The 143,273-nt window shown below is 40.8% G+C and overlaps 11 protein-coding genes across 16 annotated transcripts in view; 4 read left to right on the forward strand and 7 right to left on the reverse strand.

Annotated features, from left to right (window-relative positions):
- LOC311147797 (phospholipase A2-like) overlaps positions 1-1,126 on the reverse strand; it is a gene marked incomplete at its 3' end in the record, with an annotated part of 4,721 nt that extends 3,595 nt beyond the window's left edge. The window contains exon 1 of the mRNA XM_084184583.1: positions 894-1,126. The remainder of the gene's footprint in view (positions 1-893) is intronic.
- Positions 1,127-1,337: 211 nt separating this feature from the next.
- On the forward strand, positions 1,338-11,796 carry LOC311147772 (zinc finger CCCH domain-containing protein 7A-like). Of its 4 annotated transcripts, none has more exons than XM_084184548.1 (23): positions 1,338-1,485; positions 2,387-2,483; positions 2,859-2,898; positions 3,003-3,206; positions 3,300-3,458; positions 3,564-3,644; positions 3,737-3,790; positions 3,879-3,915; positions 6,063-6,439; positions 6,588-6,834; positions 7,247-7,272; positions 7,406-7,547; positions 7,888-8,046; positions 8,153-8,358; positions 9,138-9,238; positions 9,609-9,790; positions 9,965-10,038; positions 10,167-10,303; positions 10,395-10,500; positions 10,642-10,750; positions 10,875-11,008; positions 11,123-11,286; positions 11,399-11,796. In XM_084184548.1, exons 2-23 carry the CDS (start codon positions 2,416-2,418, stop codon positions 11,586-11,588), a joined length of 2,997 nt encoding a protein of 998 aa, XP_084040674.1. In that variant the 5' UTR covers positions 1,338-1,485; positions 2,387-2,415; the 3' UTR covers positions 11,589-11,796. The 4 variants fall into 4 exon arrangements, with proteins under 4 accessions (XP_084040674.1, XP_084040672.1, XP_084040671.1 ...); XM_084184546.1 differs by having other exon boundaries at positions 1,345-1,485; positions 6,588-6,867; XM_084184545.1 differs by having other exon boundaries at positions 1,396-1,485; positions 6,063-6,466; positions 6,588-6,867.
- A 4,157-nt stretch (positions 11,797-15,953) lies between these two features.
- LOC311149886 (stannin-like) lies at positions 15,954-18,733 on the reverse strand. The gene is made up of 2 exons (XM_084187122.1): positions 18,326-18,733; positions 15,954-17,830 (listed from the first exon to the last, which is right to left on the reverse strand). The coding sequence occupies exon 2, from the start codon at positions 17,717-17,719 to the stop codon at positions 17,456-17,458; it is 264 nt and encodes an 87-aa protein (XP_084043248.1). The 5' UTR covers positions 17,720-17,830; positions 18,326-18,733; the 3' UTR covers positions 15,954-17,455.
- A 74-nt stretch (positions 18,734-18,807) lies between these two features.
- Positions 18,808-21,463, forward strand: LOC311149869 (lipopolysaccharide-induced tumor necrosis factor-alpha factor homolog). 2 transcript variants are annotated; one of them, XM_084187110.1, is made up of 4 exons: positions 18,808-18,946; positions 19,667-19,878; positions 20,201-20,357; positions 20,459-21,463. In XM_084187110.1, the coding sequence occupies exons 2-4, from the start codon at positions 19,680-19,682 to the stop codon at positions 20,565-20,567; spliced, it is 465 nt and encodes a 154-aa protein (XP_084043236.1). In that variant the 5' UTR covers positions 18,808-18,946; positions 19,667-19,679; the 3' UTR covers positions 20,568-21,463. The 2 variants fall into 2 exon arrangements, with proteins under 2 accessions (XP_084043236.1, XP_084043235.1); XM_084187109.1 differs by having other exon boundaries at positions 18,808-18,926.
- A 2,111-nt stretch (positions 21,464-23,574) lies between these two features.
- Positions 23,575-27,991, reverse strand: LOC311145124 (mesothelin-like protein). The gene is made up of 12 exons (XM_084181317.1): positions 27,908-27,991; positions 27,620-27,749; positions 27,343-27,533; positions 27,122-27,212; positions 26,558-26,681; positions 26,258-26,451; positions 25,990-26,145; positions 25,718-25,851; positions 25,129-25,280; positions 24,886-24,980; positions 24,536-24,782; positions 23,575-24,278 (listed from the first exon to the last, which is right to left on the reverse strand). Exons 1-12 carry the CDS (start codon positions 27,979-27,981, stop codon positions 24,205-24,207), a joined length of 1,662 nt encoding a protein of 553 aa, XP_084037443.1. The 5' UTR covers positions 27,982-27,991; the 3' UTR covers positions 23,575-24,204.
- Positions 27,992-52,917: 24,926 nt separating this feature from the next.
- LOC311104044 (ubiquitin domain-containing protein UBFD1-like) lies at positions 52,918-55,885 on the reverse strand. The gene is made up of 7 exons (XM_084145696.1): positions 55,848-55,885; positions 54,763-55,050; positions 54,448-54,656; positions 54,250-54,315; positions 53,617-53,722; positions 53,446-53,528; positions 52,918-53,284 (listed from the first exon to the last, which is right to left on the reverse strand). The coding sequence occupies exons 1-7, from the start codon at positions 55,861-55,863 to the stop codon at positions 53,174-53,176; spliced, it is 879 nt and encodes a 292-aa protein (XP_084001822.1). The 5' UTR covers positions 55,864-55,885; the 3' UTR covers positions 52,918-53,173.
- A 95-nt stretch (positions 55,886-55,980) lies between these two features.
- LOC311102407 (UNC93-like protein MFSD11) lies at positions 55,981-64,651 on the forward strand. Its single transcript, XM_084143741.1, has 13 exons — positions 55,981-56,494; positions 57,466-57,521; positions 57,680-57,787; positions 57,932-58,011; positions 60,227-60,323; positions 60,435-60,493; positions 60,687-60,834; positions 61,028-61,077; positions 61,241-61,306; positions 61,390-61,515; positions 61,617-61,791; positions 61,925-62,060; positions 62,435-64,651. The coding sequence occupies exons 1-13, from the start codon at positions 56,405-56,407 to the stop codon at positions 62,588-62,590; spliced, it is 1,347 nt and encodes a 448-aa protein (XP_083999867.1). The 5' UTR covers positions 55,981-56,404; the 3' UTR covers positions 62,591-64,651.
- A 965-nt stretch (positions 64,652-65,616) lies between these two features.
- LOC311102398 (uncharacterized protein) lies at positions 65,617-69,241 on the reverse strand. The gene is made up of 10 exons (XM_084143727.1): positions 68,984-69,241; positions 68,676-68,771; positions 68,437-68,563; positions 68,169-68,335; positions 67,889-68,040; positions 67,639-67,783; positions 67,450-67,543; positions 67,252-67,330; positions 67,057-67,133; positions 65,617-66,915 (listed from the first exon to the last, which is right to left on the reverse strand). Exons 2-10 carry the CDS (start codon positions 68,728-68,730, stop codon positions 65,826-65,828), a joined length of 1,986 nt encoding a protein of 661 aa, XP_083999853.1. The 5' UTR covers positions 68,731-68,771; positions 68,984-69,241; the 3' UTR covers positions 65,617-65,825.
- A 121-nt stretch (positions 69,242-69,362) lies between these two features.
- Positions 69,363-79,259, forward strand: nsmce1 (NSE1 homolog, SMC5-SMC6 complex component). Its single transcript, XM_084143774.1, has 8 exons — positions 69,363-69,656; positions 76,958-77,090; positions 77,316-77,437; positions 77,539-77,616; positions 77,710-77,856; positions 77,962-78,078; positions 78,466-78,592; positions 78,793-79,259. Exons 2-8 carry the CDS (start codon positions 76,973-76,975, stop codon positions 78,897-78,899), a joined length of 816 nt encoding a protein of 271 aa, XP_083999900.1. The 5' UTR covers positions 69,363-69,656; positions 76,958-76,972; the 3' UTR covers positions 78,900-79,259.
- A 97-nt stretch (positions 79,260-79,356) lies between these two features.
- kdm8 (lysine (K)-specific demethylase 8) lies at positions 79,357-85,204 on the reverse strand. 2 transcript variants are annotated; one of them, XM_084143750.1, is made up of 8 exons: positions 85,138-85,204; positions 84,195-84,656; positions 83,809-83,981; positions 83,575-83,707; positions 83,441-83,488; positions 80,471-80,620; positions 80,252-80,344; positions 79,357-80,088 (listed from the first exon to the last, which is right to left on the reverse strand). In XM_084143750.1, the coding sequence occupies exons 2-8, from the start codon at positions 84,645-84,647 to the stop codon at positions 79,924-79,926; spliced, it is 1,215 nt and encodes a 404-aa protein (XP_083999876.1). In that variant the 5' UTR covers positions 84,648-84,656; positions 85,138-85,204; the 3' UTR covers positions 79,357-79,923. The 2 variants fall into 2 exon arrangements, with proteins under 2 accessions (XP_083999876.1, XP_083999877.1); XM_084143751.1 differs by having other exon boundaries at positions 84,769-85,151.
- A 27,467-nt stretch (positions 85,205-112,671) lies between these two features.
- LOC311146743 (biogenesis of lysosome-related organelles complex-1 subunit 2-like) lies at positions 112,672-113,226 on the reverse strand (the record flags this gene model as incomplete). Its single annotated transcript, XM_084183306.1, has 1 exon — positions 112,672-113,226. One exon carries the CDS (start codon positions 113,224-113,226, stop codon positions 112,672-112,674), a length of 555 nt encoding a protein of 184 aa, XP_084039432.1.
- Between the last annotated feature and the right edge of the window lie 30,047 nt (positions 113,227-143,273).

Genomic DNA, 143,273 nt, shown 5'->3' on the forward strand with positions numbered 1-143,273 from the left:
CTGAACTTGGTTTGAGTTCCCTCTCTGTTAGAATCACCCCAGAGTCCATATTTTAGTATTACTTAAAGCCAATTGCTCAATGACTTTTGTTCAGATTCTGGAAGACCAAGGACTTCAGTTCAGGACTAATGCCATGTAGAATACTAGAAGTAGGTCTACTTTATCAATACATTAATGTCTGTGGTCCTTGTTTTATCATGTCAACAGCCTTATTGCATGCAATTCCTCACAGAAACCATGTTCATAAAGGCCCAGCAAGTCAAATGTGTCAAAATGTTTTATCAAATCAAATCAAATCAAATGTTATTTGTCACATACACGTGTTTAGCAGATGTTATTGTGGGTGTAGCGAAATGCTTGTGCTTCTAGCTCTGACAGTGCAGTAATATCTAACAAGTAATATTGAACAATTTCACAACATATACCCAATACACACAAATATATGTAAGGAATGGAATTTAAGAATATATACATATATGGACAAGCAATGACAGAGCGGCATGGACTATATACAGCACAATATTATAGAATACAGTATATACATATGAGATGAGTAATGCAAGATATGTAAACATTATTAAAATGACTAGTGTTCCATTTCTTAAAGTGGCCAGTGATTTCAAAAGGTGGCCAGTGATTTCAAAAGGCAGCAGGAGCCTCTAATGTGCTAGTGATGGCTATTTAACAGTCTGATGGCCTCGAGATAGAAGCTGTTTTTCATTCTCTCCGTCCCAGCTATTTTTTTTGCTTAACACTTTTTTTACTTGTTTTACTTTGCATTGTTGGTTAAGGGCTTGTAAGTAAGCATTTCACTGTAATGTCTACACCTGTTGTATTCGGCGCATGTGGCAAATAAAATTGTATTTTATTTTATTTGATGCACCTGTACTGACCTCGCCTTCTGGATGATAGCGGGGTGAACAGGCAGTGGCTTGGGTGGTTGATATCCTTGATGAACTTTTTGGCCTTCCTGTGACATCGGGTGCTGTAGGTGTCCTGGAGGGCGGGTAGTTTGCCCCCGGTAATGCGTTCGGCAGACCGCACCACCCTCTGGAGAGCCCTGCGGTTGCGGGCGGTGCAGTTGCTGTACCAGGCGGTGATACAGTCCAACAGGATGCTCTCAATTGTTCATCTGTAAAAGTTTGTGAGGGTTTTAGGTGCTATATTTCCGTTAATAATTCATATGAATTATAATATTTATTTGTTGACATTTCAAGATCTCATCATGTACATTGTACTGTAATTTCATAGCTTACTAAAGTAAAAAGTCAGATCACACAGTTTGTGGTCAACAGGGGGCCCTGTTTCCTCGAATATGAATGGAATTTAGCAAACATGAAAAACGTCAGGCCAGAGACCAGGCCACATCATGATTCGTGTCCCCAACACTCAAGAAAGCACTAATGCTGGCCGGGGAACAAATCATACATCTTAAGCTGTACTAATTTAGGTTTGGACTTTTTGACATCTAAATATTTCTTAAGGGTGAGCATATTTTAAATGTAATTTTTTGTAAGATAGCTAACTAGCTAGATTGCTAACGTTAGCTACACCGCTAACAATGTAACATTAGCCATGTAGCTAGCTCACTTGCATCTCCCGCCCGACACACGTTCCTGTAGAAAAATGTACAGGTACTAGTGAACGTTATCTTTAGCAAGCAAGTAACTGTACACTTTATAGCCATGGCTAGCTAGCAATCACATTGCATACTGTTTGTGTTTAGAATATCAATATATTTCTCGTGCCAGACCGGTTAGTCTAATTTAGTTAAGATAGCCTACCTAGGTTGAGGTATTTTTTTCGACCTAGACGCTAGCTAGCTAGTTACATATGTCCATGCGTTTCGAACATTTCCTCTGACGTTATTGTGTTAACTTGTGATAATGTACACTTTATAACTTTCGTTCAGGACCAGCTCTTCCAACTACTGTACTGTATTGTTGATTTTTATAGCCAGACTAGTTGTACGCAGACTCACTTTAGCTAGTTAGCTTTATATCTTCTCGAAGTATTGACAGATCACTAGCTAACGTTAGTTAGTTCAAGGTAAAGTCGTCAGACAGGACGTTCAATGCATGACGAATTTTAAAGCCATGGGTTTTCGAGGCTCCTGTATGCTTTGTTGAATTAGGAGCACGTGAAGCCACAAAAGTTATTTCACCTGTCTAACATTATACAAATTCATAATGTCAATTGTCTCATCTTTATTTGAGTAGTTAATAAGTGAGTAATTTAATGAAAATTAATGTTTGGATGTATTCTTACTATATGCCACGCCTAAGATAAAAAGGTTTTGACAATGACACACTTTAGCTCTGAGTAGGCCTAAAACATGTTAACTAGCAAGCTGACTAACTTTTAAAATTACATATTGTGTTGACAGAGACCAGGATCTAAAGAAACAGGGTGAACATGTCAATCCTGTGTCAGGACCGAAGCAGTCGCTGGCAGGATATTCAGAATGGGCTGCAGTTCATCCAGTGAGTATGAACAGGACTCCCCAGTCCAAGTCAGTGTACCCAGGGAATGCTGATTGGTTGAGTGCATAGGGAAATCATGCTACAGAGCTGTTGTCAGCCACCAAGGGATGGTCTTGGGGGAAGAGAATTACAATTCATTTTCACAGGAGACAGTCTAAGTGTTTGCATAGTGGTAACTGCCTTGAACTGTACAACAAGTCAAACAAGTCAGATGTTGTTGAGCAATTTCTGGATCTTGTGCCTCAATGTGAGTAATATTGAAATTGTATTATTTGGGAAAAGATTACTCCATGATGTCCTTGAATGGTGTAATACTTGAAAATGCTCATGTTTTCAACGTCAAGGAGATCTAAGTTTAAACTTGTTTGTTTCTAGGTCAACTCTGCCCTATCCTGGAACTCAGGAACAATATGAGGTGATTACGCAATCAACCCAAATGGCAGCACCTACATTAATGACATATGAAGCTCAGAATGCACCTCATATTTTGGTATTTAGAAGTTGAATTTGTTTTTTCAGGTGTTCATTCAGGACCTTGTGAGGAATCAGTTTGGTGAAGGAAATGATGTGTTCAATGAAGGGGAATGGATGCGATCTATAGAAATGTACACTGAAGCTTTGAGCGTAGCAGAATATGCAGACTCGGAGGACATCAGTGTATCTACTGGAATGTTGGAAAAGCTGTATGCCAACCGAGCTGCTGCTTACTTGAACATTGTACCGGTAAGCCAGGTTTTGTCTTACATTTATGAAATTAGTATTATTTATTTTTATTTTCTGTTCAAATAGTTGTATAATTTGTGCATTTTATTTCAGGGTCTGCATAATGAAGCACTAGTAGACTGTGAGAAAGCTCTTCAATTGAATGAGGGAAACCATAGAGCTCTTTATAGGAAAGCCCGAGCCTTGAAAGAGATGGGCAGGCATAAGGAGGCCTATGAGGCTGTAGCGAAGTGCTCCCTTGCAGTGCCTCAGGTGAGACGGCAGAGAAAATATACCATGTGAAAAGGCTTTGTAGATTATTAGTTTTACTGTCTTAAGTCCATCATCCTTATTGTCAATATGTGATTGTTTTTTCAGGATCCCAATGTTATACAGTTGACTCAGGACCTTGCCAAAATGTTGGGATTGAAAATCCGTAAAGCCTATGTCAGGAGTAAGGTGAGAGTGCACTGTGTTGAGTAATAATTATGGCACATAGGCTACTTCAGTATGTGGCTTAGTATCTAACCTTGTGACATTTCTTTCAACAGCCTGCCTTAAATGTTTTGCCTGGATCAAGTTATTCAGGTGCATCCAATGACAAGGTAAAGGGAAGGGAATTGCATTTATTTGTGGTAATCTGGACACAATATAGATTACTTGCATCAAGTTAACTTTTTTTATTTGTTTCAGTGTCATGGATCTACATCTGTGGAAGATATAGAAATGGGTAAGACATTCTGTGATTTAGTTTGAGTAATTTACTTACAGGCCCAGTGCAGTCAAATGTGATTTTCCTGTGTTTTGTATACACTGAGTATACAAAACATTAAGAACACCTTCGTTCCATGACAGACTGACCAGGTGAATCCAGGTGAAAGCTATGATCGCTTATTGATGTCACTTGTTAAATCCACTTCAATCAGTGTAGATGAAGGGGAGGAGAACAGTTAATGAAGGATTTTCAAACACAGGAGGTTGGTGGCACCTTAATTGGGGAGGACGGGCTCGTGGTAATGGCTGGAGTGGAGTAAGTGGAATGGTAGAAACCATGTTTGATGCCATTCCATTAGCGTCATTCCAGCCATTATGAGATGTCCTCCCCTCAGCAGCCTCCACTGTTTTTAAGCCTTGAGATGATTGAGTATGTGTGCTATTCAGAGGGTGAATAGGAAAGACAAAAGTTTTAAGTCCCTTTGAATGGGGTATGGTAGTAGGTGCCAGGTGCACCGGTTTGTGTGAAGAACTGCAACGCTGCTGGGACTTTCATGCTCAACAGTTTCCCGTGTGTATCAAGAATGGTCCACCACTCAAAGGACATCTAGCCAACTTGACACAACTGTGGGAAGCCTTGGAGTCAACATGAGCCAGCATCCCTGTCGAACGCTTTCGACACCTTGTAGAGTCCATGACCTGACGAATTGAGGCTGTTCTTAGGGCTAAAGGGGGGGTTCGCAACTCTATTTGGAAGGTGCTCCTACTGTTTGGTATACTCAGTGTATATTTCTACACTGAGGTTGGAATAATACTGTGAAACGATGAAAATTATAATGCCCTTTTTAGTGTAAGAGCTGTTTGAAAAGACAGGCTGTTTTGGTGGGATGGAATTTTGGCCTGCCTGGCTAAATTGGTTAATAGACCAATAGATGGGTTGGCTGACATCACGTAAATGATGCACACACATCGACGTGGCTGGAAGGCGTGCGTTGTTATGATTCTGAATGGTCAGATGGCTAGTAACAATGACTCCTGAGTGGCGCAGTGGTCTAAGGCACTGCATCGCAGTGCTAGCTGTGCCACTAGAGATCCTGGTTCGAATCCAGGCTCTGTCGTAGCCGGCCGCGACCGGGAGACCCATGGGGCGGCGCACAATTGGCCCAGCGTCGTCCAGGGTAGGGGAGGGAATGGCCGGCAGGGATGTAGCTCAGTTGGTAGAGCATGGCATTTGCAACGCCAGGGTTGTGGGTTCGATTCCCACGGGGGGTATAAAAAAAATAATGTATGCACTCACTAACTGTAAGTCGCTCTGGATAAGAGCGTCTGCTAAATGACGTAAAATGTAAAAAAACAAACAAGACGCTGCCATGTGTGGAATTGGAGTAAGCTCGCTTATTATTGTTATTGATACCATGTCTTGTTTTGAGGTGTTTTGACTGTCATATCTATGCTAATATGGCAAAAAAAAATTGCTAGCTAGCTAACCAACAAATGTAACAATGTATACTGAACAAAAATATAAATGCAACGTGCAACAATTTCAAAGATTTTACGGAGTTACCGTTCATATAAGGAAATCAGTCAATTTAAATAAATAAATTAGGCCCTAATCTATGGATTTCACAACTGGGCAGGGGTGCAGCCATGGGTGGGCCTTGGAGGGCATAGGCCCACCCACTGAGGAGCCAGGCCCAGCCAATGAGAATGAGTTTTTCCCCACAAAAGGGCTTTATTACAGACAGAAATACTCCTCAGCAGTTAACATTTTGAGACAAAATATGGTTGATATGTTGACAACAATTTAAGCCAAACCGGTCTGTTTTGCCCCATAGTTGCGCACCTGTCGGTTTTGTTTATAAACAACCAACCCGTCTATAAGAATAACAGCTAGTTTTTCAGGTTTCCACTCCACACGCAGACCACTCCCAGACAGTCCTAGCAAAATCCTTACTTGAGAAATTGCTCTTTGCAAAGAAGCAATTAAAAAAAATTGTTTAACCATTTAAATTGAAAACAATCACAGTAAGTTACTTAGTTGTTACCCAGAAATGATTTGATAATGAGATAAAAACGGCTGCATTGGACCTTTTTAAAGGGGGGAAGGTCTTGTTGCAAAAAAGAGTAATGTTTGTACTTTCCACATTCCCACCTGTGTTGTAGACGTGAATCAGCCCCCTCAGGAAACTGGCGGTCCAGACACAGCCCCCCCAAGCCTCGACCCAGTGGCAGCCATGAAGGTGCACCCCCCTCGGAATGAGAGAATGGAAGGTGAATCCCCCCCTGTCAGCATCATCCCTTCAGTCTCACCTGTTGAGGTTCACACCCCAGAGCCCATTCATGTTCCGGTGCCCCTGCCTATGCCCATTTCCAAGCCCATGCCCTTGCCTACGTTGGTCAATGGTGCCAGAGCCAGCCCTACCCAGTCCTACCATTTGCCAATGCAAAGGTCTCGCCCGGACTTCGATGCGGAAATCATTGGAGATGACCTGGATGATCTGCTGGACCAAGCTGGCCCCGGCTCCACAGAATCTCCCATGGTACGTTCATGGAAGATTGCTGCTAATGTAGGAAAACATTATTTTATTTTTTTGCACATTAAATTATAGTTCTTTATCTGTTTTTGTTTTAATTCTGAATATCATGTTAAAACAATATCTAATGATTGTGTTGTTCTCTCTCCTCTAGGTCATTCCCACCATGAAGGGGCCAATCCCTTTTCCAACCAGTGCCCCCTCGAATTCCATGTCTAGTCCTTTCCTTATGCCATCTCACATGAACCCCTTTATGCATGTGGCATCACAGTGCACAGTGACTCTGCCTCCTCCCTACCACAAGCCACAAGCCAGCGGGTACTCTTTAGGTCTGGACACCTTCGGGGTCTCCTCTCCATTGGATTCACTGGATAGTCTCTCCATGTCAGAGCCTCAGACAGGTATGCAAGGAGTTGCATACAGCCAGTTTAACGGTAATACCTCTCGAATGTGTTGAACATTTGTTATTATCCTTATATCTTATATCTGGGGTGGCAGGTAGCCTAGCTCTTGAGAGCCAGTACCCAGTAAGCTGGTTCGAATCCTGAGAAGACTAGGTGAAAAATCTGTCCATATGCGCTTGAGCTAGGTACTTAACCTTAATTGCTCCTGTAAGTTGCTCTGGATAAGAGCATCTGCTAAATTACTAAAATGTAAATAATTTCTTGTTGAATAGTGAAATCTCAATGGCTAACAAATTTGGATTTTGACAAAACAATAAACTGAAATTTGATTTTTTGCTATTTACTTTTCATAAACCTTTTGTCAATGTTGTCTCTGATGTCTTTTTATTTCCCCCCCTCCTAAATCTAGGATATAGTCAGCATCCGTTCATGCAGGTGAGTCTAGCTAGTCTAGTCTTCATGTCCCACTGATATTTTCACAATAGTACCTTGTGTTCATATGTCGTTTAGTTTTTCTTGTCTGTTTTAAATAAATCATGATATTTCCCCCCCCCCCCCCCCCCTCCAGTTGACCAACCACGATAAGCCGATGGGAATGGCCCTGGGGATGCCAGATGTAACCCCCCATCCTGTTGTGGATCTGTCCAAAAATCCCCTGGCTGATACTCATGAATTCAAACAGGCATGCTCAAACTGCTATGTCAAAACTGGTAAGAACATGCTTCATGTAAATAACTGCATTCAATATATACTGAACAAAAATATAAACGCAACAATTTCAAAGATTTTACTGAGTTACAGTTCATATAAGGAAATCAGTCAATTGAAATAAATAAATTAGGCCCTAATGTATGGATTTCACATGACTGGCCAGGGGTTTATTTCAGCTCATGAAACATGGGACCAACACTTTACATGTTGCGTTTTTATATTTTTGTTCAGTGTAGTTGAAAAAGGCTGTTTTGCTTATTGTGAGACATCTAAGAGTATGAAACTGGGTTGATAAATGGGTATGGGATGTGAATGCTCATGTTGATATCCTATCACTAGGGCTTGGAGTGTTGGATTTCACATTCTATACCGAAGAGCACAAATGCAAGAAGGACATATTACTTGGAAGGATAAAAAATCAACTAGACAAATCATGGAAGCTGATCAGACCCAGACCGACAAAATCCCAGTATGTCGGGCCTTACTACATCTGCAAAGGTAAGCCTCAAATATTGCTACTAACTCCTCCAATGTGCTTCATGGTCCCTCTGTGCCAGTGTTCAGCTACCTATGGAGATTATTAACCAAAACGATGACCTTGTAGATGTCGCCATTGGAGAGGGGTGCAGGTACCCTGGTCACTGCACGTTTGCCTACTGCCAAGAGGAGATTGATGTTTGGTCCCTGGAGCGCAAAGGCTTCATCTGCAGAGACTTTCTCTTTGATCCATTTGGACCCACCAGTAAGATCAATCTGACTGTCCCGAAGATCCTACAGGAGCATCACGGGATATTCATGTTCCTCTGCGGGGTAAGTTGGGCTTTTTAATGTAAAAAAACATGATATGTTCCTCCTGTAATGGGGTGTCTTCATTGATAAGTTGCTGAGTCTGACTTATTTGTATTGCCATTGTTGTGCTAGAGCAGCCGGGGTGCACAACTCTGGTTCTTTAGTGCTGCAGTGGATGCTTGGATTTTCCTTTTAATCAGCCCAGAGTAATAGTGTGTGGACTCTAGACAATCAATTATATTAAGTGTCAGGGAGAAATTAAAACCAGCAGGACTGAGGACCTCTCAGACTGTGTTATAGAGGGGAAGTTTGACTTGGAGTTTCCCTGATCTAACCTCTAGCTGATAACATGACTGTAACCATATCCTGTATCCTCATTATTCTCATGAGCAATAGAATTCCACGGTAACAATGATGCTGAGACTGATTTTTTTTCTGTTTTAAAAGTATGCCAAACTAATGATTGCAAAGTTAAACAAACCATACACATCTATGCACAATTTCCACTGATGATAAATAAAATTAAAAACATTCACTTGAAGAACAGTGCAGATGCAAAGTTTGGTAACAGAATTACGGTTTGTTGTTTTTGCTGTCATTCTGTTACCATGGAATTGCCCTAATACAACACTAATGTTGAGTGTCATATTACTGCATCTGGCATATAACCTTCAGTGTCAGAGTTAAGAATGGGAGCTGTGCCCTTCAGTAAAACACTTGACCTTAGTAAAACCTCTACTCTGTGTACAGTGTCCTGTAAGAGTTGTCCGTCCCTCTAATGTATCTGATCTGATCTCCAGGTGTGTTTTGATCACAAACCCAGAATAATCAGCAAAACCAATAAGGACAACCCATCTCTTTGCTCTCACCTCGTGACAAAGCATGCCTTTGACGATCAGAAGTAAGCCATTTCACTTGTTTAAACATGCTGAGAGAGATGCAGAGGTTTTTAAGTGAATTAAGCAGCGGTCTACCTTGTAAGTGATGGTTTGTGGCTGACCGCTCCTGTTCCTTTAGTAATTAAAAACGTTCTTATACTGTAAGAATGTTCATTTGGACACAAACTCAACTAAACATTGTGTATAGTTTGTAGCATAACTGCATGTGAATTCAAACAGGCTATTTCTCAGAATCTTAATTTTGTGAAGAATGTAGGAGTGTTTTTAGTTTTTTTGCCAACTGCTGTTTTTTGTTGAGTAAGCCCATTGGAACTTGATTATATGCTCTGCACAGTGGGGTAGTGAACTTTATACGAGTTGTTGTGCTTTCAGGTGCCTGGTCCACATTCTGAGGGAGAACACTGTGCGCTACTCCAAAATCCGTCCGTACAGTCCGCAGAACCAGATGGACATCTGTCGGCATGAGGTGCGCTACGGCTGCGTGCGGGAAGATGAGTGCTTCTATGCCCACAGCCTGATCGAGCTGAAGGTGTGGATGATGCAGCACCAGCTAGGTAAGCTGTTACCACCTATTAAAGGTGCCTTCAAATAGCATCTAATCAAATAATGTTATTGGTCATTCAACAAGATTGCTTTTCTGAGTATTTAAGGAGCTTCTGGTAACTTTGTGGGTTTTCTAAGTGAACATCCCTCTTAAAACTCTTTGCAATCTGTTTATGATCATATAGGCATCACTCCTGAAAATATTGTCCAGGAGGCCAATAGGTTTTGGAACATGGAGGCGGGCTCCCAAGGATCCCTGGTAAACAGTCATTGTACACAACACTATATTCAGAAAATGCTTTATTTCCTAAACATATTTCTAATGTTCATTTGACTGCAGATTTTCCACATTACCTAACACAAACCATTTATTTTGTGTCATTCCAGCAATTCACCACACCATTGAAGAGGTTTGGACCCCCAAATCTGAAGATGCAGTTTGTGTGTGGGCAGTGTTGGAGAAACGGCCAACTTAGTGAGGCAGACAAGAACAAGAAGTACTGCACTGCCAAAGCCAGGCATTCGTGAGTAGTTCTCTCCCCTGAAACCATTTGAGGATCAATTTGAATAATGAGCCTTGTCAGCATAGTAATGTGCATCTGACCTGTGTTGCAGGTGGTCAAAAGACAAACGAGTGGTGCTGGTGAGTTCCATCGAACGCAAGAAGTGGACAACGATCCGCCCTCTCCCAACAAAAAAGCCCATCCCATCTCAGTTTGAGGTAGGCCTAGCAGGGCTGCAAATGCTCCCAGAGCAACATGTCCGACCACATACTTTGCTGACTCGAATGGGAATCTCCCAGAGAGGATCATGTTTTGTCCTCATGTAAAGTGCTCATGTTTTGTGTGTGTTTTATTTACAGATTTGCATGCACGTGTCTACTGGCAAAAAGTGCCAGTACATCGGGAACTGCACATTTGCACACAGCACAGAGGAAAGGGACCTGTGGACATACATGAAAGAGAACAACAGTGAGTTCATGTTACAGATGGACTGTAGTATTTGTACAGCAGTTCATGCCTGTGTGATGGACAATACATGTATTATGATGAGTAATACAAACTTAATCAGATACTATACTGTGTGTCCATTTAGTTCCAGACATGGAACAGCTATATGAGCGCTGGCTGCAGTCTCAGAAGCCTGGCTGGAGCGAGGAGGCCTCCAACAGCGCCATCAAGGAGAATGGGAAGCAGATCCACATGCCCACAGACTATGCTGAGGAGGTGGTAAGCAATCTCTGTTTTAACCACGTCCAGATGATTATATAACTTTCAACATGCTTTAAGTGACCACAAACCTTCAACATGCTAATATCATCTTGATGATTTCTGCTTTACTAGGCTGGCAACCACTGTTGGCTTTGTGGTAAGAACTGCAACAGTGACAGGCAGTGGCAACAGCACATCACCTCAGAAAAACACAGAGAGAAAGTGTTCAACTCTGAAGACGATCAGAACTGCTGGCAGTATCGCTTCCCCACTGGCACCTTCAGAGTTTGCGAGAGGTAAGGTTTCTATGCTAATTCAATGTTTATTTAGGTCACTGGTGCCTAATTTGATTACTGGAAATGGTGTTATTGGTGACTGACATTTCTGATACGGCATCCATTTCCACAGATACCTTAAAGGCACTTGCACAGAGGAGGAGTTGTGTAAGCTGGCTCATGGAAACGAGGAACTAAAGGAATGGACGGAGCGCAGGGAGTTCCTTTTGATGAAACTGGCCAAAGCAAGAAAAGACCATCTTATAGCCCCAAATGACAATGACTTTGGCAAATATAGTTTTCTGCTTAAAGACATAAAGTAATGATTTGATGACAAGGATTATGTTGGGATGCAATATCTTTTGCAGTAGTAAGTAAGAGGTACCTTGGAGAGGCTCTAGTCTACCATTAAGAGGAGAGATGCCGTGCACAGCTTGATTTTAATGGAAAGTACAAAGATTGTCATGTGCTCCAAATGATCATGGCTGTATTCCTTTTATCACAGATAAAGAGATGCACCATTGCCTTTTACGCAACGTAGCGATCATTGACGTATCACAAAGATTGCTTGTCATAAAATGGAGTGATGACCTACTCAGAGAAGCCAAAGCAGGGGTAGACACTATCAGAACAGCTCTTCTGTCGTGGGTGACTTAAAAGGCTTGTTTTGTATTTGCGTTTTTAAGAAGGGTTCTTATGACTTCCCTTTTCTGTTTTATACGATTCATAAGTTTGAAGATTGGAATGTTTGAAATGGAATTCTGCATCCTTTCACAAATTCTGTTCATGTAGGTCTTTTTCATTATTTCCATAATTTGTTGCATTTATGCCTGTTGGTTTCGGAAGATATGGACCAACCAAAATAAAATCTTGATTTCTTATTACAAGTATTGATTTGGTATAGCAGCCTAAAGAATGTAGGTTGACATTCTATGCAATGTGCTTAGTTGTCATGACCAATCTAAAATGGAAGAACTTTTGCAAAGCTTGATCAGTGGTTGAATGTGTTAGGAAGGATAACATGGTTTCTGGGATGACAATGGTCGAGTTCCTGCCTGACTACATTCCAGATGCATTCCAGATCTTACATCTCCTGAATAGTTGTCAGCTAAACACACAATTAGCGCATTCCTCTGCCCAGGCATTGCTGATGCCGGCCAGATCGTACAATGCCTGGATAGGTATATTAAATATCAGCTAACCACATTGACTATATATACAGAAGTATGTGCAAACCCATTCAAATTAGCTATTTCAGCCACACCCATTGCTGACAGGTGTATAAAGTCGAGCACACCGCCATGCAATCTCCATAGGAAACATTGGTAGTAGAATGGCCTTACTGAAGAGCTCAGTGACTCAACGTGGCACCGTCATAGGATGCCACCTTTCCAACAAGTCAATTTGTCAAATTTCTGCCCTGCTAGAGCTGCCCCGGTCAACTGTAAGGGCTGTTATTGTGAAGTGGAAACATCTAGGAGCAACAACGGCTCAGCCATGAAGTGATAGGCCACACAAGCTCACAGAACGGGACTGCTGAAGCTCGTAGCACATAAAAATCGTCTGTCCTCGGTTGCAACACTCACTACCGAGTTCCAAACTGTCTCTGGAAGCAATGTCAGCACAAGAACTGTTCGTCGGGAGCTTCATGAAATGGGTTTTCATGGCCAAGCAACCGCAAACAAGCCTAAGATCACCATGCGCAATGCCAAGCGTTGGCTGGAGTGGTGTAAAGCTCGCCGCCATTGGACTCTGGAGCAGTGGAAACGCGTTCTCTGGAGTGATGAATCACGCTTCACCATCTGACAGACGAATCTGGGTTTGACGGATTTACATTTAAGTCATTTAGCAGACGCTCTTATCCAGAGCGACTTACAAATTGGTGCATTCAACTTAGGATAGCCAGTGGTACAACCACCCTATTTTTAATGGGGGGTGGGGGAGGGGGGGGGTAGAAGGATTACTGTTATAAACGGATGCCAGGAGAACGCTACCTGCACGAATGCATAGTGCCAACTGTAAAGTTTGGTGGAGGAGGAACAATGGTCTGGGGCTGTTTTTAATGGTTCGGGTTAGGCCCCTTAGTTCCAGTGAAGGGAAATCTTAACGCTACAGCATACAATGACATTCTAGATGATTCTGTGCTTCCGACTTTGTGGCAACAGTTTGGGGAAGGCCACTTCCTGTTTCAGCATGACAATGCCCCTGTGCACAAAGCGAGGTCCATGGTTTGTCGAGATTGGGGTGGAAGGACTTGACTGGCCCTGACCTCACACCCCATCAAACACCTTTGGGATGAATTGGAACGCCGACTGCGAGCCAGCCCTAATCACCCAACATCAGTGCCCGACCTCACTAATGCTCTTGTGGATGAATGGAAGCAAGTCCCCACAGCAATGTTCCAACATCTAGTGGAATGCCTTCCCAGAAGAGTGGAGGCTGTTATCGCAGCAAAGGGGGGACCAACTCCATATTAATGCCCATGATTTTGGAATTAGATGTTCGACGAGCAGGTGTCAACATACTTTTGGTCATGTAGTGTATGTTATAGCAATCTGTCAGTCGACACCATTGGTTGCGTGGATGCGTGCCATGTCTGAGCAGGGGAACGTGACCCATATGATATACAGTGCCTATAGAAAGTCTACACCCTCCTTGGATTTCTTCACATTTTATTGTATTACAAAGTGGGATTCAAATGGATTTCATTCTTTTTTTATGATCTACATAAAATACTCAGTCAAAGTGGAAGACAAATTCTAACATTTAAAGATGAATGAAAAATTAAAAACAAATCTACATTTTAGATAAGTATTCACCACCCTTAGTCTTTGGCAGCGATTACAATTTTGAGTCTTGGTTAAGTCTCATAAGAGCTTTGCACACCTGTACTGTGCAATATTTGCCCATTATATTTGCCCAAGCTCTGTCAAGGTGTTGGGGATCATGGCTAGACAGCCATTTTCAAGTCTTGTCATAGATTATCAAGCAGATTTTAAGTCAATTGTAATTTGGCCACTCAGGAACATTCACCATCTTCTTGGTAAGCAACTCCAGTGTAAAACTGGCTTTGTGTTGTGGGTTATTGTCCTGCTGAATGGTGAATTCCTCTCCCAAGTGTCAGGTGTAAAGCAGAACTGAAGCAGCTTCCCCTCTAGTTCTATCCCATTTCTTTTCATCCTGAAAAACTATTTTGTATGATTTGTTACGAATTACAATTCGTATGATATTTTACGAATTGCAATTCGTCACTATATGTTACGAATTGTTGTGGCTAAGGTTAGCTAGGTGGCTAACTGCTAAGCTAGAGGTTAGATTAAAGGGTTAATGTTAGGGGAAGGTTTAGATAACATGCTAAGTAATTGCAAAGTAGTTGCTAATTAGCAAAAATTGTCCGTGATGAGATTCGAATGTGTAACCTTTGGGTTGCTAGAAGTTCGCGTTACACAACCACCCTCCTTTCGTGTTCGCCTTAAGTAACATATCTTATGTAACCATACCAAACGTAACATATCATACTAATTTGAGTGTCCCGGATTTACATTTACTATGTTCGTCTGAGACCAGTTTGCTGTAGCTGTTTTAAAATCACAAATGGCCTCATGGTGACATCCCTACGCAGTTTCCTTCCTGTCCTACAGCTCAATTCAGAGGGACAACTGCATCTTGGATGTGTCTGGGTGGTTTAATACATAATCCACAGCATAATTATTAACTTGACCATGCTTAAAGATATATTAAATGTCTGATTTTGTTATTGTTACCGCTTACTGCCCTTCTTTATGAAAAATCATTGAATGACTAGTCCTTCAGGTTGTGATTTTTTTAAGCCACATTTTACTTTAAACTAATTTAGGCTTGCCTATACAAAGGGGGTGAATACTTATGCAATTACTTTATTTTAGTTATTTCATTTTGTAACAATTTGTAGAATTTTCTTTTCACTGACATTATGGAGTATTTTGTGTAGTTAAATGACAAGTAATTACAATTAAATACATTTAAATCCCACTTTGTAATGTAACAAAATGTGATAAAAGTTCAATGGGGTGTAGACTTTCTATAGGCACTGTAGCAGGTCGCGTTCCCCTGCTCAGACGTTGCATGCACCAACCAATGGTTTCGTGCCACATCATCGACTGTGTCATCGACTGACAGATTGCTATAACATATGATGTGGTTAGCTGATATGTAAAATACCTATTCAGGCGTTTGTAAAGTTTGGCATGTGTCAGCAATGCCTGGGCTGAGGAATGACCTCTGTATTTTGGGTTTGTCCTAACTCTAACTGCTGTCAGGCTATGTGGGAGACGGTGAATCATCCCTCTGCACTGGTATGGCATTTGTTTATTTATTTATGTTCACAAATGTGATGGTCACAAATCTGACAAATGAGAGGAACAGGCTCATGATGTACATAGACTGAATTATTGCAAAAATATTAATTCTCACTTCCTGAATCAAGCTTCAAAAGCAAATCAACCCACTTATTTTGTAAATCTGATCCTAAACTTCAGATACATTTGAGCCTTCCAATGAAGTCTATGCAGACTGCATATTACTTATACAGGTGGTCATAAACGTGATATAGGTAGTACTTTTAAATGTATACTGTATCTCACAAGCTGCCAAACTCTCAAAACAGAAGTGGGGTAACAGTCATCTAAAGTTTTAAAGCAAAACTTATTGGAACCAATACTATTACTATTTGTATAATCATATAAAAATCTACACATTTTCACATTATTTTGATATTTCTCCATCTTATAAACAGCAATAAGAATAACTATCAACAATACATACATGTTAGGAATTAATCTAAAGGTAATCATAAGGCCTATGGACCGATAACATTTAAAGTTGATTTGGAAATGATACAATGGTACATCAAATGACAAAGAGAACAATAGTCTTCATTATGTTATTTTCATTTCATAATACTTTATAACATTGTTTCATCAAATATCAACCTGCTCAGCTACCATAGAATCTGGCCAACAGGATTTCCAATGTTGCAACTGAATATAGAAAAGATGTAATTGGCTCTTGGTAGCTTCTTCACAGGACTTCTCAACCCATGTCAGTTGTAGCAGCTACTAAGGGTCGTAACAGCTACTAAGGGTCGTAGCAGCTACTAAGGGTCGTAGCAGCTACTAAGGGTCGTAGCAGCCACTAAGGGTCGTAGCAGCCACTAAGGGTCGTAGCTACATATGAGGACACCGAGGTACAGACCTCGCCTACATTTTTTTAGGAACAGTCGGGGTCTCAAATTACTGTTGAGAGTTAGAATAGTAGAATACACAAGGTGCAATTTCGAACTTCGTGGTGCATCAGCAGTTTCCCTCTTGTTATATGTCACTCAATTAGCCCATGTCAGTTACATGTTTTAAAGATTGGTAAATTAGTCTAGCCAGCTATGTAAACGTGTAGTAATCATGGCCAAATTTTTGCTGTTCTCCAAATAGTATTTTAGAGTGTGGACCTCACTAAAACTCAGACCCTGGACCCTGTTGTGCTTGTGAAATGTGATGTTTTATCAATGTCTGGTTTTAGTTGAGGCCTGTTCAACCACAGGAGAAAAGAATCAGTATTTTGTACAAGATTATTTAGTAAGTAGCAGCAACAACAGACATATTCGGAAGTGAATCACACTTTGTCTCTTTGGGCAAATTTGGCATTTAGCAAATTATTAAAATTGTTATTAACTCACATTTGAATATTGAAGTTAAACAAAAGTTCAACTTTGCAACAAACAAATTAAGCTAATTTCTAATAATTTCTGAGTAACTTGACATAAAGTAAATTGTTTTGTCATCAATTTGTCATACATTATTCCAACAAGCTCTGAAGAAGGTTATGCCCACTCATTTGCTCAGAGCGCTGTCTAGTGTCTACCGTCACAATTCAGTAATGGATTGCTGAGTTAACAAAAAGTACCAACATCAATCAGATTTACATTTTTGTGTACAAAATATGTACACCTATGAAACATAACAATGAAGTGTTCACAACCTCACATCCTGACTGGGATCCACACAGTGGAATGACAAACAAAAATATCACATTTCCTCATGACATTGAGCTGCAGTCCGTTTATCATCCTTGTTGATGATGATGATCAGCAGGAAATGTGAATGAGGGGCTCCACTTGGTTAATATTAGGTGATGACACGGTTTCTTGATGGCTCAGTTAAGTGTGATTCTCAGTGCCGTTGTGGGCGAGCTTGGTTTTGTGCTCGACTTGAGGGCCCCTGTTGGAGTACTGTACCATCAGGAAGGGCTCCTTGGTCTCGCCATCTCCCACAATGCTCTCCTCATCTTCAGACTGGCCAATCCGCTGCAGGAGCAGGTAGCACCAACATCCGCAGATGAGAACACCGAGGGCAGCAACAGCAATGAGGATCACTACGATTGTCACCACCCCAGTAGTGGGGCTGTGGTCTGTGATGTACATGTTGCAACAGGAAGGTGACTCAGAGCATTGTCACAGAACAGGGGACTTGACAAGGACAGTGTGGTATGATCCCTTGCTGACTCTGGTGTCTTATAGTTCTGCTTGGGAGACCTGGGGGTCACAAAAAGCAAAGAATGTTGAATATTTTACATTTTAAAAAATAACAAAATAAACCCTGTTGTCAGTGCTTGTATCTGCACATCTGAATCTGTTTACTTTGTGTTTACAATGAATCTGCTGACACAACCATAGACGTATGTAATAGGACTCAACACAGAATCCTCTAACCTCCAAATCCATCAAATAAGCAAAAGGCTTGAAATAATTTATTGATACAAAATTAAGTTGATAGCCTACCACCCTGTGGTAGGTAATCATATATTATCTATTGGCTATATTCTGCATAATAGCGTATGGAAATTGCCTGGAAATATACTGCAGGTAGCAATAATGAACTATGAACGGAACGCCTTTATGACATCAATGCCAACGCATCTGATAACTGTGCACTCTGAATCATTGCACATTAATATGCATTTATGTATGTACATACATGATACATCGGGTCCTAACGAGAATCAAGACGCACTAGCTGAGATTCCTTACCATTCCATTGAAACAGACGACGGGATCGCGTGTCTTCATCAATGCGCTATGCAGCAACAGCCCTGCCTGTATCAATACATAAAATGCATGGCTCTTCCGAATGGAACCGATTTCATTCGTAAAAATTCCCAAAACAGTGTATTTAATACACTAGTAGCTACCCATGCAAGAACGGAATTTCAAGGCCCCTGTTTCAGTGCAGGAAATTAGATCATGTGATGCACAATATATCGAATCAAATTTTATTTGTGCTGTCAATCTCTATTTTAAAGCAAAAGTAGTAGCTAGATTATCTTCATTGACAACAAAAAGTAAATGTTTAAAAAATATATCACTTAATTTTTGTCTATGGACATAATTTTGAAAAGTTATAGTTATAGGAGCTCATAGATGTGCTACTGTGTTACCTTCTTGGTCTCATATCAGTCCTAGCTCAATGTTATGTGGTGGTGTCATGCAAATACCCGTAGACGCTCCAGACCAAAATATCACGTGATACATACAGGACGCTTGTTCCTGGAAGTTGCCTCGAGCTACTGTAAAGTAGCATTTTGTTTGGACGTCAAGAAACAGGTTAATTAGCCAACTTTGCTTTCGCTAGGTAAGGAAAAGCTAGTTAGCGTAAGTGTTTTTTTTCTTCTAAAAAGTATGTAGCTACAGTACACTGATACCTTGAGCTCTTGTAAATATTAGTATTAGCTAGCAAGCCGTCATATTTTTGACAGCCATCGATGACGCCTCTCTCACTCAGTCTCGTTTTGACTAGTTAGCTAACCGAGTTGTAGCTATTTGCCCAGCTAGCAAGCCAGCTTGCTTGCTGAATAATTGTAGTAACATGGGCCCGTTGGTCTATAGTCAGTCTTTCACAGGTGCCAGTGGCCACATATGTTTTGGCTAGCTTTCGAAGTTAGGTATTGTCCTGACAAGTTTGTTTTGCTTTGTAACTTAGCTAAGTTAGTTTCCTAGCATACTAGCTAGCTAGCTAAATTAGCTAACAATAATCTAGCCAGACGCGAGTCTTGAGTTACATAACTAACTACCCTTTAATCCAACTACCTCACTAGCATAGTAATTATTAATAATGTTATCATGTTTCATGACTCTTGTATACCTGTTGTATAACGTGGGTTTAAAAGACCCATGTAATAGGATTAAGGTATTATTATCTAACGTTACAGCCTGTAGTTACAGCTGTGACTGTAGCCATGTAGACCTGGCTATCTGATTGTAGTTTATTTACAAAATGTGCTAAGAAATTATGAATCTATCGACCTCCAGTCATTGCAATATAAAGTTAAGGTATGATTTGGTTTTGGTTTTGTCTTTGACTTTTTTTTTTAGCTGATTGCAAGACATGGCAAGTGCACCTCCAGTGGAGACAGCTGGATTTGTGGGGCTCCCTCAGCCACCTTCCTATGAAGAATCAGTGGGTCCTCAGTACCAGGGGCCGGTGCTTCCTCCTGCCTACACCAAATCTACACAGTATCCATACCCAACACAGCCCTATAGTCAAATATATCAACCAACGGCTCACAGTACTAGCAGTCCAATAGGTAAATAAAATCTTCATCACATTGCTTTCACTATGCTGTTCCCTCTTAGGTTGAACTCTCTAGACACACTTGGCTTGAGACAGCTCAAACTGGGCCATCCAAAATGCACTCTTGGTTTCAAATAATCTCAAGTAGCCTAATCCCTATTTTAAACTATTGGTTTGCTTTGCACTTTTAACACAATAGTCTTGGAATCTGATAGGTCTTGATGGATGTTAATAAACAGTGTCTGTGCAAGGGACCTAGCTTATCTCTAGGAGGCTACGTAATGAACGTTAACTTTGAATTTCCTGTTTGGTGATTAACATTCTTTGTTCCTCAGTGTCAGTTCAGACCATTTACGTCCAGCCGGGTGTGGTGTTTGGGGATCTTCCAGTGCAGACGCATTGCCCTGCATGTGCCCAAATGGTGATCACTCGGCTGGAGCACACCTCTGGAACAATGGCCTGGTTAACATGTGCTGGCCTGTTCATTTTCGGGTAAGATTAATTTATCAAGAGTCCCCCTGTATGGTTGTTCATAGTCCTGAAAAGTCCCATTTTGAATGGGCTGCATAATCTGATCTTTTGTTTTTTTCTAGTTGCATCTATGGCTGTTGCCTGCTTCCTTTCTGTGTGGATGGTTTGAAGGATGTGACACATCGATGTCCCAACTGCAACAACGTCCTTGGAGAACACAAACGGCTTTGATAATGCCATTTGAAAAGAGTAGTCTCTCTATTGAGCATGCAACCTTGCAGCCTGTCTCTATCTTGAATTGTCTAATTACAAATACTGTGTTAAACATGCATATTTTGATGATGGTCATCATGTAGTCTACATCAGGGGTACTCAACTCTTACGCTATGAGATCCGGAGCTGCTGGTTCTGTTCTACCTTATAATTAATTGCACACCACGTCTAAATCAGTCCCTGATTAGAGGGTAACAATAAAAAAATGCAATGGAACTGGCTTTGAGGTCCAGAGTTGAGTTTGAGTGGTCTATATATTACCTTTATTAAGAGCTTTGTCCACTAGATAACTATCTAGATAATTTGTCAATATTGCACTTTCAAATGAAGGATTCTATTATATAATTGTATATATGCAGTCAGTTTAAATAGTAATGTGCACACAATGTTGGTAGGGTAAGACTGGTTGATTATTGTAACTGTACATTTTTATAGGATCTATATGTATCTTTCATAATCCAACTGCAACATGACTACCTGTTAAGACTACCTTTTTATACAGTCTTATTGTGATGGTTACTGGTAAGTGGTAAGCAAGCTCATCGTACAAACTGCCCTAAGTAGATCCACTTGTTGAACGAATGAATGGCTTTGTTGTAAGTTATGCAGTGGAATAAGTATTATTTTAGGATGTTTTGATTGATTGAAATCCAGGCACCTTTGAGCAGTCCCTCAAAATAATATATTTTTTAAGTCCATGGATTCACAAGGGTGTCATTGATTGTATAGGCCCTATTTGTTTATTTTCATTCATCACATACAATTGTGTGCTTCTGTAGAATTCACTTAATGGCATTTTTTTCAAATGTGTATGTATGGCATAAGCACAAATAAATGATAATTTTACCACATTGTTCATTCTTTATAATGTAAATGATTTGTATTCTGTTTGAGTTTGTGCTTTTTTGCCCGGACTAGCTTTTTTCATCATATCCCCTCCTCCAGCACTTCTGACAGGTTTTTAGTGCATTATATGCATATATTATAGCCTAATAAACAGTGTTAGGCTATAATATATGCATATAAACACTTTCTTTCATAAAGTGTTGGGCACGTACTTCTTTGCTATGGTCCATTACCTTTGGCAATTAAATATCAGGCAGGCCAGTAACCGCCCAGAACCAGCAGCAGTCTTTACATTTTGCTAAAAAAAAAAATGAATGAAAACACAAACAGGCATTGACAAGGACAACTACCACCCGAGCCACTGTCTGTTCACCCCGCTATCATCCAGAAGGCGAGGACAGTACAGGTGCATCAAAGCTGTGACCGAGAGACTGAAAAACAGCTTCTATCTCAAGGGCATCAGACTGTTAAACAGCCATCACTAGCACAGAGGCTGCTGCCTACATACAGACTTGAAAATCACTGGCCACTTTAATAAATGGAACACTAGTCACTTTAATAATGTCACTTTAATGTTTACATATCTTGCATTACCCATCTCATATGTATATACTGTATTCTATCCTATCTATTGCATCTTAGACTATGCCACTCTCATAAATGATAATGAAATTGCTCATCCATATATTTATATATCCATATATTCTTATTCTATTCCTTTACTTAGATTTGTGTGTATTAGGTTTTTGTTGTAGAACTGTTAGATATTACTTGCTAGATATTGCTGCACTGTCGGAACTAGAAGCACAAGCATTTCACTACGCTCGCAATAACATCTGCTAACCATGTGTATGTGACCAATACATTTAATTTGATTTTGATTTGATAGCAACATACTGCTGATCCTTCTACGTGAGCGTTTGCTGAAGGTCTTCCACCTCAAACTTCCACATTCTTCTGTGAATCGCAGAGCGTTCAGAGAGGTCTGCCATCTTCACCGCGCGCAGGACAGGTTCTGGAGAGAGGGCCTGGATCATCCCCATCACCATGACATAGTTACCTGGGTAAAATCAGGAGGTAACAAATCAAGGGTTTTGTGCAATTCTGTACATATTTTAGCTGCAGCTAGAAGGAAAATAAAGGTGCATCTCACCCTGAAGTAGGCATGGGTTGCCCTTAGGAATGTTGTTGACACCATTGACAACGAATGTCCCTGTCTCGTCCAAAAGAAGCACTGTGTTGTGATCCGACCGAACTTCCAGTACTGTCCCTTGCATCCAAACCACAGAGACTACAAGTGCAGTGTTTTTCCATTGTCCCAGTCTTTTTATATTACATTCGAGCTTGCCATTCAATCGATTATCTTTCCCCTCTCGGAGTTGGCTGGAAAGAACTTTGATAGGAGGACTTTTCTTATTTTGTCCTGAAATGAGCCCAGTGGAGTCCATGCAATCTGCGAGTGAAAACTTTCAAACGAGTTAGTTATAAAAAATATTCCCTGTGACCTTTAGACGTCATTGTGACCAATAACCCGGATGTTGATTTGAACGTTTTAAAATAAAAGCACCTCGGATTGGTTGCATACGTGGGGCTAACAATGGGTAGTATGAAAGATTATACATATACTGACAATGGGAGTCGTTGTCCACAAAGCAGCACGGTGGGTTGTCTAGCTCCCGCCTATCCTTTCTTTGGATTGGTGGAGACATTTCATTAATGTAATCCTGTTTGAATATTCGTTGAGGGTTGTTGACGTCAACCGCCTGTATTTATTGGAGAGAGACGCTATGCTACTAGCCTCATGCAATTAATATGCATAGCCATCTCAGATAACTCCGATATAAAGTTTTTTTCTCTCAAAGTTGCCGGGATGTCACGTGTCCTACTTATATCAGTACACTCGTAACAATTTAAGAAAGTCATATTCGATCAAATAAACCTCACGTAGCAAATAAGCCATTATTTTTTTGTTGTTGAACAAATTCGACACTCATTGGCCACCATTGGCGAAACAACGCCACCTGCTAGAGAGAGAAAGAGTTTCCGCCGAGTTGAGCCGCTCCTCTTTTTCTCTGGTATTTTCACTTGTGTGATGATGGGCATAGAGAACACAAGCTTTGTCGAACCCATTTGATTTATTTGATCCTGATTGACCCATGCAGTTTCTTAGGCCTATCACTATTTTGAACCATCAAATGAACAAAATAAAACCATGGTCCGTAAATAATAATGACATTGATGAGCAAATATAAAACTAGAAAATCAAATTGGACACTTTTTCATGAATTGAATAGTCACACCTTTCTCTCTTTCTTTGAGAAAAGCATTTCTGGCAAGTTAAAGTGAAATGTGGCTATTTTTTCCCAACCAGAGGCTCTTCTTAGTAAAACAAACAACAGAACACCCTCATATTAATTTGTATTTCTTTCCCATCCCCAATATACAAAATGAAATAAACAAAAATCATTATAAAAAAAAAAAGATTAAATAGTTGATAAATAACCTACAGTAGTGATATGAATATGATTGATTAACCAATTGAAAATACAATTGGAGCAATGGTTGATAAAACATTGCATATTATATGGCATATTTATTGCATATTGCACTCATTTGGCTGTCAAAGATAATGTCAGCTTTAATGTCTTCTTTAAAAATAGATTCCAAAAATAGATTTAATATTATGACCGTGATATGATAATTATGTAACCTGGTCTAAATTATAATGCTTCTATTGCAATGTTATAATCTACATTTGCACTGCAATGAACAAGATACCAAACAGGAAAAGCAGAGGAGCTGGATATGTGCCTCTGCTCTGGCCTAAAAGACATCGAGAGAGAACAGAAAAACAAGGTTAAGATTTGCATGTCTTCTGTCATTACTGTTACTATATGTTCCCAAACACATTCCTATACATTATAAGTACAATTATGTTTACGGTACATTACAGAGCAGATAACTAATTTCCCCTCTTTGCAAACCAAATTATTTCAACACTTTCTAAGGGAATCACATTTTTAAATGGATTTAGCACGGGCGAAGCATGCTAACCATTAATGCAACGTTTGACACCTTACCGGAAGTTGTTTTGATGATGGTGGTGGCAGTAGTTGTCATCGTCACTGCTGGTGTGATGGGGGTGGTGTTTGAATCTGTTCCATTCGTTGGTACCACCCTTCCTCCGGTCAGACCGATACCCAGCTTGTCAAGCTCAGACTGTAACTGCTTTGAGACCCAGTTCTTCACTACAGTGTTATTCTCAAAGGTTTTCATGTCATTTAGGTTGGAGCCGAGGAGTCCAGACACTTCACTCACATTAAGATCCTATTTAGAGGCCGAGAATTACAGAAAAAAATGATAAGATGCCAGTGAATTGAGTCACTGCCATCACAGGTCATTGATTAATGGTATGGGAATGAGCACATACCTGGACGACAGTTGAATCCAAACCAACAAAAGTGGAGATGTCCATGCTAACATTGAGCCCAGACAGACTCCGTATGTAGCTGGTACTGGCACCTCCTAAAGAAGGGCAACGAACATGGTGAGAATGGCATAGGGGTTCTTTAATGTCACCACCGAGCGAACTAAATATTTGCAATAACTTTTATTACAGGATATCCTAGAAATAATCGCTTTTCTGTATGTATCCAGAAAAGGGAACCCTTACCCAGGTATGGCTGAATGAGCTGGTAGGATGTTATCTGATCTGCAGTGGCGCGGGTTTGGACGAAGTTGATAGGGAAGGCGATCTCAGCTACTGCAAATAATGCCTTCTTATGCGCTGAGGAACAGTTAGTGATTTCCAGAGCATCTGCATCTCTGTTGTGTTCAAAAGGCACAAGAAAAACACAAACTATGAACATGCAAAAATAAAAGCATGTGAAAATGTTCCAACATAATTAACCCTCCCGTTGTCCTAGGGTCAAAATGACCCGCCACTGTGTTGAACCAACTTTATTTAATTTTTATATTTTTTGGATCATTTGTGAGAAGGAGGCAGTGATACTTTCTTTAAAGTCTCACTGCCTCCTTCTCACAAATGATCCCAAAAATATAAAAATGTAATAAAGTTGGTTTAACACAGTGGCGGGTCATTTTGACCCTAGGACAACGGGAGGGTTAAGGAGCGTTTAGGCCTGGATCCTCTGTCGAGGTCAAACACTGCCAGAGCACAAGATAAATGTGAAGTGGAGTGACTTGCATGACTCGACCACAAGGTGTCTCTCTTACACAGCAAGATCTGTAGATGATCTTACCTGAGACTGTCATTTCTGATGCCTTGCAACACACTGGGGTCCAGTGCACATAGGTTAGGCCCTCCAATTGAATTCAGTTTAGAGGCACCAAGCGAATTGCCAGCACTTAAGAACTTGGTGACAATAACTTTGGCCTGAAATTGAAAAGGAAGAAGAAAGATACATTTAAATCGAAAAGCCACTCATACACATCTTTTAGAAGCAAAATGTTTATCATGTTTTTTTTAAACACCATTTAAAGACGTTGTTGGTGTAAAGTTAAATAACCCTACTTTGCCGGAGTCCCATTCTCCATTGTCATTGTCCATCAGTGCTGCCAGTGTGTCCACTGTAGTGATGTTCCACTTGTTGATCTGCTCTATGGAGGCCACACGAGACACTGACCCAAGCACCTGAACCTGCTGGTCTGAGAGACCTTCGGGGTACGCCTGGTGGACAAGACCACACCATAAAGAGCTGTTACCGAATGACCACCTCTTGGCAGACTTTGAGTTTGAAATCTGTTGTGATTTCCTGTTTTGTGTCAGTAAAGTTTTATACCTGGTGTAGCTTCTCCAAAATGACCTGTTGCATGCCATCATCATCTATCTTCTCAGTCAGGCTGGCCAGATTGTCCATTACTACTTGGGTGCTCAGACAGTGGTTGAACGTGGTGGTCTCATACCCAAAGGGGAACGCGTCATCACTTATGGTCACTTGAGTAATGTTGCCAAGGGAGTCTGGACATGCATTTACTAAAAAGACAAGTATTGAAAATAAATGTGATCATTCATGTCATAGAGGAGCCTCCACTATTAAACCACAGAACAGCTATATTGACCTGATATTATTTAAACCTACCAGTGCTTCGTTTGGATCGCAAAGACATGGTGCATGCTTTAAACAGCTTGTTCAGTTTCCTCTTCTCTGTCTTGTTTGTACGCAGTCTTTTCATGAATTTCTTCAGGAACATTCTTTTATTTAGCTGTGTCAGTCAAAACAGAACACATTAAGAAATAAGAAATGCATAAAAGGTAAATGAGAGCTTTTCAAATTGAGATGGGTAACAATCTCAAATTATGTGAGGTCATTCAAAAGATAGGAGTAATACAAAATAATAATGTTTACATACTGCTTTACTCATCTCAGATGTATATACTGTATTCTATTCTAATGTATTTTAGACAATGCCACTCCGACATTGCTCGTCCTAATATTTATATATTTCTTAATTCCATTCTTTTACTTTTAGATTTGTGTGTATTGTTGTGAATTGTTAGATACTACTGCACTGTTAGAGCTAGAAACACAAGCATATCGCTACACCCGCAATAACAGCTGCTAAATATGTGTATGTGACCAATACAATTTGATTTGATTTGAAAATAATGTCAAAGTGCTATGCAATTGTCATGTATAGTATACCGTGCTGATGTGTCTCCAGAAGTTTTCTCTTAAGTACAATGGAAGAATGTCAAGCTGCTCTAGAGTGGCCACATTCCATGTACTTGGGTTTCTGAACAGATAAGAATAAATGCAGACTGATTAAGACAAAATCAATCGACAAAAATGCATTCATTTTTCAATTCATGCGTATCTACATGAACACAAATCAGCACAGCTCCGATAGCAACAATGTGACATACCCATATGTGGTCTTGCCACTGCAGATAACATTCTCCATAGCTGTAATCTGCTTATCTGAGAAGTCATTGCAGTTCTTTAGTTTCTCCAGGATGTAAAAGTCAGAGTTCTGAATGTAGTTCTCATCCAGAGTACAGGCCATGTTGCCCAGGACCTCGACATGATCTCGACTGAGCTGTGTCCCTTGGATGTTCTGGAATAAATCAAATGTCGTCATAATCACTGCTTTTAAACATTCAGTCATATACTTGTGTCTTTCGTTTTGAATACATAACTTACCAGGCACTTTTTGGCATTGTTCAGTAGCTCAACCTTTCTTCCATCCAACGTGCTGGACAGGACGGAGAAGTCTGCTCTTCCTGTTTCAGTGAAGTAGGATCTGCAGTTGGTCTGTTGTATGTTGGTGTAGCTGGAGAAAAATACAAACAGTTTACATTGTCTTTATGCTTCATTTATATAGCATTTTCATTTGGTTATGTCAGCGTAATAAACTAACAGTAATTTAACTAACATTAGTTACCCTCATTTACAATGTATTTTACAATGTCAGTGACATGACCAACTTACCTGTAATACAGCAACATATCTGATGGATAGTTGACAAAATCTTGAGGACTTTCATCTTTGACGTTGTTCCACATGCAAGTTAGCTGTAAAACAAAATGTCACTTTCTCATATGTCAGTAAAATAAGCTCCTTGAAAACAGAGAAACATATTCAATCAAAACTTGTTACTGGGTTTCCAGTAACTACTGTCATTCTTGTGCTGAGAGAATACATGCTTGGATTCATGTAGCCATGAAAAATAAATAAAAAACATTTGCATTATAATTCATACAGGCACATTAACAATGTAATCTGGAGGCCTGGCTACCAGTTTTGATTGAGTAGGGCCCTTTAGTTGATGTAGAGAAAGTTTTTATTTTTAATATTCACCTGTGTCTCCTTGAGAACCACCTTTCTTCGACCGACCCTACGTCTGCAAGCTCTGATGAAACGTTTAATTTTTGTTTTGGCGAAGGTCTGGACACGAGAGCAAGTGAATCCTTGAAGAACATACTCAGAAAGGCTATAAAGAAATCAATGGAGTACATTCATTAGAGTTAATACATTAACTATAAATGTCATCAAACCACTTTTTGTTCAAGTACATAATAAAAATGTATCCCCATGGGAAAATGCTACATTTGTATGATTTCTGCTCAGCTATTGGTCAGGACCGACATTCTCTAAACACTGTTACACTTACTCATCAGGCTCATCCAATCCATTTGCTACTGTATCAAAGAACAGCACTGCCTATAAATGAAACAGAGAGAAACAGAGGTGTAGACACATTTATAGACGTATAATACACATGTTCACCATTGTATAATTGTGTAAATGTTGAAGGTCTACACAGCTTTTGAATACTACAAACCCCTCAATACCTGCTGAGGTTTCCATTTTTTCTTGTTGATGTTCAGAGCAATGAGTGTTTGATTTCCAGTTGTTGGGAAATTCAGTAGATTCCTGGGAATTTCGGTTGCCATTTCATCTGGGACATTGACTATCAGTTGCGTTGGTGCCGTGTCATCTGAGATGATCTGAATAAGTAATACAAAAACATGTCAACATTTCTAAATGAATACTGTTATTATGATTGATTACCCTTGATTTTTTCATAACACATTTCAATGAGGCATGTAGAACCTATAAAAAGCTATTATCATTACATTAGATACACTATTATACTCATACTGAAAAATATTGGGTGGGAAATTTATAACGCCTACTTCACATCAGTTAGTCTAGCTACTGTTAGCTAGCCAAGTACATACCTTATTAACATAGATCTGTTGCACAATTTTTGGAGCAGTCAGCATGTTGGTAACAAATGTTGGGTTGGCGGATGTTGTTAGAACCTGCTTCGCGGGTATTGCGGTGAGTGTTTGGGTAGGAATACCTCCCACTAAAGAGCCCAGGTTTATTAGACTGCTGGAATTGTTTATCTGAAGAAAGAGAACATTGAATTATTAAATATCCTCTAGAGTGGAGGTAGAAAGGATGGAATGGTTTAAAGCAGGAATCATGGTTGTGAATGATGCTCACAATCAATACGCCACCAGCAATAAACCTATTAAGAAGTGAATCACCTGGAAGTTTTGGGTGATGAGAATCTGTATGATGGACAAGGACTGTCCCAAGTTCCATCCAGAAATACTGCTCAGAGTACTCAAGGATTGTAAAATCACACTGGGCGGGGCTGTAGTGATCTGGCCAGTGGTCAGACTTGTGACCTGCGGGCCCAGGGCCGTGATTGATCCCAGACTGACAATTTGGATATTCGATGCCAGTGCGGAATAAATCTGGAAGGAAATGACATCAGCAAAGATTAGGTAACAGTATCACTTAACCAATCAATGGATTGTGATAACATGGAAATAATGGCTCATACTGTAACATTTAATTTACTTGTGTTCAAAACACAGGTCTAAGGTTAAGATGAAACAAAAATGGAGACAGATCACGATGGTGCTCACCTCTGAGTCCACGTTATTACAGGATTGGTTCAGGTTGCCCAAGACAACCACACTCTCTGACTCATTGAGCTTAGAGTAAGCGGAAGCTGGGACATAACATTGTAAGTGTGGTGGAAGCCTAAAGATATGGGAATAAAACAAAAATATGAAATAAAACACTGAGTAACACTTTCTTGGATTAGAATTTCCCCATAGCGTCACTCAGATTCAATGTAGACTGTTGTCTGTTATCATACCCTTGACATAAACGCAATAAATAAAGTAAGTTAGTAACATAAAACCAATGATTTTAGTGGCTACTGTTCCAAACTCACTGCAGTGGGAGGAAGTTGGAGTTCTGCAGGAAGATAAGCTCAGTATAGCGTTTAGTCAGATTTTGAGGAGCTCCAGCGAAATTGAACAACTCAATGTTGACAGGGTTCACGGCAAATAGTTGTAGCTGTAAAAACCAAACAAAAAGACAAACCTTTGGTTATGTATTTTTGGTAATGTATGATGTCCCTTCATCAAAACAGGCAGGTGCATAGGCTTACCGTTGACTCTGAGCCAAATGTGTTGAAGTCTTCAATGGTCACAAAGGTGATGAACACACCAATGTAGTTAAGGAACCAGGCGGTGGAGTTGAGCTTTGGGTCAGTGGGACTATAACACTTGGGTGCTGCTGAACCTACAAGTCACAAATCAATAAATATGTGTTTAATGTATTTGATGTGAGAAATCATTTTAGCACAAGTTACACCAAATCAATTTTATTAAAATGGCATACATCCTTGAGGAATATCTGTCATGAAGCAGAATTTATGAATATTCTTTGGTAACAGCCTTTATGTTGAAAAATATCCATTCATGCAATTTGTAAAGTACAATATAAATATATGTATAATGTAAACTGGAGTAATCAGTAGTCAGTACTAAAACACTCACTTCCTGTGTTGAGGTAGGTCTTTATGGTGTTGTACGCATCATCTTGAGTTATGGCTGAGCTGTTGAAAGTGAGGTTGCTTCCCAGTACAGATACACTGTCAAAACCACAGCAGACAGTCATCAAACTTTTCTTCCTTTTATTCACATTAAATTATGTAGATATTTCTGTGTAATAGCATCAGCAAATGTAATGTATTTCCAGTGTGGTAGCTTACAGTCTCCTGAAGGGTAAGCAGGAGGCGTTGAGTGTGTCAGAGGACTGGAGCAGGTCTCTGTTGAGGAACTTCAGGTAGTTCCTCAGCCTGTTGTCAAACCAGCGGTCAACCTCAGCCTTGTCATCAGTGGTCAGAGCCAAAGGCCAGACGCAGGGCAGGACTGGACGCTTCACATCATCTGGAAGAGTCTCCTACAGACAGATAATGATCAAAGTCAAATGATTAAGAGAACGCATCATTTAACAGAGGTTTTTCTTTCGGTAAATCCTAAGAAAGGGATACTCAGAGAGAGGGAGTGAGTGCTTGAAAATGGTGACCACAATCAGCAGTGTGTGTCCTTACGGTTTCCAAGAACTCAGGAGTTTTTTTGTAGTTTCGGAAGATTGTGCAGAGCTTAGTCTTGTTGTCCACCACCTCTGGCTTCCTGAGGAAGGTACCGAGCTCTGAGGGATGCATGGTGTTGAGCAGCTGGAAACACAGATAGCATATGATACACAGTGACTTTCTAGGCCAGAACACACTTTCCAAAAGTTGAAGTGTAGCTGAAACACGTTAAATGTACTGTACCTCAGATTCCCGCTGTGGTGGAATAAGGGAGAGGAAGTTGGTCAACTTTGGGAATGGAAAGTTGAGGAAGGATTGTCTCAGGAACACGAAGAAGCTGTTGTTCCTATAGCAACGTAGTGGAATTGATTCTGCGGACAATGAAATACTGTAAATTATCTCATCCCTCATTTGGTCCAAAACTGCGGCCCTCAGACCATGGTATATAAAACACATTATTGTATATTATCATGTATTTAGGGAGAATTATAGAGAAGGATCATGAGAAGCTATTACTGTTACTGGTAACTAGTACTTTGTTGAGGGAAAATGTACTTGCTACGATTGTAATATGTTGTTGTCTCACCTAGCTGTCTGGAAAGATAAACCCATTTTGAATGGTAGATAATATTTGTGCATCTCTGAGCATTGTCTATTGATTCCTGGGGTTATTTCATGTTTTCATGTGTATCTGAGCTATTGCCATTCAAGCAGGCAGAAATACAGCCGATATGACGAGTTTTGCATGATATGATGACATAAAACATTTAAATACTGTAGGTCAGTTAATGGTATGACAAGACAATTCTACAGGTTAACCTATGAGATAATGACTAGGTGAATACCTCTGAGAGACATGATGATTTGATGCTGGACAGCAGCCTGTGTGCCATTGGACAGCGATGGTAGGATCGAGTTCAGCAACTTCACTCTGTAGATGACAGAAACCAGAAAGAGCACCCATTGATATGCATTATCAAGAACAACTAAGAGCAGTAATGTACTGTACACGAAGGTCAGTTGCAAACATGCATCACATTATTGGAAATTATTAGTGTTTCTATAATACACTGTGCTGATCTTACAGTTCTTGGCTGGTGTTGCAGTCTCTGTGTCTGACGATGTTGAAGAGGGGGGCCACATGCTCCTCTGTCAAGTTGGGTAACAGGGGGCGGAGTCTCTGACCCAACCACACCAGCACCTCGAGGTCTTTGATGGAGGGATCTGATAGGTTGGCATTGTTAAACACCTGCTGGAGCAGCACCTGGCGCACATCCACCGGAAGGTGAAGACCCTGAAGGACAGAAGCACATGAGAAGATTGTACTAAGCAATGGTATATAGGAAATAAGGCAGTGGTATAAGAATTGACCATGGACATCACTCATCCATACCTCAACAGCTGGAGAAACGATGTCAAAGAACTCGCCCAGATCTCTTGTAAGCACATGGATCAGTATGATGTCGACATCTCCAGGGTTTCTAAGCTGACCAGGGGTGGAGGCCACCTCCGCCAGCTGCCTGGGGCTCAGCATAGGCAGGACATCCACCTACACAGTGAAATAAGAACATGGATTCAGACTGGTTACAAATGGCTCTTGGATGAATCAGTAAGTTCAAAAGGTCAAAATCATGAACTAGTACCAACCACTGAGAAGTTTCCATGCAGTCGTTTGAGTTCTTCTAGGGGGGCAAAACCAACAAACGGCCCAAAGTACTTTTTAAGCCAGTCAGTGCTGTTGGTTGAGTTGTTGACACAGTTGGGGTCTGAAATAATAAAAAAATATTTTCAAAGACTGGAGAAAAATAGCCGTCTTTCTATCCTAACTGATTACAATTCCTTTGTCTTCACCATGCTTAGTAAAATTACATTTACAGGTATCATTGACGTTGCAGAATTATTTAAATATACCTTCAGTGTCATTGCGCTTCAAGAAGGGCTCAATGAATTCAGTGTAGATCAAAAGCTGTCTTTGTCTGTCCATAGCTGAGTTAGCTGGTTTAGGGTTAGCTGGTTGATGACCTAGAGCTTCCACTCTGCGAAGGCAAAGACACCACATTGAAGTACTAGATCAAGTGAGGGCAAATAGTCAACCACACTGAAATAAAATTGATGTTTTCACATACAAAATCTGGTAGGTCCCACAGGTGAAGTTCTTGGTGCTGAGACAGGACAGGAACTCTCTGGAGGCTTGTGGGAGGAAGGGTTGGAGATTCCCCAGGAACCACTTGCGGGTGTGGTTTGGACTTCTCAGGTCATGCTGACTAAACTGGTCAACTACTACCTCCCCAAGTACATCTAGCACCAGAGAGATGGATGGGCCGCTGGGCTGGTAAGACTGAACACAAAGACAACACAAAGACAACTCAGAAGATGTTCTCTTGGATAAAGACTTTTACCCACAATCTTCTGACTTTACTTTACAAAGACAAATTCAAGAAACTCTTAAAGAATATGTTTCAAAAGAAGCTGTTCAAAAGAGGACATTGTATTATCATATCCTTGTACTCCCTGACGAAGGCCATGCAGCCGAAATGCGTCAGAGTTTTAAAACTTTGTTTCCATTGAACATGGATACAAGTAAAGGCATTTTAATTAATTATATGAAGAGTGCCTTGGTCCTCCTTTCTTCTGGATTTTTTTTACCGTGTTTGAAAACCTGTGAAGAGCCTCGTCAAGAAATGCAGAATTTTTGGTGAAGAACAACTTCCACATTTCTTTGGGATAGGTCATGTTGCCTGACAGTTTGCATTGCAGGATCTCAGAGAGTTGCTCTGGTTTTAGCTGGGTACGCTGAGAGGGCACAAAGAAACACATACATTAAGACATTTATTTTTGGAAATCAATTCATCCACCACCTCAAAAATGTAATCAATCAAATCAAACATGTTGCATGTAGAATGTGGGTTTCATAAATACACACAATGCAGAGTGTCAAACCTGAGGTAGGCAAGCATAATGTTGGATGGTAAAGTTGCAGAGCATATGGGTCATATTCGTGCCAGCCATGCAGTGTTCCACATCAGTGCTGTGAGAAGGGAAATCATATCAGAAACAAGACATACATGAATAAACATAATTTATTTAATGTACTATAGACTATTATAAAGATGTGCTGTGTCTTTAAATTTGTTATGACTGTTGTATAGGGTAAGGGGTATCACTCACATATTCACTCCAGCACAGATGTGGCTCTCTGCAAGAGGAGATGAATATTAATTACTATCAAAGTTCTGAGTTCAAAAATCTGATATGGTGTTCAAAACACTGCCTCACCATTGACTGGGGGGGTCACAGAGCACTGGTGGAAAGAACAGGCATAATGTCAATCTCATGGAATTCAATTCAGTATATTTAATTCGGACCATAGTACATGTATTGTTGAAGAATACAAATTATTTTATTGAAACATAATGATAATATAATGATGTCGTTGAGATTTTTCTCACCCCAAACTTAAAGGGAACGACGTTGCAACCTGATGTAAGACAAAACCAACAACAGATGTCAGGACATGGAAAAATACTACATTGAGTCACAGCTCACAATCACATAATCATATCTAAATCCTGACTCACCCGGAGGAGCAGCATCCATTATGGAGTCCTGTATGTCTCTGATGACTGATACCAAATCAGATGGGGCAGATGCAGCAGCCCTGTCCAGCCTGTTGAATCTTTGATGAGAAATAAAAACTGATGTAATTAACTCTGCTAACATACAAAGTTGTACAGTGTGGGTGTTCTTTTTTTTCAAAAACATTCCTGATACTTACATGCTTCTGAAAGACTCACACTCAAGGTTAGCCTGTGAGAGAGAAAAAAAATCAAAAGGAGTTTAGCAAAACTTCAATATGCCCAACAAATATATAATTTGAAGTGTGCTTAAGGTAGCGACAGTACCCCTCTTATTAGCATCTGCAGGTCATGGAGGAAGTCTCTGAGTCTGGTGTCGTTGTGGAGGTGGTCAAAGACTCTGTTAATAATGTCATCTCTCTGTGGAGGTGGAGTGTGGGGCATCAGCAGCAGTTCTGCTATCTGCTTTGGAGAGAGAGCTGGCAGGGCATCCAGCTGAAAGACAGATGAGACACACATCATTGTCACACTGATGAATATTGTGCTACAAAGACATAATCACGTAGCCTGATCCCTTAAAGACATCCAGTTATAGAAATATTCTGAGTTGGTAGAATGTCATGTAAATGCTTACTGCAGAAAAGTTTCTGTGCAAATCAAAGAAGTGCTGTAGAGGTGGGAAAATTGAAAATCTCCCAAAATATCTCTTAATTGAATCCAAACTCCCATTTGAAGGACATCCCATCATATCTGAAAGAAAAGTATGCAATGTATCGTATTAGCTTGTTCACTCAGTTCAATACATTATTTGAAAAAAGACACACAAAATCAGTCCTAAATGAAACAAATCGCCATATCAAAATAAATACCTGAATGTCTGTGTTTTGAGAGGAATGGGTGAATGAAGCGTGTGTAGACCAGTTTCTGTCTCATCTCATCCATTGATGAGATGTGATCACTCAGTCCCATGACACTGTAAGTAATGAGAAAATCAGGATTCAGAATACACACTTTTGGTATTATCAATAGGATATGTAACATTTATATTGAAGAAGATTATGAAACAAATATGTTGATGAACTGAAAAATGTATTTGTAATTGTCTTTGTGTTGTACATACAGGGCTTGGTAGGCTTGACAGCTGAAGTCTCTAGTGCTGAGGCAGGATAGGTACTCCTCTGACACTGAAGGTAGGAGGGGCCGCAGTCTGATCAGGAACCAGAAGCGGATGAAGTTCTCATCACCAAGGTTCTCAGCACTGAAGCTGTCTGTCGGAAGCTGGCCAAACAAGTCTGTGAGGTTTGGCCACAAACCCAAACTGCCATTCTAAAAGGGAAGGATTTCACAATATGAGTCACATTCCACAGTGTTATGACATTTGTCTTGACTTTAATTGAATCTCTGATGATTGAAAAGAAAGTATTCTTACCATAATTTGGTGTGGTCCTGTCAATGAGTTATCCAGTGTCTTGGATAGCTCTGTGACCAATAGTTTCAGATTTTCTCCAGTGAGGCTCAGGTTAGAATGGGGCACACATCTCAGGACCACAGCCAGGTTTTCTGCTGCATGGGATACCTGTGACAGGGGAAGACGTATCATCATGAAGTCAATAAAGATTTAAAAGGATTTTGGAATTGGAAGTCCCCAGTGCAAGAAAAATGTTAAGTTAAAGGTAGACTCAGCAATTGCCACGAGCAGCACTGCAGATGATGAGCGAGATGCAAGACTTTGCTCCCACACAGTCACATACAGTATCTGTGCATGTACATGGGTTTGCTTCACGCTGTTAGAGCCCCGTAGGTACGGGACCAAAACAGTGGGGGAGTTGAGCTTTGCGCTTCAACACTCTTAGTTGTTGCGGAAATTGACCCACTACACTCTTAGAAAAAAGGGTTCCAAAAGGGTTCTTCGGCTGTCCCCATAGGATAGCTATTTTTGGTTCCAGGTAGAACCCTTTTTGGTTCCAGGTAGAAGTATTTTGGGTTCTGTGAAAAGGGTTCTACATTGAACCCAAAAGGGTTCTACATGGAACCAAAAGCATTCTACCTGAACCAAAAAGGGTTATTCAAAGGGTTCTCCTATGGGGACAGCAGAAGAACCCTTTTAGGTTCTAAGAGTTTATGCTGTTTAATTTGGGCACCTACGTCATATCGCCGAGTCTACCTTTAAGATAATAAGAAACAATGAAAGAACAAACACCCATAATAGTAGCATTAGGAAAAATGATGCCTATCAACTAGGAGTGGCCTACTTGACGTCAATGTATTGGCTTGAAATGTTTTTGTTGGAACAGTCTAGATTGTTGAAATACTTTGGCTAAGAATCACAAAGCATCCTCTAGATAGTGATCCCCTATTGAATGAGCGATAATGAGGAGGGCTTAACCAAGGTGAACATAGTGACAGATAAAACTCACCGAGCACATATCATCATTGTTGCCAATGTGACAGACATCCATGGCACCAACCATTGAATACATTGAAGAATTAGAACCCATTGGAGGAATTAATAAGCTGAAAAATAATATAGAGGCATAATATTTAGTGCGAAATACTACTAATGGTCATATTCAAATGATCGGAATCAACTAGACAAAGTCTACTAAGTACATAAGGCTAATAACATAACATATGTATTTAACTCACAAGACATGGTCGAAGACAGCAGTAAGGTCGTGTGGGATCTGAGTCTGGTTGTTGGGCTGGAAGCGTCTCAGGGCAGGGAGGACCACATGCTGGAACCAGTCCTCAAGGCTGGTGATGCTGAAGTTACTGAGAGAGGGAGTCTGGCTGGGGACTGTCTCATTCGTCAGTGTGAAGTTGGGGGAGAAGTGTCCAGCTAGCTCTGCCAGGATCCAGTTCACTACTGCCTGGGCCAGAACATGCCGTCTCTCCGAGCTCACATTTCTCTGTGGGGAGACAGTACATAGTGCATAGTACATAGTTTCAGATTGGACTTACATTCAACACTAGGGAAAGGAAATCATTTGTTCATACTTGTGAGATTGTAAAAGACAACACATACCGCTCGAATGCTGCCCACCAAGGTCTTGATGAAACTACCCAAGGGCCTCAGGAATGACAGGAAGTTGTTTAGAGTCTGCAACCATAGATTTGTAATCATTAGTTGGTTCATACTGTACATGGAGTTGATGACAGCAAAAGAAACAGCCTTTTCAACATATTTTAGTTGTATTGTTTGTATATCCTTGTATTTGAAATTTGTTTGACTGTTCTTGTCTATCAGTGTTTTGTTACTTGTCATGTTTTGTGTTTTTTTGTGGACCCCAGGAAGAGTAGCTGATGCTTCTGCAAAAGCAAATAGGGATCCAAATAAATAAAAAAGAAAGAAAGAAACACATAACCCACTCTATCAAGTTCATGTGGTCCTGTGGCATTGCCTGCAGTCATGTTGGACATCATGGTTGAATTGTACATTGACTGATTCAGGTGATAATTGTTCATTAGAGGTCCAAGCAGACTCTGGAAGACCAGGCTGATGGTGCCATTGACCAGGCCTCCATTTCCGGGGTGAAGAACCAACTCAGCCTTCTGTTCTGGGCTCAGCAGTGCCAGGACTGATAGCTGTGGGAGAGAGAACTTTAATCTTGATTCCTGTACCATCCTATAACATCTTAATGACATCCTGTATCTTCCTGACATTACAGTCCCTGCTTTATTAAGAGCCCCTATAAAGTTCTATACTTACACCACTGAAATTCATGTTCAGTGCAAAGAAGTCTTCATAGTCAACCAAGGTAGAGAAGGATCTGAAGTTCTGCATCAGCCACTGCTCACTGCTGTTCCCATGGATGAGGCATCCTTTTTTAGAACACAAACAGAACTCTTAAATCACATCCTACAGATGACCGCATTCACCAGCTAAGTACAAAATGCCAACAATTCCAATATACTGAGTGACAATATCCATCAATAATGAAATAAATAGGCTACCTGCTGTATCATTTCTCTCTAGAAACCTGCGCATGAAGGACGTGTAGACCATCCTTTGGCGTTGAGGGTCCATACTCAGGATATTCATATCCAATTCATGTACACTAAAAATTATCACAACAAATTATTGGAAACACAAGTATTGGAAACACACAAAAAATCACTTGGGAAAATGTGAAACTCACAGAGCCTGGTAGGTCTGGCAGGTGAGGTCGCTTGTGCTGAGACAGGAGAGGAGGCTTTCTGAGACAGAGGCCAGGCGTGGCCTGAGCTTGAGCTGGAACCACACTCTGGTGAAATTGACGTCGTGGAACCTGGGCTTTGAGGTGTTGAAGCTGAGCCCATTGATCAGCTCCAGGATGGGCTGCAGATCCCTGCTCAACCTCTGTATGGGAAATAACAGTGATGTCAGCATAAAGCACATAAAAGTCCACTTCATGCTGTTATAACATGTGATGGAAATGTTAATGTTGGTGCTTTCCTATTCTATACATTTCTATATTCTATTCATGTGCTGTTCTAATAACAAATTTCTGTGTTCATGTAAGTGACTGATTGGACGAATCCTCACGTATCAGTATCTGCAATTTGGCAGTATGCCCAGACCTTGTTTTGAGAACGTGAGGAGAAAGATATCTCAGTTTCAAGGTCTCAGCTTAGAGAGAAGAAGCCTTGTGAGGTATTGGTCTGTCACATGTTATGAACCAGTATTCGTCGGTCACATGGATGAAACAAAACGGTAATGATTAATTAATTATGCTAAATCATGCAAATATAACTTGTCTGTGTATAGCCGTATATAAGATAACTGCTGGGACTGCCCCGGGGGCTTCTGACAGATGTGCACTATGGTGCATTGAGTTGGTTGGAACCTCTCCAGCGTGCTGACAAAAACTATGATTCGTTTAAGTTTGACTTTGAGTGTCCCTGTGTAAGAATTCATGGCATTTTGTCAATTTTCCCCTGAAACTGTTGATCAAATGTGTCTCTCTTGTTGTACTGTACCATGAAGGAGTCTGAGTAGAATTGAAAGGCCTCTTCCATAACTCCTTTGAGCCTGTCGATGTGCACCTGTGTGTCGTTGATCCTCCTCAGCCCAGCACAGCTTAGGAAGCTGTCAAATGTCGCATTTGAAAACTAAAAAATATAGTGATATAGAGATAAAAATATGAATCTCTTGTTAAGGAATTTTCTGTGAGGTATTTGTGTAACTTGTAGGGGGGGGGAACTCACAGGAGCACATGCACCCTCAGTCCTGTTACACATTCCATCGGTGGAGTTTCCATGGGTGCTAGTGATTACATAGATCACAAGTTAAGTCAATCTCTTAGCCCCCTGTCTAATCAGTTTTACATGACCACAGTGGCAATGAAACAAGAAACATACCCAATTTTATTTAACTTACCTATTTCCCCCATCGCACAATGTAATACACTAAAAAAAAGAGATCGTGATATCAGCATTGCTTGAAACACATTGACATATGCTGCATTATCATATGGATTTAATCAAATTGTCACAATCAAACTGGTTTTTGATGACTTAACACACCACAATAGGTACATCCACTACAACTGATCCCATCATTCATCAGTTGAGAGGCTCTTAGCAAAACCTGTTTTTATTTTTAGGAACAAGAGCTACTGTTACCAAGTGTTTCGGATCTTGAAAACCCTGTTGTTGTGTATAGACAATAATGTATGTTACCTTGGCTGACCCAACGGTGAAGAAACCTAAAATAAACAGAACATTAAAATGAAAGCATGAAACAGTAGGCAACTTGGCTCTGTTTTATGTGTAACATTGAGTGCCAGCCTTTTATTCTGATGTTAAGTGGGTCAGAAAAAATCTCATATGCATGTCTTTAAATCAATTAAGAACAAAGTTAACAATGGAGGAGAAGGACATTTACCCACCTGATCCCAGGACAGCTAAGGTGAGGGCAAGACAATACCCATGATGTCTCATTTTGGCACCACAAGTCATTGGCTCATCCAAGAACTACATTTATGTAAAAAGACAGACTTGATAAAGTCACAACAGATTCACACCTTGTTTCTTCCCCTACTATACCACCACCAATGACAGTGGGGCAGAGAGATTCTAAAAGCCGTAATAAAATGGACATCTTACAGAAATCATATTCATGTTAAATTGTTGTACTGATGCTCAGTATTGACATAGATCTTACATGAAGATCTTTTGATTTGTGCAAGTCATTGAAAATATGGTTTGTTAGCTATTTCCACTCTATTCTGTCTTTTTCCTTCACTTTGTCACCCACATACCGATAGGTTGGTCACCAGTACAATGCCACCCATGCAGCCTCTAAAACAGTAAGCTGTTTTCAAGGGGATCTTGTGTGTGCTCGAAAAGTACCCAAAACCTTGTCTAAAAGTTATGTTATAATTGAAATATATCTAGACAGTTTCCTGAGACCAAAAATGATTTTAAGTATGCCTATACCAAGATGACAGTAATAAGATTTCACCGTAAAGACAGGGTAACGCCATCTATCCCCAGGCATGTATTCTCATTAATCATATACAAGGAAAAACCTTTGACTGTTTTGGTTTCAGCTAATATGAAACACTATTATAGGTATGGAAAATCTGTAAAAAAAAAAAATAATGACATACAATAATTTGGCAAAACTAATATTTTTCAAGAATAAATTATTATGTTCATCCATCTATTCATAATTTGCAAAGTGAAAAAGTAATCCTTTACGTTTTTAATAAACATTTTATCATATTCATATTTATCATATTCATAATAGTAAAAGGACAATGAAGGGCTCACCTGACCTGACTGGCTGACGATGTGAGGTACCACTGAGCGAGAATGGATAAGTGAGTGACATATGAGACACCCACAGGAAACATTCCTCAAAAAGGGTGGGGAAGGGTGTGCACAACAAGCAGCCCAACATAAAAGATGGATTAAGATGAGATTTCACTTGGATTAAGGACAACCAAAGTGACAAACAAGCTATACCAGTATAAAGTTATTAAAATCTGGATAAATAAACTGACAAAACGATTCAAAAAGTAATTCCTCCAGTACGTGTTTTTGCATGCATGTACACTGAGTTTACAAAACATTAGAAACACCTGGTTTTTCCATGACAGACTGACCAGGTGAATCCAGGTGAAAGCTATGATCCCTTATTGATGTAACTTGTTAAGTCCACTTCAATCAGTTTAGATGAAGGGGAGGAGACACGTTAAAGAAGGATTTTTAAGCCTTGAGAAAATTGAGACATGGATTGTGTGTGTGCCATTCAGAGGGTGAATGGGCAAGACAAAATATTTAAGTGCCTTTGAACGGGGTATGGTAGTAGGTGCCAGGCTCTCCGGTTTGAGTGTGTCAAGAACTGCAACGCTGCTGGGTTTTTCATGCTAAACAGTTTCCGGTGTGTAGCAAGAATGGTTCACCACCAAAAGGACATCCAGCTAACTTGATACAACTGTGGGAAGCATTGGAGTCAAAATGGGCCATCATCCCTGTGGAATGCTTTCGACACCTTGTAGAGTCCATGTCCCGACGAATTGAGGCTGTTCTGAGGGCAAAAGCAGTGCAACTCAATATTAGGAATGTGTTCCTAATTATGTAAATATTAATCCAACAATACAGCATCTGTTTGCTCTCTAGGCTAGGGTATATTTGTACGAAACAAACACAAGGCCAAAAATAAAGAAATGTGCACACTCTATACAACCTAGTTTTTATTATATTGTATGACTGAACCTTCGTGACACAGACGAAGGCACTCTGTGCCGAAACATTGGTTCAGTCATGTAATAAACATGAAAAAAAATTTGGGGTAAAAACAAAAACAGAAAATCTAGGAATATTATAGATTGTGTGACTTTCTTTAAAATATTCTAAGTTGATGATCTGTTAATATGTACCTCATTAACATTTGCTGAGTGTTTGTCTTCAGCTTCAACAATACATAATAAATAGAGAGCCAACATCACTTTGACCTGACACTGCTTTCCTGCTCTTTATTGACATGTAATTTCCCCCCATCTTCTTTGCCTTCTTTTGCCAAAGGCAGTTTAGTGGGTTAACTTGGGGGGGGGGGGGGGGGCATTCTGTGACAAATATACTTGTAAAAAGCTTTGTAAAAAATGAAATGGGAACTTCTACGTAAATAGAAAACTACGTCAATCTAAAGTAATGTGTAGGTAATGTGTAGAGTACACTACGTTCCAGTAGGTTCTTGAAATGAAAACAATGTGATCGTGGATGACAATTATAGGTATAAACTTGAACAAACTCGATCAAGAAACACAATCAAACAATGCATTCTCCTTGGTGAGAGAAAACAATGCATTGCAAGACCCTATTTGTATGAGGGTTGTTAAGTACAGTGAGGGAAAAAAGTATTTGATCCCCTGCTGATTTTGTACGTTTGCCCACTGACAAATAAATGATCAGTCTATAATTGTAATGGTAGGTTTACTTGAACAGTGAGAGACAGAATAACAACAAAAAAATCCAGAAAAACGCATGTCAAAAATGTTATAAATTGATTTGCATTTTAATGAGGGAAATAAGTATTTGACCCCCTTTCAATCAGAAAGATTTCTGGCTCCCAGGTGTCTTTTATACAAGTAACGAGCTGAGATTAGGAGCACACTCTTAAAGGGAGTGCTCTTAATCTCAGCTTGTTACCTGTATAAAAGACACCTGTCCACAGAAGCAATCAATCAATCAGATTCCAAACTCTCCACCATGGCCAAGACCAAAGAGCTCTCCAAGGATGTCAGGGACAAGATTGTAGACCTACACAAGGCTGGAATGGGCTACAAGACCATCGCCAAGCAGCTTGGTGAGAAGGTGACAACAGTTGGTGCGATTATTCGCAAATGGAAGAAACACAAAATAACTGTAAATCTCCCTCGGCCTGGGGCTCCATGCAAGATCTCACCTCGTGGAGTTGCAATGATCATGAGAACGGTGAGGAATCAGCCCAGAACAACACGGGAGGAACTTGTCAATGATCTCAAGGCAGCTGGGACCATAGTCACCAAGAAAACAATTGGTAACACACTACGCCGTGAAGGACTGAAATCCTGCAGCGCCCGCAAGGTCCCCCTGCTCAAGAAAGCACATATACAGGTCCGTCTGAAGTTTGCCAATGAACATCTGAATGATTCAGAGGAGAACTGGGTGAAAGTGTTGTGGTCAGATGAGACCAAAATCGAGCTCTTTGGCATCAACTCAACTCGCCGTGTTTGGAGGAGGAGGAATGCTGCCTATGACCCCAAGAACACCATCCCCACCGTCAAACATGGAGGTGGAAACATTATGCTTTGGGGGTGTTTTTCTGCTAATGGGACAGGACAACTTCACTGCATCAAAGGGACGATGGTCGGGGCCATGTACCGTCAAATCTTGGGTGAGAACCACCTTCCCTCAGCCAGGGCATTGAAAATGGGTCGTGGATGGGTATTCCAGCATGACAATGACCCAAAACACATGGCCAAGGCAACAAAGGAGTGGCTCAAGAAGAAGCACATTAAGGTCCTGGAGTGGCCTAGCCAGTCTCCAGACCTTAATCCCATAGAAAATCTGTGGAGGGAGCTGAAGGTTCGAGTTGCCAAACGTCAGGCTCGAAACCTTAATGACTTGGAGAAGATCTGCAAAGAGGAGTGGGACAAAATCCCTCCTGAGATGTGTGCAAACCTGGTGGCCAACTACAAGAAACGTCTGACCTCTGTGATTGCCAACAAGGGTTTTGCCACCAAGTACTAAGTCATGTTTTGCAGAGGGGTCAAATACTTATTTCCCTCATTAAAATGCAAATCAATTTCTAACATTTTTGACATGCGTTTTTCTAGATTTTGTTGTTGTTATTCTGTCTCTCACCGTTCAAATAAACCTACCATTAAAATTATAGACTGATCATGTCTTTGTCAGTGGGCAAACGTACAAAATCAGCAGGGGATCAAATACTTTTTTCCCTCGCTGTATGTGATTACAGGTTACCACGTTCTTGTACTTTATAAAACACTATGAACAACACCATGCAAGTTCTGAACGTCACACAAGAATGCGACACTAAATCTCAAGTTACAGTACCAGAGAACATTATTTAGGACCCATGGAGCTTGAATAGGACATATGCACTAAGACCATTATTGGGAAGAAAAATGTAAACTATTTTACAGTGATATGTTTATTATCGCAAAATGATTTAGGCTAGATAGTCATTAATGTCACCACTTTGGTTACACAATATTGTGCTTCAAACATCTTTCAATGCTCTAACTGCTGTAATTTAACTGCTGTAATTTCAAGTTATGCGCAACACTTCAGTCTAGGGATCTAGACATTAGTAAAGGTGTATTCTGTCAAGGTGGCAGTTCCAAAAGCTACAAGGATATTCATTAAAAAGGTTGACATAGATTTAAATGGTTGACAATATTCACAAAATACAATAGGCTTCTTCTGTATGTTTGTGGGTTCAGAAGGATTACCTCCTTAGACAAAAGTGGCTTAGGTTAGGTGTCTCTGATGAAGCTATCAGAAAATGTGCATCTAGGAGGAGAGATCATTACATTTACGTCATTTAGCAGACGCTCTTATCCAGAGCGACTTACAGTTAGTGAGTGCATACATTATTTTTTATACTGGCCCCCCGTGGGAATCGAACCCACAACCCTGGCATTGCAAACGCCATGCTCTACCAACGGAGCTACATCCCTGCCAGCCATTCCCTCCCCTACCCTGGACGAATTGTGCGCCACTCCATGGGTCTCCCGGTCGCGGCCGGCTACAACAGAGCCTGGATTTGAACCAGGTTCTCTAGTGGCACAGCTAGCACTGCGATGCAGTGCCTTAGACCACTGCGCCACTCGGGAGACTCAGAACCCCAGGAAGATCAGCTGCTGCCTTGGCAGAAACTATTATTAAACACAAAAAAACATTTAATAATTGTAATGAGACTGGTGAACGTGATGATTAAGTAAGAATCTAAATTAACCACAACCATGCAAGTTTGTTAAAAAACAACACATTTTCAATAATGTCTAGGTAAGTTCAGTGGGAAATTTATATAATTGAATGCATTGAAAGCCCAGGCTGTAAGCCAACGAACATGTGACAACCGTGTAAGAATGGTGGATACTTTCTATGAAACTGTAACTATCATTGAGTATGTGCATTCCCCTTTACAAATATGCAATGCAAAAACACCTCATGCTGAAAACATAGGTATATGCGAAACAGACTTTTCCTCATAATGCATTAACAAAAACCTGGTAGGGCGTCTCTCACTTAGGCAACATACAAGGTTTGTAACGTGATATATTGGATGGTACTCTTTGGCCTGTAAAAAGAAAGATGTCCAACACTCATATCTACCTTTTGTTTGAGCTCTGGAACTGTATACAGATGAGGGAGACTATTTATAATGGAGTATGGTACACTCTACACTCTAGAAATTAGCAGTTCAACAAGGGTTCTTCTAAGATCCTCAATGTTCCTCTTAAGAATCTGACCCTTTTTTCAATTTTCGCCTAAAATGACATACCCAAATCTAACTGCCTGTAGCTCAGGACCTAAAGCAAGGATATACATATTCTTGATACCATTTGAAAGGAAACACTTTGAGTTTGTGGAAATGTGAAATGAATGTAGGAGAATATAACACATTAGATCTGGTAAAAGATAATACAAACAAAAAACATGCGTTTTCTATTTATGTTTTTGTTACATCATCTTTGAAATGCAAGAGAAAGGCCACAATATAAAATTGCAGTTTAGGCGCAATTTAGATCCAGTGAAGCGTTGCAATACTGGACTATTTTGTATCAAGTCTGCCCAAATGTGCCGAATTGGTCAATTGATACATTTTCAAGTACATAACTATAGAGAACATACAAAATGATATGGTAATACAAAATGTAAGTTTACACACTCCCAGGAATGTCATGCATGGTGGATCATTAGCTTACACACTAATTTTCACACATCTAGATGGCCGGGTGGGGTGGGTGTGGAGCCAGAGACAGTAGGGGTTCAAACTATAGAACCCAGTTCCTACATTTGAATATAAAAATTGATTTAATCAAACAAAACTATGCTACATTTAATCTCTGGGACCCTTAGGATGACAAATCCGAGCAAGTACAGTATTTACCTTCAGAGGTGAATGTATCAAACCTGTTGCCGTGATAAGTTTTTTGTTGTTGTGCACTCTCCTCAAACAATAGAATGGTATTTTTTCACTGTAATAGCTACTGTAAATTGGACAGTGCAATTAGATTAACCAGAATGTAAGCTTTCTGCCCATATAAGACATGTCTATGTCCTGGAAAGATTGCTGTTACTTACAACAGTCGTGCTAATCACATTAGTGCACATTAGCTCAACCGTCCCGTATACGGGACACCGATCCCGTAGAGGTTAACTGAACAATTTTAAGATCTCCTCAATTTGAGGTACGGTTTGTCCCTTGTATGATCTAAATGTATATTGTTTTATGATGACACTGTTGTATAAATTCACCACCATGTCGTGGAAATTACCACCAGGGACACTCGAAGTCAAACTTAAATGAATCATCCTTTATTATCAGCGTGCTGGAGAGGTTCCAAAGGAACTCAATACACCATAGTACACATGTCAATCAGGAGCTCTAACGGGGCAGTCCCGTAAGTTCCCTTATAAACAGCAGACAAGTCATATTTGCATGATTTAGCTTATTCATCATTCATAATTAATTAACATTTGCTTCATTCATGTGACCGACCAATACCTCACAAGGCTTCTTCTCTCTAAGCTGAGACCTTGAAACTGAGATATCTTTCGATCTCGAAACAAGGTCTGGGAATACTGCCAAATTACATATACTGATAAGTGAGGATTCTTTCAATCAGTCACTTGCATGAACACAGAAATTGTTTATTAGAACAGCACATGTATAGAACACACAAATGAGTTATAAGAAAAGCACAAGTATAATATTTCCATCACAATACCATCTATCTTTTCATAAACAGAAAATAGGACACAATTCAATGGATATCAATCAACAAAGAGGTAAGAATATGTAGGCTATAATAATATGTTGAAGGCTAGCTGTATTGGGTGCAGATGACTGAACTGCTCACTTTTGTGTCTGTGTCTGCAGGTATACAGACGAGGAGACATACAAAGGTATGTCAATTGGTGATGGTATGTTATGCAGATCACATTTACCATCCTCCTCCCTTACCTCTTCAATGAATATCCCATAGGCCTCTACATTATGGACAAGGTATGTGTATGAAAACCATTATCAAAACAGTTTTTTTTCATTCACATTTACCACAAAAACCGAGGTATGAGTACTGTTGTGTGCATGTTTTGTTAATCATCTGTATAATTACTATTTTTTGGATTCACAGACTTCACCCTCCCTACACTTCTGATGAATATAACAGGAAACCTGTTCGATCACCATTGTCATGACTCTCCCTGGGTGAGGATCATAGGCCTCACATTAGTTTGGCAAACGGCCAACAACAAGATAGGAATGTGATTTTAGCTTTCTAACAAAATCATAGTGATGATAATACTTTTGCCTCGTAACTAGCCACGCCCGAGGGAGCTCAGAGAGCGTGTCAGTATGACGGAAACACCCTTCTTTACCTGAGTGCATAAAAGATTGAGATAAGAATGATCAGATCAGACTAGACGGACCTCAAGCTGCAGCTTTTGTCCATATTGGTCCCGACCCTGAAAATCAACACGAGGTGAAGACGACAAAGTTGCCTCCACTAACAATCAATGTTACGGCTGAGTAGCTGTTCCAAGTACAGTATCTAAGAAGGTGAATTTAAGTGGGACCATCCTGTTACTCTCTTCAAACCATTGTCTACTACACTGCTCTCATCACCCCACAGGGTATCATCGACACGGCTGATTAGCTGTCCTCAGAAGACCACTTCCAGAACGAGTGAAAGTAAACAGACAACTAAGAAGAAGGACCTGAGCCTTACATCTAAAAGGCCATCCGAAAGAGAAGGCCCAATCGACCCCTTCACACGAAGGCCTGGGTCCAACAGAGATACACGACGAAGACCTCCAACATGTACATAAATACATGCATTGCTTTTCTTCCCAAACGGGCGGCAGTTCGGGGCAAAGTATTAGGATTACTGTGAGCATAGGTCCATGTGTATCCAAGTGTTTTCTCTCTCTCTCTCTCTCTGTCTCTCTCTCGCTCTCTCTAACTCGCCATCTTTTGTACAAGTGTCATATTGTGTTAGTCCGCTAGGGACCCATTTTCATTGTATTAAGTTTCTAATCCCTACCTATACCGTGTACGTATCTTGTGTTATCATTTTTAATTAGTTATTAAATAAATAATTACATACATTTGTGTGGTACGGAATGATCAGTAAGACCCAGGTTCGTGCAGACTTAAAGAGTCTACGACTTTCAGAATGAGACTGATATGAGGTAAATTATTATTAAATGACTGTTAAACGATAAGAGATTTCTAGATATCTTTAGAGTTAATTCGGGAAACGGTAACTCGTTAAACAACTTTTCCTGTGGTGCCCCAAATTCCTAATGAGTTAATTGTTACATGATTAATTTAATCTAGTAACAATTAAACATAGTAGGTAATTATTAGATAAATAATAGTCATCACAATAATGAGAGTTACGTCACAACACCATGCATTGCAAAATCATTCTGGCTATGGATACGGAGAACATCAACACGCCAGAGGATATACCCATTATACTTGGGGCTCTGCTGTGAGTTTACCTCATATTTTGATTTTTTTATTCTGCTTTGCCACTAAAATCATAATAAACACTAAAATAGTGTGTTTTTGTTGTTATGCGTATTATTAATAATAATAATAATAGGTGAGGGGGATGTAGTTAAAAGATTTACCGACAAAGGTTCTTCAAAAGGTTAATCGAGGATCCATTAAAAGGGGTTAATTGAAGAACCATTTTAAAAGGGTTCTTCGAAGAACTTATAGGGGTTCCCCCACAGTTTCAATTTGAAGAACCCCTAAAGGATACCTCAGAAACCTTTTATTTTTAGAGTGTAGTTAGTTGGTCCCATGTTTCATGAGCTGAAATAAAAGATCTCCGAAATGTCCATACACACAAAAAGCTTATTTCTCTCAGATTTGGGGCACAAATTTGTTTACATCCCTGTTAGTAAGCATTTCTCCTTTGCCAAGATAATCCATCCACCTGACAGGTGTGGCATATCAAGAAGCTGATTAAACAGTATGATCATTACACAGGTGCACCTTGTGCTGGGGACATTAAAAGGCCACTCTAAAATGTGCAGTTTTGTCACACAACACAATGCCACAGATGTCTAATGTTTTGAGGGAGCTTACTGCAGAAATGTCCGCCAGAGCTGTTGCCAGAGAATTTATGTTTATTTTTTTACCATAAGCCGCCTCCAACATTATTTTAGAGAATTTGGCAGTACATCCAACCGGCCTCACAACCGCAGACCATGTGTATGGCGTAGTGTAGGCAAGCGGTTTGCTGATGTCAACGTTGTGAACAGAGTGCCCCGTGGTGGCGGTGGGGTTATGGTATGGGCAGGCATAAGCTACAGACAACAAACACAATTTGATTTTATTGATGGCTATTTGAATGCACAGAGATACTGTGACAAAATCCTGAGGGCCATTGTCATGCCTTTTCTGAAGGTATCTGTGACCAACAGATGCATATCTGTATTGCCCAGTCATATGAAATCCATAGATTAGGGCCTAATGAATTCACTTCAATTGAATGATTTCCTTATGAACTGTAACTCAGTAAAATCTTTGGAATTGTTGCATGTTGCGTTTATATTTTTGTTCAGTATAATTTATTCAATACTGTATAGCTCATTTAACAAAAAATAATTGACCATGTTTCAGATATTCTACATTACAAAGTTTTTAATTTGAAAGAGCCATCAAACCAGGGTGTACGATGTCACAAATATACAACCAAGAGAGTGCTGTTTGCGCAATCAGATTTAACCATTATTACTGGACTGCATTTGTTGACCACTTAGGTGAATTTTTACATTAATAAGGTCTGAAGAGATACAACTAAGGATTAATAATAACCCATTGAGCGGCCAGCAAAATGTCACTAAAGTAACAGAGTATACTAAAGGGTGATGATCTTTACTGGACACTTGGAGACACCTGGCTCAAAGGTCAGGTCTTTCTCTAGCCATGTCGATGTCAATACAAATTACTTTATATTTACAGACTGGAAGCTGAGGTATTATTATAGCAACTGTAACCATTGTAATATAATTTTAACCATCATAATTGTAAGTATGTCAAGTACAATGTTTAAATTGATGGTTATCTGACAATTCCAAGAGATGGTTCCAATAGTATCATTTTTTTTTTAAATGCCAGACAACACTGACATGTTCTTATAAGCTGGTTGCTTAATTAACGTTTAGTTCAGTATCGACCTCAGTTGATGACATTATTACTGGCAAAGCTATAACCAGACAATATCACTACGTCAGTCCCGAACAACTTATTTCAATTCTTTGCTTTTAAAGTGTCTGTATTTTTTTTGCAGATTTGGAAAAACAATACATTGTTAGGCTATGGAAATGTGTTTGTATATTTATTAAATACTTTCAATTAAATAAAACGATGTATCTGAATGTTGCAGTTACTGGTTCTTATCTGTATATAAATACATTAAGGCCTATTTCTTTGTGTTACTAAATACATTTCAGAAAATGTATTTCTGAAAAATTATACCCACGCCAGTTGATATTGCTATGAACAAGAAATGTAAAAGTGTGACATTGTGGCCCTCTCCTGTAGGAACAGCAGAGTGCATCTTAACCAGGGATGGGCCCTCGGATCAAATTTATTTTTTATTTTTAACTCAGTGGGGGTCTCAACTTACTGTTGAGAGTTAGAATAGTAGAATACACAAGGTGCAATTTCAAAACGTGGTTGTGCGTCAGCAGTTTTTCTCATCAGTCACTGATAGTCACTCAAATAGCCCACGTCAGCTTACATTTTTTAGATTGGTCAATTAAGTCTAGCGGCCAGCTACAGTATCTAAATTTAGTAATCGAATTCCCGTCCAGGGGGCCCCCATTGATTTTGTTAGTCAGTCTCACTCAGATATAATATTAAAAACTGCAAACATTTCGCTCTGTCCACCTTATTGCAAAATGTGTAGAATTACAGGATTTTCCTCTTTGCCCCATGGCAAAATTAGTTATAAAATTGCAAGACCTTCTCTCTGAAACATGGCAAAATGTGTAGAATTGCAGCAAATTTGCTTTAAAACGGCAACAGTTTCTCTATACCCCATGGCAAAATGTGTAGAATTGCACTAAATTAACTCTAAAGAAAAAAAAACATAACATAATATCCGCTTTCAAAAGGGAGGCTGCTAATGTGATGATGGGGGGGGGGGGGGGGGGGTGGACTCGCGAGCAACTGTGGCACCTCATGATGAGTTCAGATATTTTGTGGCCCCCATCAGTTGCCCATCCCTGATCTAAACCATGTGATTATACTGACCAATTCCCTTTGCATGTGACAGTCTCATGACAGCATGACACTGGATTGCAGCAATGCTCAATGTCTGGCCTGATGCTGAATAGAAACATGCTCTGAATCATCTGTGAGACTATTCCACACAATACCACAGCGCCCATCCCCAAACACCCACCCTTCTTTTTAAATAATCAACAGAAATCCCCTCTCAACTCTAAATAATGATTGTAAATAGCAAAACTTACATGAATAAGTTGCTTACTACTTTAAGTTATATAGTGATATATTTCTGCTGAGGGAATCTCTATAAATTCCATTAGATCTTTCAATATTTTCTGTTACCATGAATATTTATCATGACTACAGGTAAACCAATATCTTGAGACCATTTGAAACTGTATTCAACTTTGGCAAGTTTGCTTGTGTTGATCCATATAATAAATACAACATAGGCTACCACATACAAATGTCCTAGTGCAGCTTTCTTTTCCTTAAATACATTTTATTACTTTAAGAATAACTGTGAGAAATGCATCCGCAATCTCTGTACATTTAGTTTTATTGTTTTCCCTTGGGTTTGCTCAAAAAAATGAATGATGAACTGGGCTGAGGAATATGATGCTGCCTCATAGTGCACTTGAAACCCAAAATAATATGATTAGTCCATAGGCATCCTTCAGTTTGCTTCTCTAATATGCTTCAATGTTAAGTTCCTTAGGACTCCTTGTCTCCAGATCCCCATTTTCATTTGTTCCTGTTCTAGATCACAGTTCTTCAATGTCAATAATAGAGGCACATTAGAAATACTGCCACTTTCCAAGGACTGTGTCTTTGATTGCATCAACAAACTGAATTGGCACCCAGTAGATCCAATACTGAGAGGCTTCTGTTGGACCCAACTGAAACGCCTAGGAAAGTGAATGAGAGAAAAATAATTGTACCATAAATGACAGTAAGATAGCTACTTTTGAAAAAATACACAAAGTAATGTATGTGTTTATGGGAAAAAACATACATTACATCAACTGTCAATCTGGCTTGTGCAGTTTGTAGTAAGGAAACGTGTTACCATCATGTGATAATCCTCATGACCTTCAATGGGTTCAGTCACCACATGTTTAATGGAGCCCATAGGGATTTTCTCTGTCCTCTCTGTAGGAAAGAATATACACAGATAAGAGTGAGCGCCATAACACTTTTTCCTTACACACGATCCAACCAAACCAGGGGGCCATCTCACCCTTAGTTCCAATCCACAGTTGATCTTGTTCCAGTTTGAAGGTGAGCCGAACTTTTCCACCAGATTTGTTGTACATTCCAGCTAAAGGCACTGTTGGTAAGCGTTCCTGTGTAACAAATGAGAGATCACTATGCTGGTCATTTGCGAAAGAACAAGGAAGTCATTCACAACAACCCATCTCCAAGCTCCTGACAGTGATACAGTGTTCCAGTTGAAATATCTGTGAGAAAAATACATAAACATTGCAATATACAGTGAGTATACAAAACATTAGGAACACCTGCTCTTTCCATGATAGACTGACCAGGTGAAAGCTATGATCCCTTATTGATGTCACTTGTTAAATCCACTTCAATCAGTGTAAATGAAGGGGAGGAGCCAGGTTAAAGAATGATTTTTAAGCCTTGAGACAATTGAGAAATGGATTGTGTATGTGTGCCATTCAGAGGGTGAATGGGCAAGACAAAAGATTGAAGTGCCTTTGAACGGGGTATGGTAGTAGGTGCCAGGCGCACCGGTTTGTGTAAAGAGCTGCAACACAATATTAGGAAGGTGCTCCTAATGTTTGGTATACTCTGAGTAAAAGAACCATACTTTCCCAACCATCGTTAGGGTTTTGATGAAAATACTCACCTTTGTTCCTTTAACAGATAGCATTATGTCCTCTGGTTTGCCTTTGTCCAACACCTTTCTGTGTTGCTGAAATTCAAAACATTATTATTTTAACTTCACAGTTGAATAAAAAATATCATAACCTGTGACCATACCTTGGGCAAAGAAGCTGTTGTTTATTTACAAATATGGAAATCAAAAGACGTTGAAAAGTCCTACTTTTTGCCGACACAAAGGTTCCTTTTTGTTTTCTTCAGCTTTAACTTCCTGCTGAATAACCTCTTTTGGAGTATTTACAGCTAGTACATCATTTATTGTAGATCCCACCACCATTATTTTTGCACCATTTGTAACTTTAATTTCACGTAGCGTCTTATCTTCTGGTAGCAGTCCCTTGTACATTACTTTCTGCATAGCAGGTGGAAGACCTATTAACATATGAGAGAAAAAGAGAGCGTGGGAGAGATGCATAAATAAACAGTGACTGTTATACGTATCCAAGTAGTTAGTACGCAAGCCTAAATAACTACTTACCAGTGAGTGAATGGATCCGCTCTTTCAGTTTGGCTCCAGTGCCATCTAAAGGAATTTTGAGATCATACTTATTCTTGTTCCAAATAATCTTAAGATCCACCATCTCCTTTCCTTCATCACTGTCATCTCCATTGCTGACAGTAGGGTCCTGATTTGAAGAGCTTTCCCCGGCATCATCTGTCCGAGACACAGTTTCCGATACTTCAGCATTCCCTTTGCCAACATTTTCACACAGTTGTTGTGGCTCTTTCAACGTGGCTTCAGTTTCCATTACGACTTCTTCACTTCCTACGAACGGATTAAGAAAGGCACAGCTTAGCTGAGAATTCTCAAACTCACAAGAATTCTCAGCCAGGCACAGCTATGTCAAAAGCATAGTTGGTCAAAGCTCAATGTCTGGGAAAAGTTTGTCACATTAGGTCTTCTCAGCCAAGTAATAGCTAGCAAGTATGGCTTCATGCAGGTCGTTGTTTGTTATGACAAAGCAGCTGCAAGCAACTGGCTGGTTGACCTATTTGGTATTATGTGGGTCGTTTAGCAACGTTAGCTAAGTCTGATATCTCACGTGTCTGTTAACGAGTTACTGTAGCTTATTTGCAAACAGAACGAACTTGCTAGTTACATAGTCATGCTAGCTAAATTAGCTGACACATCCAAGCTACATTTGCAGTCAGATAGAGTTGGCTAGCTAGTTAACATAACTTGCTAGCTTATAAATACCTAATATAGCTAATGATAGCTACATGAGAACTTAGAGATAGCTACAATTATTACATTTGTCCTAGGTTTCTAGAATCAAATTACAACTTATGTAACCGTAGCTCTAGTTATTTTGGCTCTGTAACAAAATCGAAAGAGCTAACGTTAGCTAGCTAAATATGGTTGGCTAGCAGCTAGCCAGTGACCAGGATAACCGGGCGAACATTGGATTATGAAGAAAATATGATTTGAAATCCCATTGACATGTTCAATTTGCACCAACACCAGAAAGACGATTAAATGACTAAGCTAATTAATTGAAAATTGATCAATTGCATCGCATAGACATTTGGGAAAGCATAACATTATATTTTCTCAATACCCACCATCCTGGGTCGCCATGATGATTGTGTACAATATGAAGTGAGACTGCTGGGAAACGTACGCGCTGACGTGTATTGGCCCTACGGGGCTTCCATAGCCTGTAAAGCGTTTGATAAATCTCAACTGTTGGTTTGTAATGAAAGTCATTTGGCATTTGTCTACCTCACGACAACGACATACAGCTTGGTCGTATTGTATGCAATCACGAGAAACTTCGCTAGCTAGCTATTAGATACATAGCCTACTACAACAATCTACCAAATGTGCTAATGGTAGGGTTATGCTAAATCGGCTCGTGCTTAGAACTTCTTCACAGAGAGAACGTGCGGAAGAAAAGTTACCATATGGACTTTTGAAGAAAAGTAGCCGAAAAGTGCATGTCCAGCAGAGGCGTGGGGTCTCTAGATTCTATGGTTTTTGTATTTGCTTAGCCATCTCAGAAATGTCTGGTCGACGCAAGAAGTGTACCTGTTGGAAAAATCTTATCTCATTGCATTGAGTGCAATGAATGTAGCGACCTGGGACATCTACCAAGAGGTGGTGCAAGAATAATATAATCATGGCAGACCTCAGGATTTACAACGTTGTCATTCTGGGACTAGGATTTCTGTTCATTTTCACTGCCTTCACTACCTGTGGAAACATTGAAGTAAGTCAAAGGACACACTTTCACGTGTGTGACCTCAGCTGAAGTCGTAACCTAGGCAAACTATATTGACTGGTAATTTGTTTTGTTTGGTAGAGTCAATATCACTGGAGAAAATTCACACCTACCCATTAATATTTCAGATATTAGCAACTTCCTAGCTAGCTAATTTTTCTGAAGTTGACAGCTGTTTGACCTCTCCCCTTCAAATTACATGTCATGTAGGCTACATACTCTAATTAATCAGAAATATAATATATGTTGTCATTTGACATGTTTGTAATCTATTGACTGATCAGTTGTTTGTTTTGCTAAATAGTCAAGTTCACTTGAGACAATGGACAGTTAACCATTGATAACTGCTATCTGAAGTTGGTAGCTTTTTGATATCTGATTTCTTTTTTTACATTAGACATGTCGTCATTGTTTATCATTCATGGTACATCAATATTTATATATTTCGTAATTCCATTCTTTTACTTTTAGATATGTGTGTATTGTTAGATATTACTGCACTGCTGGAAATAGGAACACAAGCATTTCGCTACACCCGCAAAAACATCTGCTAAATATGTGAATGCGACCAATAACATTTGATTTTATTTGAATTGTTGTCATTTTGCAGTCATGCTTCGCTTTTTTCAAGTCCATTGCCTTTGTCTCTCAAGTTTAAGAACTTTTACCCCATGATAAATTGCATCAGTTTATTTTCCAGTGCATCTTCCAGCTCACATGATGTCCTCAGCTGCCTTGTCAGTGGTGCATTGTTGGAGGAGTCCTGGGTTAGGCACATCTTGTGTTTCCAATTTCTTCATTGGTCAATAGATTGTCATGCCAAAATAATTACTCAAATTAATAAATGTAAAGGTCAATATCCACAGGGCACATTGGTAGTGGTGGCAACAATATTTGAGAACATATTTTCTATGTTCTTATGCTTCACATTAATATCCCATTTCTCCTCTATTTTAAAGCAAACCATAGTTAAAAGCCTGGACAATGATACCTTCACTGGAAGTGGTTATCACAGGTGAGTTGGATGGTGTTACCATAGGCTAAATATTGGAAAACCACATTATCCCAGCGAAATGAGTGGGGGAGATAATGTGCATCTTTCAGAATCATTGACCCTTATACCAGACACTAAACTTTTCTCTGTACTGTTTTCTTTCTGTCCTTGTACAACAGCCTTGGAATCATCTATGGAATGTTTTCCTTTTCAAATTTGTTAGCTCCAACTGTTGTTGCAATAATTGGACCACAGTTTACAATGTTTTTCAGTGGAATTCTTTACAGGTGAGTATCAAGAATTCTAAAGGAATGATCCCCCCAATCATTTTCTATTTGCAGATCAGTAGTTGATTGATATTTCTGAAGTAGTTGTCTAGTTATAACAAGGTCATGTGCTGCTGTTTGTTATGGTTCCATTATTTTCCATAGTGGTTACGTAGCTGTATTCATCACCCCATCAACATGGTCCTTTTACTTCACCTCAGTAGTAATCGGCATTGGAGCAGCCAGTAAGTCTGGTTTCTTGGGATCTCTCCTTTGTTCCCTCTGCTATCTGGTTAACATTCCCTGACTACAGAATCACTCACATCATTACATATTGGTACAAATATGTTTTTACATTGAACTGTCATGATTTACATGACAGTTTGGTATAAAGTAATATACAAAAGTATGTGGACACCCCTTCAAATTAGTGGATTCAGCTATTTCATCCACACCCATTGCTTACAGGTGTATAAAATCGAGCACACAGCCATGCAGTCTCCATAGACAAACATTGGCAGTAGAATGGCCTTACTGAAGAGCTCAGTTACTTTCAACGTGGCACCGTCATAGGATGCCACCTTTCCAACAAGTCAGTTCGTAAAATGTCTGCCCTGCTCGAGCTGCCCATGTCAACTGTAAGTGCTGTTTTTGTGAAGTGGAAACGTCTAGGAGCAACAACGGCTCAGCCGTGAAGTGGTAGGACACACAAGCTCACAGAATGGGACCGCCGAGTGCTGAAGCACGTAGCGCGTAAAAATCATCTGTCCTCAGTTGCAACACTCACTACCGAGTTCCAAACTCTGGTAGCAACGTCAGCACAATAACTGTTTGTCGGGAGCTTCATGAAATGGGTTTCCATGGCCGAGTGCAATGCCAAGTGTTGGCTGGAGTGGTGTAAAGCTCACCGCCATTTGACTCTGGAGCAGTGGAAACGCGTTCTCTGGAGTGATTAATCACGCTTCACCATCTGGCAGTCTGACGGACGAATCTGGGTTTGGCGGATACCGGGAGAACACTACCTGCCTGAATGCATAGTGCCAACTGTAAAGTTAGGTGGAGGAGGAATAATGGTCTGGGGCTGTTTTTCATGGTTCGGGCTAGACCCTTTAGTTGAAGGGAAATCTTAATTCTACAGCATACAATGACATTCTAGACAAATCTGTGCTTCCAACTTTGTGGCAACAGTTTGGGGAAGGCCCTTTCCTGTTTCAGCATGACAATGCCCCTGTGCACAAAGTGAGGTCCATACAGAAATGGTTTGTTGAGATCGGTGTGGAAGAACTTGACTGGCCTGCACAGAGCCCTGACCTCAACCCCAATGAACACGTTTGGGATGAATTGGAACGCCGACTGCGAGCCAGGCCTAATCGCGCCCAACATCAGTGCCCGACCTCACTAATGCTCTTGTGGCTGAATGGAAGCAGGTCCCCGCAGCAATGTTCCAACATCTAGTGGAAAGCGTTCCCAGAAGTGTGGAGGCTGTTATAGCAGCAAAAGGGGGACCAACTCCATGATTTTGGAATGAGATGTTCGACAAGCAGGTGTCCACATACTTTTGGTCATGTAGTGTATGTTTCACCTCTTTGTGCATATTCCTAATCCAATCCAAAATTCTCTATGTGGCTCTGGAGTCTACTATTCTCTTACGCATGCCATTCATTCTTAACACATTTGTAAACTGAATTGTACCCATTTTTTGCTGTCGGAATAATGATTTGTAAATTGTAAGTACATCAAATGCGATCCAGGCTCTGTCGCAGCCGGCCGCGACCGGGAGACTCATGGGCGGCGCACAATTGGCCCAGCGTCGTCCAGGGTAGGGGAGGGAATGGCCGGCAGGGATGTAGCTCAGTTGATAGAGCATGGCGTTTGCAACGCCAGGGTTGTGGGTTCGATTCCCACGGGGGGCCAGTATAAAAAATTTAAAAAATTTATTCACTCACTGTAAGTCGCTCTGGATAAGGGCGTCTGCTAAATGACTAAAATGTAAATGTAAATGTAAAAATGATAGTAATTACACAGTATTATAAACAGTTATCAATATGAGTACGGCAGATCAAATCCAGAAGGAGCACATGACCTGCATGCATGGTAAAGCGTATTGAGTGTCTTGTCAGTTGCTGAGCATTGGACAAAGGTTAACATGGTTATGATGTCTGAAATGGAGCTTGTTAATGACTTACATCAAAGGGAAATGCCGGGGTTATGTTCATTATCTCTGATCGCAAGCAAAGCAAACATTTTACAAATGGGAGACCTAAATGAGAATTCTTAGGGCACAAATTCAGATGAACCGAGTTGTTTGATAATGTTAGTTTGTGACAAATAAAAGAGACACATATTTACCCTGAATAGATCCCCGATACTGCATTTTGATCAATTCAAATGTCATTAAATAGCAACCATCTCTATTCATTACATCTGCAGTTCCTAATCATAATGTATCCCTTTCATCAGTGCTTTGGACAGCTCAAGGACACTTCCTTGTGGAGAACTCTGATGCTTCCACCATCAATAGGAACACGGGGATGTTTTGGGCCCTTTTACAGTGCAGGTATATTAATAGTATATATTAACGGTAGACTACATAATAATGGCAGTCATTTCCATTATTTGGTGGCCTAGAGCAGAAGGTGTAATCGTAACACGTTGTTTTCTTTTTCAGCATGTTATTTGGCAATCTTTACATTTATTTCGATTGGAATGGAAGTACAGAAATCTCAGGTATGTGCATGTGAAGATCATCCAATGGGAAAATATGGAGAAAATAGAGCTAACATTAATGAAAACTTGCAATTGCTTCTTTGTTTTCATTTAGGATATGACTCATGCGTCCTTCCAATATTGTTGCCCTACTTAGTAATGGAGTGTGTTCTCTGTTTGATACTGTATTCTTTGTTATTGATGTCCCTCTCAGATAGGAGCAGAAAGACTATCTTTATAGGTCTGCTGGTCACCTCAGTGCTGGGAACACTCAGCTTCCTGGCTCTGAGAAAGACTATTCCACCAGAGGAGGAGATGCTCAACGAGGAGGAGGGCCAGCCTTTGCTCTCAACTCACATGATGTTAGTTAATTTCCTAATTTATTGACAGTACTCTCTCACTGTAACCTTATTCCAATGGGAAGCCATGGCACTGCGTTGGTGTCTCTATTTTAAATGGTGGTTATTCATTTTGCTAAGAATTTGAGTATCACAGTATGGAAAATAATGTATTTGTCTTGCTAATTTGATCATTTTCCCTCTTAATGATTTGCAGGTATAAGCAAAGAGCCAACTCTGCAGTACAAGATGCAAAGTCAGAATTCAGTAAGTTAATATAGCTTCACAGGCTCATGTGTTATTATACAATCAATCATTGATCTATTCCTTAGGGTTAAAGGACACATCTGTTACCTCATTTATGTTGTTTCACTGATTACTATCCTGTTAGTCATCCAAAGCAATTCCTTGTGTGTTTCCTTCTCTTCAGAGACAATCCTGCAACTGCTCAAAACCAAAACCATATTGCTCCTGAGCTGTTGCATGGCATACAGTGGTAAGTAGATTGTACTGCACAACCAAAAGTCCATCCATTTCTGTCAGGGGAATAGTGTTTTTAGCAGTGTGTTGTCATCGTAGGTCTGGAGCTGGCTTTCTATAGTGGTGTGTATGGGACATGTATCGGGGCAACAACAGAGTTTGGAGCGGCAGCTAAAGGCTTGATTGGGATCTCTGGAATCGTGGTGGGGATTGGAGAGATAGTTGGTAGGTTTGTGTTGCCCAGTGTAACTTTTACCCATCACTCTATGTTGGTGTTACTATCTAACAAGGAACTAGTTTGACAATAATCTGATGTTATTTGTCAGGTGGAGGCATCTTTGGACTAGTATGTAAGAACAACCGCTTCAGACGGACATCTGTGGTCTTCCTGGGGATGGTCGTCCATTTTATCGCCTTCTACTTGATCTACCTCAACATCCCAGATGATGCCCCTGTGGTTTTAAAAACTAGCACACTGAACAAGCCATATCTGACACCAAGGTATTGTTTTAATATAAAACACACTAATAAAAACAGGGCTGTATATTGTTTTTATATTAATCAGAAATCATGTCAGTTGAAAACGACCTGTTGTAACCCCCTCACAGTTGAGTGTGTCCTATCTGTTTCCTAGTATCTCCATCGCACTGCTGTGTAGTTTCCTGCTTGGACTCGGTGACAGCTGTTTCAACACTCAACTGTACAGCATCTTGGGGCGTGTTTATGCTGAGCAAAGCGCGCCTGCTTTTGCCATCTTCAAATTCATCCAGGTAACCCCCGAGAGAGCTTGATATAGCTGATCATTTACTAAAACGTATGTACCAGCAACTGATACTGTGGTGCGCTGGGTGTAGTTCATTGCAGTGTAGTTGATTAATAACGTATGGCTGTTGTTTAGGTATGCATAGGCCGATGTATCCCTTGTGTGGTTATACTGTAAGAATAACTAGAGGGAAGGACGATTGAAGGCCGTATTGTGTTGGTCTATGTAGCCACACAAACATGCATTATTATTCTATAGCTGTATGTACCAATTCATTTATTACAGTAGTATTCTGTAAGAACTCACAATCTAAGATACAATTAATACATTACTATAACATAGTAGTAACACAGTCAACTCTTGTTTTCTTTCCTTTGCCAGTCCATTTTTGCAGCAGTGGCCTTTTTCTACAGTGGCTACCTGCTGTTGACATGGCAACTGCTCCTTATGGTCATCCTGGGCTTCATTGGAACACTCTGCTTCTTCATGGTGGAAAGAATACAGAACTTCTCTGTAGACCTACAACAAGAGTATTAGGACCCGTCGTGTGTTAGACTTACATTTCTAGGTTTTTTAACAGGAAAGCTACTTTGCACCTTCACTGTCTTAGCTTTAACTTATCTTGCACAACACACTAATAATATTATGAATAAATAATATGCCATTTAGCAGACACTTTTATACAAAGCGACTTACAGTCATGCGTGCATACATTTTTTATGTACTTTTTTAACTACAGAGAGGTTCCTATAGGATTGTGTATGTGTAATATAAGTTGTAACCACTCACCTGATGTATTAGCTGTCTTTATGATTGCTCTCAGGGTTGTTATTTAAGTCTCATTGTTGCATATTCTGTGGTAGTGTGATTATACGTCATACATTTCGTAACTTGATTAAATTGTTTTTAGATGTTTATTAGAATGTAAGATCCATACGAAACAGAAGACATGTAAATATTGAGGCTTATTGAATGATTTTACAGTTTGAGAAAATATGTAATAAGTGACAAAAACATGCTAGCTATGTATGGAAAATGCTGTGTTGAAATGTGTATAGATAGACTAGGTTTGAACAATTTTGTCTATGACAATTCTCAACATCCACCATGCCAAAGCTTGCGAGAGCTATCCAGTGATGTTTTGGAAAGAATTTAGCCTTGTAATAATACAATTACTGTACAACTTATTGTCAGTGAGCATGTAGATGTAGTAGTAGAGTAGTTTAAAAACACATCCATATGCATGAACATTTATGGCATCCTTTTACTTACATTTGACATGTTTTCAGTCCTACATACTAAGTGCCTGCTAATGTTTTGGTGGTTTGTATCTGTTATAAAGCGATGTCTACTATTGTAAAGTTCTAAACTTTTTGGATTAGGTATAAGTAACCTATTATTAAGGTGCAATATGAGTTCCTGTCCTCGGTGGCAACGTGAAAACACAAACACAATCAGATGTTTTAATTTACACCACCTAGTGCGTTTGCTTGTACCTCTTCTTCGGTTTGTGTTGGTAGACATCACGGGGCACGCGCTACACTTTCTGTTTTTACTGGGAATTGAAGTTCTAGATCGCACATTCAATATCAGAGGTTATTGTGTGGGACAATGACATGCAATACAAATGATGCTCAGAAGATGGTGCTAAAATACCACTGTAGGCCTCAATTTAGATTAGATTGAAGGAAACAGTAACGTTGATCATACAATCAAAAGCGCTCTAATTCAACTCATTGCAGCTATTCCTTTTTAAAGACTGTCAGGTAGCACCTATACTGTTGCGGTTCTCCTTTTCTTAGATACAGGAAACGGATATGTTAACTCAGTCCAAGCGTAGACACATTTGCATCCTCATGATAATGCACCTCTCTTTTTTCCTCCCATGCAATAGGTTGCGTGTGCTGTTTTCTATTGCAAGTCCTTTCTGGTACTGTACGTCATTGTAAATGTGTGGTACATATTGCTAAAGGTGATGCAGACTTTCAGCCTAAAATATTTTCCATTACAAATGCCCACCTTAAAATGCATCTATATCAAACATTTTATTACACTTGCAACAATTTAGATAGAAAGCTAAAAGGAACTGGATAAAAGTGATTGAACTGTTAGTACTCCCTAAAAGTGATGTATATTTTCTCCCTCTAACAAGGACATTTTAATGTTGATCACTGGCAGGAAGATGTGACATCACTTCAGTTCATTTGTTTTCCAAGCAAGGTTTAAGAGCAGGGCCCATAAATCATAGAGGTGGACGCTGAGCCTTAGAGAAGCAGTAAGGGCACCAGAGGTCCCACAGTACTTCACAGGTAATTGAGTATTGATTGCATTATAATCAGAATCCTAAAGTGTTCTTCCTTCGTGCTATTTTCTAGTCAATTGTGCAACTTGATCCTTTGCATACAAACATAAAGAATGATGTGTGGTATAAGTCCTGAAATGTACATTACCTATTGGAATCTACAAGTGCTCACTTGGTATTTCTAACACTAACTGGACTGAAGCTTAACATACATTTAACACAGAGACGTACCTAGGTATTTGAGCTATTAAATGGCAATGACAGAAAGTCGTATAACTCAATAAATTGACATTTTCAAGACAACCTTTGAGCTGCCTTTATCCTCAACAACAAGGCTGTTAAAAGTCATTTCCATCACTTGCATTGCCTGTCCAAAGTATTCAAAGTATGACATAGCTGTGAATGCCACAATGCTTTCCTGCATGCTTGCTCAATACAAGCATGACAAGCTGGCATAGCAGACCTGTGGCTCTGTGAAAATGGCCTTTCACAATCCCCTCCGGTGTCACCACACTTCTATCTTGGCCTTTGTTCAAAAACAGCCTGTCACAAAACCGCCACAAAACTGTGAAATAAATTATGCTGAGTGCCTGTCATTCCAACTGTATACTATTATTGATGGTTAAACTGTGGCAAATGCCTCACAATTTTCTGCATGATAAACCATCACTATGTGTGTCACTAGTCAGGTAATCTTTATTCAAGCTTCACCAGTTAAGCGAAGAGCTTTGAAGGGAAAAAAGTGTTTGTGTTTTCTACAATAAACACTACAAAACATGAACTTCATCCTCAGAAAATAACCCTAAACAAACCCTATTTTTGATTGCTCAACACATCTATGACATCAGAGGCTGGCTCTACTTTGTGGGTGTGTATTTCCAAGGAAGCTGCAACGTACGTGTTTCAAGGAACAGCGCAATGAGGAAGTAGGCCTACCACTTTTTTCTTCAGAAATTCAACCTCCATGTTTGCATGAGGGTTCTACTGCTAACACTATTTAGCCTATCAAACATCAGATGCAATGAAACTTTCTGACTATTTCACTATACTATTTTGGGAAGCAATTAGAAGATAAGTAACTTTTAGAGGCTGGAGACTAGTTTGACGACCTTGATGTGTAATCTAGATGTTATTCCTCAATATTTCAACTGAAGTACATATCCCTTTTTTTCCCCTCCATCCCAGATGATGAACAACATGTCTCAGACAGATGAGGCAAAGACAAGACATGTTATGTATCCACACAATGTCTCTTCAACAATTAACTGTTGCAGTTTCCCACACACAAATGTTTATTTAGAGAAGCTGTACATGCAACATGTGGACCATTTCTGGACTTGAGGCTACAGCATTTTCATGGCAGAATGGTATTCAAACCGTTTGTATGATATTGAAAAAACACATCTATGAGCTCAATTCCCCAAGATAAAGAAAATAGCAAAGTGAAGTGCAAAAGTGTCTACCGTATCATCACACACAATGATAAGACCTGTCATTGTCTATTTGCATGGCTTGGTCTGAACAGAAAGCAGCAAGAAAGGGACTTCCAAGTATCGGACATTGTCCTCCTTGTGAGTTGGGTATGAAATTTAGAGGCATGTTCCCCATGGAGCTTTGAGGGATCTCAGTCTCCAGACACTTGTTCAGCAGTTTGTCTTGTTCAGCACTCTGCCCTGAAACCCACTGATCTGGGCTATTTTGTCCCAGGCTCTGTAAAGCCTGATAATCGCCGTCACTCGGGGGGAGGCTGCATCCAGGGTCAGGCAGGCTGTGGTAACATGGATTCACATCGTACATCAGTGGCACGTCCATGAAGGCATCAGTCCCTCTCTCATTGTACTTACCGACTGCCTCACTGAAGCTCTGATATCCAGCAACGACACTGGTAACATTGCTGTCATTAGAGCCGTAGATCAGACTGGTGTCCTCTGCTGACGTGGTAGTCTCTGAATCATCACTGGCGCCATCACAAGGGTGATATGAAAAGTCGGTTTGCAAGAGGGGTGCACAGTTAGTGGACAAGTTAAGGTCTTGCTGACCAGTACCAAGAAACAGCTGTGGATGGCCATTTTTCAACACGTCAGCCTCACCAGTATGGTAGGAGGAGTTACAAAAGAGCAGAGGCTGTGTAGGAAATGAGGATGTTTCGCTTGTTGTTAACTCTTGAAGGAAGTTGAGGGGCACTGAGTGGGAGTAGGTAATATTGTTGTAACAAGACGACCCACAAGAGCCTCCAAACTCACTCATGAAATGAAGACGATTGTAGTCAGATGAACACACACCACTGTCTCTATTTGACTCAGGGCAGTTCATTTGTGTACCATCATCTGTCATAGGAGGGGCCAAGTGCAATAACTGAGGATTCCCGTCCAAAGGAACAAGGCTGGGAAAGACTTTGCTCAGGGCCTCTTGAAGATGGCTAATGATCTGCACATTACTAGTCTCCGGGCTCATGGAACATGTGTGGGCATAGCCCAGGGAAGATGATGAGTCAAGCTCTGAGCCATTGCCTTGCTGCTGGCCTCTTCCACTGCTCCCATACCCTATCGAGAGGTTTGTCCTGTAGGGAAAAGACAAGCGGGAAATTTACAGTGAATTAAAGCTTATTTTCATTGCAAGGACTTGACCGCCCACGCGAATAGGACTGAACATGAAGACACTTTTACATTTTGCTATGTTTATATTGCATCAATATGCTCACCATGTTTTTCCTTCAATGTCCATTTTTGACGAATCAACATAGATTGAGGATAAAAGTATTTTGGGAGGAGACAATATCTGTGATGGAGAACAAACATCACTAAATGCAAATACACAAATGGAAGGAATTACAGTAGGAAAGTAATGAAGGTTTACAGTTTATTTAAACAAAGAATATTTGGAGATAGAACCTCACCTTAGGTACTCCTGGAACCATATACAAAAGGTCTGGGTTTGAACATTTAGGAATATTATCCCACAACTTGGTTTTGAGTCTGCAGAGGGGGAAAATAGGAGTATTTGAAAGCCTATAGGGCCAATATGAAGCTGTATGATAACAAATGTTTGTGGAAACAGACATACTATCACCTACAGACATGTCAGGACAACTTACCTAACACTGCACCAAAACAAAGCACTTGTGATGATGATAACGGTAATGCAACTTAAAACAATGACAATCTGGAGCACTTTCTGAGATGATGCAGCTGTGGAGCAGAGAAGAATATACAATGAGCTACAAGGTGAAAGTGAAATTAAGGTTTGAAAACCCATGGATGATAAATCTCCTTTAATCACTTACGGTTAGTGAATTCCAACTCTTCACTCCAGTCACTGAAACGGCCGCTAATGTCAGTATAGGTTCTGACCTTCAGAGCATAAATGGTGTTTGGCTCCAAGTCTCTGCCAAGTATTTCATGGGAAGTTGTTGAGTCATTTTTGGACACCTGTAGGAACAAAGGAAAGGGGTAGAGGGAAAGTTGTCTTTGTGATGTGATAGCAAATGGGGGAATGCTGTAATATGAGGGTTTTATCATATCACCCTCCTTTACCTCATCTGTTTCTCCTTTCTTTCTGTAGCTCAATTCGGTAATCAAGTACTTAGAAATCAGTTCATCATCAGGGTAGTTTTTCTTCCATTTGACCAGGAAATTCCCATTTTCTGTTGATTTCACCTCTTGGACGGTGGGGGTTTTGGGTTTTACTGTATAGGGCAAAGATAGGGATCGTTTGACATATCAATCAATGAAAGCATGGTTTAATTTCATGCAATATTCTTTATAACAGTAATTCATTTGCAAATAGCAATCTGCATATGTAGATGCAACTCACTGCTGCTATTGATACAGATGACTTTGGAATTTAGGCGCTTCCCAGAATTCCAAAGTGTTGCATTAAACTTCTCCCCATTAACAAGTTTCATTGGATGAATAGAGCATCCACATTTGGAAACACCATTGGACCTCTCCTTTTCCTTGAAAGTACAATCATTCCAAACCCTGGGAAATAAGTCGAATAATAATGCAATTTTGAAATGGAATATGACTTCCTGGTGAGATTAACATCAACAATAGAAAACCTTAAACAATCATAAACTTACTTATTTTGTGTGTCTGATAATTCCAATGTCATGTTGTATTCAGCACACTTAGACTTGTCAGTTGTAAAATGACAAACCATTATTTCGTAATAGTCGTTGAAGCATTGAAGATTTTCATCACTCATTACTACAAGTAATAAAAATAAAAATAAACTTGTCAAATGTTAATCATGATCAGGCAAAATACTGAGGTTAAATCTACTCACATGTTTATAGGCTATATAAAAATGACTGCTTACCATCATCAGCTATCAAAGTCCCAAGGTTTGTGAATATAATAAGCAATAGAAACATTGTTGCTGAGTACTCGAGTAAACCACACAGTATAATTCAATCTGAAATCAGAAAGAGAAAATGTTTCCTGTTAGTGTTTAAATTCCTGTACATTACAATAGGCTACATGTTAGCCTAAATATGAAGAAGTAAGTGATTATCAATACAGTATGGTTTTTATGGGTCTACAGATGTTGCTTTTGTTTACAGACCTAACTTTCCCACTAGATTCCCTTTTATTACATACAGATATAGCAAATAGAAAGTCACTCACCCTCACAATGATAGATCATAATTTTGAGGAAGTAGTCATTCCTTCTTTTAAAGAACAAACAAAATAAAATAATGAATCTATAATAAAGTACAGTCTTTATACGATCTACAGTGTTGACAATACTGTGTCACTTTACACGAATAGAAAGAGCTGTGGTGTTGACAACTCTGCATTGCTTACTGGAAATTACAGTTCCAACAGGACACACCTTTCATGGGAAGTTCGTCCCCCTTCCTTGTATGACCATATCACACGCACGCTTTTTTTTTTTTATGGTTGATTACCAACTTCAAATTCCAACAGCGACATCTTGATAATATTTCGAAAAGGCTATCTTTTCGCAACTTGATCTATTGTCGGGAAGTCCGGTTGCAGATAAACACATGGAACCCTGAGCCAATAGTTTCCAATCTAAACCATAGCTACTGTACTATCTTTCCCTGAGCGCTCTTCTCGCTTGAGACGCTTTTGTTCTACCAGTCCGCTTGGTGGCGGTAGCACCTTGGCTTCAATGTGGTTTTTCAGAACCACCGTAAACGTCACTACAGAGAAAGAGGTAGGCCCGCGCAAGTCTCAAGCACAACCCGCGTAAACAAAGCTAGCTAGCTAACTTTTGAGAGAAGTAGAAGAACCAGCTAAACAAAACAGAGCAGAGAAAGGACTGACTTGCCTGGTGAGTGGGGATGCTGTTGTTTGAAAGGTTGTTTAAATATGTTTTGTTGTTGCTATACCCTGGTGCTGGTCTATTTTGGCCAGAACATTTGCTGACATGTTGTTACCACTGTTGGTTAGCTGTCGTTGGCTAGTTGGATAACGTTAACTGGCTAGCGAAATTAAAGTGTATTGGTCGCGTTGCCGTACACATTAGCAGCTAGTATAGTGGATGCAGCGAAATGCTTGTGTTACTAGCTCCTAACACTGCAGCAAAAATGTCAAACAACTACACAAATAATAAAAAATAACATCTCCAGACAGTTAGCTAACAACTCCAAATAACACAGACCACGTTTACATGCGCACAGTATTCCGGATAGTAGCTCATATCACGGTCTTATTCTGGATAAGCAGTTTACATAATACTATGCCATTTAGCAGACGCTTTTATCCAAAGCGATTTACAGTCATGCGTGCATACATTTTTTTGTGTATGGGTGGTCCCGGGGATCGAACCCACTACCTTGGCGTTACAAGCGCCGTGCTCTACCAGCTGAGCTACAGAGGACCACATGCACCTTTGATATCCCGCTCAAGAGTATCCCTGTGACCATGAATAAACAGAATATTCCTCCTTTAAATTCATAAGGATTAAATGGAATAGTAACTGATATATGGACACTGACTGTAGGCATATAACCTCTCACATGTAGCTTAATATAATATGAACTCTTGCAGAATTATGCATTTCTTAACCCTCCTGTTATGTTGTGGGTCAATTTGACCCGTTTCCACTTTTGCGTTGTCTAAAATACTAGTTAACCACTCTTTTTCGCCATGAAATTACATGACTTTTCCTCATTTAGGGTCATGAACCTAACTGCAAAATGTGGACACACTGATGTGTTGTGGAATGTCTGTGTACATTTTGTATACAAACATGATGTTGTGGGTCATTTTGACCCGGAGGCTTTCATGTGTATATATATTTGCACAGGTGCAAAACAAAAAAGTGTCTTTGATTTATTTTGTTTTGACTGGTCCTGGTTGCACTTTTAGAATTGTGTTTGGGTTAAAAAGGGCTTTCCCAAGCTTCTCCTCAGTGTGAGAGCAGCAGGTCCCTGACACAGACACTCAAAAATGAGCTCCAAAAGATTTTCAATCAATGAAGTCTTATCACAAATTCTGGACTGTGACAGTGAAAAAGAAGAAGAGGTTTCAGAGACAGAGGATATTTCAGAGATAGAGGACAATGCTGTTGATGATCCAGATTTTGTCTTCATTGAAGAGGATTCAGAGGAGGAGTCTGCCGTACCATCCCCTACATCAGATGAGAGACAGAGCATGCAACAAGCATCATCAAGAGAAGAGAAGACATGGAAGTCTAAAGATGGTCATATTGAATGGTCACCGTCACCACAACGAGGTCAAGGTAGACTCTCAGCTTCCAATGTAATAAAAATGGTTCCAGGACCTACACGATTTGCTGTCACTCGAGTCCATGACATACAATCAGCTTTTGAGCTCTTTTTACCCCAAGCAATAGAGAAGATTGTTCTGGACATGACCAACTTGGAGGGGAGCCGTGTGTTTCAAGAGAACTGGAAGCCACTGGATCGGATTGACTTGCATGCATACATTGGATTGCTCATATTAGCTGGAGTCTACCGGTCAAACGGAGAAGCAACGGCCAGCCTGTGGAATGAAGAGAATGGAAGGCCAATATTTCGGGCAACAATGTCTCTACAAGAATTCCACATAATTTCTCGGGTGATTCGCTTTGATAACCGTGATACCAGACCGGGTCGACGTGAAAGAGACAAACTAGCTGCAATCAGAGATGTATGGGATAAATGGGTGGAAATTCTACCGTTACTGTACAATCCCAGTCCTCATGTTACAGTTGATGAACGCCTTGTTCCATTCAGAGGACGTTGTCCCTTCAGACAGTATATGCCAAACAAGCCTGCAAAATGTGGCATCAAAATATGGGCAGCATGTGATGCCACATCAAGCTATGCATGGAATATGCAAGTTTACACTGGGAAGCCACCCGGCGGAGTGCCTGAGAAAAACCAGGGGATGCGGGTGGTGCTGGACATGAGTGAAGGGCTGCAAGGTCATAACATCACGTGTGACAACTTCTTCACATCCTACCGCCTTGGTGTTGAACTACAGAAGAGAAAGCTGACCATGGTTGGAACAATCAGAAAAAACAAACCTGAACTTCCCAGTGAGCTTCTGAAAATGCAGGGCAGAACTGTGCATTCCTCTAAATTTGCTTTCTCTGAAAATGCAACTGTTGTTTCATACTGCCCAAAGAAGAACAAGAATGTTCTTGTAATGAGCACAATGCACAAAGATGCATCGCTGAGTGCAAGAGAGGACATCAAGCCACAAATAATACTGGACTACAATTCCACCAAAGGAGGAGTTGACAATTTGGATAAAGTCACAGCAACATATAGTTGTCAGCGCATGACTGCCCGCTGGCCTTTGGTGATTTTCTACAACATTGTGGATGTGTCTGCTTACAATGCCTATGTCCTGTGGACTGAAATCAACCAGCAATGGAATGGTGGCAAATTGTACCGACGCCGGCTTTTCCTAGAGGAGCTCGGCAAAGCTCTCATCACTCCCAAGATCCAGAGGAGAGTCCGGCCTCCTCGGTCGACAGCAGCTGCATCTGCCGTCCAGAAAATTCAAGCTGGACCATCAACACATGCCTCCAATCAACCAGAAATGGATCCAGTGGATACAGGCAGTGGCAAGAAACGGAAAAGATGCCAGCTCTGCCCCCCTCGACAAGACAGTAAAACAAGCACCACTTGTGTAGAATGCAATAAATACATCTGCAGAAAGCACACACACACATTGTGTTCAACATGTAGAGAGAAAGACTGAAGGGATAATATGGACCAATAGGGGGGGAAAAAACCTACTTGGGGAAACTGAAAAATCTTGTTTGTGAGAAAGGAAATATGTTTAACAAATAGTTCTTAAATATTGTTTAAAAAAAATAAAAAGTATTGTATTTCTTCTTTCTGAAATGTCTGATAAGACAAAATAAAGTTGTTTCTGTTTTTACTTAATTCTTTGACTGTCTTGAGTGTGTTTAAACTGTGCGGGTCAATTTGACCCGTAACATAATGGATGTCATTTTTTTCCAGCAAAGCACAAGGGTTAAAATGGTACAACAAATGTTAATTTTGTCTCGGGAACAGGAGTGGAGAAATTATTTATTTAAGCATCTCTTGAAAAAATACAATTTGTTTGACAATCAGATTAAAACATCACACAACACCCATGATATGTGAAACTGAGCCTACGCAGACTTTTAACCCTCCCGTTGTCCTAGGGTCAAATGACCCGCCACTGTGTTGAACCAACTTTATTTAATTTTTATATTTTTTGGATCATTTGTGAGAAGGAGGCAGTGATACTTTCTCACTGCCTCCTTCTCACAAATGATCCCCAAAATATAAAAATTAAATAAAGTTGGTTCAACACAGTGGCGGGTCATTTTGACCCTAGGACAACGGGAGGGTTAAAAAAACAGCAGTAAACGGGATAGGATGTTTACATGCCACACTATCCCGTCTAAAATCAGCATATCCCAGGCATCTTATCCGGGTTTGTCATAACTGCAATACAAGCTTTTTTGGGTTAGTGTAAACAGGATATGTTTATATGCGTCAACTCAAAAACAGAATACTTGAGTATCCCGTATAATAACAGGATATAGGTGTGCATGCAAACGTGGTCATCGTAATCAAAATGCAATCTATGCGTATTTACACCAAAACATTTAATTTACAGCATTAGATATATTGCAGTGCGTCATGAAGAGAATCCAGTGTATAAACAGTGTAGCTAACAAAATGCAATGTACAGTAGTAGATACAGTATATTAGAATGAGCTATGTGAAGAATACAGCATATGAGTACGTTGTTTAGAAGGAGTGCACGGTCGAATTGAATTTGTGCACACGCGCACTTCACAGAGGAGGCGTTCCCTAATGGAAATATGCAAATACATGCTATAAAGTGCCAATAGGATTTCACTAGCTTGTGCTTGGCTTTGCCCACCTCCTTACTTAACCTGCCCACTATGCTTAATTTGCTCCAACTGTAACCGACACAGATGAACTATCTTGGGTTAGTTATAAATATATTTGATAGCAGCCTACACAATACATAATAATATTGATAACCATCTAGATGTCACCTTGATACATACAGTGCATTCGGAAATTATTCAGACCCCTTGACGTTTTCCACGTTTTGTTACATTACAGCCTTATTCTAAAAAATGATTAAATTGTTTTCCCCCCTCATCAATCTATACACAGTACCCCATAATGACAAAGCAAAAACAGTTTTTTTTAGAATTTTTTGCAAATGTATAAAATACGAAAAACTGAAACGTCACATTTACATAAGTATTCAGACCCTTTACTCAGTACTTTGTTGAAGCACCTTTGGCAGCGATTACAGCCTTGATTCTTTTTGGGTATGACGCTACAAGCTTGGCACACCTGTATTTGGGGAGTTTCTCAGATTATTTTCTGCAGATCCTCTCAAGCTCTGTCATTTTGTATGGGGAGCGTCGCTGCACAGCTATTTTCAGGTCTCTCCAGAGATGTTCGATCGGGTTCAAGTCTGGGCTCTGACTGGGCCACTCAAGGACATTGAGACTTGTCCCGAAGCCACTCCTGCGTTGTCTTGGCTGTGTGCTTAGGGTCGTTGTCCTGTTGGAAGGTGAACCTTGGCCCCAGTCTGAGGTTCTGAGTGCTCTGGAGCAGGTTTTCATCAAGGATCTCTCTGTACTTTGCTCTGTTCATCTTTCCCTCGAGCCTGACTAGTCTCCCAGTCCCTGCCGCTGAAAAACATCCCCACAGCATGATGCTGCCACCACCATACTTCGCCGTAGGGATGGTGGCAGGTTTCCTCCAGACGTGACGCTTGGCATTCAGGCCAAAGAGTTCAATCTTGGTTTCATCAGACCAGAGAATCTTGTTTCTCATGGTCTGTGAGTCCTTTAGGTGCCTTTTGGGGGGGAAAAAGTGGGCTGTCATGTGCCTTTTACTGAGGAGTAAACACAGCCACAACACCGGGACACAGTGCCCTTCGCTCCCGCTTGACAAGTACTACTGTCCGGCAACGGCTTTGGAAGTAGCTACCTAGTAGCCAATATCAGGATGACAGTCACAGTAAGCACACACATACAACGCATAAAGCAACAGTACACCCATCATCAATACTTTTAATAAAAAACAATCTTCAGTTTTATAACTGAAAATGTAAAATTATTTGTTTAAAACAGTGAAATACGACACAGTTAAATAAGTCCAAAGTCTAACGTTACGGTAGCTCAAATGTACGGTTGTGGTGTGATAAGCAACGAAGAAGAAAAAAACACAGCTCAATCAAAACCATCTAACCTATAGCAGAGTGCTTTCGACACACACCCACTCCTTTCCTTTCGACACACCCACTCGCCCATACTCTGGTCGTCATATTGAGTTGCAGCTAACCCTTTCTCGCAACGTTGGCTGTGTTTGTGAGTCTGGTCGTGTGTGTGTAGGTGCCAAGTGTGTGCAAAGCTGTCATCAAGGCAAAGGGTGGCTATTTGAAGAATCTGACATTTGTTTTATCACTTTTTTGGTTACTACATGATTCCATATGTGTTATTTCATAGTTTTGATGTCTTCACTATTATTCTACAATGTAAAACATAGTAAAAATAAAGAAAAACCCTTGAATGAGTAGGTGTGTCCAAACTTTTGACTGGTAGTGCATATATATTGGGGCGGAGGGCGCGCGCAACTCAATATTAGGAAGGTGTTCCTAATTTTATGTACAATCAGTGTGAGTACAGGAGTATGTGTGTGTATGAGATGTGTGTGTGTGTGTGAGTCACCTTGTCTATTACTACAGGAGAGCTACACGCCCACCCTGAGCGAGCTAGCTAACTAACATTACTGTTTGACAGCTAGAGAACCAACAATTATGATAACTGTCATGAACAAAAATATAAACGCAACATGCAACAATTTAAAAGATTTTACTGAGTTAAAGTTCATATAAGGAAATCAGTCAATTGAAATGAATTCATTAGGCCCTAATCTATGGATTTCAGATACCTTTAAAAAAAGGTAGCGGCGTGGATCAATAAACCAGTCACTATCTGGTGTGACCATCATTTGCCTCATGTAGCGTGACACATCTCCTTCGCATAGAGTTGATCAGGCTGTTGATTGTGGCCTGTGGAATGTTGTCCCACTCCTCTTTAATGGCTGTGCGAAGTTGGTGGATATTGGCGGGAACTGGAACACGCTGTTGTAGACGTCGACCCAGAGCATCCCAAACATGCTCACAGGGTGACATGTCTGGTGAGTATGCAGGCCATGGAAGAACTGGGACATTTCCAGCTTCCAGGAATTGTGTACAGATCCTTGCTACATGGGGCCGTGCATTATTACGTTGAAACATGATGTGATGGCTAAATGGCACGACAATGGGCCTCAGGATCTCATCATGGTATCTCTGTGCATTCAAATTGCCATCGATAAAATGCAATTGTGTTGTCAGTAGCTTATTCCTGCCCATACCATAACCCACCATGGAGCACTCTGTTCACAACGTTGACCGCTCACCCCCACACAACGCAATACAAGTGGTTTGCGGTTGTGAGGCTGGTTGGATGTACTGCCAAATTCTCTAAAACAATGTTGGAGGCGGCTTATAGTACAGAAATAAACATTCAATTCTCTGGCAACAGCTCAGGTGGACATTCCGTCAGTCAGCATGCCAATTGCATGCTTCCTCAAAACATTAGACATATGTGGCATTGTGTTGTGACAAAACTGCACATTTTAGAGTGGTCTTTTATTGTCCACAGCACAAGGTACACCTGTGTAATGATCATGCGGTTTAATCAGCTTCTTGATATGCCACACTTGTCAGTTGGATGGATTGTCTTGGCAAAGGAGAAATGCTCACTAACAGGGATGTAAACAAATTTCGGCACAACATTTGAGAGCAATAAGCTTGGTGCGTATGGAACATTTCTGGGCTCTTTAATTTCAGCTCATGAAACCAACACTTTACATGTTGCGTTTTATATTTTTTGTTCAGTGTAGCTAACCACTTTCATCTGTGAGCTAACGTCAGAATATAATGCAAAGAGGCAAATTGGCTTGTCGATGTGTGTGCCCAGGCACTAGCAATTCTTGGTCAACCCCATCGTGTGGGGTCCAATGGAATCTCACCCCCTCAAATGCTGCTTATTCAAAATCGCTGTTGACTATTTTCTAGGGCTTTCCTTGCACCATGGCTCGACCACTGGGAGAAAGCCATAAAAGGTTCCTGCAAACCATGATGGTCAATGGGATCATTGATGGTGCCAAGGCAAGGGCTCTCCACCGGCATTGCTGTGAGACACACGGTGGTAAGAACTGCATAGCTGCATACTTCAAACTACTGTTTAATCTTTGTCAGCAAAGTGTCTGTATGGTAAAACCTTAAATTCAAAGGTCTGGTTTTCCAGACACAATAGAGATTCTCTATTGAAAGTGCCTTTCAGTCCAGGACTAGGCTTAATAAAGGTCTGAGAAACTGGCCCAAAATGTATTTGTTGAGGGCCACTTGCTCACATTTACTTCTTTTTATACAGCACACTATGCTCATGATAAACTGGATGAATTCATCGAGGTGATCAATGCCCAGCTGCAGCCCATGTTCATGCAGATCAGAAAAGGGATGTCTGAGGAGGATGGTCTTCAGTACCATGCTTTGGTCAGTGACACTAATCAAATTCATTCACAAAGCTCTTTTAGGACTACTGGAACCATCATGAACTGCTCTTATTTTTCCTGTTGACATCTACTCCTGTCCAGGTGAACATGGCTGAAACTGATGTGACCAGGATGTCAACTGATTATGCAGACAATGAGTTGGAATTATTCCGAAAAACAGTGAGTATGCTGTTTTTAGTAAATGACTGACAATAAGACTTAAGAATTAAATAACATTTGAAAATCTCAGTAATAACTGGCATGTTCTTTTAGATGGACCTGATTGTGGACTCTGACAATGGAACCGCCTCTTCCACGGACATCCTCAACTGTGCCGACAGCCTCCAGACGAAGAAGCTAAAGAAAAGAGAAACGGAACATGTCCTGAACAGGCTTGTTCAGGATAAGTGGCTGAATGAGGTGCAGTCTCTGAAGACACATTCTATGCATGCAGTTATTACTACTTGTGCGCACTCACTTTCTTGTCACTGATCGACTTGCAATCTGGGTTCTTCTTTTGTTCAGAAAAATGGTGACTACTCGCTCTCCACTCGATGTATAATGGAGATGGAGCCATACATTCGGATGTTGTACCAAGATCAGGTCAAGGTCTGCCATATCTGTCACAATGTGGCCTTGCAGGTAAAGTGATACAACTTACATTTAAATGACCGTAAATAAGTTGCATCTAACTGTATTCCTCCTGTTCGCTAAATCAGACCCGTGTCGAATCTAAATTGAAATTGGTGTAACATCTGCTTTTTGCTAGATTCCCAAACTCACTTTCCTCAATCCTCAGCTTTCTTTTCAAACTTGCTAGAAGGTAGACATAAATGTTTAATGTTGCATGTACAATGTTTTGTTGGATATGCTTCTCATGACATTTTCATGAATGGTGTAGTTGCTACTCAAAATATGTTGAGTGAATTTAAAATGGGATTGACACCACTGATATAGCCTGGCTTTTATAGGCAAAGCATTTGGTTTCATGCTTCATTTTTATAATAATCTGGTCTTTTTACCTCTCAGTGCCAGATGTGTGAAAATCCTACATGTGGCATCAAAATCCACACCCCTTGTGTCGCCAGATACTTCAAAGGAAGGACTGATCCACGATGCCCTGCCTGTGAGGACTTCTGGCCACATGAGATCCCAGGTAATAATGTTACACTGCGCAAAGAATTGCAACACAAGTGGTACCATGATAGTCTGTCTATACAATTTATCATAGTTTGTATAAAGGTCTGTGTATACATATCACTTTCATCAGTTTTGACTCAGACGAAGAATAAACAAATATTGACCTACCTTATCTAGTCATTCATATGATTTAATTTTCACTTCTCTTCCCAATAGAGCCTCCGTCCTCTCAGAGCGAGAGTCAGTCAGCAGCCAAAGAAAACACAGACCCCACCCCCACTCCTCGGTCTACAGCTCAGACCCGGAGGACCAGGAGGTCATAATCTCACGGATACATGTATAGCTGTCATTACTTTCAGTACAATGTTTTGCCTTCATTAAAATGTACAGTTTATCGTACAGATAACTCAAAATGTAATATTTTTCATAATTGTATATCAAATGTTAGTTACATCTTTCATTGAATCGGCTGTGGTCTCCCATGAGCTCCACTCTTAACTTAAATGATCTTAATTTTATTAAGTTACTTTCTAGAGGAGCAATTTTGGGAAATGTGGCAACTACTTAAATCATTCTTTCAGGCAGTTTAAATGGAAAGCTGTGTTTACATAATTTGTACCTGTGGTTCATTAGGTTGTTAAATTAGAATAGTACTGCCTTATTTGAATAAATTATGGAAATTACCTCATCTCTCAGTATCTGCAGGAATAATTTGGGAACAATTAAATATGCTAATGTGAAAAAGCATACCCTATCAAATTAAATGGGTAACAACTCCATATTTTATATGCAGGAGGAAATAAGTATACATTAACTGCTCCTTCATTTAATTTTTGTAATGAGTGAAAGCCAGCGCAAATCATGCAGGTAGCTTGGCATTCAATGTGTGCCACAATCACATTCAAGTGTTGACAGAATGAACACAACTGGCTTTCCTTTATCATGGACATGAGGTGGGATACTTTAATTATGTAAAACAGCCGTAGTATTAGGCCAGTTTCCTCTACTCAAGTTAATTGAGTTGAGCAGATTTCCCATAATTCTTGAATGTGAAATCGCCTTTGTAAGTTATGAATTATGTAAATTGAGACTATTCCTTTCTAAATTATTTTGATCTCTATTTGAATTATCATTGACACTTAAGCATGAATTTGTTTATAGAATGAAGTGTTTTTAAAGCCATTTGGTGGGGGAGGCTCAGAGGGCTGAAGCAATGAAAGGAGAGACACGTTAATGTTTGTTTAAAAAAAGAACAACATTCAGACCTAAGTCACAACATACGTAAGCACAGGACTTGCATTTTACAAGACCACTGCAACAACCTGAATCTGGATCCCTCATCATGAGTCATGACCACCAGAAGCTCACAGAAAAGCTGAGCTCCAATGAACGCACGTAATGCCAGTGCTTGACTGGGATGAACAAGACCTCCCCAGGCTGCAACACACACTCTAGGTAGGGAGCCTTCACAAACTCTGGGAATTGCACCACGTCTGGACTCTCCACCTCCACCTGCATTGAAGAAAGCTTTCTGTTTAAATGGAAAACACTTTACTAATTTCTCCCATTCAAAGTATGCAGCGCTAACAGTTTAGGGATTAGGTAGATCAGTTACACGCTAGATTGTTAAAATCATAGACCTGGTGCATGTGGAGATTTAAAATGGAATCCTAACCTGACTTGTGTTGTGTAGGAGCTGTGATTGGTGAGGGTAGAGTTTCTCAGTGTCCTTGGGGGAGTACAGACGAATGTACTTTCTCCCAACCACCTGTTACACAATAGGGAAACCATGCAGTCACCAAATTATACAGTTATAAAAATACAGTTTCACACATATCTGGACAGGGTCCAAATTGCTGAGAGTCTGATCCTACTGGATGTGTGTTGGACTCACCTGAGCCAGGAAGTTCTGTTGAGGATCCTGATGAAGGGGGGACACTGTACCTCCTGGCCCAAACCAAGCATTGATTGTGATGTCATCTTCATCTCCCTCACCAAGACAACAGTAGTCAGGGATACGGATGTCGTCTTTCAGCTCGGGGACCTTGGAGAAAAGTACATTGAACAAAAAACTTGTACAAATTACATTTAAAGCATACAATGCAAAAATGGAGGCAAGGATTATAGAAGCCTATATCCTACATTTCCAAAAATACATTGGACAGTAAAATATACATTTGGAACGTCAATCTGAAATGTATATTTATATGTTGTATTTTAGTCTTATACTGAACAAAAATATAAACGCAACAACTTCAACAATTTTACTGAGTTACAGTTCATATAAGGAAATAAGACAATTGAAATAAATAAATTAGGCCCTAATCTATGGATTTCACATGACTGGGCAGGGGCGCAGCCATGGGTGGGCCTTTTTCCCCACAAAAAGGCTTTATTACAGACAGAAATACTCCTCAGTTTCATCAGCTGTCCGGGTGGCTGGTCTCAGACGATCTCGCAGGTGAAGAAGCCGGATGTGGAGGTCCTGGGCTGGCGTGGTTACACGTGGTCTGCGGTTGTGAGGCCAGTTGGACGTACTGCCAAATTATCTAAAACTACGTTGGAGGCGGTTTATTTTATTTTTAATCCCAGACCCTGTCCCCGCAGGAGTCCTTTTGCCAGGCCGCCATTGTAAATAAGAATTTGTTCTTAACTGACTTGCAGAGTTAAATAAAAAAATATAATGTTCTATCTCTCGATATGTCCTTGTTAGAAAAATATATACAGTTGAAGTCAGAAGTTTACATAAACTTAGGTTGGAGTCATTAAAACTAGTTCTTCAACCACTACACACATTTCTTGCTAACAAACTATAGTTTTGGCAAGTTGGTTAAGACATCTACTTTGTGCATGACACAAGTAATTTTTCCAACAATTGTTTACAGATTATTTCACTTCTAATTCACTGTATCACAATTCCAGTGGGTCAGAAGTTTACATACATTAAGTTGACTGTGCCTTTAAACAGCTTGGAAAATTCCAGAAAATTATGCCATGGCTTTAGAAGCTTCTGATAGGCTAATTGACATAATTTGAGGCAATTGGAGGTGTACCTGTGGATGCATTTCAAGGCCTACCTTCAAACTTAGTGCCTCTTTGCTTGACATCATGGGAAAATAAAAAGAAATCAGCCAAGACCTAAGAAAAAAATGTGTAGACCTCCACAAGTCTGGTTCATCCTTGGGAGCAATTTCCAAACACCTGAAGGTACCATGTTCATCTGTACAAACAATAGTACGCAAGTATAAACACCATGGGACCACGCAGCCGTCATACCGCTGAGGAAGGAGACGTGTTCTGTCTCCTAGAGATGAACGTACTTTGGTGCGAAAAGTGCAAATCAATCCCAGAACAACAGCAAAGGACATTGTGAAGATGTTGGAGGAAACGGGTACAAAAGTATCTATATCCACAGTAAAACGAGTCCTATATCGACATAACTGAAAGGCCGCTCAGCAAGGAAGAAGCCACTGCTCCAAAAACGCCATAAAAAAGCCAGACTACGGTTTGCAACTGCACATGGGGACAAAGATCGTACTTTTTGGAGAAATGTCCTCTGGTCTGATGAAACAAAAATATAACTTTTTGGCCATAATGACCATCGTTATGTTTGGAGGAAAAAGGGGGTCTCTTGCAAGCCGAAGAACACCATCACAACCGTGAAGCACGGGGGTGGCAACATCATGCTGTGGGGGTGCTTTGCTGCAGGAGGAACTGGTGCACTTCACAAAATAGATGGCATCATGAGGAAGGAGGAAAATTATGTGGATATATTGAAGCAACATCTCAAGACATCAGTCAGGAAGTTAAATCTTGGACGCAAATGGGTCTTCCAAATGGACAATGACCCCAAGCATACTTCCAAAGTTGTGGCAAAATGGCTTAAGGACAACAAAGTCAAGGTATTGGAGTGGCCATCACAAAGCCCTGACCTCAATCCTATAGAACATTTGTGGGCAGAACTGACAGAGCGTGTGCGAGCAAGGAGGCCTACAAACCTGACTCAGTTACACCAGCTCTGTCAGGAGGAATGGGCCAAAATTCACCCAACTTATTGTGGGAAGCTTGTGGAAGGCTACCCGAAATGTTTGACGCAAGTTAAACAATTTAATGGCAATGCTACCAAATACTAATTGAGTGTATGTAAACTTCTGACCCACTGGGAATGTGATGAAAGAAATAAAAGCTTAAATAAACCACTCTACTATTATTCTGACAATTCACATTCTTAAAATAAAGTGGTGATCCTAACTGACCTAAAACAGGGAATTTTTACTAGGATTAAAATGTCAGGAATTGTGAAAAACTGAGTTTAAATGTATTTGGCTAAGGTGTATGTAAACTTCCGACTTCAACTGTGTGTGTGTGTGTGTATATATATATATATATATATATATATATATATATATATATGGTACATAAATAAATTCAATTCTCTGGCAACAGCTCTGGTGGACATTCCTGCAGTCAGCATGCCAATTGCACGCTCCCTCAAAACTTGAGACATCTGTGGCATTGTGTTGTGACAAAACTGCACATTTTAGAGTGGCCCTTTATTGTCCCCAGCCCAAGGTGCACCTGTGTAATGATCATGTTGTTTAATCAGCTTCTTGATATGCCACACCTGTCAGGTGGATGGATTATCTTGGCAAAGGAGAAATGCTCACTAACAGGAATGTAAACAAATTTGAGAGAAATAAGCTTTCTGTGCATATTAAACATTTCTGTGATCTTTTATTTCAGCTCATGAAACATTGGACCATCACTTTACATGTTGCGTTTATATTTTTTGTTCAGTATACATCAACACTGACATCCTCACCCAAATTTGTTATGTAAAAAACAGGACAGGGCAAAGACCAACCTGATCAAATAGCTGGTGCTGAGCAAGATATCCCAAACTTGATGTGTCCTAATGTGAGTGAGAGAGAGCGGGATTAGACATTGAGTGAAAGGCATCTATCCTTGGGTGAATATTTTTCAAGAGGAAGTACTTACTTTCACAACAATATAGCGATCAATGAATTCATTGACCGTAAGGAGTGTCTGTGACCATTCCTCATCGGTATATCTTGAGCCCACTTCAACAGGTACAGTCCGACAACCAGCAACAGTTTGCAGGTATTCTATGCTTTGCAAAGAGATAAAAAAATATAAACAGAGGTGTCTAGGGGACTATGAGAAGGTAAGGGCAAGGGACTAGAGAAGGACACAAAATAAAGAAAAAGGTACCTCCAAGGGTGGTTTTTGAAGGCTGGCCAGTGATCTATGATACCCTCTAATATGACTGGCTTTTGGGGATCCAAATAATCTGTCTTGAAGCTCTCCAATGACGGACAGTGTATCCTTGGTACTGCCAGAGCCTGCTTGACCACAGGCACTGACACACAGTCAACCTTAATTTTCTGTTGAGAAGAAAGGAGAATTTAACAATTTTAGCATAAACAATCAACACACAGTTTGACTTGAAGAATAAGCAATATGCAAAGCAAGACATCAACATATAAAAGCCTCCTAGCCTTTAAGAAAATTATGAGAAAGAACAAAAGGGATATGACACAGGCTCACAGACTGGTTAGAAAGTAATAGGCCACAACAGTATAAGATATTAAATCCACCTTGGCACTAACTCCTTCACTATGATCCTCCTCTTTGGAGTGTCTCTTCATGACTTCATTTTGCAAGATCCTTACAAAGGTTTGTAAAATATTGTCCATGATGGCTGCCCCCATGAGCAGGCCCAAGTCACATGTCCGTATGGCCTCCTGCACTGTAGCTGGTGAAGCATCATCATGGCATAGGGCTGCTACTTTGAACAGGCAGCCATATGAATACACACACCTCCACTCCTTGTCCACATCACGCCACGTTCCTGTGTTGAGCTTCTCCCAGGAAAAGTCCAAGATGATCTGAGCGTTTTGCCTCCATTGACCGCTCCCGGTGTACAGCTGTTGCCTGCAACGTTTCAGCACATCCACCACACTGGACTCAACTTTTTCACTGAAGTCAAGTGGAAATTCTGCCTCTGTCACAGGCAAAGCAGCAGAGATTGCTGACCACAGTTCAGCCATAGACTAGTGCTGTGGAATAGAGAGAACTGTTAGACCCAATCAAAGGTACAGTGCACAATCAATCTGGCGGGAAAATCACTAATGTTATAACCAAACGGTTAGCTAGCTGGGAGCTGCCTACCTGCAAAACCTTCGCTACCTGTTAACTCTAATGAATACACAACAGACTTCTATTAAAACCACAATTTTCCATATCCTTCCTCACGTGCGACATGACGTAACTGAATTAAATTTGAAGTGCCAGCGCTTTTCAGGGAGCGACTCCTGAACCTCGAGTCCGGTAAGAGCAATAAAAAAAATGCCCCTATCCCCAAATATTGTTAGAATGGATTAGATATCTAATGAAATACTGTATGGCTCTCCCCCAAGCAAACTTCTCATCACTGGGCACGTGTTATCTTGAATACCCCAACAATGAGATTATAACATGTGGACAAATAAATCGTAAACGCTCTAGTAATTTGGATAATGCACAAACACTATTAATTACCGTTGTTGCAATGTGTAGACGCTGGTGTTGCATTAAAAGAGCTCCGTGTAGAAAACGAATACATTATTTATGTTCCTTGTCGACGTGATGATAGGGTTCGATCATGCAATCAGTAATATCACATTATTTTGCACATGAAGCACATTTTTCGTTAAAAAGCTAAATATATCTATTCTGTCTGCTCCCCTTGCTCCAGTCTGAAGAGGGGACAGTTTGATCTAGCCTCCAGCTGTGCTGACTCTAGCTCCAGTAGAGGCTAGTGACATAGTAGCCCTGCTGCCGCCAGATGACGCTATTATTCCTTACGTATTTTGTAATAGGCCCTTTTCACGATGACGTCATCTAACTTCCGCCTTTCCGCGTAGCAGGTTAACTTCACTTCCGTTCGCCCGTAACCTGAGACTTCTCAACGAAAATACAACTGTTGACCACTAACTAGCAAGCTAGCTACTTGAAGAAATTCCAAAAGGTACGTTTAAGTTAAATTAGTAAAGTTAAGAGTAATAATGTTTACGTATATGCAATGGTTTGTAACTTGCTAACGTTATTGTTAATTCATAATTGTTCACTGCCTTAGTTACTTAAAAGTGGGCTAACGTTAGCTAACAACAACTTAGTACCAGATACCGATAACGTTAAAAGGTAGCGTTACATTGCTGCCTGGCTGTAATGTAACAAGTTTACTTAGCTAGCTATCTAACCCTTTGTTAGGCAGTTAGTTTATTCATGAATGTATAGTAACTCACCTATTCAAATACTGTTGTGCATGATAGCTAGATAAATATTGATTCCTGGTCAAAGCTGAATGTTAATTTAGCTGTTTCTTTTCTCCCGGTGTCTGTATCGCAACAGTATCCCATCCAACACCGAAGCATGGCACAATCTTCGAGAAGATGCTATTGCAGTGTACCATTTTGTTCAAACAACAAACAGAAATTCCCGTATCTGAGTTTTCACGATTTCCCTGTTGATGGAGAAATACGTGCCCGTTGGGTGAGGGCGATCAGGAGAGATGAGGGACCAAGTTTTAAGATTCTTCGTGGGAGCACCTTTGTTTGCAGTCAGCACTTTCCCCCTGAGGATAGATACACATCGGCCAGTGGACGGATCCGTATTAAACAGGGATCAGTGCCGTCTAGATTCCACTGGAATGATTGGGGTAAGGATAGGTAGACAGCGTTAAACGTAATACTACTGTAATCCAATAATATATTACTTGTACAAAATGTTTAATAATTTAATCCTGATGCAATATAGCTGCTACATTTTGTCATTTTAGGGACTGAAAAGTGATTACCAAAATGTATCATGACAAGCATATGGTTAATTTCACACATATAGGAGGCGGCTCACAAGCTCGGGAGTCAGTTTACCAGCGAGCAAGAAAGCGTCTTGGTGTTGCTGTCCTGGATGATTCTGATCATGAGATGCCTGACAGCACAGAGGGTGCTTTGCCTGCAGTGACAAACGATCACGACTATGCCTGCCGTCCTTCTCCTGGTTAGTATTACAAATAAGAGTAACCATGTATCTGTTTGGCAAAAAAAGTAAAAGTATATGGCAGTTAAGTAAAAATACTATTTTATACTACGATTTGGAGTAACTGGTCTCTCTGTGAAAAGACTTGGCGTTTTAAACAGCAGTAATATTAAAAAGAGGCTGCAAAACAGAAACTCGTCAGCTCATAACCTTCGCTAGCATAGGGCTAATTTAAGCTAAATAAAGATAAACACGTACCTTCATAATCAAACAGGTAACCTTCAACGAAGAACTTGTAGCCTTTATCAAGCTTCGATCTTGAAGTAAGGGACCACTTGTCAGCAAGTCGTTCTACGTCGTTAAGTCGTATTGGTGGCAGATGTGAAAGGGACTGGGTGAACTCCATAATGATGTGCTACTAGCTAAGCGTTCCTAAGCGACACCGGATGTAAACATAACCTGCATCGCGGCAGAACGGAAGTTGTCTGACGTCACGTGAAAAGGGCCTATTTGCCATCGGCTAATTTAATTTAGCAGGTAAAAAAATAAATAATGAAAAGACGCCTGAGCGAAGTCCCCAAATTCGTTTTTTTTTGGGAAACGAAATTTAGGTTGAAAATACTGTACTGTAGACTACCCCAGATTCTCCCATCACCTATAGAACAAGGGCTAGTTATACATATATTTGACTGTATCCCTGGCGGTGATGCGCGTGCGGGTTGAATAAAGAGAAAACAATGAATGAAAAAATCCATAGATGTATCATTCTTGTGCAATTCATATCTATAGCCAACATTTCGTTTTTTTTTCTCCATTATTTTTTATCTGGCGTTAGTGCTTAAGCTTTAGGGCCTAACTGTAGGCCTACATTCGCCAAATACACAGCAATTGACACATGCTTTTGGGAGCTTGAGCACATGTCGTATTATTATGTACGTAAATCCGACACACTCTATGTAGTATGATATGTTACGTATGGTATATATTAATTTGTGAATGTCCATCATCCATTTCGTCTGATATGTTATGAATTAAAAATCGTATTTTATGTTACAAATTTGCAAAGTAGCTAAAAAGTAGTAATTAGTTGCAAAGTTGCTAAAGTTGTCATTGATGAGATTCGAACTCGCAACCTTTTAGTTGCTAGACGTTCGCGTTAGGGGAAGGGTTAGCTAACATGCTAACTAGTTGCAAAGTAGCTAAAAAGTAGTAAGTAGTTGCAAAGTTGCTATTTAGCTAAAGTTGTCCGTGTTGAGATTGGAACTTGAAACCTTTGGGTTGCTAGACGTTCGCATTGATGAGATTTGAACTCGAAACCTTTAGGTTGCTAGACGTTCGCGCTGCTGAGATCCGAACTCGAAACCTTTGGTTTGCTAGACTTTGGTGTTATATGCCCACCCATTCATTCTTTCGATGTAGGCTAGGCTATTTAAGTGATAATGCCAGAGAAGCCGGTGTTTGGAGGATATATTGGCACGGGTGTTGTTAGGCCCGAGACGAAGTTGAGGGGTGGCAAACCGGCCCTCGACTTCATTATCACTTTTATACAACGGGTTACCAACATATTCAAATAATGATTGAAATATGTTCATTAAAAACGTTATTTTGATGAATTTATTCATACTGTTTCATCCTTCCACAAGATATAGTCCTGAAACAAATCTAGGGTTGCTACCCAAGCCGGCTGGTCGTTAGTTCTATTGGTTCGGTTGCCAGAGACGCGACCCAGTCATTCAGTCTTTTTGTTCTGTATCTAAATGTTCCATTGCCGTACTGGCTGGCAACGTTCTTATCCCTTGCTTGCTAGCTAGCCAACTACGGCTAACTTACGGTCACGTCAAACAGTGCAGACAGAATAACAACAGTAGCTGCATTTGTTTAAGCTGTTTTCTAGTGACATTTATTTGGATACATCCATAACAATGAGCTAATGAGGCACGATTTCGCCTGGCATAGAAAATGTGCTCTCTCGGTAGGACATTGTTCAGAGGAGCTAGCCAACAAGACATGTCTGACTTTATTTGCGGGTTAGGGTCAGGTGCGGGCTTCAGATTTTTGCTTTATCACATACAGTCAGGTAGTTGCGGGTGAACAAACAGCTGACCCACACATCTGTAATTCCTTAAACCCGGAAACGAGACTATTGCAGCTCTGTGAGTGTAACATTTATTGACAATAATGAGTGGGGGGGGCAAGTGCAAGTGCTAGTTAAGTGTTATTTTATTGTCATTATTTTAGGGCGGAGGGGTCGAGGTGAGGAGGAGGATTATTATTTAAGATACTGTTTGAAGAGGTAGGGTTTCAGGACAGAGAAGAGCTTGGACTGGGCAGAGCGGGAGCTGCCCTCCAGTAGGGGTGGGAGGGCCAGGAGACCTGAGGTGGCAGAACGGAGTGCTCGGGTTGTCACCCCATCCAACAGCATCAGCATCTCTGAATATTTAATGATTATTAAAACTCTGAATATTTAGGCAATTTCATTGATGACTATATGATATAGGTTGAAATCATTATTTTTAACTCTATTCTAATTCTGAAGCAAAGGATACCTGACAATGAACTGTGGAGAAGGAGATGAAGGACTGTGGCGTGTCATGGAAAACCATCCCCAAAAAGGCAGATAGGCTCTCGTGGAAGCCTTATATTCTACACAGGAACGAAGATGATTACGTTTTTAAAAAGTAAGTATGGTCGTTCCACGAAAAGAGTGCCTTTTGTGTCCCTTTGAAATTTTAAGGAGAAATTGTGCACAAATATTGCATTTTAAAAGGATGTTATATTACATTTGTTATATGAATGAAGGCTTGCTAAAGTGCCAAAATACATCATTCTGACATGTTCCTCCTTCAACCCATCACTTCTAGGAAGATTTTAACCCACTTAATCCCCACATTTCTCCAAGTTTCACCATCATTGTAAAGCCCTAGTTATTTGGTTGCTTTGACAAAGTCATTTCTGAAGATGAGGAGCATCCCCGCATGGGATTTCATTTGGGATTTTAAATTAAATTAGTTTTGAATTATTATACATGCCATTTAATTAAAATCAAATCAATTTTTATTTGCCACATGTGCCGAATACAACAGGTGTAGACCTTACAGTGAAATGCTTACTTACAAGCCCTTAACCAACAATGCAGTTTTACGTTTAAAAAATGTTAAGTCAAAAATAGATAAGTAAAAAAAAAAAATGCAAATAGTCCAGGTAGCCATGATTAGCTGTTCAGGAGTCTTATGGCTTGGTGGTAGAAGCTGTTAAGAAGCCTTTTGGACCTAGACTTGGCGCTCCGGTACCGCTTGCCGTGCAGTAGCAGAGAGAACAGTCTATGACTAGGGTGGCTGGAGTCTTTAACAATTTTTAGGGCCTTCCTCTGACGCCGCCTGGTATAGAGGTCCTGGATGTCAGGAAGCTTGGCCCCAGTGGTGTACTGGGCCGTACGCACTACCCTCTGTAGTGCCTTGCGGTCGGAGGCCGAACAGTTGCCATACCAGGCGGTGAGGCAACCAGTCAGGATGCTCTCGATGGTGCAGCTGTATAACTTTTGAGGATCTGGGGACCCATGCCAAATCTTTTCAGTCTCCTGAGGGGGAATAGGCTTTGTCGTGCCCTCTTCACGACTGTCTTGGTGTGTTTGGACCATGATAGTTTGTTGAATTCCATTCAATAGTAATGTAATTGAATATTAATAATCCTTCATTTCAAGGTTCATAGTTTGCAAATAAAAGCATGGATGAAGGTTTTCCCTTTACAAAAACTGAACTTCATGAAAGAAATGTGATGTTGGTGACATCTTGTCACAGTACACCCACACTTTGTAAACCCAGCCAACCCGTGGGTCTCTTACCCAGTCACATCTGCTCACAACCTCCCAGAGCTCTAGCCTCACAAGATCAATCTATCAATGTCGCATCGATTTCATTTGGACTGTTGCAGCCAGGCTTGATTTGGCTGGATAGCCTGCACAAACTGTAGCATGCTCAGTGGACTGAAGCAAATTGAAAATAGTTTAACACAGTTAACGCTTTTGTTAGATAATTGATTATACATTGTCTGGTTTTTCCAGACTGTTTAGGAAATGAAGAGCCCAACATTGCATGGGTGACTGGTTTAGGGGAAACGCCAGTCATGGCATTGCCCAAGTTCACAGGAGGCTGCTGAAGGGAGGACGGCTCATAATAATGGCTGGAACGGAGCGAATGAAATGGCATCAAGCATATGGAAAACATGTATTTGATACCATTCCAGCCAATGACACAAGCCCGTCCTCCCCAATTAAGGTGCCACCAACCTCCTGTGCCCAGGTTATATGACCTGCTACTAAAATATAACCATTGTCAGTGTTTAGTTAATACATTCTTTACTTTACTACACCCTGAAATTACTGTACAATTTTCAAAAATGAAATTAATATAACCTTTGTGTGGTTCATGTCTTCATTGTTTGTGATGGCTAATGATCTGCAGATTAGATACATGTTGATGTCATACTCTGTTCACAAAGGAAGTTTGAGACAAATACACAATATTGTTTTGATCTAATGAGATGTGCATAAATGCTTCAAGTGAAAAGTACATGATAAGACAGCACAGAACAATATGATGCAGATTAGATAAATTCCCTTCTACCCCACTGCTATTATTTTCCAATTAACATCAGAGACTGAGTCAACAGACCCATGCTTAAAGACGTCCTCCAGCGATTTTTGAACTTTTCCTGTTGAAAAGCGATATCCCAAGTATACAGTAAAGTACACACACTAAATGTTTATTAGACACAACTGCAAACTTCAGGGAGTAGGGCATTCAAAGAGTTGGGTGAGGCTGATGTGATGTCATCGGCCTCCCCCCTTGCTTGAGGAACAATAGAGGAGCAATGGAGAACAAAAGAGTAAAGGCCCACCCCCCCAGTTGTGTAATGACTTACCTGGACCACCTATTGAGATGTGCCTTTTGTTAAGTACATCAGGTCTTTAATGAGGTGAAAAATAGAATGAAGGAGGACTTTAAGCACAGTGTATTTCCTCAGAATATGCTATTTCATCATACTCCCTCGATCAATGCCCATAAAGTCACATTTAAGTGATATGGAGCAGCAAAATGTTCAACAAATATTGACAATGCAATAGGGAGGATGGCTCCAGCTTGGCTCATCCATTTACAGCCTTCTATGAATTAGAACATTTGTTTAGTCCTTAATTTAGTGGTAATTCCTCCCTTGGCGATTAGTCTGACTATTAGATGGAAATGGGCCAGCTGCCTGAGACTGGCGATGTGAATGCAGTTAGATGATCTGTGAAGGATTGTGTGTGTGAGGAGGCCAGGAGGATAGTTTCATTAGCTCTATTGAATAAACATTCTAAATGAGAGTGGGGTCTCATTGTGGTGGAAAGGGCACCAGATGACAAGAAAATCAAACAATCTAATATTAGTAGAGCAAAAGCTCTAATGTAGTGATGCACATTGTAGAAAATAAGTGTATGAGAGAGCCTCCCCCCTCCCTCTGTATCCTCAAGCTGAACTTCAACACACCTGCTGAGACGACTTTGATCTATATATGTGCCAAAGTCCTGTCATTTCAAAAGCACAGCGATTGAGTCAATCATAATGATATATGTGTTAACAATATTTAAAGGACAAGACCCTCCATCAATGATTTTGGACACACTGACAAACAGAACATACATCTCTATCCCGGCAACTCTATGGGGCTTGTAGCTGTAGGTACAATCCTTGTGGAGTGTTAAAAGTCCTTCTCCGTGGCACTGTGTGTCTTTGAAAGAGAAAGCTTGTGCTTCAGGGTGTGTGTTGCACAGCGTGATTTCATCCACAGAATCATCTCGTTGGTTTGACATGCTGGATGAAAGTCTCACCCATGGGAATTGATAGGCCTCCTTTAGCTCAGTTGGTAGAGCATGGCGCTTGCAATGCCAGGGTTGTGGGTTCGATTCCCACGGGGGGCCAGTATGAAGAAAATGTATGCACTCACTAACTGTAAGTCGCTCTGGATAAGAGCGTCTGCTAAATGACTAAAATGTAAAATGGTGAAGTCATTAGTACGTGAAATGCTGAACAATTTTTTTTTCTCATCACTCTTTCATTACAATTGCTTGCTAAACATAGGCTGAAGATAACGACAACAATACCTATTTGGATGCAATAGCAATGCATATTTTTGCATCAATTTCCTTCAGACATGATTTCTATCATGCTTTGATTATTATAATATGTATAATATAATTCATAGTCGAGAACAACACAAGGTATTCTACCAAATGGGGGATCATCCCAGCAGGTTCTCCAACATTAAATATACACTATATATACAAAAGTATGTGGACACCCCTTAAAATTAGTGAATTTTGCTGACAGGTGTATACATTCGAGCACACAGCCATTCAATCTCCATAGACAAACATTGGCAGTAGAATGGCCTTGCTGAAGAGCTCAGTGACTTTCAATGTGGCACCGTCATAGGATGCCACCTTTCCAACAAGTCAGTTCGTAAAATTTCTGCCCTACTAGAGCTGCCACGATCAACTGTAAGTACTGTTATTGTGAAGTGGAAATGTCTAGGAGCAACAACAGCTCAGCCACAAAGTGGTAGGCCACACAAGCTCACACAACATGACCGTCGAGTGCTGAAGGACATAGCGAGTAAAAATCGTCTGTCCTCGGTTGCAACACTCACTACCAAGTTCCATGGATTTCCATGGCCGAGCAGCCGCACACAAGCCTAAGATCACCATGCGCCATGCCAAGCTTCGGCTGGAGTGGTGTAAAGCTCACCGCCATTGGAGGAACAAATCTGGATTTGTCGGATGCCAGGAGAACGCTACCTGCCCGAATGCATAGTGCCAACTATAACGTTTGGTGGAGGAGGAATAAGGGTATGGGGCTGTTTTTCATGGTTCGGGGTAGGTCCCTTAGTTCCAGTGAAGGGAAATCTTAACGCTACTGCATACAATGACATTCTAGACGATTCTGTGCTTCCAACTTTGTGGCAACAGTTTAGGGAAAGCCCATTCCTGTTTCAGCATGATAATGCCCCCATGCACAAAGCGAGTTCCATACAGAAATGGTTTGTTGAGATCGGAGTGGAAGAACTTGACTGGCCTGACCTCACTAATGCTAGTGGAAAGCCTTCACAGAAGAGTGGATGCTGTTATAGCAGCAAAGAGATGACTAACTCCAAATTAATACATGATTTTGGAATGAGATGTTCGACAAGCAGGTGTCCACATACATTTGGTCATGTAGTGTAGCTAAGTCAGATCGATATTTGATTGGTATCTCTGTATGTGTTTGGCTAATGAAAAAAGCTACAAAATAATTATAGGCTTGTGTCTTTGATCTGATCCGAGGATATTTGAGTTCTCATATCCCATTATATTACGGTTTTGGGGAAACCTGAACAAATACAAGAGGAAATCTCCTGTCACAGACCCCAAAATAATCTATAGACACAACACTGTTGTCAGCTGTCAGACACCCCATGAAATTCAAATAATCTCAGAGCAAACCGTGGAGCTGTTCCCGTATGTAAAGCAGATGGAAAACAAGGCAGCCAGTTCTTCTAAGAATCACAAGGGACTGTAAAATGTTTCATGCATTTCTATTCCCTCGCTCGCTATGTAAACAGCCTGAATTCTGGGAGCTCACTCCATTGTTCACCTACTGGAGTGGAAGCAGGATTTTAGTACCCCATAAATGCTTTCTGCTCTCTGCGTTTCCTCACTCTCCAGGTTCCGTTGGGGCATTCCAATGCACCACAGGTTTGTTTGGAAATGACTTCTTCCGAGTTATAGGCTACATTCTATTCTCAACAAATCAAGGATAGCATATTTCCCATACCCTATTCCACATTTCCCACCTTTTATATCCAAAGATGTGAATGTCTGATCTCAGCTATCAGCTGTTATCAGCTTATGGCTAGCCAACATGATATCATAGGAAAACATCTTCCTGGCACGGTTTTGCAAAAAGGTAACATGTCACAGTAGGTGACGTTTTTTCTCAGTACATTGCATTCAATGGAAAAAGATGAGTGTTACAGGGCTGATGCTTTTCTTGTTTATCTCGTCTCTCTCTCTCTCTCTACCGCCTCTTTATCCCCCCCTCATGCTCTTCTCTCTCCCTCCCCCTTATTTCACCCCTCCCCCCTCTCCCCCCTCTCTCACCCTCTCTGTCTCTCTCCCCACTCTCTCCCTCCCTCACTCTCCCCCTTCTCTTTGTGTTTTCCTGGGGCAAAAGTTCAGGATATCACCAGGTTGCTTCCCGAGGCTGTGAGTCAGTCACCATGGCTGATACTGTCATGGTTCATATGAGGTTAAACTACATTATGAAGGGCAGCTCAGAACAGCTGAAGATGGATTTTAAAGAACTGATTGGGTCTCTACTTGACACCAACAAACGCCCCATAATATCTGGCCCTCTGCCCTCTCTAAATCGTGGCATTGAACGGTTCAGCAGACTTTTAGCCCTCCATAACTGGCTACGAGACTATTGCAATTCTGTAGGTGTAACATTTATTGACAATTTTGATACCTTCTGGAAACAAAGCTCGTATTATAAGGAGGATGGGATCCACCCAAATCATTTGGGTTCCTGGATCCTCTCACAGCATTATAAGGCTGCGTTGAGACAATGACTTATCAATACATTTTACATTTACATTTACATTTCAATGACCCAAGTCCAGCTCATGTAATCCCTACCATTGTGTCGCTGAGTTGTCATAATGCTTCAGCAAATGTACATTATCCTATGGGCATTGGAAGACACAATGTAAGTAACTGAATTTATGTCCCGCTTACTGCCCGGAATGCCTCTGCTGATCCTACAGCTATTGTATGCAGTAATCATATGCCTATGAACCAGAGTAAACTGTTAGCACTGAGGTGGTGTGCCCTACTAGTAAGTCCACTGTGTGCAGCTCATGCTGCACTAATAAAAATAACTTGAGCATGTCTACCTCTGCTAAGCTTCCCAATAAAGCAAGAAAAATAATCAACCATTCCAGAAAAGTGTTAAAAATAGCCCATGTTAGCATATGTAGCTTAAGAAACAAGGTTCATGAAATCAATAATTTGCTAGTAACAGATGACATTCATATTCTGACAATCTCTGAAACTCACTTAGATGATACCTTTGATGATACAGTGGTAGCAATACATGGTTATAAGATCAACAGAAAAGACAGAAATGCCAAAGGTGGAGGTGTGGCTGTTTATATTCAGAACAACATTTCTGTAAAGCTTAGAGCGGATCTCATGTTAAATACTGTTGAAGTAATATGGCTACAGGTTCATCTGCCTCACCTAAAGCCCATTCTGGTGGGAAGCTGCTATAGACCACCAAGTGCTAACAATCAGTATTTGGATAACGTGTGAAATGCTTGATAATGTATGTGATATCAATAGAGAGGTATACTTTCTGGGTGATTTAAATATTGAATGGCTGTCATCAGGCTGCCCACTCAAGAGATAGCTTCAAAATGTAACTAGTGCCTGCAACCTGGTTCAGGTTATCAATCAACCTACCAGGGTAGTTACAAATGAAATCATCAACATGTATTGATCATATCTTTATTTTGTTTGAAAGCAGTATCCAAATCCATCGGCTGTGGTGATCACAATATAGTAGCCATATCTAGGAAAACCAAAGTTTCAAAGGATTGGCCTAATATTGTATGTAAGAGGTCATACAATACTTTTTGTAGTGATTCCTATGTTGTTGATGTGGAAAATATTTGTGGGTCTGACAACTTAGATGGAAAATTACTAAGGATAATAGCGGACGATATTGCCACTCCTATTTGCCATATATTCAATTTAAGCCTACTATAAAGTGTGTGCCCTCAAGCCTGGAGGGAAGAAAAAGTTATTCCCCTACCTAAGAATAGTAAAGCCCCCTTAACTGGCTCAAATAGCCGACCAATCAGCCTGTTACCAACCCGTAGTAAACTTTTGGAAAGCATTGTGTTTGACCAGATACAATGCTATTTTACAGTAAACAAATTGACAACAGACTTTCAGCACGCTTATAGGGAAGGACATTCAAACAGCACAGCACTTACACAAATGACTGATGATTGGCTGAGAGAAATTGATGATACAAAGATTTTGGGGGCTGTTTTGTTAGACTTCAGTGCGGCTTTTGACATTATCGATCATAGTCTGTTGCTGGAAAAATGTATGTGAAATGGCTTTACACCCCCTGCTATATTTTGGATAAAGAGTTACCTTTCTAACAGAACACAGAGGGTGTTCTTTAATGGAAGCCTCTCCAACAAAATCCAGGTAGAATCAGGAATTCCCCAGGGCAGCTGTCTAGGCCCCTTATTTTTTCAATCTTTACTAACGACATGCCACTGGCTTTGAGTAAAGCTAGTGTATCTATGTATGCGGGTGACTCAATACTATACACGTCAGCTACCACAGCGACTGAAATGACAGCAACACTTAACAAACAGCTGCAGTTAGTTTCAGGATGGGTGGCAAGGAATAAGTTAGTCCTAAATATTTCAAAAACTAAAAGCATTGTATTTGGGACAAATCATTTACTAAACCCTAAACCTCAACTAAATCTTGTAATGAATAATGTGGCAATTGAGCAAGTTGAGGAGACTAAACTGCTTGGAGTAACCCTGGATTGTAAACTGTCGTGGTCAAAACATATCGATACAACAGTAGCTAGGATGGGGATAAGTCTGTCTATAATACTGCGATGCTCTGCTTTCTTAACAGCACTATCAACAAGGCAGGTCCTACAGGCCCTAGTTTTGTCGCACCTGGACTACTGTTCAGTCGTGTGGTCGGGTGCCACAAAGAGGGACTTAAGAAAATGTCAAATGGCTCAGAACACGGCAGCATGGCTGGCCCTTGGATGTACACAGAGAGCTAACATTAATTATATGCATGTCAATCTCTCATGGCTCAAAGTGGAGGAGAGATTGACTTCATCACTACTTGTATTTGTGAGAGGTATTGACATGTTGAATGCACCGAGCTGTCTGTTTGAACTACTGGCACACAGCTCGGACACCCATGCATACCCCACAAGACATGCCACCAGAGGTCTCTTCACAGTCCCCAAGTCCAGAACAGACTATGGGAGGCGCACAGTACTACATAGAGCCATGACTACATGGAACTCTATTCAACATCAAGTAACTCATGCCAGCAGTAAAATTTGATTTAAAAAACAAATTCAAATATACTGTCACGATCGTTGAACGAAGTAGACCAAGGCGCAGCGTTGAAGGAAAACATACTCTTTATTAGTGAATAACCGAACAAAACAACAAAACGATAACGTGACGTCCACGGTCTAAACACAAACCACACTGGAACAAGATCCCACAACCACTGTGGGAAAACAGCCTGTCTAAATATGGTTCCCAATCAGAGACAACCAGCAACAGCTGACACTCGTTGCCTCTGATTGGGAACCACTCTGGCCAACCTAGAAATACAACTACTAGAAACAAATGAAACTCACACCCTGGCTCAACATACAAGTGTCCCCAGAGCCAGGGCGTGACAGTACCCCACCCTAAAGGCGCGGACTCCGACCGCGCCAACTAAATACCACAGGGGAGGGACCGGGTGGGCACTCCGCCTTGGCGGCGGATCCGGCTCCGGGCCTGATCCCCACTCCCTCTCCAACCCCCCAAAGTACCCCTGGTCCGGTCTGGCCCCGCTGGCCGGAGCTGGACTGCACACTGGTGGAGCGGATTGCTCTAGCTCCGGCGTGAAGCAGCTGACCGGTGCCGGACCAGGCACCGGTGGAACAGGCACGGGCCGTGCCGGACTGACGACGCACACCACTGGCTTGGTGTGGGGAGCAGGAGCGGGCCGGACCGGGCTGGCGACGCGCACCATTGCCTTGGTGCGGGGAGCAGGAGCGGGCCGGACCGGGCTGGCGACGTGCACCATTGGCTTGGTGCGGGGAGCAGGAACAGGCCGGACCGGGCTGGCGACGCGCACCATAGGCTTGGTGCGGGGAGCAGGAGCGGGCCGGACCGGGCTGGTGACGCGCACCATTGGCCTGGTGCGGGGAGCAGGAACGGGCCGGGCCGGGCTGGCGACGCGCACCATAGGCTTGGTGCGGGGAGCAGGAACAGGACGGGCCGGGCTGGCGACGCGCACCATTGGCTTGGTGCGGGGAGCAGGAACAGACCGGACCGTACTGGGGACACACACCACTGGCCCTATGCTGGTATCTGGAACGGGCCGGACCGGACTGGTAACACACCCCAGTACCTCTCGCCGTGCCTCTACACCTTCCTTCCCCTCTTTGACCAGTGGCCCCCGTAACCTGGCGGCCTCCTCTGCCAACCCGCTGGGCCGCTCTATCGCGGTCTCCTGCTGCCCCGTCGTCCACGGCGTTAGCCCCCCCCTAAAAAAATTCTGGGCTTCTCTCCTACCTGTGGACCAGGTCTCCATACTTTTCGCCAGCCTTTCGCCCTTCTGCTTCCACGTCAAGCCCCTCTCTTGCTCACCCGGCTTGACCCAGTCGAGGAGGCGCTGGATATCCGCCAGAGATTTCCCTGGCGATGGCTCCTGGACCCGCTGCTTGGTCCAGTTCTGGTGGGATCTTCTGTCACGATCGTTGAACGGAGTAGACCAAGGCGCAGCGTTGAAGGAAAACATACACTTTATTAGTGAATAACCGAACAAAACAACAAAACGATAACGTGACGTCCACGGTCTAAACACAAACCACACTGGAACAAGATCCCACAACCACTGTGGGAAAACAGCCTGTCTAAATATGGTTCCCAATCAGAGACAACCAGCAACAGCTGACACTCGTTGCCTCTGATTGGGAACCACTCTGGCCAACCTAGAAATACAACTACTAGAAACAAATGAAACTCACACCCTGGCTCAACATACAAGTGTCCCCAGAGCCAGGGCGTGACATATACCTTATGGAACAGCGGGGACTGTGAAGCAACGCAAACATAGACACATGCAACACATGGCAGCAGCTAATGGGGATCCATAATAAATACAAATACAAATTCTCTCTCTTCCCCTCCCCCTCCATTCTCTCTCCTTCCTTATTTCCCTCCCTCCTCTCTCCCACATCTCTGTCTGTTGACTCTCTTCCCTCCCTCCTTCTTTCACTCCCTCCCCCTTCACCCTCTCCCTCTCTTTCTCCTTCCCCTCCCTTCTCTCACTCTCCCCCTTTCCTTTCTCTCCTCCCCCCTCCATTCTCTGTCCCTCCTTTTTTCCCTGCCTCCCCCTCTTCTCATCTTTCTCTCTCTCCCTCTCCCTCCTCTCTCCCATAGACAGGCCGACAAGACAGACAGACAGGCAGACACAGACAGACAGACACAGACAGACAGACAGGCAGACAATCAGGCAGTTAGGCAAGCTGACAGGAAGAAAGACAGATAGACATGCAAGCAGACACAGACAGTTTCAACATTTGACGTAAATCAAAAAGAAAATGTGACAAATATTATCTTTAGAATTCATTCAATAATTCATAACAAGGCTCTTCGTTTCTATAGCTGCAAGACCATTGTGTCCAATGGAGGTCAAAAATGCTTTTGGGTCGATTTACTTCAAATTTTATATGCCGGATGATGACAGTCCCCCGGTCACAAATATGTAAAATGTTGCAAGATTAAACCTTTTCTACTCTTTGAAACGACCCATATGACCCCCAATTAAGTCACTTCCTGTAAACAGACAGACAAACAGACAGACAGACAGAAAGGCAGACAGACACAGACAGGCAGGCAGGCAGTTATGCCTGACATACAGGCAGACAGACAGTTTCAAGTTTCAAGTCAATACATTTTTTTGGGACCAATATCCTCTTCAGAATTCATTCAAGAATTCATAACAAGGCTCTTAGTTTTTGTGAAGGAGGGAGGGAGGTGAAGGAGGGAGGGGGAAAGAGAGAGAGAGAGGTGATATTGTGATACTAATCTTGCCTCATTGAATGCAATGTATTCAATTAGTCATCAACACTATGACACTCATCTTTTCCCATTGACTGCAATGTATTGACATAAGCATCAACCCTGTGACACTCATATTTTCTGTTTGACATAAGCATCAACACTGTGACTCTCATCTTTTCTTATTGACATAAGCGTCAAAACTGTGACACTCATCTTTTCCCATTGACTGCAATTTATTGACATACGATTCAATTGGGTGACACTTATCCTTTCCCATTTACTGCTATGTATTGACATAAGCATCAACCCTGTGACGCTCATCTTTTCCAATTGACTGCAATTTATTGCGAAAAACGTCATCTACGGTGACATTTTACGTTTTTGCAAAAACGTGCCGTGACGTTTTCAGGCTGATAATGGGCTGGGGTAGCACGGTCAAAGTCCCTGTGTGAGTCCCTGCATCATTGGAACATGATGAGGAAACATACAGTTGGCCTCAGCTGGGCATGCAGTGAGCGTGTGTGTGTGTATTCTTGCATGAGGTGCTGTGGGAGAGACATGGCTCACACTGTGATGTAGATGCCAAGTTTCTTTATCTCTGGGTCTGTCCGAGGTGGGGGTGACCCTGCAGGAGAGAGCAATGTATTATTCAGATGTGTCTCACTCTGTGGGGGTGAGGGGTGTGTGTGTGGGAGGGAGGGTGTGAGTGCAGTGAAGGCCAGAGGCCCAACAACGCTGTTCCTCCCTGGGCTGTCAACACTGACATCACCTGCTGGCCGTTTTGCCAGGTCCTTTTCGGCAGGGGTCTCTGACCTTTTCCTGGTTCATGCAGTAGAGAGAGGGCTGAGAGATCTCAACGTGTCTGTTATGCCCAGGGACTCGTTAGCTGGTGTCACTCAACAACATACACTGCTTATCTATTATGGATCAACACATTTTGACAAACAACCTCCGATCTCTAATGCAATATTTGTTTGAACCCTGACCAATAGCACTGACACTGACGGTAAATGAAAGTGGCAATGCGTTTCAGGGTGTCCTTTTGTTGTGGTAATTTTCTTTGAATCTATTGGTGGGATTTACTTTTTTGTCTTGAACATCAGAACAAAAACCTTCAGGCATGGCTCTCTTGGACTGACTTGGGTTGGTACAGAATATTGCTCAAACTTTTAGTGGCAGTTAGGACACTCCGTAGTAGTGTAGAACCATAATGTATAGTTACCTCTAGTGTCTCTCTACCAGCTGTGGAAAACAACATGGGGTAGAAAAAGACCCCCCAGAAAAGCCAAACTGTAATTACATTTACATAATCTTGTCATAGATTATTATCATCATAATCCTCAAGATTACAGTCAACTGAGTAACCTTGCTACTAGCACTATAGCACCCCATTTCAAATCCCATACATTGACTTTGTAATGAACAGTCCCTTTAGCGTGTTAGCTGCCACCATAGAGCCGGAAAGTATTACGGACGGTTGCTGGACTCACTGTGGGTTAATCCCTGCAACACTAGGCTTGTCTCTCCATTGCAGCAGCAGAAGCAGCATTAGCAGCATAAGCGCTGCTGGTGACATTATGAGGGATGCCAGTACCCCAGCCAGCCAGGGCATCAGGGCAGCGTGGAGCGTGACTGTCAACAGAACATTCCCAGGGGCCTGCAACACTAAACCACCAAGGCCCCATCGCAGGGATGTAATCACTCCACTATGCTCCTGGTTCTCTGAAAGAAAAGAAGGGAATGAAAAAACCCTGCGGTGGTGTTGCCGTGGATCAGAATCCAATTAAACACTGTTTAGCTCTACACAAGCTGCCAGTCTTAGCCTGTTGACTCATTAAATGAATGTATTGTTTTGCTAAAAAGAAGCAGGTACAACAGAAAACACAGTGTTACCTCAGGCAGCACCCAATCAAACTGACATGGGAGCATACCTGGATGATGTAAATGTCAAATTGTACTTCGCCGATTGGGTTGTCAAAGAGACAGCACAATATAGCATTGATAAGTCTGTTCCTGGCCATATTGAAAACTGTGGGCTAGTTTGTAGTTTATAATTATTTTACAAAAATGTATTGGCTCAGTGAAGCAACTCCCCAGGGGGCTGTGTTCTACTCCCTAGCTGCCGTGTCAATACAACTACTGACCACTGCAGTGGAGCATCACAAAGACAATTTATGCATGCATGAAGCCGTTTGAGGTTAAGGGTTCCTCCTACGCTTCATGGATACTCTTAATGGACATTTGTAAATGCCCTGAAGATGTAACAAATGAGCGGTATAAAGTGAAATGTCCTGTGAAATCCTGAGAAGGCCTAAAACAAGCAGGTATTTCAGCCTCAGGGCGCTTTCCGAACACAAGGCAATTATCTTGGGTAGAGCCAGCCCTTATCTCAAAGTGACCACAGGTCCGCATCAAAAGCTTGTTCGTTTACAGATGTTGCGACTTCTCAGCTGCGGTGGCAGAAATGACTGAACCGTCCCCGGGGTCATTGAGAAGACACACTTCCGCCAGTTTGGCATGCCTCCACACTGTAGAGCAGAGCTGCAGTGCTGTTGCTCAGTTCAATCCAAGCAGGTGCTCAGTTCCCGTGGCCTAATGTGAGACGCCACAGAGTAAGCAGTCCGTCTGAACCGCTTTGGATCAAATTAATTCAACCAGGTGTGGCCCCACAGTAGGGGCTCAGGTGACACCTGCTACTTCCCTTTAATTACAGCTAAAACAGCTGTTTCAGGGTAGACAGACGGGGCAATCGTCCCATGTCTCTCTACAGCCTGAATCACCGGTTTTAATCATAAAATATAGGTGGCATCTGTATGTCGCTGATGGTGTTAGAGATGCAAAAAGCCAATGAGCCAATGACACGAAAGCCAATGGGGCAGTATTGCAGGTTAGTTCTTGTCAATAGGATTATTCAACAGAGTATTCAATCTTTTTGCCAAAGATACATTTACAGTTGAAGTCAGAAGTTTACATACAACTTAGCCAAATACATTTAAACTCAGTTTTTCACAATTCCTGACATTTAATCCTATTAACATCACATTCCCAGTGGGTCAGAGGTTTACATACACTCAATTAGTATTTGGTAGCATTGCCATTAAATTGTTTAACTTGGGTCAAACGTTTCAGGTAGCCTTCCACAATAAGTTGAATGAATTTTGCCCATTCCTCCTGACAGAGCTGGTGTAACTGAGTCAGGTTTGTAGGCCTCCTTGCTCGCACATGCTTTTTCAGTTCTGCCCACAAATGTTGTATAGGATTGAGGTCAGGGCTTTGTGATGGCCACTCCAATACCTTGACTTTGTTGTCCTCAAGCCATTTTGCCACAACTTTGGAAGTATGCTTGGGGTCATTGTCCATTTGGAAGACCCATTTGCGACCAAGCTTTAACTTCCTGACTGATGTCTTGAGATGTTGCTTCAATATATCCATTTTTTTTTTGTCATTTAGCAGACGCTCTTATCCAGAGCGATTTACAGTTAGTGAGTGCATACATTCTCATACTGGCCCCCCGTGGGAATCGAACCCACAACCCTGGCATTGCAAGCGCCATGCTCTACCAACTGAGCACCAGTTACTCCTGCAGCAAAGCACCCCCACAGCATGATGCTGCCACCCCCCGTGCTTCACGGTTGTGATGGTGTTCTTCGGCTTGCAAGAGACCCCCTTTTTCTTCCAAACATAACGATGGTCATTATGGCCAAACAGTTCTATTTTTGTTTTATCAGACCAGAGGACATTTCTCCAAAAAGTACGATCTTTGTCCCCATGTGCAGTTGCAAACTGTAGTCTGGCTTTTTTATGGCGGTTTTGGAGTAGTGGCTTCTTCCTTGCTGAGCGGCCTCTCAGGTTATGTCGATATAGGACTCTTTTTACTGTGGATATAGATACTTTTGTACCTGTTTCCTCCAGCATCTTCACAAGGTCCTTTGCTGTTGTTCTGGGATTGATTTGCACTTTTCACACCAAAGTACGTTCATCTCTAGGAGACAGAACGCGTCTCCTTCCTGAGCGGTATGACGGCTGCGTGGTCCCATGGTGTTTATACTTGCGTACTATTGTTTGTACAGATGAACGTGGTACCTTCAGGCGTTTGGAAATTGCTCCCAAGGATGAACCAGATTGCTAATTTCTTTTGATTTTCCCATGATGTCAAGCAAAGAGGCACTGAGTTTGAAGGTAGGCCTTGAAATACATCCACAGGTACACCTCAAATTGACTCAAATGATGTCAATTAGCCTATCAGAAGCTTCTAAAGCCATGACATCATTTTCTGGAATTTTCCAAGCTGTTTAAAGGCAAAGTCAACTTAGTGTATGTAAACTTCTGACCCACTGGAATTGTGAGAAGGATTACTTTATACTATTCCAGGTATTCCTTAAAGAGGTAGGGTTTCAAGTGTCTCCTGAATGGTGGTCAGTGACTCCGCTGTCCTGGCGTCGTGGGGGAGCTTGTTCCACCATTGGGGTGCCAGAGCAGCGAATAGCTTTGACTGGGCTGAGCGGGAACTGTGCTTCCGTAGAGGTAGGGGAGCTAGCAGGCCAGAGGTGGATGAACGTAGTGCCCTCGTTTGGGTGTAGGGTCTGATCAGAGCCTGAAGGTAAGGAGGTGCCGTTCCCCTCACAGCTCCATGGGCAAGCACCATGGTCTTGTAGTAGATGCGAGCCTCAACTGGAAGCCAGTGGCGTGTGCGGAGGAGCGGGGTGACATGAGAGAACTTGGGAAGGTTGAACACCAGACGGGCTGCAGCATTCTGGATAAGTTGTAGGGGTTTAATGGCACAGGCAGGGAGCCCAGCCAACAGCAAGTTGCAGTAATCCAGACGGGAGATGACAAGTGCCTGGATTAGGACCTGTGCCGCTTTCTGTGTAAGGTAGGGTCGTACTCTGCGAATATTGTAGAGCATGAACCTGCAGGATCGGGTCACCGCTTTGATGTTAGCGGAGAACGACAGGGTGTTCTCCAACCTAAGTGTATGTAAACTTCCGACTTCAACTGTATATATTTTTCTAACAAGGACATATAGAGAGATAGAACATGATGTTTTGTGGCAGCTTGTCTCACTGGATATGATGACTGTTTTTAGACAGAGGGGGTAAAGTGGGCATGGCCCTCCTGGCAATTGGCTAGCTTGGCCTGAAGGGAGGGACATGGAATTAGTGGCAGGATTCACCTACTCATTCTAACAACAGGACATATCCTCAAGGGACAGTGAGTGGTGAGTGGTAGGGCAAGTTTAAGCTGGCTTTGAAATTACTCATATAATAGACATAGTATACATGAAGAGTGGGCTCCATTCTGATTTTCTTTGATTTTTAGACAGAGAGAAAAAAGAGAATGTGACATCATTTATTTTGTTCTGTTTTTGTAAATACAAAGTGGGTCACCAGTGCACTCTTAAGCGATCGTTCCTCTGGAAAGAGACAACCAAAACCCTAAAATCAAAACAAAAGGACAATGAAACCGAGACCTAGATCCAGCCGACAGTAAAAATTCTAATAAAGTTGATGACATTGATGAGATGGTCTCTCTCTCATCATATATCAGAATAATGGATTGTGGATAGCAGTTACAATTAGATATTCTTTATTATATCTTAATTAATTAAGTAATGATTCAATTATGGAATGTGCACTCAACCAGGGATACAAATTGACTCCTGTTCGTGGAGAGACACTTTCATTGAAATGAGAAGCCTCTTCCTGTATTATAGACCTCAGAATGGTAGAGACCTCCTGTGTGAGGATGATGTTGATACATGTTCAGATTCCCTCCCTACCCTTGTGTTGGTGTGTTGGGATGATAATGCATTTGAATAGCTGATCATGGGGATATAGAATACCCCCTACACAAGATGGAAAAAGGCAGACTGTGCATTAAATCTTGTTTGTTATTCTGTCAGTATGTTTCAAAGGAACCTCAAGATTTTATCTCAAAATTCACAGTACCAGCATTTTTTTTAACAGATTCTTTCAAGTAATTTCCCACCATTTCCAAATGGTATTTCACACTGTAACAGGCTTCTTCTCCAGTAGAGGGCAGTAGTGTGGCAGCAAATTGCTAGTTATCCCATGTGTGTCTACTGTATTATTAGTGCTAACGGATTAGTAAGCATAAACCAAAGAAAGCTTTTAAAATCATGTTTAGATCGCTTTTTGTGTTTATTGACTATGTCTGGAGAAAACATTGTTGTGACCATACTTGGTATCAAAATGATACTGATCTTGGTTCCTTGAAGGACTCTGAGCAGCTGGAAACAGCTATTTTGAAAGCAACACAAAGTGAATGTTCACATTGATAAAAGGATTTATTCCATTTTGAATACGAGGTCGGACATCTAATTGTCCTGGGGTCCATTCAGAATTGAACTGATTATTTAAGGTGATACGATATCAGCACAGACAGATACAGTGGGGAAAAAAAGTATTTAGTCAGCCACCAATTGTGCAAGTTCTCCCACTTAAAAAGATGAGAGAGGCCTGTAATTTTCATCATAGGTACACGTCAACTATGACAGACAAAATGAGAAAAAAAAATCCAGAAAATCACATTGTAGGATTTTTAATGAATTTATTGGCATATGATGGTGGAAAATAAGTATTTGGTCAATAACAAAAGTTTCTCAATACTTTGTTATATACCCTTTGTTGGCAATGACACAGGTCAAACATTTTCTGTAAGTCTTCACAAGGTTTTCACACACTGTTGCTGGTATTTTGGCCCATTCCTCCATGCAGATCTCCTCTAGAGCAGTGATGTTTTGGGGCTGTCGCTGGGCAACACAGACTTTCAACTCCCTCCAAAGATTTTCTATGGGGTTGAGATCTGGAGACTGGCTAGGCCACTCCAGGACCTTGAAATGCTTCTTACGAAGCCACTCCTTCGTTGCCCGGGCGGTGTGTTTGGGATCATTGTCATGCTGAAAGACCCAGCCACGTTTCATCTTCAATGCCCTTGCTGATGGAAGGAGGGTTTCACTCAAAATCTCACGATACATGGCCCCATTCATTCTTTCGTTTACACGGATCAGTCGTCCTGGTCCCTTTGCAGAAAAACAGCCCCAAAGCATGATGTTTCCAACCCTATGCTTCACAGTAGGTATGGTGTTCTTTGGATGCAACTCAGCATTCTTTGTCCTCCAAACATGACGAGTTGAGTTTTTACCAAAAAGTTATATTTTGGTTTCATCTGACCATATGACATTCTCCCAATCCTCTTCTGGATCATCCAAATGCACTTCAGACGGGCCTGGACATGTACTGGCTTAAGCAGGGGGACACGTCTCGCACTGCAGGATTTGAGTCCCTGGCGGCGTAATGTGTTACTGATGGTTGGCTTTGTTACTTTGGTCCCAGCTCTCTGCAGGTCATTCACTAGGTCCCCCCGTGTGGTTCTGGGATTTTTGCTCACCGTTCTTGTGATCATTTTGACCCCACGGGGTGAGATCTTGCGTGGAGCCCCAGATCGAGGGAGATTATCAGTGGTCTTGTATGTCTTCCATTTCCTAATAAATGCTCCCACAGTTGATTTCTTCAAACCAAGCTGCTTACCTATTGCAGATTCAGTCTTCCCAGCCTGGTGCAGGTCTACAATTTTGTTTTTGGTGTCCTTTGACAGCTCTTTGGTCTTGGCCATTGTGAAGTTTGGAGTGTGACTGTTTGAGGTTGTGGACAGGTGTCTTTTATACTGATAACAAGTTCAAACAGGTGCCATTAATACAGGTAACGAGTGGAGGACAGAGGAGCCTCTTAAAGAAGAAGTTACAGGTCTGTGAGAGCCAGAAATCTTGCTTGTTTGTAGGTGACCAAATACTTATTTTCCACCATAATTTGCAAATAAATTCATTAAAAACCCTACAATGGGATTTTCTGGATTTTTTTTCCTCAATTTGTCTGTCATAGTTGACGTGTACCTATGATGAAAATTACAGGCCTCTCTCATCTTTTTAAGTGGGAGAACTTGCACAATTGGTGGCTGACTAAATACTTTTTTTCCCCACTGTAGAAGCTCCTTTTTAAATTCTGAGAGCTTCTTTTGAGTGCAGTACATTCTTCTCAGCATGACTACCACAACAGAACCCCAAAGTAGTCTGTAGGTGTTGCTGTTATCTATATAGAATGATCCTAGAGTGTATAGAAAAACACACTTCCTTGTGTTCACCTGAGTATAAGAATGGCTTTGGGCAGCTTGTGAACAAACAAAACCTTCAGGATGTGTGGGAGGAAGTGTGACCTTGAGACTTGGGGCCCAGTCTCAAACTAGGTCAGCAGTCAGCTTTGCTTGTGAAGAGGAGTCTATTCCTCACTCCAGTACCAGTACAATCAAATGTCCTCTCTACGCTCGTGGGAGGGTAAACATTCACACTTGTTTTCTGCGGGAGCAGGAGATTGATAATTTCTCTGGCACCTGTGACCTGCCTCTGTTTCTGCCACCACCAACTGCCAGGTCATTTCTGAGGGAAAGAGGAGGAAGAGAGTCTAGCTTTCAGTTGGAACCTTGTGTGGTACTGTAGGTGCTGCACTTCCATCGTGCATGGCTGTGCAGAACCCTGCCAAGTGTATGCCATCGCTTGCTATTGATTTAAGAGATCTAAGGAGTAGCTTGATGATTTCTACTCTATCCTCGCTTAGCAATGAGCCTCCCCCTCATTGCCACTCCGCTCACTTAAGCCTGTTTGACAGTGACGCTTCCCGACTTTAAGGACATAATTTGCATCCATTTTATTACCATTAGAATAAATTATTACCATACACCTGTCATGCCACTAGATCATTATTGAAACCATTTGCATAAAGGCACCTTTTGTTATTTTTCTTTTGCAGAGAGAGGTGCTTTAACGTGCACTGGACAAAACAAATGGTGTTACCACAGGACTCTAAATAATAGAGCTGCCTCTGTGGTAACCTTGGAAACTGAAGGTGTTATGAAAACTGTTTTAAATCTAGTCTTCCATATTGTAGATTATGATCATTTCCTGTTATGAAAAATGGCATTTGGACTGTAATAATGAATCAGTCAGACTAAGAACTTCCTGCTTTTGCTTTCCTTCCCCTACGCTTGATCAAAAACGACAAAACATTGGATGTTCCTCTCCCTCCTAGATCTATCTGCAAGACCATATGTTTTGCCAGTCCATATAAAAAACCAGTCCATTATTGTGAGAGTGTGATTTTAAGGAGTCAGGCGTATGAGGGTAAATCACAGAATACAGAGTTTATTCCGTAGTACACAGTTACGCTGGATAGCGTCAACAGTCCAGTGTGCAAAACAGGCGCACTGGAACAAATACAGGCACACGGGGAAAATATACCCCGGCAATACAAAGTACAGGTAGCTCCACCGAGCTACACTCATCTCACATGAAACAATCACCCACAAGGACAAGGGGGCAGAGGGAACACTTAAACACATACTAATGAGGGGAATATGAACCAGGTGTGTGTAATTGACAAGACAAGACAAATGGAATGATGAGATACGGAGCGGCAGTGGCTAGAAGGCCGGTGACGACGAACGCCGAAGCCTTCCCGAACAAGGAGGGGAGGCAGCTTCGGAGGAAGTTGTGACAATTATTAAAAAGCGGACTTGAAAAAACATGCTTTGTCATATTAGCCTAACATGTCTAATTCGGGTGCAAATCTTAGACAGTCTCTGGAAAAAGAGGTAAAGTCATAAATGATGGTGAAGACACATAATTGAACTGGCTGAAGAACTGCAGTTGCCCAGAAGCTTCTTACACTTCCTCTGAAATCAAAGCCCAAACCATTAAATTATTTTCTTCTGTCTACTTTGTGGAGAGTAGCCTCAGGCAGTCACATGGTAAGGCTGTCTATCCATTGAAACATTTACTTGAGATTGTATTTTGACATTGGTGATGTAACTGGTTCACCAATGGAGACAGCTTCATTCTCACACAAAGGGTTCTATAAAGCAGTAGGAGTTACATTTACATTTTAGTCATTTAGCAGACGCACTTATCCACAGCGACTTACAGTTAGTGAGTGCATACATTTTCATACTGGCCCCCTGTGGGAAACGAACCCACAACCCTGGCGTTGCAAACGCCATGCTCTACCAACTGAGCTACAGAGGGCCTACATTTGGTTGTCATCATCTTCTTAGCTGTGTTACAGTGGGGGAAAAAAGTATTTAGTCAGCCACCAATTGTGCAAGTTCTCCCACTTAAAAAGATGAGAGAGGCCTGTAATTTTCATCATAGGTACACATCAACTATGACATACAAAATGAGAAAAAAAAATCCAGAAAATCACATTGTAGGAATTTTAATGAATTTATTTGCAAAATATGGTGGAAAATAAGTATTTGGTCAATAACAAAAGTTTCTCAATACTTTGTTATATAACCTTTGTTGGCAATGACACAGGTCAAACGTTTTATGTATGTCTTCACAAGGTTTTCACACACTGTTGCTGGTATTTTGGCCCATTCCTCCATGCAGATCTCCTCTAGAGCAGTGATGTTTTGGGGCTGTCGCTGGGCAACACGGACTTTCAACTCCCTCCAAAGATTTTCTATGGGGTTGAGATCTGGAGACTGGCTAGGCCACTCCAGGACCTTGAAATGCTTCTTACGAAGCCACTCCTTCGTTGCCTGGGCGGTGTGTTTGGGATCATTGTCATGCTGAAAGACCCAGCCACGTTTCATCTTCAATGCCCTTGCTGATGGAAGGAGGTTTTCACTCAAAATCTCACGATACATGGCCCCATTCATTCTTTCCTTTACACGGATCAGTCGTCCTGGTCCCTTTGCAGAAAAACAGCCCCAAAGCATGATGTTTCCGCCCCTATGCTTCACAGTAGGTATGGTGTTCTTTGGATGCAACTCAGTATTCTTTGTCCTCCAAACACGACGAACCAAAAAGTTATATTTTGGTTTCATCTGACCATATGACATTCTCCCAATCCTCTTCTGGATCATCCAAATGCACACTAGCAAACTTCAGATGGGCCTGGACAATTACTGGCTTAAGCAGGGGGACACATCTGGCACTGCAGGATTTGAGTCCCTGGCGGCGTAGTGTGTTACTGATGGTAGGCTTTGTTACTTTGGTCCCAGCTCTCTGCAGGTCATTCACTAGGTCCCCCCGTGTGGTTCTGGGATTTTTGCTCACCGTTCTTGTGATCATTTTGACCCCACGGGGTGAGATCTTGCGTGGAGCCCCAGATCGAGGGAGATTATCAGTGGTCTTGTATGTCTTCCATTTCCTAATAAATGCTCCCACAGTTGATTTCTTCAAACCAAGCTGCTTACCTATTGCATATTCAGTCTTCCCAGCCTGGTGCAGGTCTACAATTCTGTTTCGGGTGTCCTTTGACAGCTCTTTGGTCTTGGCCATAGTGGAGTTTGGAGTGTGACTGTTTGAGGTTGTGGACAGGTGTCTTTTATACTGATAACAAGTTCAAACAGGTGCCATTAATACAGGTAACGAGTGGAGGACAGAGGAGCCTCTTAAAGAAGAAGTTACAGGTCTGTGAGAGCCAGAAATCTTGCTTGTTTGTAGGTGACCAAATACTTATTTTCCACCATAATTTGCAAATAAATTCATATAAATTTTTACATTGTGATTTTCTGGATTATTTTTTCTCAATTTGTCTGTCATAGTTGACGTGTACCTATGATGAAAATTACAGGCCTCTCTCATCTTTTTAAATGGGAGAACTTGCACAATTGGTGGCTGACTAAATACTTTTTTTCCCCACTGTACTTCAAGGTTAGGAGGTAGGTGATTCTAGGGTAGTGTGCACCAGGGTAGGGGTCAATTCAGGATCAATTCACTAAATCCAGGAAGTAAATTACAATTGTGACAGGACGACACAGAGCGGCCTGGAACGCTGCTAACAGGAATAGGGACTCAATAAACTACCCAAAGCGCCATCTACATGCAACTTTAATGATCCAACCAAAATGATAACACTAGGTCTAACATCTGGGATATCCCTCCAACCAACCCCAGGCTACCTCATACCTCTCTATATCAGGCTGATGTTGTAAAGATGTGGGTCTTGCTTCCTCAGATCAAATGGGTTAGGGTTGGTCTACAGACGGGGAGAAGGAGGACCAGTACCCCTCAGGCCTCTTCTTCCTTTCCTTATATTCTTCTTCCATATTTACTCCTCCTCATCGCTTCTCCAGTTTCTTGAACTTGGCTTCAAGCTTTTTAGAGTAGGTGTCCAGTTTATAAGCAGCCTGCTCCAGAGACGACACTTGTTCTTCAATCTGGATTATTTGGTCTAGATAGGGCTGGAGGCTGGCGTACTTGTGGTTGAGGTCCTGCAGGTTCCTGCTGATGTTAATGCTGATGTCTTTCATCTCCATGTACTTCAGACTGGTCAGCTTGTTCATGTTCTCCAGCAGACGGTAGTCCTCACAGGTGCCTGTGAGTTCTCCTTGTAGGAAGACAGCCATCTTATCGAACATGTCTGTACAGAGCTCATTGATGTCCGACTCTGCTGGCTCTACTGCCTCCTCTGCAGTCTCCACCCCACCGTCACTGCTGCTGGTGGTGGTGGTGGGCTTCTTGGGCGCCGTGGGCACAACCTGGCCCTCAGCAGCAGTCTCGCCAGGCTCTCCCTGGGGTTCGGAGCTCCCTCCCAGGCTGAGGACGGTGGGATGGGCCGGGGGTACTCTGGAGATGCTGTCCATCGCAGCAGCCTCCTTTCCTGTGGCGGCCATTTTCTGTATCACTATACTGATCACAGAACAGTATTAATGTCATTCATTAAACATTACTTGTATCCTAAGTGTATCCATGCCACATGCCTAAGAATACTTGAAACACCTTTATTTGATTGACACTTAAGATAACAATCAATAAAATGTTTTCATGGAAGAGGACCTGACGTTCTAGGTAACCCTGAGGACTTTGTCTTCCAAAGGAGTTAAAATGCAGGTGGGAAAACCTAGTGACTCACTCTGTCTGGCCATGAAAGACATCTCTAAAACCCATAATCATTTTCCATCCCTGAAACTTTCAGATGAATCCTTTATTGGGAAAAGGAGTTAAAGACAGCAGAAGTTCACTGATACTCCATGCTGAAGTTGGCCAGACTTCATAGTTTGTAATTCGGTTTAGAGAGTTGACTCTAATAGTTGACTCTATTTTTATAGAGATGGTCCACTGATGTGGATGCTAATGTTATGGAAAACATAGACGCAGTGTAATTCATTCAAGATAATAAACTAGCAGAAAGCAGCAGCGACCGCTGATTGGCTGAATACCCAGGGCGTGAGGATGTTGGAACTACCGGTAGTTTCTTTGAGAAGATATATAACGCTATCTGTGCATTTTAACTACAGCATATATACACCTTTTTCACTTTTGCATGTCAAAAACCTAATTACCACTGCTGCACATGCTGCCACTGTTTTGAACAGATTAGATTATACTATTTAGAACGAGCAGCCAGGTCATGAACGAACGAGTGCACCAGGGAGAATGGTTATCACTAGTTACCACAGCTACAAAGTAATAAAGCCCACCTATTTCTACAATTTATCTTCTTAAATATTTTAACCCTAACCTTAACCACACTGCTAACCTAATGCCTAACCTTAAATTAAGATTAAAAAGCTATTTGCAGTTTTCATGAATTGTTACGATATAGCCAATTTTGACTTTGTGGCTGTGGTAACTAGTAGAAACCAGGGAGGTCACAACAAGCATGCAAATGCAGTAAGTGAAAACATTATCTAACTGGGGATAGCTAGCTAACATAATGTCACAAAGCATGATGCGCTAGCCAGGTAACTTTCATTCTGAAATAACTCCATATTTCCGAGTTAGTCAGATATTAGTTTAGAAAGATTTGACATTGGCATGGGAGCTAACTAGCTAGCAAGCTACCAGCTAGCTATCTGCTTATCAAAGGTAGATAACTGGTTAATTTGACCCCCAAATCGACCAAACTTTTCCCAGTGTTTCTCAAAATTACTGTAGCTGGCTAATTAATGTCATCATGCTTCGTGATACACCCGGTTTTATGCTGTTTTAGTCCACACAACATGTCGCCCTGTCACCAGTAGAACCTGATGAACAACATGGGGGTAAACAAAATTGGCCATGCTTTTTGTCCTACCAGATACGTGATGAGAAGGTTCTAGCTAGTGTATCCCTCTGTCCTTCGACTCTTGTTGGATGTAGCTGTCCAGTTTATCAGGTGCCAGGCTTCCATGACTGTTATGATTATGTATTTACAAGTTAATTACAATTAGCTTTTTGCTTTAGCGCCATCTGTACCTGATCGAGCAGATCTAGTCTCACGTGGAAGTTGGCTGTCTGACGTGATCGAGAGACTCATTGGGGGAGGGAGACTAAAGCAGACCCAGAAATTTGAACCGGACGCACATTTGAGTGCCCCAGGACTGTCCATTTACTTTGTGCTGTTATAATTTATGCTGCAGTTCCCCCTCATAGAAAATAGCTGGCAAAACAATCCAAGCATTGTTCGCATGGCCTATGCTTCCATGACTGCTGGCAGTCACTGAGGAGCAAAGTAGTCAGTAACTGATCAGCATGTTTAGAACAATATATTTTTGAAACAGGAAAATGTACACATTTCCTGTACTTTTATGAGCATTTAAAACATAATTCATTTTAATTTTTTTAACAATCACAAGTCAGGTGCCGCCCCTAATGCCCTAATGGGCGGATCGCCGCTGGTAGAAAGGAGCCCGTGTGAAATCACAAAAATGATTCAAGTCATAACCCTCAAGCTATTTTTCAATGCAGTCAATTTACAGTGCATGACTTCAACAGTTCCCTATCTGAAGAATTTGCAGTGCCCATCTCAGTATGTGCAACAGACCACTGTCTTAAACCACTGTGACAGCACATCTCAACAAGAAACAAGACTCCATTCTGTCTCCAACATCAAATAATCTTACCAAAGGCAACGTCACTCTTTGAAAGGCAGTGAAAATTAAGGAGCAGGCATTGAGACTAGTAGAATTAAAATAATTAATGTTGGACAAAATTGAAAGATGAAAGACTCCACCGCCAAGCTTACCAGTAAAAGCTACTACTAATCATTACCATTACTACTGCTGCTTACACAGTTAATGATACTTAATAGGACTGTTCAACTGCTCAACCTTCTTCACCTTATTCTAATACGACTAATAAAGAGATCCCTGGAGCCAAATGTTCCCGTTCAGTAGTCCCATTGTGACAGTGCTACTAGTTGAGTTGGTTGATGTAGCTCACAGCACCATGCAGCAGCAATAGCAGTCTCCCTCAGCCTCTCCTCCCTACCCTCCACAACCTCCTTAGGCCTCACAATGTTGTCAAATGTTTCATTTTCTATCACCCACACGAGGGCATGATTACAGCGCTACCTGTGTGATAGAGACATTTCCTCCGTGGTGTAGGTTCCCTTCATGCCTTCATTAAAGCACAGCCATACATCTTCCCTGTGTCGTGGTGGTGTACAGGGAGTACAGCCAGCCTCCATCCAGGGGAGCACACAGACATACACACTGTATCATTTGTGGCAACCTATTAACACTGGGCTCACCTTTTTAATTCTGATTTAGAGGGAGAAGTGAGGATTTGGGCAGAGGTGCTGATGATACAACCCTTCACACCAGGGCCGCTGAACAAAATAGCCGACGGAGACAGGCTCTCCTCCAAGAGACACATGAATCATCAATGACAAGGCTCCTCCCTCCTGGCGTTCCCGCCATGAATTATCTACCTCTGTAAAGGCCTTGGTCAATTAGTCAATCGTTCAACTGCGGTCCGCAAGTAACGCATACGATTCCCAATGCTGCTAGTTCCTAACATTTTGTGCATTACTTGATGCTGCAAATTAAAGGATCAGGCAGCCACTAGGACTCGGATCCAATATGGGGTTGCTTTGCCAAGGGATTAATCTGAAACCATGCAGCGGCTGTGAAGGTGATGGTGGGGAAAGAATCTCTCTCAGATTTAGGTGCTCAGGGATGCCGTTGAATAATTTATTTTGTTATAAATTCAGAGAGTGGGTGCCAATCACCTGAATTGGTGGCTATAGACACCAGGTTTCTGAACAGAATTTGAAACGCAATCGGAGGGGGCTAAAAGGAGATGTCTCTGGGTTCAAACTGAATACTGATTGGTATAGGGCTCAGTGTTGGCCCCCAGTGCTCCGCAGCAGCATGCAGACTGATACATGCGTCAAGGGGGACTCTAGTGCGTGAGGCTTGCTGTAAGTAGAGCAATCTGTTCTCTCAGCCTGGAACTGCTGGGGCTTCCAGGGCTGTTTATGTGTTTGGAGTCCTAACCCCTGCAAGATGTCCTCTGTTTCCCCCAGATCCATTAGTGGACCGTGTGGTGCCAGACCTGTTGTCCGAGGAGGCTCTAACCTCTGCTCCAGCACCACATGCTACCTGCTGTACCTGGTTGGTCGAACATTGACATCTTCACTTACCAACACTTCCAGAAGATTGTCTGCTTCTCTTATCGAGAGATCTTTGAGCTGACACTATTTCTGTGCTCTCTCACCTCCTAGTTTTAATGTGATTTACAGTGAGGACCTGGCATTTACATGTACCTGTGTATCAGTGTTATTGATGGCCTCACATGACTTTCAGATATGCTTTTGTAATGTGGACTTGATATTGGTCGATGATTTGGGATGTTGTTGACAGCCTTTTCTTGTAAACAACAAGTGCAGGGGAGAAAGTGTTAATCATTCCCCAAATAAGACTTATAGTATATGGCAATACCATCTATCATCTAGCAGGACTCAGGAGGACAGCGTGTGTGAAACATCTAACTTGACACGATTTCAAGTAAACTGTAGAATTGTATTTTTGCTCTGCTACAATTACGTCAGTCTTTTTATAAAAAGCCCAGTAAGGTTAAATTATGTCCATATTGTGCTGACATGTTATAATATTTAATATCCTGGTTTTACTGACCATAGAACTCACTGAACTCACCTTTGAATAGCTGTCACATTATTATACTATGTTGAAAAATGTCCCAAAAATTATATTGCACATTTAATCTAATAGGTAAGAGAAATATAGTCCAAACTGTTGGTCTGGTCTTTATTATCTAGAGTAAAGTCTTAAGAGGGAGATGTCTTAAGAGTATAATGAGTCATAACCTACATCAGCCATTTCCAAGCCTGGGTGATTTACATTAGTCTTATATGTTTGATTTTACTGTCACATGCTTGACAGGCACTCAGTCCAGCAGTAGAGTGACAACGTGTGAGAGAGAAAGAGGAGGGAGGAGTCTGAAACAGGTCTCAGGTGATCTCTACAGGAGTTTTAACCCATGTAATAGAGCAGGGCCATGCTCTCTCAATTGGAAAGCAGCATACATAAATTGCCACATAAATCCTCACATTAATATCAAAGTCGATGGACTTCCATCAAAGCGGCTAGGGCAAATGCATGACATTTTCTGGCTAATTTAAACCCTTTTTTCTTCCTTTTTCTTCTCCAAATTAGACATGCTTTGTTGGAGGAGTCACGTCCTCAGAGGGAGGGATTAGTGTTGTGGGTCTCGTCTGAAGTGGACCGCTGAAAAGAGGTGTGCTCATGTTGCGTGAAAATCCATCCGTCTATTTAACGTCTCTGATTGTTACTTGTCTCTCTGAAGGGACTTCACTGCAATTTGTGGTAAATGCTATTTATCCAGACTTTACTACCTCAAAGACAAGGCCATCATAATATTCACCCAGAATTACCATGAGCAATGAATGAACAGAAATCTATGCCCTATATCCCGCCATCAATGACAGCTGGAGGACAGCGCCTCATCAAATCCATTTAATTGGATCAAATGACAGTCAGTAATTATTTAGATATTTCTCATATCTTGTAATAGGACCCCCAGAGCTACTGAGGAGTTGTGATGCAGTGGTACAGTACGATAATATCGATTACAGACATGCGACAACTGAGCAAATGTAGAGAGTGCTGTGAATGGCTATGTGCCACCAAGACAATGTGGCACTGTGTGCAAAAAAAACCCATAATTTGAAATAGGGCACCAGCTCCCTGTGCCAGGCAGCACTAAGCAGCATTAAGGACAGTGGCAGGGGTGAAGGAGATGCACCAAGGAGGTGTGCTTCACTGGTCATCACTCACACTTACCCCCATGACAAGAAGCTATGGCAAGGCTACTTATCTAGTGCACCCCGTAGAGAAAAACCTCCCCTAATGTCCTGGAGAATTACCAAGCCTGAGAGTAGGATAAACACCTTTGTCTCCTTAGAGGGCTGTGAGAGTTTAGGTTATATGCCAAGCTATTGGTTAGATTGCTAAAAGTGCTACATTGTTGTATTCTCGTTTGAATTCATTATGCGGTATTGCCTGTTTCTTAGACCAATTCTGGAGAGTAATACGGGAAATATAACCTTTTTATTAGAGCAGTACATTGTAAGGATGTGAGATGTCTGAGATGGCCTCTAATTCTTTGTTGTCTACTTTTTGCAAAACTATTCAAACTTATGTGTGAGAATTGGAAGTTACAGTCTTCCTCGTCAGGTTACAGGAGTCAAGGATTCCTTATTTTGTGTCGTTCAATATTATAATTTCTCCTCAGATCAGTCAAAGAGCAATCACATTAATGTAATGTGCTGAAATATTCATCCCTCACATGTATGGTGAATTACAATGGCTGTAAAAAGAAAGGACAAAGAGACAGATTTGAATCTCAGCTGTAGAAGGGGAGGAGACTATTGTAGTCTTAAACCATGACTACAGGCAGAGATATCTGGAGACAACAGTGGAGAAGTGGAGTCGGCAGATTGACTCCTTTGTGATATTAATGAAATTCCCTCATCCATAGAGGGCTGAGCTGTCATCAATTATGATACATGAAGGAGGAAGGAAGCGGCAGTGGTGAATAGATGAGGATGAAGAGATGAGGATTTGTGTTTTATAATCCAGCTCATCTGAGAACAGAAGTGCCAGATTTATCAGTATGTATGTTGTGTACACTACCGGTCAAAAGTTTTAGAACATCTACTCATTCAAGGGTTTTTCTTAATTTTTTACTATTTTCTACATTGTAGAAAAATAGTGAAGACATCAAAACTATGAAATAACACCAAAAAAGTGTTAAACAAATCATAGTATATTTGATATTTGAGATTCTTCAAATAGCCACCCTTTGCCTTGATGACAGCTTTACACACTCTTGGCATTCTCTCAACCAGCATCACCTGGAATGCTTTTCCAACAGTCTTGAAGGAATTCCCTCATATGCCGAGCACTTGTTGGCTGCTTTTCCTTCACTCTGTGGTCCGACTCATCCCAAACCATCTCAATTTGGTTGAGGTCGGGGGATTGTGGAGGCCAGGTCATCTAATGCAGCACTCCATCACTCTCCTTCTTGGTAAAATAGCCCTTACACAGCTTGGAGGTGTGTTGGGTCATTGTCCTGTTGAAAAACAAATGATAGTCCCACTAAGCCCAAACCAGATGGGATGGCGTACCGCTGCAGAATGCTGTGGTAGACATGCTGGTTAAGTGTTCCTTAAATTCTAAATAAATCACAAACAGTGTCACAAGCAAAGCACTCCCACACCATAACATCTCCTCCTCCATGCTTTACGGTGGGAAATACACATGCAGAGATCATCCGTTCTCCCACACCGCGTCTAACAAAGACACAGCGGTTGGAACCAAAAATCTCCAATTTGGACTCCAGACCAAAGGACAATTTCCACCGGTCTAATGTCCTTTGCTCGTGTTTCTTGGCCCAAGCAAGTCTCTTCTTCTTATTTGTGTCCTTTAGTAGCAATTACCACAGCAATTCGACCATGAAGGCCTGATTCACGCAGTCTCCTCTGAACAGTTGATGTTGAGATGTGTCTGTTACTTGAACTCCGTGAAGCATTTATTTGGGCTGCAATTTCTGAGGCTGGTAACTCTAATGAACTTATCCTCTGCAGCAGAGGTAACTCTGGGTCTTCCATTCCTGTGGTGGTCCTCATGAGAGCCAGTTTAATCATAGTGCTTGATGGTTTTTGCGACTGCACATGAAGAAACTTTCAAAGTTCTTGAAATGTTCCGTATTGACTGACCTTCATGTCTTAAAGTAATGATGGACTGTCGTTTCTCTTTGCTTATTTGAGCTGTTCTTGCCATAATATGGACTTGGTCTTTTACCAAATAGGTATACCCCCCTACCTTGTCACAACACAACTGATTGGCTCAAACGCATTAAGAAGGCTGACCTGTTAATTGAAATGCATTCCAGGTGACTACCTCATGAAGCTGGTTGAGAGAATGCCAAGAGTGTGCAAAGCTGTCGTCAAGGCAAAGGGTGGCTATTTAAATAATCTTAAATATAAAATATATTTTGATTTGTTTAACACTTTTTTGGTTACTACATGATTCCATATGTGTTATTTCAGGGATTTGATGTCTTCACTATTATTCTACAATGTAGAAAATAGTAAAAATAAATAAAAATGAGTAGGTGTTCTAAACTTTTGACTGGTAGTGTACGTTCACTGATCATAGAGCCTGTTTCACCCAGCTGTGTCAAACATAGTTCTGTCTCTAAAATACAACAACACCCCCATTCAAAAAAGGGTAATGAATACTGTGTTATAATGTATATGTTTCAAAACAATTTACTAATGCATCACTATCACTCATTATCTGATAGCAGTGAAAGGCTAACAGTAGCTAGACCATCATCAAAAATGTCCCAGAGTTCATTCGATGTTTTAGAGAACATGAATATCTCTTCCCTAAATTCTTTGTTCAACTGAAACCCTCATATTTCCTGCCCCACACACAGTTTCATGTCAAGATGAATTTCACTCAGCAAAATCACCTTCTGCCAGAATAACCAACTAAATGAAATTGGATATTTAACCTTTCCCCCGGATAACTTCTGAAAAGGGAAAAGGTATTACTCATCGGCTTTGGCCAAGATATAACCATTTCCAGTTATCATAAGACAATGGTTGATGCAGCACAATAAGTTATGACATTCCCTTATAAAATGTGACACATTGCAGCAGAGTGGAGGGGATTGGTTCACCCAATGTGACCCTTCAGATCACCATTTCATTAGCGTTAACAAAATGTTCCCAACCGTCAAGGTTAAGCACCCAGCCAGCACATTTGGTTCCTTGGAAGTTGTGAGAATGCATGTTTTTGGTTTCACATTGGAATGTGGGAACGAAGCCATACGTTTCCTGCCCGGTAAAACAGAAGTACACATTTAGCCTGTTCTGGGAACGTGTATTTTTAGGTTCCAGGCAGGTCTGAGAACGTTTTACTCTGGTTCCTTGAAAGTTTTCCCTGGAGGTTTTATTAACACTTTGAGAACGGAAATTATAGCTTATTTGCAGGTTTATGAATAACTTCCTTAAAACTTTCACTGAATGATTCAATAAGGCTTTTAATAACACTGCTAGATTATTTTGGGTTAACTTTTTTTAAACTCCAAGCACAGATACTGTAGGACACATTGAAATTCATTTCCTTAGGCATTAATCATGCAAACACTTAAATTTTTCTATTGTGACAGGGCATCCGTGAGATTCAAACCTATAATTTTTTCTCTATCCATGGAATTAGTCCACTGCCACCAGGTTGGAGGTAGCGTGCCATGTTTTTTTTTTTAATCGCATACAAAGCTGTTCATTTTAGTCCATAAAAAATACCCAATTTCAAAGGAAACAAGCACTCATTAAGATCAGGTGTGGCCAACACACCTGAACACACTTAACAAGATAGAAGATATAGAGATACTTTTGTTGATGCTGAGAACAGAACGTATATGTTTTTAAATAACATTCTTAGAACGTTCTCTGAACGTTAATAACATTTTCTTGTGTTTTTTATGTAATGTTTAACGTTCTCTGAATAATTTGAGAACATGGCTTTAAATAGAACCATGAGGAAACCTGTAGTAAAGGTTCTGCTGAAGTACTGACATTCCTACAGAACAATGTTGTTTCTTAACATTCTTGGAACAATTTGAGAACATGACTTTAAATAGAACCATGAGGAAACCTGTGGGAAATGTTATGCTAAAGTACTGAAATTCCCACAGAAGAATGTTTTTTTTTGATGTTCTATGAACTATTTGAGAACATTCCCAATGTCAAACCAGTTGGAGAACCTTCCTAGAACATTACCAAAATTCAAATGAAATTTAACCATGTTTGAACTTTTAGGAAATATTCTGTTAAGGTAATGAAATACCAAGAAAAAACTTTTACTAAAATGTGCTGAGAATGTTCCAAATCCAAGCAACTATCCTGCACCACTAACAGAACGTTGTGGGAAGGTTGTATGCAAATAACCATAGGACAACCACACTCTCAGCAAGCTCTAAGAAACAAATGGTTCTCAGAACGTTATGGGTTAGCTGGGCAGAGATTAAGGGACTGACCCTCACTGTCACCTTCACTTTACTGTGTGTGTGTGGGTATGTGTGCGTGTATAAGTGTGTATTTGTGTGCTGTTTGGAGTTTCCACCAATGAGGGGTTGATTTTCCCTAGTCAATGTGTGTCAGTGAAAGTAGAATTTATTCTGTGTCAGACCTCTATAAGCAGGGCTTGCCAATGTCACAATTGCTAGGGGAAAGCTATTATGCCTCGGACTGGAGCTGAGAAACTATTCAAAACAATAGGAACAGCATGTGGACGGCAGATAAACCACAGTCAGAAGCAATAAGAAATGTCCCTTTAAACTGGAAGAATTTTCCAAGGGAGGCAGCAGCTGGATTTATGTCTTCAAGTATGGTCCTTGACCCAATGGTGTCTTCTTCTTACAGCTGCAGGGCCTACCCAGAGTGCATTAGGAGGGTCGGACTCAGGAGAGTCCCCAAAGTGCATCAGAGTACTTTCTAATTACTGCAGTATAAAATCCGTAACAGAACCACCATGACTTAAACCTCCCCGGAACAGTCTGTCGTTTATGATACCGTAGTTTCACAAGGACAAAGGAACAATAATATTGATGTTTCACGTTTTAATATAAATGTATTCCAGGCAGGTATTATCGGTATTGTTGTAAATCAAAAGCACAACAACCCCAAATACAAACATATACCATGCTTGTACCTTTGGTGTCATGTTTACAGTGGGGAAAAAACACCTGTCCACAACCTCAAACAGTCACACTCCAAACTCCACTATGGGACCAAAGTAACAAAGCCTACCATCAGTAACACACTACGCCGCCAGGGACTCAAATCCTGCAGTGCCAGACGTGTCCCCCTGCTTAAGCCAGTACATGTCCAGGCCCGTCTGAAGTTTACTAGAGTGCATTTGGATGATCCAGAAGAGGATTGGGAGAATGTCATATGGTCAGATGAAACCAAAATAGAACTTTTTGGTAAAAACTCAACTCGTCGTGTTTGGAGGACAAAGAATGCTGAGTTGCATCCAAAGAACACCATACCTACTGTGAAGCATGGGGGTGGAAACATCATGCTTTGGGGCTGTTTTTCTGCAAAGAGACCAGGACGACTGATCCGTGTAAAGGAAAGAATGAATGGGGCCATGTATCGTGAGATTTTGAGTGAAAATCTCCTTCCATCAGCAAGGGCATTGAAGATGAAACGTGGCTGGGTCTTTCAGCATGACAATGATCCCAAACACACAGCCCAGGCAACGAAGGAGTGGCTTCGTAAGAAGCATTTCAAGGTCCTGGAGTGGCCTAGCCAGTCTCCAGATCTCAACCCCATAGAAAGTCTTTGGAGGGAGTTGAAAGTCCGTGTTGCCCAGCGACAGCCCCAAAACATCACTGCTCTAGAGGAGATCTGCATGGAGGAATGGGCCAAAATACCAGCAACAGTGTGTGAAAACCTTGTGAAGACTTACAGAAAAACGTTTGACCTGTGTCATTGCAAACAAAGGGTATATAACAAAGTATTGAGAAACTTTTGTTATTGACCAAATACTTATTTTCCACCATAATTTGCAAATAAATTCATAAAAAATCCTACAATTTGATTTTCTGGAAAAAATAATCTCATTTTGTCTGTCATAGTTGACGTGTACCTATGATGAAAATTACAGGCCTCTCTCATCTTTTTAAGTGGGAGAACTTGCACAATTGGTGGCTGACTAAATACTTTTTTCCCCCACTGTATATTAAAGTGAGAGGCAGGGAAATTTAAGTTCATTATTTTGGGAGGGGGTGTCAGTCAGCTTTGTGTTCTGAAACCGTGAGACCCTTTCAAGTTTCAAAGCAATGATGCCCACATGTTCATTATTATTGACATTCAGCCCAGCCCAGGTTGGAGCATTAGCTACAGGTCACGGAGCCCTAACAGTCAACATGAATAATGACACAGAACACCATCTGGGGGACTTCAAAGCTTCACATTAGTCTGTGATTAACACTGGAGTTATGACGAGGGTCACTAAGCAAATCCAAATTACAGTACACAACTGTACGTGCATTCATTAGATACACATGTATTCAAAATGTGCAATATAAAAAGCTGTCACTCACTCGGCCGTATGTAAATAATTTTAACACAACAGCATATACTCCCTGACTACACCTAGAATGAACATAAATTACCATAAAGATGTACTGTATATGAATATTACAGGTATTACCAATAATCCCATCGCATTAATGGGATTTTTACGAACATAATGAATGCATCACGAAGCTCACATACTACTGTCAAATGATATTGACATGCCACCTTTGTGTCTAATGGAGAGGCAGACATAGCAGAGCATTGCATTAGTATGTTCTGGGCACTGAGTCCCTCTACTCTTCAGCTGCACAGCTCTGCTCTGCTCTACCTGAGGCTGTCATCTCCCAGTGATTGGTAAGCCTCTCCAGCCTGAGTCCCTGTGTGTCTTCAGAATGTAAGAGCACAGAATACTCTCTCCAACCTCTGTAAACAGCTGCTTGGGGGGAGGAGGAGAGACCTTGGAGATGCCTGATGTAATGAAGCCCGCAGACAGGTGCTGCTTCTCAGAATCCCAATGTCCTTGAGAACATGATGCACTGCTTTTGTTTTAAGTGATTCGGGATGGGAGAGAACAGCCTTAGCAACATTACCAGGAAAAAAACCCACAGAGAATGGAACATGATGAAAAAAAGCTAATTACATTTGATAATGCTATGTTAATCTATGATTGCAATGTTTTCCCCATGTTTTCATGCAATTTTATATACTTATTTGGAAAACATATGAAGCAAACTACCAAACTGCTGTAGTTTCACATATTCCAATATGCTGTATGTTATTTGTAGGTTGGGACGTTAACCGTGCACATCAAAGCTCTTATTTCCCACATAGTACCAGGATGAATTATGTACACAATGGTTTAAACAAAACACACACATGCACACAATCATGTACACACATCACACGTCATTTGATTGATGAAACGAACTGGTTCACCACACATCACTCTATCCTGCCCTGCGTTGCAACATAGTTTGGCATGTCACAAGTGCAGAATGTGAACTTAAATTAAGCTTTTCACATTCTTAACCACCTTAAACTTGAACATTTCTTAGAATTTTTCAGTTGAAGTTAGTTTTTTTTCCTCATCATCGTCCTTCATTGCCTGCTTCTAAATCATAATCTCATTCAGACCCTCCTCTCTGACACATTGTTCCTCATCATATCCCAGGAAGAAAAGGGTCAGCTCCTGTGTATCTCTGGCAGCCAGAGTAGTATACACCCTGTCTGCAATGACAGAGGACAGAGGAAGCCATATTGGTGTCGGGAGAGAATAATGCAAACTTTATTACCGTTAGCTAATAACTAAAGCCCAACTCAGCTCAGTCTCTCAGCTCAGTCTCCTTCTAATTGTCATGACAGCTAAAACTCTTTTGTCTTCCGTTTTGTGTGAAGCTTAGCAGGACCCCCAGCTCTGTAGCTGTAACTGGTGTGAATAGGGAGATGTGGGCGTCTTCGATGACTGTGGCATGGTGGCTTAAGTTTCTCCCCTGTCTGTTCAACGTGAATAATTGTGGTGGAATTTGAGCATGCTGAAGATGAAATATGTAAGGCTAATCCAATCATTTCCAGTAAAGGGTGTGGAAATTGGGGATCTGAGAAAGACACTAAACCTGAGAAGGACTTCACATGTTGTGGAAAAATAGCTAAAGGAAAATGTTTGATGTCTTTAATTTAATCATGTGTCACCCTTGTATGAAATTGTTAAAAGTTTGTCATCATTTGCTCAAAAACATTTGCATACATTTTTAACTTCTTTCATTGGAATTACATATTATCTTTGCCCTCTCAGTCAATGTGACAACATTTAATATGATAAATGAGGATGGAAAATGCTCATGTCTCATGTACAGCATAGTCTCTAAAGTCTTCTCACGAGGTTGAGTACACAATCCAAGTTGTTGTATTCATTGTGTTACTCAGATAGTATGACCCCATCAGTCCAAGGACTAGTGTGGCATAGGAGTGACACCACCTGTCACAAGACAAAGAGACAATTGTCTTACTTCTAAAAAGTTATTTGAGGCAGTGTGACAATTCTGTCTTTATTGTGATTCAGCAACAGGAAGTAGTCTATTTATTGCTGTCTAGTGAGTAGAGGTGTATCTAGTTGTCATAAAAAGGTCACCATATTCACTAGACTCTGCGGTCTATGCCGATTAAGAAGATCACATCTTTGATTTGTTTCTCAAAGGAAGTGAAGAAAGAGGATTAAAGAGTAATTTCTCAACTTTGGAGTCTGTTCTCTTCACAACAAGGTTTTTTACAGAATTAATCAGCATTCTGCCAAAACACATAGAAGATTCTTTGTAAAGGGAATTCATTTTCCCCTGAAAAAATACCAACTCTTATCACCTTGTCTATTTCATTCAAATGTGAAATGTTTTCCGTTGCCTTTGTTAAGTCTTCATTACCTTCTAAACACATGGATATGAGCTCGGCATGGGTTATTATGTATTTTCATTGAGTTGAATTACAATAGAATAGCCATAATTAGATTTTCTTATTCGGTAAACCGAAATGACATCATTGTGGCGTTTCAACTTTTCATCCATCATTAAGGCAACAGATGAAGCTGAAGTCCACTTCATCCAGCAAAGAGTTCAAAGTATCTGACAATTTGACAGAAAGGCAGTGAGACACATTCAAGATCTAAGACAAATGAGGCTATAAGTATAGGTTCAGAGCCAGATCTTAGAATAAACTTTTATTTTTTCAAAGTATAAGCATTTATAAATTGAATGAAGCTATGGTAACTGACTGTCAAACATCAGTTGCCATAGCAAACATCATTTGAAGTAAGCATATTAAAACGTAAGGTCAAGATGCCATCCACTGACCCTATTTAGTGAAGATCAGGAAAACCTTTTGTTACTTCAAAAATAAGGTAACACATCAGTACGTTTGCCAAATTCAGTTAAGATTTAATTTCCCTTGAAAACTTAACTGGGGTGCCGCTCTCTGCTAATTTCATATTCTAATCTGGTTAATCAGATTAGATGTGGTATAGAGGCTAATTAGATTTGTAGTTATTGGCATGCATATATGTAATTACATAATCATATGGATACGAACTTGCCATTGTATTGGGAGGTGTGAGAGAGGATATTGAGAAACGATGTCCCATATACCACATGTATTAATATAATGCAGACTGGTGTTGGTTTGTTTCTTCATTCCCATTTAGTTGGCTGAATAAACCAGTCCTGGATTAGACAAGCAGGTCAGCAACCAGGCGATGATGGACCTGGTATTTTGTTGTGGAAGATTTCTCTCTTACAAAGCACTGTCAAAATTGAACAGAATACAACATTAACATACTACGATTAGTTTTTAGTAGTATTTTAGTCCCCAACACTTCATTGGAATACACAGATAGTATGAACATTCATCCAATTCAAGACCAATGACCATATTTGCATTGACCAGTTTGATTAATTACATATTACTATTGCTTTAATTCATTTCCTGACCAATATCCCTCAACGTCAGCTGACGACCACTCGACCCCAATATCCCTAAACGTCAGCTGACGACCACTCGACCCCAATATCCCTAAACATCAGCTGACGACCACTCGACCCCAATATCCCTAAACATCAGCTGACGACCACTCGACCCCAATATCCCTAAACATCAGCTGACGACCACTCGACCCCAATATCCCTAAACATCAGCTGACGACCACTCGACCCCAATATCCCTAAACGTCAGCTGACGACCACTCGACCCCAATATCCCTAAACATCAGCTGACGACCACTCGACCCCAATATCCCTAAACATCAGCTGACGACCACTCGACCCCAATATCCCTAAACATCAGCTGACGACCACGCGACCAGTCGGCAAAATGAGTGAATTAATCAATAAGGAAATAACAGCACAATTAACAGGATCACATGACTAAACGCAAATGAATTTCTCCATCTAGATTACTATCACTCTATTTTCAGGGCACACAACGATTCCAACACCGTGATTGGAGGTCATTACACTCCACTATAACTGCACTCAGGAGAACTTACACAGCAGAGGAGGAAAAAATATATAGCACAGCCATTCATTTGCCATCTTCAAAAAAGGGCATCAGCGATCTGTGAAATCACTTTGTTCGTTTGAGATGGTTGCACATTCTGTCTATTTATGTCTGATAATGACTTAGATTATGTGCCTCTCCCTCTCTGCCTGCCTACTTTTGGCACTTGCAGTAAGTCAGACTGGAGCATCCCCATACCCCCACTTCCTGACAAAAACCATTAGCAGCCTCAGCCTCATACTAATCAAAAGAACATATTAAAGAATGGGAAGTTCCAGTCATTCCAGGCTCTGTGTGAGCGAGCCACAGTATGTATGCTGCGATCCATGAAATAATATGTCAATAGGATAGCAGAAAACATGTGAAGTCCCTCCCATCGATTCATTTTTTATCATCAGTCTTCAGTTCTGCCCATGTGGTTTTATTGCTCCATGGGAAGTCTCTGGCACTGCCGCTCCATTCTCTATTCTGCCACTGATGTTTCATGAGGAATGCTGTAAATTCCTGTAATTAGCAAGCCTTTGATTGGAATCCATCATTTCTGCTGTGTAGATGTAGCTTATAACGGCTCCAGTTCCATTAAATGTATTATTCCACGGATATTGATTGAAGGCAGATGCTGAGAGGGGGATGGAGGTTGAATAGACTTGAATGGGGGGATTTCTGATTGAACATTAGTGTGAGTCCGATTTACCAGTCTAATAGCTTCTATCATGCACTGCATATAGCAATTTAAAACCAATGCAGTCCCCATCAACTGAAGTCCACAGCAAGCTGATCCCCCTATTTAACAGAGGATCTCTTGTGAGAGGTTTACTGATTTCCCCATTGTGAAGTACTTCTTTTAAATAGACATATTCCCATTCCACCATACTGGATATTAACACATTACATCATGCAGCTGAACATTTATAGTTTGAAAGCTACCTTAGTGGATGCTCCTCAACATGACCCTATCCTTTATGGTTGAACCAGACTCACAGAACATCCTGCTCATTTTGGTGTGTAACATCAAGTTCAATAGTGCAGTCAGTTCAATATTTACATTTACATTTTGGCCATGGAAGTCATTACATTACATTGCGTGAAATGATTAAAGCAACTGTATAAAATAATTTCGGTATGATCCACTTAAATGAGCATCCATTTCATTACTAAGATAAATTAATGCTGTCAGCACAGGGAAAGTAATGAATTGTTTTTCGGAACTTTTGTATACGTACAGTTGAAGTCGGAAGTTTACATACACTTTAGCCAAATACATTTAAACTCAGTTTTTCACAATTCCTGACATTTAAGCCTAGTAAAAATTCCCTGTCTTAGGTTAGTTAGGATCACCACTTTATTTTAAGAATGTGAAATGTCAGAATAATAGTAGAGAGAATGATTTATTTAAGCTTTTATTTCTTTCATCACATTCCCAGTGAGTCAGAAGTTTCGGGTAGCCTTCAATTAGTATTTGGTAGCATTGCCATTAAATTGTTTAACTTGGGTCAAACGTTTCGGGTAGCCTTCCACAAGCTTCCCACAATAAGTTGGGTGAATTTTGGCCCATTCCTCCTGACAGAGCCGGTGTAACTGAATCAGGTTTGTAGGCCTCCTTGCTCACACACGCTTTTTCAGTTCTGCCCACACATTTTCTATAGGATTGAGGTCAGGGCTTTGTGATGGCCACTCCAATATCTTGACTTTGTTGTCCTTAAGCCATTTTGCCACAACTTTGGAAGTATGCTTGGGGTCATTGTCCATTTGGAAGACACATTTGCGACCAAGCTTTAACTTCCTGACTGATGTTGCTTCAATATATCCACATAATTTTCCTTCCTCATGATGCCATCTATTTTGTGAAGTGCACCAGTCCCTCCTGTAATAATCTGACTTTAAACAATTGTTGGAAAAATTACTTGTTTCATGCACCAAGTAGATATCCTAACCGACTTGCCAAAACTATAGTTGGTAAAAAATAAAAAATAAATAAAAAAATGTTTTAATGACTCTGACCTAAGTGTATGTAAACTTCCGACTTCAACTGTATATACAGTGCCTTCAGAAAGTATTTACACCCCTTGACTTTTCCCACTTTTTGTTGTGTTACAGCCTGAATTTAAAATTTATTAAATGTAGATTTGTTTTTCACTGGTCTACGCTCAATACCCCATAATGTCAAAGTGGTATTATGTTTTTCAAAATGTTTACAAATTAATTAAAATGAAAAGCTGAAATGTCTTGAGTCAATAAGTATTCAACCCCTTTGTTATGGCAAGCCTAAATAAGTTCAGGAGTAAATATTTGCTTAACAATTCACATAATAAGTGTGTGCTCTGTGTGCAATAATAGTGTTTAACATGATTTTTGAATGACTACCTCATCTCTGTACCCCACACATACAATTATCTGTAAGGTCCCTGTCAAGCAGTGAATTTCAAACAAAGATTCAACCACAAAGACCAGGGAAGTTTTCCAATGCCTCGCAAAGAAGGGCACCTATTGGTAGATGGGTAAAACAAAAAGCAGACATTGACTATCCCTTTGAGCATGGTGAAGTTATTAATTACACTTTGGATGGTGTATCAATACACCCAGTCACTACAAAGGTACAGGCATCCTTCCTAACTCAGTTGCCAGAGAGGAAGGAAATCGCTCAGGGATGTCATGAGGCCAATGGTGACTTTAAAACAGTTACAGAGTTGAATGGCTGTGATAGGACAAAACTGAGGATGGATCAACAACATTGTAGTTACTCCACAATACTAACCTAAATGTCACCATGGCATAGTGTTTATGAACTGACACGCAAAACGACACCGGATTCAAAAATTAGAATCTTTCAATTTAAATTATTATATAAAATTCTTGCTACCAATAGAATGTTATTTATATGGGGGATACAATCTTCCCAGCTCTGCAGATTTTGCTGTGAAGAGATAGAATCATTAGATCATTTGTTTTGGTTCTGTCCATTTGTAGCTTGTTTTTGGACACAGGTCCAGGAATGGCTAAAGGATTGCAATATTTACCTGGAACTAACCTTGCAGATAGCATTACTGGGTGATCTGAAAAGTCATAGTCAATCAATCAATAATATAATAATACTTTTAGCAAAAATGTTTATTTTTAATTCATAATCTGTAGAAGCAATGAGAATAGAAAGGTTCAGAACTTTTGTAAAACATCACAGTACGGTTGAAATATATATGGCAAATAGAAATCCTATATGGATGGTGTTAAGAGATAGATGGGAGGTATTGAATAGAGTTGAAGGATGGGACTAATAACAAATAACAACAAATAATAACAAAGATAGCTAATAATGTAAGCATACTGTGTCCATAATAAGTATATAGGTTGTATGTTGGGAGCTTTTGGGAAAGAGCACAGTTAAAAAGATATGGCATTTAGAAGCAAACCGGATGGACATCATGAAAATGATCGGAGAGGTTGAGAGTAGAAGAAGTTCAGGAGCAAAAAAATAAATAAATATATATATATATATATATATAGATATAGAATTATTGTAAAATTAACTCTGTCCATAAGGTGTAGATAGTAAGTATAGACCGGAAGTAGAGGCCTGGGCGTTGTTGTTCACTAATTTACTCCAAGTAGGGAAAGGATGGTGGGGTTGAAAAGTAATAAAGGGGAATATATATATAAAAAATAAAAATAAACATGGGGGATTGGAAGTGATGCAGACAATTACATTGATAGAAGATACAATCTATCTGCAATATTAAGCTGATCCATCCCCCCCCCCAAAAAAAAAAAAATAGAGTGTGAAAAGAAGAAAGCATGTACAGAATAAAAATATTCCAAAACATGCATCCTGTTTGCAACAATGCACTAAAGTAATGCTGCAAAAAACTCGAGTGGCCGAGTTACAGTTTTGGCTTAAATCTGCTTGAAAATCTATGGCAAGACCTGAAAATGGTTGTCTGACAATGATCAACAACCAATTTGACAGAGCTTGAAGAATTTAGAAAATAATTATGGGCAAATGTTGCACAATCCAGATGTGCAAAGCTCTTAGAGTCTTACCCAGAAGGACTCACAGCTGTAATCGCTGCCAAAGGTGATTCTAACATTGGTGAATAACATAAGGGGGTTGAACACTTATCTAATCAAGATATGTTATTGTTTTATTTTTTATGACTTTTTTAAACAAATGTTAGAATCTTTCTTCCACTTTGACACTACAGAGTACTTTGTGTAGATCGTTGAAAAATGTTTACAATTAAATACATTTTAATCTCACTTTGTAACACAACAAAATGTGGAAAAAGTCAAGGGGTGTGAATACTTTCTGAAGGCACTGTATAAACAAAATTGAACATGAAGGCAACATAATATCGTATTAATCTGAATGGAATAGTCTGTCATTTGATACTTTTGTCAAACGTTTTTCTGATTGTCGGTTATGTTGTTAAAGCATTCCACTTTTTGGCACTGGAACTATGATGATGATAAATTAAAATTGTCATATGCTTGACTGAACTTGAATATGATTTACATCAGAGGTGAAATAGGAAAGGTTTTCCCTACATTGCTAATCACCTGGACTGCCTGTGCTATGCAGTCAGAGAAACATCACTTTAGTTGTAGATCAGTTGGGGATACACTTCTCTACACGTACTTACAGGACATCTCTGTAGTATTGTCTTGTAGACAGTAGAAGTTCTCTGGAGTGGGATAGATGATTGACATATCGATGTGTCCAGGCCCTCCGAAGTTATGTTATTCACCAATAGTTTCCTTGAAATACAGGAGAACAGCCCTTTTCATCTCATTGTAGCAACTTTTAGAAATGCTTTCCTTTCCTTGTTTACAAAACTTCAACAAACTCCCAAGGGATCTTTGCATGGCTTAGCAGTCTCTCCTGTGTACATATACAGATAAATAATGAAGTCAGAAGAGGTCAGAGAGCGCTTCAAAAGCCCTGCTCCTTTCCCCCGAGTTAAGTATGTGACACTTTTTTTGTTTGTGGAATATTAAAGGCTTGTATCCTGAACTGACAGACTATACATTTGAATTCCACACTTTTCCAACCCACAATAAGAGGATTCTTCCTTTTCCTCTGTGCTCTTTTTGGCTAAAGCTGAAAGGACGGCAATTAGTTAGAGGCAGAGCAACACTTCTAGCAATACCCTTCCACAACACTCAGGAGATCAGTCTCTACTATTAAAGGGAATACACTACGATGCTTCAGACTTTTCTAATTGAAACCTTTGGGACTGACTTTCTGAGCTGCGAGAAAAAGCATGTAAATGTTAGGAAAGAGCTCAAAAGATCAGAGGCCATCTTCCTGGTTGAAAACAATCTAGTAGACAAGGCCAAGAGACAACCTCTCCCCTCCCCTGTTAGGAATATACCAAATATAAGAAACAGTACTTTACCACCTCTCCCCTCCCCTGTTAGGAATATACCAAATATAAGAAACAATACTTTACAACCTCTCCCCTTCCCCTTGCAGGAATATACCAACTATCAGAAACAGTACTTTACCACCTCTCCCCTTCCCCTGTCAGGAATATACCAACTATCAGAAACAATACTTTACAACCTCTCCCCTTCCCCTGTCAGGAATATACCAACTATCAGAAACAATACTTTACAACCTCTTCCCTTCCCTTGTCAGGAATATACCAACTATCAGAAAAAATACTTTACAACCTCTCCCCTTCCCCTGTCAGGAATATACCAACTATCACAAACAATACTTTACAACCTCTCCCCTTCCCCTGTCAGGAATATACCAACTATCACAAACAATACTTTACAACCTCTCCCCTTCCCCTGTCAGGAATATACCAACTATCACAAACAATTCTTTTCACTTCTTATTGGATATGGCTGGACTCTGTCTTTTGTTCACTACTGAGAGGTATATGTAAGAGTATCTTTAGTACTGTTGAACATGTTTTAATATTTATTATGTGTTATGTATTTTTAACATTACATAACACAACATCACTAATTATTCAATGTTTAATGTGTTAAATATTATCTTCCATGAATGTCATCATTTGGAAAACATGATATGGGTTACCAATTATATTTGGGAATACTGCATCCACTTCAGTTACTCTCAGCATAACAGTTCTCTCAATGAAGTTCTGAAGCTAAAATGTGTTCATCCAATGCAATAAGGAACTTTGAAGCAGCAGCCAGGACTTAGCAAACGGCAGGCGTTAACAAATGGCAGAGTGCCTCACACAGTGGCTGAATCATTCCTTTTGCAATGGAAATGATGCTACCCATACCACCCTTTTTTTGAGGGAGTACACAATAGGAGGGGTCAGCAGTTAGGTATTGTACACAAAATAAGCTACAGCAACCAAAAAAGGTAATTTGGGGAATTTTGGCCTGTTACATTGATGGCCTAAGTCATTAAAAGCATGGAACACTTTAAAAAAGCACACATTCAAACTCACACAAATCCTATAAGTCACCAAGGGATTAAGAGAAAGAACATTTGTCAAATTAAGTGAAGCCTTTGGTATTGATTTCTTCTAACCAAGGTAAATGAAAGATCATTAATTACAGGGGATTAATGGATAAATGAGGGCACAGCGGAGGCATTCCCTAGGGCGCTTTTAATGACCCACAGGGCAGATGAAAGGGTGCTTCTGCTCTCCACTTTCTTTTGTTACCACTGGATAATAGTCAACATTGCACTGTCTCACTGCGTGGCCCTCTAATGTGCGTTGTGTGGTCATAGTGAAGCATAGGGAGTCACAGAAGCACTGCAGAAACATTCAATTACGGTCAACGATGTAAAAATGATGTGGCGTCATGTGTAATTGCACCTCTCCACGGTCATGGCCATTTGTCCAGGGCCAGTTGATTGCTGGGTCTTGTGGCAACATGATTAGAGTCTACAGAAAACCTTGTGTCTCTTTCCCACCCAACACACTGAGGTCTGTGGCTTGTTGCTCAGGCTTCCTGAGAGGAAACATCTGTTCGCTCCTGCTGGCTTTACGAGGAAGATGGATGAGCACCTCAACATGTATATTCTGTAATTTCAGGTTCCAGAAATTATATTCCAAGCTAAGCAACCCCAGATGTTGAATGATACTTAGAGTAACATCCCACTGGGCACACACTGGTTGAATCAACGTTGTTTCAACGTCATTTGTCAACCTATTGTGACACGGAATCTACGTGAAAAACACATTTGGATTTGCAAAAATCATCAACCAATACTGTTTTCATCTAATTTCAACCAGCGAGACATTGAAATTAGGGTAAAACTTCAACTTAAATACAATGACTTAACCTGACTAAAAGGTTGTTACATCAATCTAATTTCAACATAATCACCATAGCTATGTATACATTGAAAATGCATAAAAAATTATACTAAGAAACGTTAACATCTTTTTCATCCTATATTCAATATACAGTATATTGGTGGTTGGAATTATGCTGGATTTCGTATTTGAATAGACATGTTTTATTTGACTTTGTTTCAATGCCGATAGTAAAATGGTACAGTGGGGAAAAAAAGTATTTAGTCAGCCACCAATTGTGCAAGTTCTCCCACTTAAAAAGATGACAGAGGCTTGTAATTTTCATCATAGGTACACGTCAACTATGACAGACAAAATGAGATTTTTTTTCTCCAGAAAATCAAATTGTAGGATTTTTTATGAATTTATTTGCAAATTATGGTGGAAAATAAGTATTTGGTCAATAACAAAAGTTTCTCAATACTTTGTTATATACCCTTTGTTTGCAATGACACAGGTCAAACGTTTTTCCGGGCGGTGTGTTTGGGATCATTGTCATGCTGAAGGACCCAGCCACGTTTCATCTTCAATGCCCTTGCTGATGGAAGGAGGTTTTCACTCAAAATCTCACGATACATGGCCCCATTCATTCTTTCCTTTACACAGATCAGTCGTCCTGGTCCCTTTGCAGAAAAACAGCCCCAAAGCATGATGTTTCCACCCCCATGCTTCACAGTAGGTATGGTGTTCTTTGGATGCAACTCAGCATTCTTTGTCCTCCAAACACGACGAGTTGAGTTTTTACCAAAAAGTTCTATTTTGGTTTCATCTGACCATATGACATTCTCCCAATCCTCTTCTGGATCATCCAAATGCACTCTAGCAAACTTCAGACGGGCCTGGACATGTACTGGCTTAAGCAGGGGGACACGTCTGGCACTGCAGGATTTGAGTCCCTGGCGGCGTAGTGTGTTACTGATGGTAGGCTTTGTTACTTTGGTCCCAGCTCTCTGCAGGTCATTCACTAGGTTCCCCCCTGTGGTTCTGGGATTTTTGCTCACCGTTCTTGTGATCATTTTGACCCCACGGGGTGAGATCTTGCGTGGAGCCCCAGATCGAGGGAGATTATCAGTGGTCTTGTATGTCTTCCATTTCCTAATAATTGCTCCCACAGTTGATTGCTTCAAACCAAGCTGCTTACCTATTGCAGATTCAGTCTTCCCAGCCTGGTGCAGGTCTACAATTTTGTTTCTGGTGTCCTTTGACAGCTCTTTGGTCTTGGCCATAGTGGAGTTTGGAGTGTGACTGTTTGAGGTTGTGGACAGGTGTCTTTTATACTGATAACAAGTTCAAACAGGTGCCATTAATACAGGTAACGAGTGGAGGACAGAGGAGCCTCTTAAAGAAGAAGTTACAGGTCTGTGAGAGCCAGAAATCTTGCTTGTTTGTAGGTGACCAAATACTTATTTTCCACCATAATTTGCAAATAAATAATTTAAAAATCCTACAATGTGATTTTCTGGATTTTTTTCCCTCAATCTGTCTGTCATAGTTGACGTGTACCTATGATGAAAATTACAGGCCTCTCTCATCTTTTTAAGTGGGAGAACTTGCACAATTGCTAGCTGACTAAATACTTTTTTTCCCCACTGTATGTTTGAATCAACGTCATGCCATAAACCTAAATAAAGAGGTATATTGAAATAAAATGTGAAGCCACAGTCTAACGATTACTGGCTGAACAGTGACTCCTACTGGTACGAGGGGTAATGCAATGTTACTTAGGTAGTCTATGCAAATGAGTATGGAAGCCAGTGTTGGGGAAGCTAGTCTGAAAATATAGTTTACCAAGCTACCAAATCCACACTGGAAGAAGTTAAGCTACCCTAATATAGTTTATTAAACTAAAGTTACTTTGAAAAAGTAATTCACTACATCCAAACTACTTCGTGAAAAATGATCACATGTCAATTACAAATGGCAAAACAGATCACATTGGGGTCATATGTTAACAGAATGTATAATTTAGCCTATTAAAAACTAAAGCAATGTTTCATGTGAGAATGAGGCAGGTCTGATGCCCCAAAAAAGAAAGGAAATGACCTACTTCACCCATATTATTTTATTTTTGCAAAGAAGTAGTGTGTAGTTCCAGTAGTTAGCTGCTACATAGCAAAAAAGTAATTAACTACTGAAAGCACAACCTAGATTTGATTTTAGTTCAACTACCACCAAGGTACTGCAAAATGTAGTTAAATTACTAGTTGAACTACATGTAGTTCACTTAGTTGAACTACATGTAGTTCACTACTCCCCAACACTGATGGAAGCTGATCAATGACATTTACATTTTAGTCATTTAGCAGATGACTAAATGTGTTGACATGATAGCTCACATACACACACCCACCCACCCTTTAAATCCCCTATGCTCCTTTGAGACCCCTCTTTCAATGTCCCTGCGATCTTTTCCTTTGGTCTGATAACCAAATTAATGGGCAACTGGGCATTTTGATGCATGACCCTAAGCATTATGGGATGTTAATTGCTTAATTAACTCAACAACCCCACCTGTGTGGAAGCACCTGCTTTCAATATACTTTGTATCCCTTATCTACTCAAGCGTTTCCTTTATTTTGGCAGATACCTGTATATTTAATATAGGATGAAAAATATAAACATTTCTATGTGGAATTTTCAATGCAATTAGCTTTCAATGCAATAGTTTTGAAGGGTATGTTGAAATTAAATACATGTAAGAACATGTTAGTCAGGTTAAGTAATTGAATTTAAGTTGAAGTTTTACCCTAATTTCAATGTTTACAACGTTGGTTGAAATGAGATTAAAACAGTACTGGTTAATTACTTTTTGCAAATCCAAACTGGGTTTTCTATATAGATTTCACTTTACAATAGGTTGACAAACGAGTGGTATATGTCTGCAGTGGTGAACAAAGTACTCAATTGTCATACTTGAGTAAAAGTAAAGATACTGTAGTGTCTGAAAGTCTATGATTTTGCTGACGTTTGCAAATGGTGTGATAGATGAACTTTACTCTGCTTTGCTGAAACATCTGGAAAGCATTACTACATAGGCTTCTTGGAATAGAGGACATTTGGAGATATGGGGAGGCCAGGGATTGGTCTATCAAAAAACACAGATCTTATGTTACATAGGATATAAATACCATGTTTTGAACAAAGGAGGGGGGAATAACATATTAGCGATTGGGTCAGTTGTTCTCCGGATTTCTGCAGGAATCTGTAAATTGATACTGTAATCTTTTATGTAAATAAAACAATTATAATCAAGGACAGTGTCAGCGGATTCCTTGTCTTCACAGCAGGTCGGCATCGTTGTCTTGGCACCACAATACCTTTATAGAAAATGACTCGAGTAAAAGTCACCCAATAAAATACCACTTGAGTAAAAGTCTAAAAGTATTTAGTGTTGCATCTCTGGTTAAAGGAAGCGGGTTCTTTTTAGTTATTGCTAAGAGAAACTACAGTGTAAAGCATTAACATCATGAAGATGGTTTATTTCCAACATGACAGTGGATACAACATACCCGGTTCCAAGCTGAGTCCATCTGCACCTGCTCAAAGGTAGCACACTTGAACACCCTGGCCAACAACCAATGAGGGCCTGCCAATAAAGCTATGCGCATCCAATCAGATACATATTTCCAATATCACGCACTGAACACGTGCATACCATTTTAACCATGTGTGCATAATAACGTGCTGCTTATCTCTCAAACATTACATTTAGTTTTAAATGTACTTAAGTACAGTGGTGGAAAAAGTACCCAATTGTCATACTTGAGTAAAAGTAAAAGTAAATGCTATACATCAAATTCCTTATATTAAGCAAACCAGATGGCACGATTTCCTTGTTTGTTCGTTTTTTTACGGACAGACAGGGGCACACTCCAACACTCAGACATAATTTACAAATGCAGTATTTGTGTTTAGTGAGTCCGCGAGATCAGAGGCAGTAGGGATGACAACGCGTTATGTTAATAGATGCGTGAATTGGACCATTATTCTGTCCTGCCTGAGCAATCGAAATGTAACTTTGTTCTTTTTGGTGTCCTTTTTCTTTAGGAATGTAGTGGAGTAAAAGTAAACGTTGTCAAAAATATAAATAGTAAAGTACAGATACTCCCAAAAATGACTTAAGTAGAACTTTAAAGTATTTTTACTTAAGCACTTTACAGCATTGTATGTATTTCTTGACCCTAATGGAGGAGTAGTGTTTAGTAAATCACGTGGATTGCTAAGGCCAGTTCAGAGCCAGCTGCAGTGTGTCATGTTTGCAACTGACAGTCCGAAAGACAAGGCAAAACTATGTTTTATTACAGGAGCAGTACCTACCTCGGCAGAACACGTATTGCACAAACCAGCACAGGAGATTTTTGCGTAAAATACCACTATGACCCAATAAACCTGTCAGCTGCAGAAACATGGCTGCAACTCCTTGAAGAACAATATCTGACCCACTTTTAAAAGGGATGGAAGTCCCCACAAATCATTTCGCAACGTGTGAAAGGAGGGAGAAAAAAAAATCAATGCAGTTCTGCAAATTGAGTTTGCAGCCCGGTTGACAAACATCAAGCTCAGGATCCATTGCACCAACTAAGCTAAATCACTGGTTGTCAAGAGCAGCAAATATGCTGATCTTGGAGTTTTGCAGTAAATGCAGTCTAATCACCACAAATATACACCAGACTATGTAGGAGGAGGAGCAGGAGGAGGAGGAGGAGGAAATCTACTCATAGTTACTCTGCATGATGTAGAGGTCATTATCTCTCTATTTAGTTTTGCTCACAGCCAGGACTCTATGATATTCAGGCATCTATGTAACAGAGCGAATATCCCCCCTTTCATACCCATTCATTTCCTTGCCTGAGGACTGGAAGCTACCAGCCTGCAGAGGATTAGCAAATCAAGTTCTGTCATATTTGCTACCATCAATGAACTCCAAATGAAACTCAGAAACTGAGGTAGGTGGGAGAAGAAAGGAGGGAGAGAGAGGGAGAGAAGTGGCCGGCATTTCAGTGAGAATTAAGCAACCCAGGACTCTGTAGAGATTAACTGTCTCACTTGGTAGTGAGGCAGAAGGTTCCTGGGCATTCCCCCTCTTTCAATTTGTCACCCAAAACGCAGGACGTTCCTCCTGAGCTTGTTGCATTTCCATAAATTAGCAGTTAATTTGCACTTGCCGATTTTGACGGAAGCACTTGGACAGCGGCACTTTAACTCGTCATTATTTATTTGATCTCATTGGTGGGATTTAAAGCACAGACTGGCTGGTAATTAAGCTGTGTCAGCGGGCAGGCATGCAGATGGTATGGGGCCTATTGATTTACAGTAGATTACCATCTTTAGGGGAGAAACAAGAGTCAGTGCGTGATGATTTACTCCAATTCTCCCTTCCATCAAGGCCTCATTCTACTGAATGTCAGCCAAGCGCAACAAGCCTGTAGAAATTGACCCATCTATTTGTCACTGGTGCTTTATTGCTTCAACTGTAGTGCCCCCATATCAACATGTGGTCGTCTCTCATTTGCATAACTTACTTTCTGACAAGCGGTCTTCTCGGACATCAATTGACAAAACACAATATGAAAGTAAGGCAACCACAGTTTAAAAATGTAGAGAAAACGAAACGCATATAGCAGATGACGGCTTTGATAGAGCAGCAGAAGTCAAGTGTCAGGCAGAAATGTACAATTACAATTTCTCTCTTGCTCTGTTCATCTTGGTTTGTGTTTGTGGATTATAAATATTTTCTTTCTGAATGCATTCTTTCACCAGGTTAGGAAGGTGACTCATTGAAAACTACTTCAGTCAGGCATATTCATTCATTTCCAAAATAACTGGTACATTCTCATTAGTATTTCCCTGTGTTTTCTGTTGTGTGTTAATTTCAACAAGGATAGCTGGGGATTTTGGCAATTAAATCAACTTCCCCAGAGTCAGATGAATTTGTGGATACCTTCCTTCATACTGGACACAGAGACATACAAATGGTATCCACAAGTTCATCTGACTCTGAGGAAGTAAATAAAGGGCTTCATTGCCAAAATCCCAAACTATCCATTTAAGGTGAATTTCAAGTGCAAAGTGGATACCTAGTCAGTTGCACAACTGAATGCATTCAACCGAAATGTGTCTTTCCGCATTTAACCCAACATCTCTGAATCAGAGAGGTGTGGGGGGCTGCCTTAATCAACATCATCAGCGCCAGGGGAGCAGTTGTTGTTTAACTACCTTGCTCAAGGGCAGAACAGAAGATTTTTCCACCTTGCCAGCTCAGGTATTCAAACCAGTGACCTTTCGGTTACTGGCCCAATGCTCTTAACCGCTAGGCTACCTTCCTCCCCAGCCAAAGCGTCATCCCAAAACTGTTTAGAGGACTGAGGGCAGGCACGGCACCAGAAGAAAATCTATGGGAGGTATATGGTTCTAAACAGTGGTGTAAAGTACTTAAGTAAAAATACTTGAAAGTACTACTTAAGTAGTTTTTTTGGGTATCTGTACTTTACTTTACTATTTATACTTTTGACAACTTTTACTTTTACTTCACTACATTGCTAAAGAAAATTATGTACTTTTTACTCCAGACATTTTCCCTGACACCCAAAAGTACTTTGAATGCTTAGCAGGACAGGAAAATTGTCTAATTCACACACTTATCAAGAGAACATCCCTGGTCATCCCTACTGTCTCTGATCTGGTGCACTCACTAAACACATGCTTCGTTTGTAAATTATGTGTGTGTTTGAGCATGCCCCTGCCTATCCGTAAATTAAAAAAAACAAGAAAATGGTGCCGTCTAGTTTGCTTAATATAAGGAATTTGAAATGATTTATACTTTTACTTTTGATACTTAAGTATATTTAAACCAAATACTTTTAGACTTTTACTCAAGTAGTATTTTACTGGGTGACTTTCACTTTTACTTGTGTCATTTTCTATTAAGGTATCTTTACTCAAGTATGATAATTGGGTACTTTTTCCACCACTGGTTCTAAAGGGACAG

This window comes from Coregonus lavaretus (assembly GCF_964263955.1).
Source record: "Coregonus lavaretus genome assembly, chromosome: 2".
NCBI lineage: Eukaryota > Metazoa > Chordata > Actinopteri > Salmoniformes > Salmonidae > Coregonus > Coregonus lavaretus.

Bases quoted from the DNA above. Each gene is read 5' to 3' on its own strand.
- nsmce1 (XM_084143774.1), top strand. From the start codon at position 76,973: ATGGCTCGACCACTGGGAGAAAGCCATAAAAGGTTCCTGCAAACCATG. The intron at 78,079-78,465 runs GTAAAGTGATAC...TTTACCTCTCAG, and splicing joins GTCACAATGTGGCCTTGCAG to TGCCAGATGTGTGAAAATCC. The intron at 78,593-78,792 runs GTAATAATGTTA...TCTTCCCAATAG, and splicing joins CTGGCCACATGAGATCCCAG to AGCCTCCGTCCTCTCAGAGC.
- LOC311104044 (XM_084145696.1), bottom strand. The intron at 54,316-54,447 runs GTAGGACTTTTC...TTTGAATTTCAG, and splicing joins AACCTTTGTGTCGGCAAAAA to CAACACAGAAAGGTGTTGGA. The intron at 53,529-53,616 runs GTGAGATGGCCC...TCTTTCCTACAG, and splicing joins ACTGTGGATTGGAACTAAGG to AGAGGACAGAGAAAATCCCT.
- LOC311147772 (XM_084184545.1), top strand. From the start codon at position 2,416: ATGTCAATCCTGTGTCAGGACCGAAGCAGTCGCTGGCAGGATATTCAG. The intron at 3,207-3,299 runs GTAAGCCAGGTT...ATTTTATTTCAG, and splicing joins CTTACTTGAACATTGTACCG to GGTCTGCATAATGAAGCACT. The intron at 8,359-9,137 runs GTAAGTTGGGCT...TCTGATCTCCAG, and splicing joins TATTCATGTTCCTCTGCGGG to GTGTGTTTTGATCACAAACC.
- LOC311145124 (XM_084181317.1), bottom strand. From the start codon at position 27,981: ATGTGGAACAACGTCAAAGATGAAAGTCCTCAAGATTTTGTCAACTAT. The intron at 26,682-27,121 runs GTATACTATACA...TGACTGACACAG, and splicing joins TCTGGAGACACATCAGCACG to CTAAATAAAAGAATGTTCCT. The intron at 24,279-24,535 runs GTAAGGTGTCAA...GATGTCTTTTAG, and splicing joins CATCATCAAAACAACTTCCG to GCCAGAGCAGAGGCACATAT.
- LOC311149869 (XM_084187110.1), top strand. From the start codon at position 19,680: ATGGCAAGTGCACCTCCAGTGGAGACAGCTGGATTTGTGGGGCTCCCT. The intron at 19,879-20,200 runs GTAAATAAAATC...TTTGTTCCTCAG, and splicing joins CAGTACTAGCAGTCCAATAG to TGTCAGTTCAGACCATTTAC. The intron at 20,358-20,458 runs GTAAGATTAATT...GTTTTTTTCTAG, and splicing joins GCTGGCCTGTTCATTTTCGG to TTGCATCTATGGCTGTTGCC.
- LOC311102407 (XM_084143741.1), top strand. From the start codon at position 56,405: ATGGCAGACCTCAGGATTTACAACGTTGTCATTCTGGGACTAGGATTT. The intron at 61,078-61,240 runs GTAAGTTAATAT...CCTTCTCTTCAG, and splicing joins AGATGCAAAGTCAGAATTCA to AGACAATCCTGCAACTGCTC. The intron at 62,061-62,434 runs GTAACCCCCGAG...TTCCTTTGCCAG, and splicing joins CCATCTTCAAATTCATCCAG to TCCATTTTTGCAGCAGTGGC.
- LOC311149886 (XM_084187122.1), bottom strand. From the start codon at position 17,719: ATGTACATCACAGACCACAGCCCCACTACTGGGGTGGTGACAATCGTA.
- kdm8 (XM_084143750.1), bottom strand. From the start codon at position 84,647: ATGGCTGAACTGTGGTCAGCAATCTCTGCTGCTTTGCCTGTGACAGAG. The intron at 80,621-83,440 runs GTTGGTCTTTGC...CTTTTCTCCAAG, and splicing joins AGCACCAGCTATTTGATCAG to GTCCCCGAGCTGAAAGACGA. The intron at 80,089-80,251 runs GTTAGGATTCCA...TCTTCAATGCAG, and splicing joins TCCTACACAACACAAGTCAG to GTGGAGGTGGAGAGTCCAGA.
- LOC311102398 (XM_084143727.1), bottom strand. From the start codon at position 68,730: ATGTTTCTATTGCTTATTATATTCACAAACCTTGGGACTTTGATAGCT. The intron at 68,564-68,675 runs GTAAGCAGTCAT...TATTACTTGTAG, and splicing joins GACTTTGATAGCTGATGATG to TAATGAGTGATGAAAATCTT. The intron at 68,041-68,168 runs GTGAGTTGCATC...TGCCCTATACAG, and splicing joins CATCTGTATCAATAGCAGCA to TAAAACCCAAAACCCCCACC.